The sequence below is a fragment of the Oncorhynchus kisutch genome, linkage group LG4 (genome assembly GCF_002021735.2).
Source record: "Oncorhynchus kisutch isolate 150728-3 linkage group LG4, Okis_V2, whole genome shotgun sequence".
NCBI lineage: Eukaryota > Metazoa > Chordata > Actinopteri > Salmoniformes > Salmonidae > Oncorhynchus > Oncorhynchus kisutch.
The window spans coordinates 65,845,240-65,977,532 of NC_034177.2; the positions used below are offsets into that span (position 1 = coordinate 65,845,240).

The 132,293-nt window shown below is 42.8% G+C and overlaps 4 protein-coding genes across 5 annotated transcripts; 2 read left to right on the forward strand and 2 right to left on the reverse strand.

Moving 5' to 3' along the window:
• The first annotated feature begins 392 nt into the window (after positions 1-392).
• LOC109889862 (PH and SEC7 domain-containing protein 1) lies at positions 393-42,155 on the forward strand. 2 transcript variants are annotated; one of them, XM_020481629.2, is made up of 17 exons: positions 393-632; positions 11,261-13,815; positions 13,912-14,023; positions 15,602-16,139; positions 16,346-16,804; positions 25,263-25,454; positions 28,359-28,439; positions 28,550-28,662; positions 28,879-28,937; positions 29,178-29,267; positions 34,899-34,942; positions 37,381-37,559; positions 37,749-37,819; positions 37,912-38,069; positions 38,588-38,732; positions 39,053-39,196; positions 39,503-42,155. In XM_020481629.2, the coding sequence occupies exons 2-17, from the start codon at positions 11,434-11,436 to the stop codon at positions 39,815-39,817; spliced, it is 5,082 nt and encodes a 1,693-aa protein (XP_020337218.2). In that variant the 5' UTR covers positions 393-632; positions 11,261-11,433; the 3' UTR covers positions 39,818-42,155. The 2 variants fall into 2 exon arrangements, with proteins under 2 accessions (XP_020337218.2, XP_020337217.1); XM_020481628.2 differs by lacking the exons at positions 393-632; positions 11,261-13,815; positions 13,912-14,023; positions 15,602-16,139; positions 16,346-16,804 and adding an exon at positions 21,246-22,259.
• Positions 42,156-42,161: 6 nt separating this feature from the next.
• LOC109889861 (nuclear factor NF-kappa-B p100 subunit) lies at positions 42,162-64,734 on the reverse strand. Its single transcript, XM_031821789.1, has 33 exons — positions 64,621-64,734; positions 61,524-61,626; positions 59,576-60,905; positions 59,219-59,326; positions 58,278-58,472; positions 57,875-58,021; positions 57,522-57,728; positions 54,914-55,151; positions 54,456-54,571; positions 54,177-54,348; positions 52,553-52,600; positions 49,639-49,681; positions 49,458-49,533; positions 49,061-49,101; positions 48,527-48,625; positions 48,014-48,168; positions 47,718-47,830; positions 47,367-47,525; positions 47,077-47,181; positions 46,903-46,985; positions 46,587-46,725; positions 46,316-46,432; positions 46,002-46,205; positions 45,757-45,898; positions 45,495-45,609; positions 45,083-45,290; positions 44,548-44,717; positions 44,314-44,416; positions 43,795-44,006; positions 43,569-43,650; positions 43,314-43,477; positions 43,061-43,172; positions 42,162-42,851 (listed from the first exon to the last, which is right to left on the reverse strand). The coding sequence occupies exons 3-33, from the start codon at positions 60,813-60,815 to the stop codon at positions 42,787-42,789; spliced, it is 5,178 nt and encodes a 1,725-aa protein (XP_031677649.1). The 5' UTR covers positions 60,816-60,905; positions 61,524-61,626; positions 64,621-64,734; the 3' UTR covers positions 42,162-42,786.
• On the forward strand, positions 64,352-103,158 carry LOC109889864 (glutamate dehydrogenase, mitochondrial). The gene is made up of 13 exons (XM_020481638.2): positions 64,352-64,994; positions 79,474-79,554; positions 79,662-79,717; positions 86,449-86,512; positions 87,333-87,427; positions 89,065-89,244; positions 90,943-91,080; positions 91,331-91,468; positions 91,678-91,758; positions 92,342-92,465; positions 100,122-100,213; positions 100,853-100,915; positions 101,746-103,158. The coding sequence occupies exons 1-13, from the start codon at positions 64,592-64,594 to the stop codon at positions 101,863-101,865; spliced, it is 1,635 nt and encodes a 544-aa protein (XP_020337227.1). The 5' UTR covers positions 64,352-64,591; the 3' UTR covers positions 101,866-103,158.
• A 668-nt stretch (positions 103,159-103,826) lies between these two features.
• Positions 103,827-106,946, reverse strand: LOC109888772 (uncharacterized). Its single transcript, XM_020479944.2, has 3 exons — positions 106,746-106,946; positions 104,749-105,009; positions 103,827-104,506 (listed from the first exon to the last, which is right to left on the reverse strand). The coding sequence occupies exons 1-3, from the start codon at positions 106,813-106,815 to the stop codon at positions 104,445-104,447; spliced, it is 393 nt and encodes a 130-aa protein (XP_020335533.1). The 5' UTR covers positions 106,816-106,946; the 3' UTR covers positions 103,827-104,444.
• Positions 106,947-132,293: the final 25,347 nt, after the last annotated feature.

Here is a 132,293-nt window from a genome sequence, read left to right on the forward strand (position 1 = left end):
AAGAGTTCATGTTAAATCCAACCATTTGGGGATAATGATATTGGAACAATCCCTCTGGATTTCAACCATGACCCAGATGTTGGACAGTCATTTGCAAATAGCCTTTTTTTAAATTATTTTATATAAACTATTGGGAAACAGCAAGCTTATTGTAGCAAACAGTTGGAGCCAAGTTGGGTAAAGAGATAGCAGCCTAATGTCCACATTGTTTCCAAATAATAGTTTTCCTACTATGCTATTTAAAAAAAAAAAAACGGTATTACAGCCTTGGGTGCTATCTGGTCCGTCTGTTAGATTATACAGATTTCAAATCCGTTTGAAATGTATTGTAATCTCTCCTTCAAGGAAGCATAAATAGCATGCGCTCTGGGAGAGAAGAGCTCTAGCACGCTCGCATTAGGAGAAAGTGCGCGTGTGAGTGTTGCTCCTCGTCAGGAGCAAAAGTGGATCAGAGGAGCTGTCAGTTTCAGAACCATTTAGCAGTGAATGGAAAGCTCCCTTTCAACCAAGGTTAAAACGTCAGCCTTCTCAATGCGGAAACCGGTGATAAACGGCAGCGAACGTACACACGGCTACGCGGGTCTATCAGGATTCTGCAGCTTCTTATAACATTAGCATTTGTAATGACAGGGGTAAGTGACTATCTTCCTTCATGAACCATGACAAGTTGCAGAGCGGCTTGTTATTGTATGCTGGCAATGTTACTCTTCATTAATGAATGAAACGATCTCTCCAGGAATTGTTCCAGCTATAGCCTATTGTTTTCTGTTTGAAGATAGCTTTTGTGTTGAAGCATATCATTTCCATCTGCTTCAGTTCACCAAACAACATCACTTTACAGGTCTGTCGCAGAGCAGAGTGACCATCAGACAGGTACTAGTTGTTTGGGACAGATTTTTAATGTCCAGAGCTCACCTGTAAACTATTTACATTACGGTATATTCCCATTGCAGGCCTATCTTGAAATATGACACCTTTCCAGTGATCTGTTATTTGTTGCGCAAGTCTTAGGCAATACAGACTTAGGTTTGGTAATCAAACACCTGATCCCTACCCTAGTATTATTTCAATAAATGCATTTGACAACCATAGGGAATTACAAGACTGAACATAGCAATCTTCCTTAGTTTCAGATATGTCGACCAGACAGTCATTTACAATCATTCTTCCATGTCAAACTATTGCCTTTAACTAGTAGCCTATGTTGGAACCTGGTATCATTGCTGTCCACAAACGACAAAAAAAATGGATTTGAATATATCAGCCTATCTAATCGCTGTGTCTGACAAGCCTTTTGAAGTGCAGAGGCAGTTGGCCTATTCCCTTTCCTCCAGCCTATCAGATGACAGTGTTTCGATAAACAGCAATTCACTGACTGCAGTCCCTTCCCACTGGGCACACCACGTCATTTCAACATGGATAATTGGGTCATATTTAGTTGATGTTGATCAATGAGATTACAACCTATTTTTACCCACTCAAAAAGACAGCCAAAAGTTAGTTGAATTTTCAATGTGTTATATCACTATGCTCTCAACCATCTTAAAGCACAACAAAGTTCAAATGGGAATACAATGTCAGATATTTTGTTGATTTATACAAAAGATGCATGTGTTTTCACTGTGTTTCATATAATAGCAGAACCAAATGACCTGGATTGCAGTTGAGATTACATTAAAAGTACATGGTGCAAGTGATCAATGCCGTTCAAGATTCTGCTCAGGTTATTACAGCATTGCAGGTCTTGGAGATCTTCACAATGACCGTGCTTTATATGATTACACAAGAAGAAATGGATAGTTACAGTAACCTCAATGTGGCCATGGATCCATTACTCATTTTAAGGTTAAATGTTACATTTGAAGTCGGAAGTTTACATACAAAATGCATACAAAATGCATTTAAACTCAGTTTTTCACAATTCCTGACATGTAATCCTAGTAAAAATTCCCTGTCTTAGGTAGCATTTGGTAGCATTGCCTTTAATTTGTTTAACTTTTGGGTAGCCTTCCACAAGCTTCCCACAATAAGTTGGGTGAATTTTGGTCCATGACAGAGCTGGTGTAACTGAGTCAGGGTTGTAGGCCTCCTTGCTCCTTGCACAAATGTTAGGTCAGGGCTTTGTGATGGCCACTCCAATACCTTGACTTTGTTGTCCTTAAGCCATTTTGCCACGACTTTGTAAGTATGCTTGGAGTCGTTGTCCATTTGGAAGAGCCATTTGCGACCAAGCTTTAACTTCCTGACTGATGTCTTGAGATGTTGCTTCAATATATCTGCGTTTTTTGAGCAGTGGCTTCTTCTTTGCTGAGCGGCCTTTCAGGTTATGTCGATATAGGACTCGTTTCACTGTAGATATATATACTTTTCTACCTGTTTCCTCCAGCATCTTCACAAGGTCCTTTGCTGTTGTTCTGTGATTGATTTGCACTTTTCTTACCAAAGTACGTTAATCTGTAGGAGACAGACCGCATCTCCTTCCTGAGCGGTATGACGGTTGCGTGGTCCCACGGTGTTTATACTTGCGTACTATTGTTTGTACAGATGAAAGTGGTACCTTCAGTCGTTTGGAAATTGCTCCCAAGGATGAATCAGACATGTGGAAGTCTACAATTTTTTTCCTGAGGTCTTGGCTGATTTTCCCACAATGCCAAGCAAAGAGGCACTGAGCTTGAAGGTAGGCCTTGAAATACATCCACAGGTACACCTCCAATTGACTCAGAAGCTTCTAAAGCCATGACATAACTTTCTGGATTTTTCCAAGCTGTTTAAAGGCTCAGTCAACTTAGTGTATGTAGACCTCTGACCCACTGGAATTGTGATACAGTGAATAATAAGTGAAATAATCTGTCTGTAAACAATTGTTGGAAAAATGACTTAGATGTCCTAATGACTTGCCAAAACTATAGTTTGTTAACAAGAAATTTGTGGAGTGGTTGAAAAACGAGTTTTAATTACTCCAACCTCTGTATGTAAAACTTCTGACTTCAACTGTACATACCTTTCTAAAATAGTCTTAGGCTATTTATTGTACAAAAGTCATATTGTATTGTTTTTGTTTGTCAGCACTATCAAATATCAACATTTGAGAGAGATTTATCTTCTGCTTGAATTGTTCCATCTGTGCCACTGACTTAGTCTGGCTTGGATTCCAGTTTGTCTACAAATTATTAATTGATATGTTGGATTCACTTCTCAACCAAAAATCGAAGTTTGATTTGACTTATTCCTACACAATTCAATATCACTAAAGATAATTACAATTTAAATCAACCAGAGCTTGAAACCATAGGCTTATTGTATTGTCTATTTTTAGTTGATTACAGGTTTGAATTTAAACACTGGCTGTTGATGACTTTATAAATCCTATAAAGGCCTAAATAGCAGCATTGATGATATATCGGTGATAAAGTAAGTTTACATTTGATTTGCTATGTTAAACCAACTATATGGAATTACTTAGAAGGCAACAGGGAATTTATTTAGTGTTGAGAGATCTCCACTTACAAAACCATTCTCACGATAGCACATTGGTAATGGTCAGTGACAGATATAATAGCTTAGCATGGCAGGGCTTGGTTAAAACCCTGGATCGGAGACCAAAAGTTAGCAGTAGTAGATAGACCAATTCTCCAGTATTAGGTGCTGCCCAACCTAAAGCTTTAAAAAAATATATTTAAAAAATAATGTTGAAGATCTGATGTTTTTAAAGGTACAAATTCAACATATTTTATACAAGTGTTGAAATTTGTTTACCAGGATGACGATGACGACACATTTCCTCTTCAAAACAACAGTTGATGACTTTTTTCAAAGCCAATGTATTTTCTACATAGATTCCACATCACACTACGATGACAAATTACATTGAAACAACATTGATTCAACCAGTTTGTGCCCAGTGGGTTGTCCCAGGTGCTACTCTGTCAGTAAGGCTGTTGCATGATACTTCTGGGTCTCTCTCTCTCACACACACACTCTGTCCTTCCTACATCTTACCTCATCAATTCTACTCAGCTTTAATGCTGAGGCCATGATATTTTAGCAGTCCTTATTGGTCCATGACATACCTGTTTTCTTTACCCCTGCTATTGCTTCATTATAGTGTGTGTTGTAGGAACCACATTTCTGCTGAAATCCAAGAACAACTGGATGATATTTGTTGGAGGATTCAAAGTTGAATTGTCACCTAGAGAATGTACTCTAAAAAAATGTCTCCTTTTCCCCATGTCCCCAGGCTCCCCACTGCAGCCAGAGAATAGATTGTGCCAACAGATGTAGTGCATTGCGCCATTCTCCAGCCAAGATTGATCTGACTGTGTAAGGCACTTGGTTAAGGATATGAGACATCGATGTGTCTGCCAGTGCATAAAGTGGTATTTCAGGGCCACAACTTTCTGATGTCCTATAGCTGGATTGAAGACAATGCGGGGGCATTCCCTCAGTGATGAGTTTTTTCAGAATCTGAGCTATGATGATGGGGCTTTTAAACTGTCCTCAGATAAAACCACAGCTGACTCTGCATGGTCAGTGGATGTGACTGTAATTGAGAGTAGGGCGTTCAACTATTGACTGCGGGCGATTACAATCTTGGTGAGTAAGGGGTTGATTTTTCCATACTGTACGTTGAAGTGATCTGCTTATATGCTCAGCTGCTGTTGGGTAAACATTTTAAGGACAGTCTTTAATTTTATGGACAGTCTTGTGACATGAAATTGAATCTGTCTTAAAGTGAATTAGTCTCAACTGTTTATAGGCTCCATTCCTGCTCCCTTGTTTTGAAATCTGACATTGTGTTTGGGTCTGAGGAGACTCTGATTCCCCCTTAGCATAAGCCCATTGAAGTCAAACCATTCACTCATTAACTTGAGCGAAGCCACAAGACCAGCTACAGCAACCATGTATATAGCTTACTTACCTTCTCGTGTTCTTATTTCAATTTATTTTGTGTTTTTGTTCTACCTTAAGTTATGTATATTACTACATTGATTACTGCATTATTGGGTTTAGAGCTTGAACGAAAGGCATTTGACTGTACTTGAGCACGTGACATTAACTTGAAACTTAAAGATCACCATTTGTAAAGCTTGTTTTCCGAGCGCGTTGTCGGGTTAAGCTCTCTGTCTGGAAAGGCATATCCCGGGGAGGAAAAGCAGACACAGACCTTTCCCCTCATTCTTGTCTGGACGGATCGGACACCATCCAGGAGGAGATTGACTGGGGAAGCTGTGGAAATTCACTCCTAACTGTAGCCAAACCACAGAGGAAATGGGGTGGGGGTGGGGGGGGGCAATTTTGTTAAGCTGTCACTTCTATGAGGCAGTGAGAAAATAACTTGCATGGTCTCTGCTCTGCTATTTATCTGTCATCAAACTTGATTGACAGAATTTATTACACACAATTTCCAAGTCCAGAACCTCCTAGTGAGTTACAGTAGACATGCTACAGACAGCCTGTCATTGTTGATACCTAGAGAGAGTGCTAGTAGTGTTATCAGAGGGAAAGAGAAACTGACTGTCTGTCCAAGCGTGAGAGTGTGTAGGTGATGCCTTGAATTTGTTTATTCTTGTTTTTCCTCAGAGGGTCACAACTGTTAGCCCCTATGATTCAAATTAGCCAAATTAGTTTCTATCCTCTGAATAAGAGGAGGGCCCCAGTCCCCTCTGACCTTGTTATCGCCCCAGCAACTATAAGCTGCATGGTCCTTCACCATCTGTTAGTGCTAAACAGACTACTTTACACCAGTAGCCATTGGGCCGTTAAGACAGCACTGGATCAAGGGATCTGATTGGTTGAGCACTCTTCCTAAAGGGAGGGACAAAGCACCATGAGTGGCAGGAGGTGGATGATGGAGCTCTATTCGACTTAGGCAGGTCTGGAGGGGGGAGGAGGAGGGAGGCCTAAATCCAGTATGGATGAGCTGGCAAAGCGGACAGCCACTGTGAGTCTAGAGGTGGCAAAGAGGAGAAAGGGAGACTAGGAGAAAGAGGGAGGCAGACCCAGACTGTGCTGCTGCAACTCGGGGGATCGCAGTTGCTATGTGTACAGTGTGTGTGTGGGACTGTGTGTATAGTGTGTGTGATGAACAAAAATGGGGGGGCAGGGAATCCTATTAGTCTGAGTACAGAAAAAGTAGGCCTAAGTACCCTGCTCATCAGGGTGTAAGTGTATTCCATCGTGTGTGTTTTTGATATGAGCGAGTGTGAGAGAAAGTACATGTTGATCCTCAAGTGTTATGAGGTTGTAATCAGTGTGCCTTGTTCAACATGTGGCCGTGCGATATTAATAGAAATGTCTATTGGTCTCCTGGTTTTAGAAATACTTTATGTTAACCGTTTTCTAATTGACAGATGTATTTTTAAATTGGAAACTTGGTTTCTAGTCTGTGAAAAACACAGACATGATTTATTTTTAGGTTTTCCTTTTTAGAAGGGAGTCATTTAAAAACAAATTTAAAAAGTTATTCTTTCTGGTCATCAGGGGAGATGGATATGCGTGATAATTGGGGTTTGAATTGGATGAAAGGAAATGGTTCAGACTTTTTTTTTTTTAAGTGATGAAATGAAAATGTTAGTACCGTTTCCTGGCTGTAATCATGTCCAGCAGTCTGGTTGTTGTCCTCTGGATTTATTACACTTCATACGGGCCCAACTAACTTAACTATGTCTGACTCCTGCCAGACGTATCCAATAACGTAAGCACGGGCCCTGGCCCTGGCCCCTGTCTCAAGTATGGTGAGTTAACCTTGTTGTGTAAATTAATGAAGAAATAACCACACTACAGATTTAGTAGTGGAAGTAGCATTAGTTGTTACATGCATAGGAACAACAAAACGTCTTGGGCCAGCCAGCCAGAAGTTATTTGGACTTAACTTTTTCAGGTTGGTGGGCATATGACCCAGTGGTTCTATTAAACAAATAGGTGTCCATTTCAGGTTGTCAGTTACCTTGGCATTCACAGATCGTGTTAACTTGCAATTTGTCCTGTGACTCGACTCTTCATCGCCTCTCCATGTGTTCGTTCTGTAGTTCGTTCTGTAGTTCGTTCTGTAGTTCGTTCTGTAGTTCGTTCTGTAGTTCGTTCACACAACCTGGGGCGGCAGCGTAGCCTAGTGGTTAGAGCATTGGACTAGCAACCGGAAGGTTGCAAGTTCAAACCCCCGAGCTGACAATCTTTCGTTCTGCCCCTGAACAGGCAGTTAACCCACTGTTCCTAGGCTGTCATTGAAAATAAGATTTTGTTCTTAACTGACTTGCCTAGTTAAATAAAGGTAAAATTTAAACCTTACTCACCTTGATTGGCCAGTGTGTAGGGATAGCTGTGGTGACCAACTGTATGTATTTTGTTCTCAAACAGCAATGTTGTACATGGCTCAAAGTGAAACTGCAAAGGGAGGCTCAGGAACCTCAATGGCACAAAATATGAGGATAAATGGTGCTGGGTATTATGATTAGCAAGACAGTCAAATAACTGCAATCAATTCAACAGGTTCACAATCACCAAATGCATTTATCACAGATGCCTCAGAATACCTCTGACCATGTGTTTGTGTCAATGTGCATCTGTGTACAAAAAAATGTGTACACTTGCAGCTAATTTCCTGCAATTTTACACATTTAGCCATGGGGCAAAAATAAAAATGTGCAGTTGTATAGCTAATCTGATGTTATTCTACACATTTCGCCACAAGGCTGAAAAAAATGTTGCTGTTTTAAATACAATGTCCTGTAATTCTACACACTTTGCATGAGGCAGAGAGGGAAATGCAGTTTTATAGCTAATTTCATGCTATTTTACACATTCTGCCATGAGGCTGAGAGAAAATGTAGCATTTAAAGCTAATTCAAGCTAAAATATAGGTGTGTTGACTGTGATAAAGGCACAGAAAAGAAATGTTAGGTGCAGTGAAATGTGTTTTACACCGTCGGCCATAGTAGTATGAGCTGTCTTGTTTGCTAAATGAACAAATGAAATGGGCAGTGGTTCAATGGTTCATATAGCCATAGAAGCACAGTGACATGCCTCAATGCAGTCATATTTGTGGCTTATTGGGGGTGTTGCTTTGTTAGTTATTTTTGGCAACCCATCCTGTGACAGTGAATGTCATGACGGTTAATCTGTTCTGTTATATTTAATCAAATCTGACTAACCCAGTGCACTGCTTGCTATTATATCTGATGGTGTTTGCATGTCTAAGTAAAAAATACAAATACTGTCCCATTTGGAACACTGACAAGTGAAGAGCAGCAACAACAACAAAAATTGCTCAACCTGATTGGGTGAGACTATGCCCCTGGTAAGTGTGCAGCTGTGGGTGTGTGAGGCATGTGTGAGACAGACTGCCCCCCCCCCCCCTGTACCATGTGGAAAGTCATGGCACAACCCTGCTTCTTCCCTGGGATCTCAGATAGTTATCACCTGCTGTGTGTGCATGCATGTGTGTTTAGGGTCTGAGATGATTTGGATCATTGACTATTTCAAGGCCTACATAAAGATGGAAGATATACTTTTAGGTCTTGCTGAAATGGGAGACGATTGTTTGTTGATTTCCAGACAAAAAAATAATGATCTTTTCAAACTAAATGAGACTTATCCATTACTTAGTTGCCTTAGTTACCTTTTGTCTGGCCTTGGTAACTACTGTCTTACTGGTATAGTGTCAATGAAGCAAAGGAGGAGAGAGACTTTCTAAGGAACAGCAGTGGGAGAGGTTAAAGGATATTTCTCTCTACCTGCTACACTGATCACGGGTGTCTGAGTGTCTGTACATGTGGTGTGTGAGGATCAGACTGACAACTAGGGCCAGGACGATACCAATATTGCGATACATAGTATCGTGGCAAGGAAAGAAAACACAAAGCGGATTTGACTTCTTTAGATAAACTGCCCTAATGTTGGAAACAAACAACATTATGTTGTCATCCAGAGTCACATTTTATTTATTTTCCAAACGATAGCGCGCAATATTTTACATACAGCGGGTTTTTAAAGGACCGAAGAGTTTGGTCTGCCAAACATTGTGTCCGGTAGGAACTAATATTAGAGCAGTGTGCTAGCAGTGGCAATGGTTGGGGTCTTCCTGCTCCTCATGATTTGTAGGGTAATGACTATCCTGCCGTGACTAAGGTAGAGACAACAGAGTGAACAAGTTCCTCAGAAGGTGGGCCCATGACCTCTGATAGTGCACAAAGGAAAATATTGAGAGGTTGACCCTGTTGGAGCCACTTTAGAATTTCACCAGATATTATATCTATTTCGATATCAGAATTAGTTGTTTCTCTCTGGTATCTGTGTACTCAAACAAACTGAGGGAATTTTACACTTGCTATTCTAGATTGAGGATGTGGTGAGTGTGAACTTGACAGACTACAGATTTGGATTGTTAACAAAACACTTGGCATGTGGAATGTTTTTGGTAAAAGGAGTCTGTCTGCTGTTCTCGCTTGTTCTGCTTCATTCTGAGCCTTCAAGTTCAAGGATCCTTCACCTGTGAAAATAGAGCTCTGTTGGATTAATCAAAGCTAACAGGCCTTTTGCCAACAAGCAATCAGACACATTAATGGAGTCTATAAAGATACAACCACCCAAGCAAGACCTGTACTGTATAATAACCAACTGTTTACCTCATCACTTATGATACTATTTCTGGCTATGTCCACATCCACCCCCAAAAAATATGACAGTTTACTACAGAATACTATAGTACTTACTATAGAATTCTGTAGTGATCTTTACAATACTATACTACACACTGTAGTATACCTTCACGTTGACCTTCAAGCTGACTTGTCTAGTTAAATAAAGGTTCAACTTTTTTTTTAAATACCTCAATCATGTGTTGTACTTATGTTATGTTAATGTTATAGTCTACTGTAAAATACTACAAAAACAAAGTCAATACTACAGTAATGTTAGCAAAAACACTACAGTAATAACTATAGTGTTTAATTAGCATGTACTGTACAGGTACTGTACAGGTACTGTAAGAGCAGGTACTCTTCCTGGAGTACCCTGCCATTTCCTGTCCCCAAATCCCAATTTGTGCCACCCATAAGTCAGAGACCTACATGGCAAGTATAGACCATATATTTGCTATTTTATTAAGAGCCCCATTAGCTGTTTCGAAAGCAGCAGCTCCTCTTCCTGGGGTCCATACAACATGAAACATGACATAATACACAACGTTAATAGGGAAGGACAGAACTACATCAATTTAAGAAAGGCCTACTTATCAATACCAACACACCAACTATCTAGGTCAAGTAGGGGAGCGGCTTTGTGCCGTGAGGTGTTTCTTTATCAGTTTTTTAAAATCAGGTTTGCTGTTCATCTGAGCAATATGAGATGGAACGGCGTTCCATGCAATAATGGCTCTATGTAATACTGTACGCTTTTTTTGAATTTGTTCTGGATTTGGGGACTGTGAAAAGACCCCTGGTGGCATGTCTGGTGGGGTAAGTGTGTGTGTCGGAGCTGTGTGTAAGTTGACTATGCAAACAATTTGTAATTTTCAACACACTATTGTTTCTTTTAAAAATAAGAAGTGATGCAGTCAGTCTCTGCTCGACTCCTAGCCAAGATAGACTGTCATGCATAGTATTTATATCAGCCCTCTGATTACAATGAAGAGCAAGACGTGCCACTCTGTTCTGGACCGGCTGCAGCTTAACTAGGTCTTTCCTTTCAGCACTTGACCACACGACTGAACAATAATCAAGATTAGACAAAACTAGAGCCTGCAGGACTAGTTTTTTTTTGGAGTATGGGCTGTATATTGTGTTACCTACAAGTTATTAAAAAAAGAGCAGACTCTCTTTACTGTTGATTCAGACCTCAGTCCTACCTACCTACATGTTATGGAAAATTTGCTCTGAGTATTTTGTTCAGTAGATTTCTTTAATATTACAGTACAGTCCCATAGTATACTATAGTGTTTTGTGAGTAGGCCTAAATGTATAGGTTTTACATTTAAGATGCACAAGTTCACAACCTTGAACCTCAGTCAGAATGACTGGTAGTAAAGCTATTATCGATATCTGTTTCGCTTAGTCACCCACCCAGGGGGTCAGGGGAACGCATCCCTAGACTGTGATGTCATGGCGTGACTGGTAGACAATGGCATGACAGCATCACCTCAGGTTACAAAGATGGATTCTGAATTCAGTAACAGTCTTTGATATAATTTTGTGTAAGTTTGTTTTATTGTCCTTTTTAAAAGAACATGTTCCCATTGTGTCCTTTCTCTCTTTCTCTTTGACAGCCTGAAAAGAAGATGAGCAGAGTAGCATGGCGACGAGACCTGTCAATCATCTTCCAGCTTACTGACCCTCACCAAATGAACCCATTTTTAAAATTCATTTTGGGTTAGAAAGGAAACTTAGGAGACGAACAACAAGAAAGAGAGAGGCCTGCACTGAGGCCAGTGTGGGGACCATGTCTCAGTCTGGCAAGATCCTGCACCTGTATGTGGAGGTGAGGTCTGTCCCGGAGGAAGAAGGGAAGGAGTTGGGGGGTGGTGTCGAGGGGATTCACCCACTAGTGCTCCAAGAGCCGGACATCCTACCTCAGTCCCAGCGCACCCCCAGCCACTCCACCTGTACCTGCACCTCCACCCCCAGCCCAACCTCTATGTCCCCTGGAGTGGTGCATAATGTTGGGGGCAGCACTCCCAGCCTCACCCCCTCCAAGTCCTCCTCGAGACACTCTGTCAGTTTCCAGCTGGACCTACCGGACAACTCGGGACCGCCCATCCACCACAGGCAGAGTCTGCCTTACGAGGGGACTAGTCAACTGCTCTCCACTCTCCAGCCTGCACCCAATGGGCCGCAGCATGGAACTCTGGTGCGCCCCCGCTCCTCAGACATTGAGCACTACCAAGGGAGGGTACCCCTATCCCCTGCCTGCTCTGGGATAATAACTGCCCCCTCCACTCCAACCAGTGGGTGCAGGTTCTACGATAGCTCTGGTGTGGGGGATGAGGGCAAACGCTCTGTGGTCAGCTTTAGCTACATAGAGAAAGCCAGCATTAAGTCTGTGGACAGCCCCTGCAGTGCTTTGTGCCAAAGTATACCTGAGAACCCCTTCAGTAGAGGAATGGAGGAGGGGTATCTGCCTGCCCGCCTCAGGAAGAGGCTTAGTGACCCTGTGTGGTCAGACAGCTGGAAGCCCTCCGGTAGCTCCAGCCCCAAACTGTCCCCCAAGGGCTCCCCCTGTCTCCGTAGGTCCACTCTGGACACTGTAGCCAGAGAAGCCACCTACAGGGCCATGGAGGAATTTGGCTCCCCGGAACTGAGGCGCAGACTGGCAGCCTACAGCCCAGACCAGAGCCCCAGCTTTCCACGGCACTACCAGCAGCAGCTCCGCTGCAAGTCCTGGGTAGGGTCCCCAGTCCTGCCCCAGGGTACCAAAACAATGCCCGTCAATCCACACCTCATAGACCCAGACAGGAACCGCGGTTTAAATGGCCTCACCAGAAGCCCAGCTCCTGACCAGCTCTTCGTTCAAGCCAGGCAGTCCTACTACAAATACACCATGTCCCCCTCCAGTGTTCGCCACCACTATGGTGTCCATAACCACAGGCCAGGCCTGGGGGACGAGAGCCCCAGCTTGTCCTCCAAGTTCCGCCCGCCTTTACCTACAGGGAGGCCCACTGCGATTCAGCATGACATACCAGCAAGCATGCCTACCAGCACCTCGGCCTCTTGCAACCAGAGGACTAGCAGCCAAACCAGCAGCTACACTCCTAGCGATAGCCACTGCTTACCCAACAAAGTCAACTCCAAACCGTCAGATCAGTCAAATGGCAGCAAGCTGGGAGAGGGATTGAACCAGACCAGTGGCAGGAGAAGTATCTCCCAGGCCTCTAGCCCTGACATGGCCCGTAAGCTGGCAGAGGAAGTTACCAAGCTTCCCACCATCCTCATGGACAGGAGGACTCCCTCCCCCACCCCATTCCAGACTGACTTGGCTAAGTCAGAGAGCCCCAGGCCTGGCTACCTCTCTAGGAAGTCTCAACCCTATACCACCCTCCAAGGCACGGGTTCTCCAGCGCAGCCCCACCCTGAAGCTAACAGTAACATTTATCTCCAGGACCACAGGTCGACAGACAAGGAGTCTCCTAGTGTTGGATGCCACTCCAGAGAGTCCAGACCAGGCCAAGGCTCAGGGCAAGCCTCCACCCTCCTACAGCAGAAGGGCATCTCCTCCCCTACTATACCAGCTATGCTGCACCCAGTGGTGGCGTCCCAGACCCCTATCATAGACCCTCGGCTGCAGAGAGCTGAGCTGGTGGCGAAAGACAGCCCCACCCTGCACCGCCACCAACCCCCACAGTACATGGGAGACCGGGGCTCCCCTGGCCTGTATAGGAGACAGTGCGACACCCTCTTTGACAGAGGGGATCCAAGGGACAGCTCGGAGAGCAGCAGGCGCCTGGTTATAGGCCTTGACATGGAGACACCAGACAGCTGGACCTCCAGGATGCAGCAGTGGAGGGAGAACGTGTCCGTCACGGACCAAGACGAGTCCAATAGGGAGGATCAGACTGCTGATGGTGATGGATTGTGTGTGGTGACCAAGGAAGAGCTGATGCAACAGGGGAGGGATGAAGCAGCTGGGTTGGGGGATAAACATGGGGTAAACAGGGGGGAGACCCAGGACCATAGCGGATTGCTGGGGTCTTCCCAAAGCTCCAGTGGAGTGACAGGCAGTCTAGAGGAAAACAGTCAGCCAGAGAGGGACTGTCTCTCTCCAGAGACATCCAGCCAGTCCAGCCAGAAGAGCAATGACACTGAAGACACTGCTTCTGGGATGCAGGTGGGGGAGTGAGAGATTGTAAGAAAGACTGTTTACAAGTGTACATTGTACTTTATCACCTACTCAACCATTCTCCCTGTCTTTCATCTGTTGTAGTCAGACAGCCACTACTCTGTGCTGGGCCCGTCCTTGCACTCCCAGAGGATTGCCCATGCCAAATGGGAGTTCCTGTTCGGACAGCCCACAGAGGACTGCCATGATTCTAAAGGTGGGCGGTCCTGTCCTGAAAGAGCTCTAATCACTGTCTTACTCCTCCTCCTCTAGTTTAGACTTCCTAGTTCGTCAGCCCCTCCTTGTGAACAAGCAGCTAGCTGCACAATATTCCTGTAATCCAATTAGCTTTGGCTAGATTTGGCTATAGAGCCATCATGGCCTGGCATTAGCGCTGTCCCTTTTAAACTCTGACTGACTCGCTTCCTTCTCTTGTTTACCCAAAAGGTTACAGCACTTTATTGATCGTTTAGAGCAGGGGTAGGCAAATAGGTTTAGGGCTGGAACATAATTATATTAATAATTATATTAATTTGTACACTGCAAATTGACCACAACTGAGAAACAAAAAGAGATAGTATTTTCAAATACAATCATTACATACCTGGATTATATTGACACGGTCACATATACAATTTTTTTTTTGTGGTAATACTTAGGAACTGATTTCCTAAATTAAACTTGACCAAAAATGAAAATCATTAAAACATTTACATTTTTTACTAAAAACTTTGGGGGGCCAAAAATTATCACTCGCTGGATGGTTTTAGCCCCTCAGGCTGCCTGTTGCCGACCCCTGGTTCAGTCTACACGTCTCCGCATCACACGTCTTTCATTTAATGTGTACTTTCCTGTTAATTAAATTTAGACCTTAGAGAATCTATCCCCTTGTGTTTAATTTGTTTTCTTTATCCCTTCTCTTCATCTCTATCACTCATCTTCTACCATTCACTATTGAATTACAGTACTCATCACAGACCGTGTGTTATAGGCCTCAAAACAGTGAATGTCTTCACAATAAACTGTACTGTTATAATAACAATCTATACATTTAGAACAAGTCATTTTATTACATTTCCATCGTCTTTAGAACAGGTAATTTTACTTAGTGGGACAAAAATATTGAGGGCTCTATTTTAACAAACCTAACGCAATGGTAAATCTTAGTGCTGGCGGTAGCATTATAGTTTTGGGGGTGTCAAATCTTTTAGCTATTTTCACAACCGGAATTAGGGGCGCAGTAACTGGCAGTGGCGCGAAAGGGCTGGGTTTTGATGAATAAACAAGTTCTGGGTGTGTCGAGGCTTGGCCCTTCTTTAGCCACTCATGATGTGCTCCATGGCTAAATATGTGATTGCTTCAAGTTGTATATTTTTGGTTTCTTATCTATTGTGTTGTCATCTACTCCATGATAGCCTAGTTCATTAAATAGCCTGAATACGGTTTCGAAATACGAGATTCACTGGCACAAAAGGCAGCTCTCTCCTTCCATCGGTAATGTGCCTCAAGGCAAGTGAGCTGATGTTAAACAGGTAAATTGCCAAACCTGGCGTTGTGGCTGGAAGCTGCAGTTTTTCCATGACAAAATTGCATAGAGTAGTCAGTCCTCTCAATACAATGTACCATCATAATGGAATACAATCTCTACATTTACTTCTGGTCTTTAGAACAATACATTTATGATTATTTGTGCATGGTTTTTAGAACATGCCATTTGACTAAGTGCAAGATATCTTGGTAAACAATATTCATGCACACTTTTACAATTTGTCTTTTTTGATATCCTACTCTACAGCCCCCCCTAGGGGCACCTCCAGTGAGTCTCCCAAGCCTACCCCTCCCTCCTCCCTGCCCCTGAAGCCCACAAATCAATGGACGGGGCTGGATGATGAGGGACAGAGTTTATCCTATCACAACGTCCAGCAGGTGGAGGTGGAGCTGGTGACTCCGCCCCCAGTCGCTGTGGTTGGCATCTCACCCAAGACGGGCATCATCCGGAAAACCATCAAGTACTCTGAGACGGACTTAGATGCGGTGCCCCTGAAATGCTATAGGGAAACAGACCTGGATGAGGTAATGTTAGCTGAGGCTGAGGCCCAGGCAGAGAGAGAGAGAGAACAGGAGGAGGTGGAAGTGGACTCTGCCTTTGGGAGTAATCGCAGCGTGCTGGCCACCTCGGCCTCTAGCGCCAGTACCATAGTCCACACTGACGGAGAGGTGGAGGAGCTAGAGGAGGAGATGGTGAGCTGGGCCAGTGTGAGGATGCAGGGGGATAAGAAGAGACAACATGCCACCCATGAGGATAATCAGACGTACAGTCTGCTGATGAAGGGGTGAGCCATCCACTGTTCAAACACACCATACCTTGAAAGCAAATATAGAGATGAGTTTAACACCTCATACCTACAGTACCTGTGCCTACCTCAAATCTAAACTAAAATGTATTGATTGAAACAATGTACATATCTGTTGTTTTTCTACAAGTTCAATGTCGAGGAGTATCCCATGTTAAGATGTACATGTTTTTTTCCCCCTGTAGTTGTCCGTTGGACTACATATCAGATTCCCATTCAGCACTCAAGTCCCCCATCTCATTGACCAGCCCTCGCAGGACCTCTGCGGATGGCCTTGACTCCTTTAGCCACCACTTTGAGAGCATTGTGGAGTCTCACCGGGCTAAGGGCACCTCTTACAGCAGCCTGGACAGCGTTGACCTCTTGACCTCCAGCGGCCCGCACGTTTTCACCTTTGACCTTCCCACCCTCACCCCTGAGATCCAGAGCCAGATATGTGAGAGTGCGCGTCACATCACGGAGCTGAGTTTTGCCCCCCTGGCCCATCCAGAGGCTCCCAGGGTGTCTGTCCCTGTCCGGTCTGAGAACACCCTGGCCCCCACAGGAGACTGGCTCAGCAGCTACTCTGAGGATTCTACTTCAGGAGGGAAGTCCTGGTTGGAGAAAGTCTCAATGAAAACGAACTTAGACTTTCCTCTCATTCGGTGAGTGACAGACAAACAGTCCAAATGAAAGCATGGACGTCAAGGTATACTTAATTTAGACCGTTTTGTATCAGCAACTTTGCCGTGTCCGTGCAGGAGAAAGTCACCAACCTCGAAATTGTTTAGCTGTGATATCTCTTGAGTGCATTTGTGTGTTTGGTGGGGGCAACACCTACAGTGAGCTCCATTTTTGTTGTTTTGGCTCTGAACTCCAGGCCTATGGATTTGAGGGGATACAATGACAATGACTGTCCGCTTTAATTTGAGGGTATTTTCATCCATATCAGCTGAACCGTTTAGAAATTACAGTGCTTTTTGTACATAGTCCGTCCCCCCCCCATCAAGTATATTGTACAAATTCACTTATGTGTAGTAAAAACTTCAGTATTTGGTTCCATATTCATAACGTGCGACGACTACATCAAGCTTGTGACTCTACAAATGTGTTGGATGCATTTGCTGTTTGTTTTGGTTGTGTTTCAGATTATTTTGTGCACAATAGAAATTGTAAGTAATGTTTTCTGTCAATTTGGAGTAACTTTTATTGTAAATAAGTATAGAATATGTTTCTAAACACTTCTACATTCATGTGGATGCTACCATGATTATGGATAATCCTGGATGAATCGTGAATTATGATGACTGAGAAAGTTAGACGCACAAATATCATACCTCCAAAAAAACGCTAACCTCTCCCCATATTGTAATGGTGAGAGTTTAGCATGTCTTGGGGGTATGATATTTCCCATTCATTTCTATTGAGCACAAAATCATCTGAAACGCAACCAAAACAGAGAGCAAAATGCATCCAGCAAAGTTGTAGAGTCAAAAGCGTGATATTTCTAATGGTTCACCCGATCTGGATGAAAATACCCTCAAATTAAAGCCGCCAGCATGCGCTTTAACCTCATAGCCATTTCAAATCCAAAGTGCTGGAGTACAGAGCCAAAACAACATCAAAATTGGCACTGTCCCAATACTTTAGGAGCTCTCTGTATTTTGCTATATGAAGATCCTATTATAAGATATAGTATCCTATTATGCTGTTTCATAATGGTAAACCGCTTAATGCTGCTTCAGTTATACATGTCTTTACTGCTCCTAGATGACCTACAAAAGGACTGTCACTAAAATCTCATACCATGTGTTGTCCCTTGAATGGTTGTTCCCAAATATTTGGATTGCATTTGGAGTTTAGAGCCTATGATCTAAGCATGTGTGGCATATGGTTTGGTCTGGCATTTCCATTATTGACAGATAGTGTCTGTTTTTGTATATAGCTGTTTTGATCAGCATCTGGCTGACCTGACCAAATGAACCACGTAGAGACGCTCCAGACTCTCCGAAGCTCGGAAGGCCTGATGCTAGAGCGCAAATAAGACTAAATTGCCTCCTTCTCACAGTCTGTCTTTAACTGTGCCATGCATTTCCCCATCACATTTACCCCCAGGGTAGTCTGAGCTGAGGTCCTCTGAGCAGGTCGTGTGTCCTAGGTGTCTCAAGAGTTCCAATTCCTATTATATTAGGATATCTCTCCGAAATGTGTGTTTAAAAGGACCCTCTGGGTACTCCCTAATCTAGAGGGCAGCAGGTAGCCTCGCGGTTAAGAACATTGGGCCAGTAACCAAAACGTCGCTGTTTCGAATCCCTGAGTCAACTAGGTGAAAAATCTGTCTGTGCCCTTGAGAAAGGCAGTTAACCCTAATTGCTTCTGTAAGTCACTCTGGATAAGAGTGTCTGCTAAATGACGAAAATGTAGTACTTTATATGGTTATGGAACTCAACTGCAGAGATTTAGTTGTACCACTAGATGGGGCCATCGTTTCTTTTCATGAATGTTTATCCAGAAAGTACTTATTACCAGTACAGCACTGTCTGCTACATGGTATTGGATTGAGTGTGTTGTGGTTTGATGTCCAATGATTTGGGCTCAGCAGTATGATACCTCTGGTTAAGGTACACTACCGGTCAAAAGTTTGAACACACCTACTCATTCAAGGGTTTTTCTTTATTTTTTACTATTTTCTACGTTGAAGAATAATAGTGAAGACATTAAAACTATGAAATGAAACCTATGGAAGCATGTAGTAACCAAAAAAGTGTTAAACAAATCCAAATACATTTGAGATTCTTCAAATAGCCACCCTTTGCCTTGACAGCTTTTCACACTCTTGGCATTCTCTCAACCAGCTTCATGACGTCATCACCTGGAATGCATTTCAATTAACAGCTGTGCCTTCTTTAAAGGTAATTTGTGTCATTTCTTTCTTTAATGTGTTTGAGCCAATCAGTTGTATTGTGACATGGTAGGGGTGGTATACAGATGATAGCCCTATTTGGTAAAAGACCAAGCCCATATTATGGTAAGAACAGCGCAAATAAGCAAAGAGAAATGTCAATCCATCATTACTTCAAGACATAAAGGTCAGTCAATACGGAACATTTCAAGAACTTTGAAAGTTTTCAAATGCAGTCGCAAAAACCATCAAGCGCTATGATGAAACTGGTTCTCAGGAGGACCGCCACAGGAATGGAAGACCCTGAGTTACCTCTTCTGCAGAGGATAAGTTCATTAGAGTTACCAGCCTCAGAAATTGCAGCCCAAATAAATGCTTCACAGAGTTCAAGTAACAGACACATCTCAACGTCAACTGTTCAGAAGAGATTGTGTGAATCAGGCCTTTATGGTTGAATTTCTGCAATGAAACCACCACTAAAGGACACCAATAAGAATAAGACTTGCTTGGGCCAAGAAACACAAGCAATGGACATTTAGACTGGTGGAAATGTGTCCTTTGGTCTCTTGGACATTTATGGTTCCAACCACTGTCTTTGTGAGACGCGGTGTGGGTGAACGGATGATCTCCACATGTGTATTTCCCACCGTAAAGCATGGAGGAGGAGGTGTTATGGTGTAGGGGAGCTTTGCCGGTGACACTGAGATTTATTTAGAATTCAAGGTACAATAAAGCAGCATTTTGCAGCAATACCCCATCCCATCTGGTTTTGTCTTAGTCCCACTATCTTTTGTTTTTCAACAGGACAATAACCTAACACCCCTCCAGGCTATGTAAGGGCTATTTTTACCAAGAAGGAGAGTGATGGAGTGCTGCATCAGATGACCTGGCCTCCACAATCCCCCCGACCTTAACCAAATTGAGATGGTTTTGGAGGAGTTGGAAAGCAGAGTGAAGGAAAAGCAGCCAACAAGTGCTCAGCATATGTGGAAAATCCTTCAAGACTTTTGGAAAAGCATTCCAAGTGAAGCTGGTTGAGAGAATGCCAAGCGTGTGCAAAGCTATCAAGGCAAAGGGTGGCTATTTGAAGAATCGCAAATATAACATATATTTGGATTTAACACTTTTTTGGGGGGGGGTACTACATGATTTCATATGTGTTATTTCCTAGTTTTGATGTCTTCATTATTATTCTACAATGTAGTGGCTAATAAACAAGTTGGTATTTTCATTACAAGGTGTAGGATATCAGTCCTACCAACCCTGCTAAGAATGGAATTATTATACATTTGTTTACAGGACAAATTATATTAATAGGGGCCTGAGAATCAGAGTACCTGGGTCCTATTAGTGAATGTTAATTTATGCATAAGTGTACATTATATAAAACATGTGTTTCCATGTGTGTAGGCTTACTCATATCCAGTGTATTTTCCCATCTATTCAGTGAGTGAGCGTTTCCATGTGTGTTTAGCGTCACAGCTTTCACTGAAAGTCAGTCAAACCCCTTCTGCCATGCCACCTGGCTCCTTGGTTGCACCGCCTTTCATGTAAGGCAGCCAATCAGATATGTAGCTCAGCCAGACATACTGGGTAACCATGGCAGCTGTAGATTAACTTCCTGGACCATGTGATTTCAGGGTTTTAAAATAGAAAAGAGCCAGTTGAGTGTGAGGTTGAGCACTCTTTTGGACTATTAAGTCACAGGAGGCTACAGTATTAACTGCAGCGGGGGCCATTGACACAACTCCCTTTTCAAGTCCCACCATAAACTCAAGTCTTTTGATCAAACTACAAAAGGCACTTTTGATTTGAATCGAAAGCTCATTTAAAGATGTGTCCAGTGTTACAAGTTGACTTTCAGAAAATCAAGTTCACTTCAGTTGGCTTTTGATCCACAAGACAACAAGAGACCCATTGTTATAGAGCCAGACTTGTTGGACTGAGTGGTCTGGAAGGAGTCTTATCTTTGGCTAGATTCTTTACTTAATGTGCCAGAAGCCATGACAACAATGACTTTAAAATATGAATTAGTAAAACCATAGTCTGTTCTTTTGGTAGACATTAAATAGATTTATTAGTAAAGGAATAGATCTGGTATCATCAGTCTGTATGATGTCATTGTTGTATGCTACTTTGATTATCTTTCATTTCCGTTTGTTTGGCTTTACTGCAACACGGACACACTTGAGTTTTTACTGAAACTGTACTGGGATTTAAATCCGATGGGCTACATGTGTATTTGTTTAGAGCGATAGGATGTGAAATCAGAAAATAGGTTAGAAACATAGAAAGTGGGAGGGGAGGTAAGGGGAGACAAAGAGAGGAAGAGAAGAGCGAGGGGAAAGGAGGTGGGATTGCAGCCATGGTGAGAGGAAATGCATGCCTTCTCCAGCAGCGGAAAATAGCCCAGCTGATGAGCCATCTGCAGAGAGAGGCACACGATGGATACTGACTGAGAGACAAGGCAGTGAAAGACTGAGAGTGACCGAGTAACTTTGAGTTCAACAAAGATCCTGCCAAATTATTACCACATACTGTGTCTGCACTGGCTTGGATACTTCAGATTGAGAGCTACAGGCAGAGACGGAAGAGGAAGCAAGACACCCCACTCTTTTTTTTTTCTGGTTCAATGAAATTCAATGTAGTAAGGAGACCAGACCCAGCTGCTATTTCATTCACACCCAGTTAAGTAGACCGGAACTGACCTTAAAAAATGGACTAAGCAAAGACAGTACAGTATGAAACTCTGTGGTGGTTTAGTTCACTCAGGCCACAGAGTTTCTATCTTCATTTATCCACCATCTTTGCTACAGGGAGCTGGAGAGGGAGGAACTGACCGAGCCAGCGAGAGAGTTAAAGAGAGACGGGACAGCAGGGGAGGACAGCAACAGGGTAACGGCAACAGATTAGGGCGCCAAATAAGGCAGAGCGAGTATCCAGACACCAAGGAGGGGAAATGGAAGATAACATGTTGTGAAATGCACCATGAGGCTCTGCTAGGCTCAGGCTGAGAGCAGTGTCGAGCGTGTGGCTGGAGATTCCATGTGGTCAGTGGGATAGACGGTTGACTGGCAGGGTTACCTCACCGCAGAGTGCCGTGGTTGGGTGTGAAAGGGGCAGGGCTCTGGGGACAACATGGCACGCTATTTGCTCTGCTGGGGGGGCGTGGCTTTGGAAGACGGGTACCTGTATGCCCCCTATCCAGCCATCTACCGGTGAGTTCCCCACTGTACCATACCTACATCCGTCTGTCTGTCAGAGGTGTGTGGACCTCGACAGTGTTATGGACAGCAGAGGTTGACTATGTGTTTTTAACCTTTTGTTACGAATGGTCTAATGTTATGAAGTCAATGTGAGCTGATTATCTGTGTTTCTGTGACTCCTAGCTGGCTGGACAGTGTTATACAGTGTCTGGTAAGAAATGGGTGATGTTCATTACATTGACGTACAGGGTGAGCGTGACTGTGTGTGTTCCGAGGAGCTATGTGGAACTTCATGGTGTTATTGATGGCGTGATTAAACCTGTTGGCTCTGGTCCCCACGACAGAGGCTCACCTACAGTGATCAGCTAGCAGACTTGGCTTCACCTAGGAGGGGGAGGGGGGGGGGGGGGGGGTCTTCAGTTACTATAATAACCTAGAACCAAAGAAGTTCTAGAATGTTACGTTGTCCATGGACCATGTGGTGTTATTTGTCCAATAATTTCAGCTATTTTGCCATTTCCTGACCTGAGACTCGTCAACTGAATCAACAACAGATTCCTGTTTATTGCCTCTATATAAACTGTAGCGCCTAGATTCTTGCTCTGTGTAGAATGCGAAATTGAATTCTTGATTAGGGTGTGTATTTTTGGTTTATTTAGAAATGTGTTGAGTGAAACCCCTTGACGTGACTCATCTGATTTTCCAGGGTGCTTTGGCTCTGAACTATCTGTACAGCAAGAGCTAAAACAGTTAATAATTCATAGCACAGATGGGAACTGGGATAAAAGCTCTAAGATATTTCCTAACAGGGGAAGCAATGTGATTCCTTCAAGTAGGCCTAATAACTTCCACAAACAACTCTCAGTGCCTGTTTGGGGGGGGGGGGGGATGTGTGTGTATGTTGTAACATGCGTGGACGAATACTAACTTATTCAGTAGCCACATACACTCATCACTCCTGTTGCTGCTCTGTTCTATAGCATAGCCTGAGTCAAAGAGCAAATATATCAGAGAACATGTAACTCCCATTGTTCAGCTTACTTTGGTTACCTTTTTAGATGTCATAGCTTCACCTGGAGCTTTGTCTGTCCGTCTTAGTTGGATGGTTTCTTCTCACTGGTGATATGTTGTCAGCCCTTGTCAACAAAGGCAAGACTGAGCACTTTCTCAGCGTCTGTGGAGTGTGTGTGTGTGTGCGTGTTGACTGTTCTCATGATGCAGCACAACCAGTTTATGAGACTGCTGTTTTGGGGACATAAGATGTCGGTTTGCGATAGAGACCATGTGTATAACTTTACAATCAACTTTACATTTGACTGTAAAGTTAAGGACATAACCTGGCAATATAAAGGCTGGAGGTCTGGTTTTAAATGTTGAGACTTTTCTATAGAGCTCCATGGACGCTGTTGAATGAAATATCCACCGGCCACTCCTGCTAGCGTCCCAAAAGAACAGAGTCTCCCTCACCACACCCTGGAAAATAAGTCTGGGAGTCTTTCTCTCTCCCTTTTCTGTGGAGGAGTGGATCATAAACTCATTGTTTTAAGAATAAACAAACTCAGCCCCCTGTTACTTATCTCCCCACCCACCTCCTTTGTGGTGGACCATTCTGTCAGAGGGGGTGAACCAAAGGGCCGGTGGGATAAACCAAACGCAACCAATAAACAGGGGTGTTCTATATCCTGAGATGGGTTGCTACCTTGCTGTGGAGGTCTGAAAGGAGTCATGCGTTTGAGGAGGAACTCTCTTGGTTTAAAGCAAAGTGGACTACTAATCAAAGGACCATGCTGTTAATTCGGTAGGGCAGATTACTTCATCTTATCTAGATGGGGATTCACCCACTGTAAATGCATGGGCATTTCTGCGACGAATGGCTACAACTCTCTACCATGTTGTTGTAGGAAGGACTTGCTGACAGTTCCATCCAAGCTCTTAAATGAGCTCTGATTTTGTATTTTCTCAAATGTCTGCAGAGACATAAGTCTAACTTTAGTCAATTTGCTCTGTGACTATAGTGGGTGTAGTTTGTAGACGCAAATGGAAATGTTTAACATTTTTGAAACTCTCTCTTTATAGAGTATTTCAAATTTGAAGAATGAATTGACATGGTGATTTATCCATTCCATACATGACTCATATCATTGCATACAGATTCTCCACTAGGGAAGAGCGTTAGTTAAGCACTGTGCATGATCTTTATTCTAGAAATTCTCCAGCCTGTTTTTACATTTCAGAAGTGCAATAGATGGATCATCCTTTTAGACACAACCAAAAGCACTGACATTTTCTGTTAACTTTTCTTTTTGTCTCTCCATTTGATTAATAACAGTGTAGTTGTGTATAATCATTTGCAATCCACGCATGTTATGAGCTGCGGAAGAACATTCATGCACAGAACCCTTTTTATGTTCAAAAATGGAGAGTCCTATGGGACTGTTTAGATACTACTGTGAATAGACATGCTAATACTATGCCATTCTATACTATTAATAAGAGCCTGAAGCTGGAGGGGCTGGAAATAAACAAATCCAGCTGCGTGTTATGAGTGAAAGCAACGCGGAGCAATGGAGAAAATCGACGAGTGTTTCCCTTGGAGACCATGGATTTAATACAGAGTTCATCTCAGTGTACTGCGTGTTAAAATATATGGAAGTTGAAAGGCTTGTATGGTTATAGTACAGCTACATGCTTGGAATAGTGGTTCTGTTACAATTGGCTATATCCTGCCAAGTATGGAAGGGCTGTGTCCCCACTTCCCATGACAATAACCTTGGCACCTGCTAGTCAACTGATTTATAAATATGGCACCTGCCAGTGCCAACCGTCTTCTTTACTATGTGCCAAGACAGTTTGGCACCGACAGTTTTATTATTATACAGTTGGCAAAAGGTAATACAGAATTTGAGACAGACCCAAACCTGTCCCGTATAATCGATTGTTACCTAGCTACCGGTTTTATAATAGGGCTAGAACAGCCTCGTGAGTCATCCCTCCTCTCCTCTTGTCATCTGTCAGGGAGAAGCCAGGCCACCGGGCTCCAGACCTGTTCCCACAGCAGGACGTGGGCGAGCATTTGGCCCTGGGCAGCACCGAGTCCCTGTCCAATGGCAATAAGGCTGACCTGCAGTCTGCCAAGCGCCTGGCCAAACGCCTGTTCAACCTGGATGGCTTCAGGAAGTCTGACGTGGCCAGGCACCTCAGCAAGAAGTGAGTTTACTGGAATACTACATTTTGTGTGTGTGTGTGTGTGTGTGTGTGTATGCAGTGGTGTGAAAATACTTTAAAATACAATTTAATTGGTCACATATTTAGCAGATGTTATTGCGGGTGGAGCAAAATGCTTGTGTTCCTAGCTCTTAACAGGGCAGTAGTATCTAACAATACACACATCTAAAAAAATGGAATTAAGAAATATGTAACTATTAGGACGAGCAATGTCGGAGTGCTGCTGACTGAAATACAGTAGAATAGAAGTGGGGCTAAAAAGTATTTAGTCAGCCACCTATTGTACAAGTTCTCCCACTTAAAAAGATGAGAGGCCTGTAATTGTCATCATAGGTACACTTCAACTATGACAGACAAAATGAGAGAAAAAAAATCCAGAAAATCATATTGTAGGATTTTTAATGAATTTATTTGCAAATTATGGTGGAAAATAAGTATTTGTTCACCTACAAACAAGCAAGATTTCTGGCTCTCACAGACCTGTAACTTCTTCTTTAAGAGGCTCCTCTGTCCTCCACTCGTTACCTGTATTAATGGCACCTGTTTGAACTTGTTATCAGTATAAAAGCAGCTTGGTTTGAAGAAATCAACTGTGGGAGCAATTATTAGGAAATGGAAGACATACAAGACCACTGATAATCTCCCTCGATCTGGGGCACCACGCAAGATCTCACCCCGTGGGGTCAAAATGATCACAAGAACGGTGAGCAAAAATCCCAGAACCACACGGGGGGACCTAGTGAATGACCTACAGAGAGCTGGGACCAAAGTAACAAAGACTACCATCAGTAACACACTACGCCGCCAGGGACTCAAATCCTGCAGTGCCAGACGTGTCCCCCTGCTTAAGCCAGTACATGTCCAGGCCTGTCTGAAGTTTGCTAGAGAGCATTTGGATGATCCAGACGAAGATTGGGAGAATGTCATATGGTCAGATGAAACCAAAATAGAACTTTTTGGTAAAAACTCAACTCGTCGTGTTTGGAGGACAAAGAATTCTGAGTTGCATCCAAAGAACACCATACCTACTGTGAAGCATGGGGGTGGAAACATCATGCTTTGGAGCTGTTTTTCTGCAAAGGGACCAGGACAACTGATCCGTGTAAAGGAAAGAATGAATGGGGCCATGTATCGTGAGATTTTGAGTGAAAACCTCCTTCCATCAGCAAGGGCATTGAAGATGAAACGTGGCTGGGTCTTTCAGCATGACAATGATCACAAACACACCGCCAAAAAATTTTTCAACCACTCCACAAATTTCTTGTTAACAAACTATATTTTTGGCAAGTCGGTTAGGACATCTACTTTGTGCATAACACAAGTAGTTTTTCCAACTATTGTTTACAGACAGATTATTTCACTTATGATTCACTGTATCACAATTCTAGTGGGTGAGAGGTTTACATACACTAAGTTGACTGTGCCTTTTAAACAGCTTGGAAAATTCCAGAAAATTATGTAATGGCTTCAGAAGCTTCTGATAGGCTAATTTACATAATTTGAGTCAATTGGATGTGTACCTGTGGATGTATTTCAAGGCCTACCTTCAAACCCAGTGCCTCTTTGCTTGACATCATGTAAAAATCAAAAGAAACCAGCCAAGACCTCTTAAAAACATTGTAGACCTCCAAGTCTGGTTCATCCTTGGGACTAATTTCCAAACACCTGAAGGTACCATGTTCATCTGTACAAACAATCGTACGCAAGTATAACACCATGGGACCATGCAGCTGTCATACCGCTCAGGAAGGAGATGCGTTCTGTCTCCTAGAGATGAACGTACTTTGGTGAGAAAAGTGAAAATCAATCGCAGAACCACAGCAAAGGACCTTGTGAAGATGCTGGAGGAAACCGGTACAAAAGTATCTATATCCACAGTAAAACGAGTCCTATATCGACATAACCTTTTAAAGGCCACTCAGCACGGAAGAAGCCAATGCCTCAACTGCCATAAAAAAATCAGACAACGGTTTGCAACTGCACATGGGGACAAAGAGCATACTTTTTGGAGAAATGTCCTCTGGTCTGATGAAACAAAATAGAACTGTTTGGCCATAATGACCATCTTTATGTTTGGAGGAAAGGGGGAGGCTTGTAAGCCGAAGAACCCCATCCCAACCGTGAAGCACGGGGGTGGCAGGATCATGTTGTGGGGGTGCTTTGCTGCAGGAGGGACTGATGCACTTCACAAAATAGATGGCATCATGAGGATAGAAAATTATGTGGATATATTGAAGCAACATCTCAAGACATCAGTCAGGAAGTTAAAGCTTGGTCGCAAATGGGTCTTCCAAATGGACAATGACTCCAAGCATACTTCCAAAGTTGTGGCAAAATGGCTTAAGGACAACAAAGTCAAGGTATTGGAGTGGCTATCACAAATACCTGACCTCAATCCCATAGAAAATGTGTGGGCAGAACTGAAAGTGTGTGCGAGCAAGGAGGCCTACAAACCTGACTCAGTTACACCAGCTCTGTCAGGAGGATTGGGCCAAAATTCACCCAACTTATTGTGGGAGGCTTGTGAAAGGCTACCTGAAATGTTTGACCCAGGTTTAAAAAAATTTTAAGGCAAAGCTACCAAATACTAATTGAGTGTATGTAAACCTCTGACCCACTGGGAATGTGATGAAAGAAACAAAAGCTTGATAAATAATTCTCTCTCTTATTCTGACATTTCTCATCATTAAAATTAAGTGGTGATCCTAACTGACCTAAGACAGGGATTTTTTTTAGTAGGATTAAATGTCAGGAATTGTGAAACTGTGTTTAAATGTATTTGGCTAAGGTGTATGTAAACTTCCGACTTCAACTGTAGTTACAGTAAAATACTTTTGATATCTTTGGTTTGACCGGTCTAATTGTCTGTATCTTGTCATTCTGCAGTAATGAGTTTAGTCGGATGGTGGCAGAGGAATATCTCAGTTACTTCAACTTCTCAGGCCTTACTATTGACCAGGCAATACGGTGAGATCTCTTTCAGTGGAAATGGTCAGAATATGTAGCATAATGTCCAAGGGATTTATTTGTTCTTTCATTGAATAGTGAACACTCACAATGCTATATGTCTTCCACAGAGCCTTCCTGAGGGAGTTTGCCCTCATGGGAGAGACACAAGAGAGGGAGCGAGTGCTGGCCCACTTCTCTAGGAGATATCTACAATGCAACCCAAATGCAATACCTTCTGAAGGTTAGACCGGTTGAATGTGTGTGTGCGCACGCACGTGTACATGTATTTTTGTGTGTACATATATGTCCACACACATATTATTTTGTTCAAGTTGTTGCAGTTTTAAGGTTATTAAATAACACATATCCATATACTGTGTGCCACTGTGGGGCACTCTTACGCTGATATTGCATTAGAACACACTGAAACATCTCTCGCTCCTTCTCCCTGTTCCAGACAGTGTCCACACTCTGACCTGTGCCCTGATGCTGCTCAATACAGACCTGCATGGCCACGTGAGTAACTGTGGGTGAGCCAGGGGCTAGAGAGCTGTGGAGGGAATGTTGGTAAAGAGTTGGAAGTTTTCTGGTTGTAAATATAGACCATTGGCTTGAGCAGGAAGACCACTGGGCCCTGGTTATAGCTTATAGATATGTAACCTATACGATATAAAACATCAATACAGACCTAAAGTTGTCCTTCGAGGGGTCCTTAAGCAGACTGTGAGTAAAGGTGCTTATTTTTTCCTTCCTCAGAATATTGGCAAAAAGATGTCCATTCTGCAGTTCATCAGCAACTTGGAAGGACTAAATGATGGAAAAGATTTTCCTAAAGAACTGCTCAAGGTCTGTTGAATTAGTTAAAATATACAGTAGAAACTAATATAGCTGGATGTGTGGAACCAGGCGCGTGCGCACACACACACAAACACACACGTGCACACAGTGGGATCCTTGGTTTAGCTGCAGGACCTCAATTTGACCACATGATCTCTTGATATCCATGATCTGGTTTCAGTCAGTCTGTTGAGAACTGTTTTTTCTCCCCCCCGATTTGTTGGTTGACATCAGAGTAACTTACGCCACTGACTGGCAAGCCTGCTCAGACGATATCGAGAGATGCATGTCCTGAAAGCTGTCAGAGACGTAATGTTTCTCACCCTCCAATGTGTTCTTTTACATGCGTGTTCCAGCATTACGTAGTTTCTCCCTGTTGTAGTGGAAAGGGCTTTCTGTCTATTATAAAGGATTTGAATGTGATCTGTTGACCACCTCTGAGCTGTTGTTAACAGCACCATGTTGTGAAGATCAGAGAGAGCGAGTCGACATGTTCTACCTTCCACCCTCTCACTCTCTGCCTCGCTCCTGTGAGCAGCATCACCTCCTACTCCCTTGTTTTCATCTCCCTCCCTCCCTCCTTCCTGTGTTTTTCAGTTTCTCTTACTCATTCTGTTACAAATCATATCGCCTCATGGCAGAACATTTTCCATCTGCCTGCTTCTGTTCTTCCCTCGTTTCTCCAGTTCATGTATGATGTGTATCTTTTTCTCTCTCCCTAATTGCTCCTTTGCTCTCTGTCTGTGATATGTGTTCCTACCTTTCTGTTCCACCTACCTCTGTGGGAGCTCATCCCAGCTGCCCACAGAGATGACCAAGCTTTGTTACTCCTTAGAGTCTCTGTTAACTATTCATATCACAGCTGAGATATCACAATGATGAAATATTAGGGAAGGCTCAGCAATCCACCTTCTGTTTGTCTGTTCTATTGGTGCAGAGAGAGGAGGCTGCTACAGTACAGTAGTCAATGGGGCAGGGCTCATATGGTAAATTACTGGTGACGGGTGAGAGGGAGGACAGGCCTCTCAGTAAATGGGAATTCGGCTGTCACATGGTGCCGCCTGCTGTGATGAGCGTTTTGTCATGGCATTATCAGACAGGCGTTACAAATCACTCTGTCTTTCTCACTCGCTGCTTCCTCCCTTTCTCTTTCTCTGTCTCTCTTTCTTCCATATTATTCTCCATATCCTCTCTTTTCATAACCTTGTCAGTATTTTGTGTACAGTGTGAGTAATGTTAATGTGTCTGTTGGGCGGTGATTATGCAGGGTATGCTAATGCAGACAGTGTGGTGTATGAAAATATATTCACTCACCACTAAGTTGTTCTGGATAAGAGTGTCTGCTAAATGACTAAAAAGTATACTTCTTTTTGTACATTTGACATTTCCATGTTTTTCTCTGGGTGTCAAGGGCACAGTTCTCTGTTGCTGTGGCGCATATTAACACAACTCACTACAGTGGAGAGGTTCACTTTGCTTCCTACAATCAGCATGTCACACTGTTCAGTTACTGTCATAGGAAACATAAACAGTGAGTGTATTGACATAATGAGTCTGTGTTCATTGAGCTCACTTTGTGAATAGAGATTTTTATTTTATTTCACCTTTATTTAACCAGGTAGGCCAGTTGAGAACATGTTCTCATTTACAACTGCGACCTGGCCAAGATGAAGCAAAGCAGTGCGACATAAACAACAGTTACACATGGGATAAACAAACGTACAGTCAATAACACAATAGAAAAATCTGTAAACAGTGTGTGCAAATGAAGTAAGGAGGTAAGGCAATAAATAGGCCAATAGTGGTGAAGTAATTTCAATTTAGCAATTCCCACTGGAGTGAAATATGTGAATATGAGAATGTGCAAGTAGAAATACTGGTGTGCAGAAAAACAAATATTGGGATGAGGTAGGTAGTTGGATGGGCTATTTACAGATGGGCTGTGTACAGCTGCAGCAATCAGTAAGCTGCTCTGACAGCTGACGCTTAAAGTTAGTGAGGGCGATATAAGTCTCCAACTTCAGTGAATTTTGCAATTTGTTCCAGTCATTGGCAGAAGAGAACTGGAAGGAAAGGTGGCCAAAGAAGATGTTGGCTTTGGGGATGACCAAAGAAATATACCTGCTGGAGCATGTGCTACAGGTGGGTGTTGCTATGGTGACCAGTGAGCTGAGATAAGGCGGAGCTTTACCTAGCAAAGACTTAGATGACCTGGAGCCAGTGGATTTGGCAACGAATATGTAGCTAGGACCTGCCAACGGGAGTTTACAGGTCGCAGTGGTGGGTACTATATGGGGCTTTGGCGACAAAGCGGATAGCACTGTGATAGACTACATCCAATTTGCTGAGTAGAGTGTTGGAGGCTATTTTGTAAATGACATTGCCCAAGTCAAGGATCGGTAGGATAGTCAGTTTTACAAGGGTATGTTTGGCTGCATGAGTGAAGGAGGCTTTCTAGATTTAACTTTGGAGATGCTTAATGTGAGGCTGGAAGGAGAGTTTACAGTCTAACCAGACACCTAGGTATTTGTATTTGTCCACATATTCTAAGTCAGAACCGTCCAGAGTAGTGATGCTAGTCGGGCGGGCGGGTGCTGGCAGCGATCGGTTGAAGAGCATGCATTTTGTTTAACTAGCATTTTAAGAGAAGTTGGAGGCCACGGAAGGAGTGTTGTATGGCGTTGGAGGTTTGTTTGCACAGTGTCCAAAGAAGGGCCAGATGTATACAGAATGGTGTCGTCTGTGTAGAGGTGGATCAAAGAATCACCCGCAGCAAGAGCAACATCGATATATACAGAGAAAAGAGTCGGCCCAAGAATTGAACCCGGTGGCACCCCCATAGAGACTGCCAGAGGTCTGGACAACAGGCCCTCCGATTTGACACACTGAACTCTATCTGAGAAGTAGTTAGTGAATCAGGCGAGGCAGTCATTAGAGAAACCAAGGCTGTTGAGTCTGCCGATAAGAATACGGTGATTGACAGTCGATAGCCTTGGCCAGGTTGATGAAGACGGCTGCACAGTACAGTGGATCATAGTGGGTCAATCAATTTCATTTAAAAATATGTCCCGACCCAATAGTGGGAAACGGAATATCCACTTCAATGGGATAGATTGATCGATACATTTTAGGGCAGTTTATTTCAAATTAATCTGCACAATCCCAAAACAACCACTGCCCCTACCTTGTATGCAGTTATATAGATCTGAAAAGATTGGATCGGTATAAGCAGTATGGCAATGGCTCCACCTTACCCTCTAGGCTAGGTATCCTATCCAAAGCTTTCAAGTCAATTTGATGCAGAGTGAAATAAACTGTGTACGGATAAGAAGTAAAGCCCTGTCAACATGATTTAGTCCTTTGTGTTTTAGCTCCCGTCATCCTCTGATAAGACCGCTTCTCCTTTTCATTTGGGGCTGGATGGAATAGCACCTCTGTATGCACGTCAACCCCCTACCATCCAAGTCGGCTGACCAGACTGTGAGATCTTTTTCTGACAGGCTACCTTCCAGAGGATTATTTTCCTCAGTGACCTGGAAATGTTACCTCTCAATCAGGAGTTTTGATTATTTTGGTGTGTGTGTGTGTGTGTGTGTGTGTGTGTTTCTCGCAAGGAGGTTCTGTTTAATGGTTTTACATTATGTTCTATACATTGCTCATCCCATAGGTGATCATTTTCTGTCCTTTTTGTATAGCCTATATTTCAGCCCACAAAATAGTAGCATTATCTGGAAGGCAGATTTCTTCCAAAGACTATTAATTACTTTATTAGAAAGGCACCATTGTTTCATACTTGTCCCTGGACTGCACATTCCTTTCTTTTACAATGTTAGACTGGTGGAAATGGAGTGTGAAAAAGACCTGCATTTTAAGAAAACAGTGATATGGAGGCAAATGATTGACACTAAAAGGAGGGAGGGATTTGAACAGAAACATGGACCGGGATTTGCTGCTCAGCCGGAGAGAAATGCGCATAGAGAGAGCGAGAGAGAGGGAGCAAGCTCTCTGTCCTCATCATCCGCTTTCTTTTGTCACTGTGATTCAGTTTGCTTTTTTCATCTGAAGCACACAGGGAAATAGAACAACAGTTATTGAAAAGAGGGAGATGAAAGGAGTGCGAAGCACAGATGCAATTTTCTCTCCCGACTCTCATCTAGGGATTTTCGGAGGGAAATAAGAGATTGACGCATACGAAGGAGAAATAAGTGGATGTGTGAGAACCATTTACAAGTTTGAAGATAAACCAGTAAAGAGGAGAGGATCCAGGAACGGAGAGAACAAAGAGAGAGAGAGGGGACCTGTTCAGTCCCTCATCAAGCCAAAAGCCTTTCATTTATTAGAGAGTAACAGGGTAGTCTGTCTCCAGCATCTGTATCGTCAAGCCTTGGATACATGTTGTTAGTTCCAATAGGATGTGCGGTGGCGTCAGTTTGAGGGTTCTCTTCGACAGCTTGCCTGTGAGTGAGTGGGTGGAGTCCTTTCCCTCCACCCGCTCTATCTGGTTTGGTGTGTGTTGGTAGTGTATGTATGTGTGGGTGAACTCCGTTGCTTGCTTATTGCTGTCTTATGGTTGCTATGATCGTCTAGTCATCATTCGGCCTCGTTAACTGGGTTGTTGTTTACGTGTGTTTTTTTTGTGACTCTTGAGTATCATTAGTTGTTACGGAGTGTATGGTGGAGCTGTATGCATGTATGTACCAGCTCTTGAATAGCATGTTGGCAACTGCTTGACATCCTTCCAAAAAGACTTCCACCTTCATAGACTTGACGCAGAATGGTGCCACAGCAAGTGGCAGTTGCACACCACTGTTTCTCCATACATGCATAATGAATGCATATGGATCCATTATGCAGGAACTGAAGTCCCTTCGGAGGGCTTGAGGCCCATGTTAACCTCCATCAGTGGTTTCCTCAAACGTCCAGTGAAGCGCAATTCGTCAGACCGCAACCCCTGTTGTCAGTCACCAGTGACAGTGACTGTCTGCCTCTCTGAGAGTCACCTCTTTTGTCATTCTCTTTTTTTTATTTACCTTTTAACTGAATCTCTTGGTGTTAAGCTTTGAAAGAGGCCATATACAGAATCTGTGGAGCCTTTGATCAACAGGAGAGATCCGGGATTATCTGGCTTTATCCATCCCTCCACCATCTCTTCTCCTCTAGACTGCTCCTGTTGGTGCATTATCATGATTGGTGTAAACAGCATCCACTCTGATGGGCGGAATCGCTCCCGCTCTCTTTGCTCTGTGCGTGTTCGCCGGGACTTCCGAGTGATGGACCCCTTCCGTTACCCCCGTGCCCCTCGCTCTCGTTCCCTCAAACCCTTGTCCTTCCCTGACCTGCTGGGAAGGTCCCAGGATGGTCAGAACCACCCACAGGCCCGCAAGAAGAAGGCACAGCTTGGAAAATGCAGGGTACATTTTGTGTGGTTTGCTTTGGTCGAAGCAGCAGGCTTGTGTTTCGATCAGTGTGACTAATATCATCAATGTGAACTGCTTTATTCAGGGCATCTAATGATTGTTGTCGCACAAGTAGCAGGATGACCAAGGGTCCCTCCACACTCATTAGACATTCCACACACACACACACACACAAACGTTTTTCATATGTGTGATGTTTGTTATGTCTTGTCTTTTTCTCTAGGCCTTGTACAACTCCATTAGAAACGAGAAGCTCCAGTGGACCATGTAAGTGCTCTTTGCATAAGAAGGATGTTTTTGTTCTCATGAAAGTATGGGCATACAGTACCAGTCACACCTACTCAGTCCAGGGTTTTTCTTTTATTTTGACTCAAAACGATGAAATAACACATATGGAATCATGTAGTAACCAAGAAAGCGTTAAACAAATCAAAAATCTATTTTTAGATGATTCCATGTGTGTTATTTTATAGTTTTGATTTCTTCACTATGAAATGAGTTGGTGTCAACTTTTGACTGTTACTGTATACGCATGTCTGACTTTATTTGTGCACTTGCCTTATTCAATTAACTGCTGTTAAGGTTTCCTGAATTCATATCGTAGTTGGATTCATTCTCGCAATGTCACAATGTGTTGGATTGAGAAATTCTCTCAGCATATCAGATGTTTTTTTAATTGTAATTCGCCGCAAATCTACTTTGAAATAAGTCTACAAGCAATTTTCCCCCTACAGAATCAACTACCAACTGTGCCCCTGTAGCATTTGCCAGACTGTGTGTGCACCAAGGGTTGCTATTCTGGACCTAGTCTTTTGTGATGCCCTGAGCCCCTAATTTAAGACATAAGCTCTCCAGATGTTGTTGCCATGGATACACGTCCCTACTTGCCTCTTTCGTAATTACAGGTCAATGTGTGACTCTGATTCAAACACATACAGCACACACAGTTTTAGGGGTTCAGTCAGCCTCTGAAGGAGAGCAGTGGGAGCAGCATCTTCTCTCACATTCCCTTTCACTCTCTTTAATCTTCCCGGTCCCAACATCCCAACGCTCACTGTGCCTCCCTCTCTATCCTCGTTTTTCTGCCTGTAGCCTCCCTTCTCTCCCCTGACCTCTTTCCTGCTCTGTATTTCACTTTTGCCTCCCCCCTCCCTGTTTTTCTCCCTCTGAACCTCTCTTCTCCACTACTTGCTCTTGTGGATTCAGAGAGGTCAGCAGTTACTTAGCAACAGATGAGAGCTGTGATGTACAGTATGTGCTGACTGGTCGGTTCAATGTTCAGAATATACCTACATGTATTAGCAGCTGCAACACGAGTGGTTCGTTTCTGTCTTTTTTTAAAAAGCTAAATTGATGCAATTTTGTAACACTTAAAATTTTACCTACGGGTATAATTTATAACTTGTTTATAAGCATTTCATAAACCTTTGTCTAACAAAAATGCCTATTGTGTTATCTTTATGCATTTAATTTTGCAACTGGCTCAAATTTGACTGTTGTCAAAAAATCACGAGGTGATTATATAAGACGTTATAAGGGGGTCACACATGCTTATGACAAGTCTTATAATGCATTATAACTGCATCATAATGCATGATACCTGCAGGCTATGGTTTTGAGGAGGTATGGTGAAAGAAAAATGGATAGAGAGCAGCGTTCCTTTAAGACACCGATCCCCCCATGGGTCCTGGGATGTGTCACACCGAAGAGTGTTCGACTGAACCGCATGCACATGCATGTGTGGTTTGTGTTCATGTTTCTGGTTTGTGTCCACAGATGTGTGTGTGTGTGTGTGTGTGTGTGGCTTCTGTGACCGTGGATGATTTCATCTTAAAGATCGACGCGTGTGTGCCTTTATGTACACATCTGAGTGCGTCTCGCAGAGAGACTGAGGAGGTGGACAGTACAGTCAGGACAGTGTGACACAGCAGCACTCCCCCCCCCCCTCTGACTAACAGCAATTTCAAGCTCATACATTAATGAATGTTTATGGGAGCAGCTGCAAGGTTCCACACTGGTGTACAGATCTGCATTCAGTCAGTGTCTTCAGTGGGCGGGGAGACACCATCCTCCCCAAATGTCAGTACTGTAGGATTCTCTCTTATAGCCTCATCGAACACTCGGACCCCTCAGTTCACGGGAAAAGGGCATCACAGTCAGTCAAAGAGATGCCAGGATACTGTTATCTAACAGACAGTGAGTCACTCACCACTCATACCGATCAGGATTGTTCCTCTTGCAGCGAAACCATTTTTTTTATGTAAGAAATTTATTCTAGATATCTGAATGATAAGTGAGTGGATGAGATGTTCGACATAGCGTTCATGCTTGTCAAAGTGAGTTCTGTCAGTGTTCAGGCGCAGGGTTTTTGAGCAGGTTTTCAGTTGTTAGAAACTTGGTGAACCTTTCTCTGTGATTGGCCAGTAAGATGCAACCAAGCTGCTCGGCGGGAGCATCATGGGATGTGACCTCTCAGCGTGGGTGACAGACAGCTAGTGGCCCGGAAATCCAGAGGCTCTCACAAGCGTGGCATGCTGAGTGGATAAAGACATGGCCTTCTCACCTCCAAGCTATTAGGACTGAGCGTTCATGAATTTCTACTGGGTCTGAACTGGAGGACATGACTTCAAACAGTTTGAGACTAGCAGGAGGTTTTGTGGATTAGGGACGTAACTTTTTGTATTTGAATTGTGTCCTCTCCATAGCGACGAGGAGGAGTTGCGCAAGTCCTTTTCAGAGTTGGCCGATTTGCGCACCGACTCCGCCTCTCACACCATGAAGCGAATCGGCGGTGGTCTAGGCGTGGCCCAGAATCCTGACGCCCTGATCTATAAGAATGGTTTCCTGGTGCGGAAGGTCCACGCAGACTCTGACGGCAAGAGAAGTAGGTTCTCTTTACCCTCCACTGTCACCATTCACCTGTTAACCATAATCTGTTCCACTTCACTGCTGATAAATCTGACCGTGTCAATCTAAACATTGCTGTACTATTTTTAAGTTTGATTAAAAATCACACTTGGGAGCAGCAAATACTGAGTGGATATTTTCTTTGTTTCCATTCTCTGTTTTTCAGCCCCTCGAGGTAAGAGAGGATGGAAGACGTTTTATGTCATGCTGAAGGGATTGGTCCTTTACCTGCAGAAGGTACACCAAACCACACCCCTCCCAACCATCCTTATATCCCAGTCTCTGATTGGACGTGTGTGATAGCATTCCGCTCTCTGATTGGTCCGTAGGGAGAGTACCGCCCAGATAAGCAGCTGTCTGAAGAGGATCTGAAGAATGCTGTGTCCATCCACCACTCTCTGGCCATGAGGGCAGCAGACTACAGCAAGAGGCCCAACGTGTTCTACCTGCGCACTGCAGACTGGCGAGTGTTCCTCTTCCAAGCACCGTGAGACTCCTCATCCTCCACCCACTCCTCATCCCTACCCTCTCCACCCATTTCTTATCTCCACCAAGTCCACCTCTTTAACTACATTCTTAATCGTATGGAATTATCTGACCCAATTTTGTGCTCTGTATTAGCCTTGATCGTTACTCTTTCTGCCTTCTACAAGGTTGTTCTGTACTAAAGCTGTGCTAAGTGCCCCCAAAACAGTAGTGATTGAGTGTAGAGTGGGCAGTGCCCCTCTCATACAGCCCCAGGCTCAGGTAGAGGATCATGATGCTTCTGTGTCCCTGGAGGACACAGTTGTCTGTGATGTTCTAGATATACATTTTCAGTGTTGGGATGAATTCCATTTCCATTTAGGAAGTTAATAAAACAAATCCTAATTGAAAATAAGTGTCACACTTCTTCAATTGATAACTGACCCTAAGCCTGTCTACGTGTGTTCTGGGGCTGATCATTTGTGGCCTTTATTCTGATAGCCAGTATCCAGATTTGAACTCTGCTGTCCTCCATCTCAGTAATGCAGAGCAGATGCAGTCGTGGATCACCCGTATCAACGTGGTCTCAGCCATGTTCTCAGCGCCACCCTTCCCTGCAGCCATTGGCTCCCAGAAGAAATTCAGCCGCCCGCTGTTGCCAGGCTCCAACACCAAACTGTCTCAGGTACACAGAGGCCTCCACTCACATCATGACTCTCTCTCTTTCTCTCTCTCTCTGTCCTTCCAAGTACTAGTTCCCAGCCCAATCCCACTCATGCCATCCAGTATCTGTACTGTAGAGAGATCAACCCCCAAAATTGTAGGAACTTGTCTACTAAAGACAGACTCCTGTATACTTTTTTTGTGTGGTAAATAGCAGTTCTCAGTTTGAAAAACAAACTTGAATGCGTAAGTAGGCTTCTATGTTGATCAGAATTCTGTATGAGTAACTGACTTTGGTGTAGCCTTATGTTCATGGTCCTCCTTTGCCTTGTGCACTGACAGGAGGAACAAGTGAAATCCCATGAGACACGTTTCCGGACCATCTCCTCTGAGCTGATCGAGCTAACTGCTGTGATTCCAGACAAAAAGGCCAAAGTTCGTGATCTGGAAGAGCATAAGCAACGTGAGGAGTACCTGGAGTTTGAGGTGAGGGAGGGATTGATAGTTGTTGTCTGGTTAAATGGAGTGATAGGGATTGATAGTTGTCACAACTGAATAGTTGCAGCCATAGTCAAGCTGAGTTTGGCAGACTGAGTTTGTTTGATATTCAGAATTTTAATGGCTGCCAAATTGTCTACCAAATGTTTCAAGACAATTCCATTCCAGGTTCAGCCAGAATGGAAACTTGATTGCTTTAGCTTGGTGCCAGAATCCAGAACAGATTGCCAAACAATGGCTCTGATCTCAGCAATGCCGAATCCTGTTTGACATCAAGTGTTCTCTCTGGCACAGAAAACTCGCTATGGGACGTACGCAATGCTACTGAGGTCTAAGATCCGGAGTGGGGAAGAGGACCTGTCTCTGTTCGAGTCACGCCTCTTTGAAGATGGGGGTCTCCAGAGGGCCCACTCCAGCCCCACTCTGCGGGAGGAGCACAGCAGCAGCAGCCAGGCCAGCAGTACCAGGGAGCGGGGAAGCAGCAGCAGCAGCCAGGCCAGCAGTGCCAAGGGGGGGGCCAACAGCAGTAGTTCCAGCACCAGGGGGAGCAGCAAGACCAAGCGCTCTGAGCCCCAGAGACACAGCTACAGACAGGCTGTCAAACAGTGAGAGGGACACAAGAGGGTGTTGGGGTGGACAGGGTGGTTTAAACGATTGGATTATCCGTGTCGATCGATACACAAGGACCACTGGTGTGCCCGGTCTCCATGACTGGAAAATGGTGGGGAGGTGAAAGATAATGGGGGGATAGACCTGTTGCATGCTTCTATCCTGAGAAACCACAGACACTGGATGCACCAGGGCTAATTATACAGTACAGTGGATACTCGGTCTCCCATTTTACTATACAAATGACTAACTTCTGCGTGGTCCTACATTACTGGTAATATCCACATTCATTTAATTTGATTATGCTTTTGGACCAATTTCTTGTTGACATAAGAGACAAAGATGGGAATATTACGTTAAATCAGTCATTAGATCTGGGGTTTTTAAGAGGTGTAGGTTGTTTTCCCTCCACGAAGGTTCAGTATCGATCCATTCCATCTACTGTACGTCATTACCGCCCAGCCCACCTCTCGGTGACCATCTAGGAGGGACCGAGACAGAGCTGCATCAGCTGATCTCACTGTTCCCATGGAGACTAAACAGACTCCGTGCCCATGTCAGGACCCCTACCGACCAGAGTGCCAGGACCTCAACCCACCCACGATGCATTTGGAGGAAACTGGAAGGAACACTGTATTCTTCATGAGACATGATCAATTGGAACGAATATAGAAGGTTACTGGACATCATTTTATGATGCTGCATGCACATACTAGTTTTGTTTTCAAAGTCTTTGCTATGATTTTGTTATTCTAATGACTTTTCTGGTGACAAACTGCACTGATCCAGAACCAGGCCCGGTTTGAGTAACTGTGTAGCTCTGCTGGGTCTAATGATTTCTAAAGACCTTTTACACACATCAGCTACGGCACCGAGGGATTTGTCATACTAATGGGGTGATGAAGTAGATTGATCACACAGGCTGGCTATCTGTCCGTTTAATTCACTTTTGAAGAGAACTGCATGCATATCAGGAGCTTGATGACTCTGTCTTCAAGGACATGCTTCACTATATCAAAAGACAATCCTTTTTAAAACATTCTAACGTTATTCACGTGGTGTTTTGCATTTGTACAACTGAAAATGAAACATGACAGAGCTTAGTTTACAGTATATCTCAGCTGTATGTCAAACACTCGTTTTGAAAGTGTCTACAGGAAGAACTCGTCAGATCATTGATGAAATTAATTCAAATGTTGGTAGAATGTTGATTTAAATTCAGTATTATGAATTGTAATGAGGCACCGTCTACCACACCCAATATATTGTATAAAAGAATGTAACATGTGTAAAACTATATAGAATGTTATGGCGTGGCATAGCCATTTTCTTCTCAGGCTGGCAGTGTTGTCTGTAAACTGGTGCAGTAATGCCACAATATAGCCACCAAAGGGGGCAGTTCAAATGGGGAAAGGTTGGTCAGATTGGCTTGACTGTATAATACCGGGTTTATCTGGGTGTCATGGACTCAGAGGCTGCATTTACACAGGCAGCCCAATTCTGATCTTTTCCCACCAATTGGTCTTTTGACCAATCACATCTGATCTGATTGACCAAAAGACCAATTCAAAAATATAGGTCTGCTTAAACACAGCCAGAGTGAAGTCTTACTGCTTTACTTTCCCACCTGTTAAAATATGACCACGGTGAAATGGATGATTCCAGGGGTGGAGGTTCCCACCACCAACAGTATGAGATTATGTTATGTTGTTGAATTAGACAGAATAACCTCACATGGCGGAGATGGTTCTGTGATGAGTCGCCTTGCCTGAAGACATGTGTCTTGAACTGTTACCTAGGCTTTAGCTCAGCGGGTTCAAACCAGCAACATTGGCTGTCATTGTAATTCTATGGGGACCATGACAGGGTGAGGCATGATGTGTTCAGTCATGCAGAATGCCACAATCACTATTTGGGTGTGTCAGGCTCCCACTGTGAATACGTGAGGGACAATAAATCAACAGTAGACCTAAACTAAAGTAGCGTCAAGGACCTTTTTGAGTAGGGCTTCTAAATGTGATCGAACACAGGGGTTATCACACCCTTCTGCACTTTCGGTTAGGGACTAGTGTTGAAGTCTAATATCTTTCTTTTGCTTACCAGTTAACTTGGTCTTGTTGAGTATTTGTCACTGTCAAAAACGTACTGCTATATCTGTACATGTTTCTACTGGACTCACTTCCCATAGACGCTAAAACGTGCAACTTATTTCTATACATTTTTCTTGATTAACTCTGTATATTGTCAATAACACATTAAGATTTTGCTCTCAGTCAAACATACTAAATGGTTTATCTTTTGAGGAATAGTTGACAAAAATAAACACATTTTGAAAAGACCCTTGTCAGGAGAGAAATTCATTTAATTCAACGACAAGATATGGTTAACATTACATGGCAAATACACTCGCAAACGTTTCACACCTGCAATATGGCTGTACAATTATTTGGTGAATGTTAAACCAAATTAATACACAGTATTAGTAAGACTGTCAGCCAATAAATATGTGTGAAATTGATTCATAATTCCATTCAACAATTTGACATTGCATATTTGAGATTCTTATTTATACTTTGACTTTTTGGAAGGTGTCAATGGACCATTAAAGACCAGCCTATCTTTTGTCAACTTTCACCATCAGAAATAATGTAAGGAGATGAGACCACTGTTATAATTATTGTACATATTGAGACCGAGTTGTCCTTAGTTCGTTGCCTTCGGCTCTGTCTGCATAAGAAAAATAACGTACAAGAACATTATCTGGATGCCCAACAATGTGAGTTGTCAACGTTGCAGTCATGGCAGAGAGAATTCTGCATTCATCAGCAAAGGCTCTGGAATGACATCCAATTCTCAATGGTTTCCCCATAGGGTGTGCTGAACAGGGTTTGTTATATCTCCCAGATGAAATGCTGGACTGAAACCTCCCACCCACTGAGCTGGTCCTACCCCCTCACCCTTCCTGGTGCTCACTGGTTGGCCAAGGCTGGCTCATCCATTGGCTGACTCCCAAAGCCGCTGTCCACTGTCTGATCTGAATGGCAGAGTGAGGATGGTTTTTATGTCTCATTTCATATATTAGGCATGAACAGAGTAAATAACATTGAATTAGGATCAATTCTACTGTTTTGGGGAAGGAACCTCTACATACAGTATGCCTTTGCAATGGCATAAGTACATGATAGACTGATAATGTATGTGTGTGCTGGATTGTTTTGACTATTCTAGTGGTCGCTCTGGTACCTGTGTTCTGTTTGTCCTCTCTCAGCTCAGCCCGTCTCAGCAGTCGCACTCCTTCAGTCAGACCCAGAGACTGCAGAGCCTCCACCAGTCCTTCCACTGGACCGCCACCCAACTACACAGAGAGAGAGAGAAAGAGATACTGTCGGCTCACTCGGGCACCATCAGCTTTATTCTCTTCAAGCACAGTCATGCCATTCTAACAGCCTACTTACTTAATACGTAGCCCCTTGCTAGACACAGCCACCCTACTCACCTTGTAATTCTCCAGCAGTTTGTAGCAGGGAGAGGGACTCTCCTGGTACAGGTGTGCCAGGGAGAGCATGTTGAGTTTCTCTGCCAGCTGTCTCCAGGGCACATCGCCCAGACTGAGGAGCTCACACAGTTTATGGAGCGTCTCACTGTCTAGCTGCTCACTTTCTGCTGAGGGGAATGGGAACAGTGGTTAGATTACTGGATAGAGCTCAGGTAATGTTCCCGAGTCAAAATGGTGGCATGACCGTTCTCTTACCGTCCATGCTGTTCGGTTTAGGCTTTTTACTTGAGTTTTGGCTGGACTTGGGTCTCTGTCTGATGTCTAGAAGGTCTCTCACCTGTAGCAGGGGATGATTTGTGTAAGTTCAAAGGCTGGACTGAGGTTAATGCCAATCTATCCACACCACAAACACTACAGCATGTTCTGTTTTTAATCACTTTTTCTACACAAATGTCGGGTTGATAAGACGAATCACTCTCACCTTTTGACATTTAGTAAGGTCAAAGGGTGTATGTCCTGTTGCTGGTCTCTTACGAGGGTTGACTTGTTCTTTCCCCAACGGTGGTGGGATGGTTGGTTGCTGTTGGATCTGTAACTCTCTGAAATCTCTTATTGGTCCATCCTCTTGCTCCTCATCTGAGGAAGAGGAGCTGAAGAAGAGCGGCTCATCATTCTCCAGATTCTTATCGGCTCCTGAGGAGAGGAAAGTCGTTAGTGTTCTATTCACTTAATGGACACTTTTCCAAAGCAAAAAACATGGTGATCAAATAGAGTGAAATGCTTACTCACAAGCCCTTACCAATGCAGTTAAGAAAAAGTGTTTAAAAAGAAGTAGTTAAAGAGCAGCAGTAAAATAACAGTAGCGAGGCTATATATGCACAATGACTGCTCACACACTTCAATCTCGTTTTGTAGTCCAGTCCCTATGTAACTGACTGAGGTAAAAACATTCTGTTTATGTCGTGCATTGGATGGTTGGTAGGGGGTATATATATCTCACCTGCAGCAATGAGCATGGAGCAGAGAGTGGGGGAGCCCTGACTGGCGGCCAGATGGAGAGGAGTGTTCCCCCCAAACGTACACATGTTTACATCTGCTTTCAGCTGTAGGACAGGAGAGAAGGGGACACCACAGGTTAGATAAGAGAGAAACGGAGATGCCACAGAGTCTGAGTAAGAATAGTAGACGTGTAGCTTCATTAAGGTGTGTGCGCACTGGGCGTCAAGTAAGGTACCTCTGTGATGAGAGTGCAGGCCACTTTCAAGAGGTTCTCTCTAACAGCCAGGTGGAGGGCGGAGCATCCACTCCCCCGCTCGGGGTCGTTGATCTTAGCCCCGCTCCCCACCAGCAGACGTAGACAGCGCTCTCCTCCCTTGCGAACAGCCAGGTGGAGAGGATGGAGACCTGAGAAGGAGGGAATTAAAGAGATTAATACCGTCTACTACAGTAATAAGCACCTAGTGAGTCTTAGGCCGGGATTCAATCTGACCGCGCCTGTAGACTAGGCGTCTTTTTAAAAGGCATTGTTCCCACGTTCTGCGGGGACACCGCATTCACAGTAAACGCTTGCTGCATATGCCGGCTCAATCGGAAATTACCTTTAAATGTCAAGGTGTTATAAACACAGACTGGATTGAATCCCATCCTTAAGTTAATTGAAGGCAATCACCATTGCTTAGTTGGTAATTCACATGGTCTAATTATCATGCTCAAGTCTCATGGGCGGAATAAACTCCGATTACCCCCTTCTTTCCACCATCCCAACTCACCATGATAGTCGGCCATGTTGACCAGGTGGTTGTAACGTTCTCCTAGGTGCCCCAGGAGGACCCTGAGTGTGACGTCGTCCCCGGCCAGCGCTGCCAGGTGCAGGGGGGTCCGGCCGTCCCGGTCCAGCAGGGTGGGGTCAGCCCCGGCCCTCAGGAGAACATCCACCACCTTCACCTGCCTGGTGATCACCGCCAGATGGAGTGGAGTCTTCAGAGAGAGAGACGGCGGACACAGTCAGGAAGAATGAATCTCTTCAACACTAAACCACCCCTAACTGTACTACTAGGTAGACCTAAAACGTATTCTAGTTCCCCCCCCCCCCCCAAAGAAAAAGATGTCTGTATGCAAAGATTCTATAGTCCATCTTCTAAAGTTCAATCCAGCCCTGGTGAGTGGCAGAAAGGTCAATACCTGGCTGAGGTGGTTGAGCTTGTCGAGGACTTTGCGTTGCTGGATGGTGAGGAGTGTATGAACCAGCTGCTGGATCACAGCTGACTGCTGGTGAATGATGGCCAGGTGCAAAGGCCTGTGGGGAGACGGAACACAAAAGTGAGCAAAGCAAACTCAATACAAAACACACATGTACAGTATAATGTATAGAATGGAGGCAGACACTCAACTCAGATCCTCAAAAACATGTACTGATGTGCTGTAGAGGCAGAGTTAGACTCACGTGTCTCCGTTTTCATCCTGGACCCCACATAGGTGTCTCTGCATTGCCAGAAGGACCCGGACATCCCCAGTGGTGCAGTACTGTAGGAGAGCCCCAGCTGTCTGCTTGGTCATCCGAGAGGCCCTGCTCTGGAGAGTAGCAACTGGAAACAACAGGATAGTCTTATTAGCATAACACAACTTATGACAATTTCTCCAAAATGTAGCTAGCTAACTCTGCCCCAGCACTGCTATAATATGGCTTACCAATCTGGAAGAGCTGCTGTTGTAGTGGTGAGGCTGTCTGTCCTGGCGTCTGTCCTGGCATCTGTCCGGCCATCCCTCCAGCTTGCTGCTGGGTACCCTCAGCCTGGGCAGTGGTGCCTGACATCTGGGCTCCACCACCCCCAAAACAAGTGAATCCACCCCCCATCCACCCTGATCCATTCATCTGCTGGTTAAACTGGAATCCTGTGGATAGGAAAGAAATGATTTAGTGATGAGGCCAGCACTTCATCTGATATCAACGAGATGAAGGGCAGACAGAAAAGAGTTCAAGTATGTAGATCTAGGTTCCTCACCTGCTCCTCCTGGTCCTCCGGCACCTCTACCTGCCCCCCCAGCCCCTCCCAGAGGCCCTCTCCATGGGTCATTATAGGGGAGGGGCTTCTGCTTCTTACGCTGAACCTCCTCTTTATCTAAGTTACACATGCAGAGGAGAGACAACGAGAGAGGGGAAGAGAGAGGGAGAGGGAGAGGGGAAGAGAAAGTTAAAATGGTTTGATTCAATCCAATGTGACTCCATCATTGTTCTCTCTCGCAGAAGGGATTGTGAGTATCAGACTAACTCACCTTGAATTTGAGGAACGTAGGTGAACTGCTTGGGGTCGCTGCAGTCTCCCACTTTCTTCCTTTTCAACTGGAGGAACACAGTGACTGAACGATCGATCTCTGTGCTGTGGTACGGGGGTGTCTTAAACACGATGGCATACTGCACAGGTAGGGGCCCAAACAGTGACATCAATGAGAGGGGTTTGAGTAAGATCATACATGGTGTGGGGTCAACGTTTGCCAAATAATGTGCTTGGTAGTCACAAGAATACTTATTACTCACACAAAATTCCCCCCGACACACACTCTCACTTCACACTGAGTAAGGACTCTGTACCTGCTTGTGGACATCAGTTGGAGAGAAGTCACCAAAGGCCTCCCAGCTTCCATCCTCCTCGTAGAAGCGGATCTCAATATCATCTGAAAAGTAGAACAAAACATGTGTGAAATTGTGTAAATTGTTTCCCAGACAAACTATTGTAAAATGAGTGCGGGCTGAACTGCCCCTCACCTTTTTGTACTTTGTCACACAGTAGGAAGATCTCATCCCCTCCCAGCACAGACCCAGAGGTCTTATCCATACGGGAGATTTTCAGGTTGGAAGCGTTGGGTGACTCTGGGTGGATAAATATAATCATGTGTTCACTACTGACAGCACTAACACAAGATATTCAACTAAATCAAGGTCTTGATGATTAGTTAATTCATTTAAAATCAGATATGATAGTACTGGTCTAAAACAAAAGCCTATAGGTTCCTAGGACTAGGATTGAAGAACACAGAGATAGAGTTTCTACTCACTGCTGTCAAAGATGGGATTGGAGACCACTGGCTTCAGGGCCCTAGAGAACCCTCCGTTACTGTCCTGGAGGTAGGCCGTGAACTTTAACCTCACTATGTTCAGGTCCATGATCCTGCCCAGCTCGTTGGCTTCTCTCAATATGGCTTGCTCCTCTGCATCTGTGAGAGAGAGACAGAGAGAGGGTGTCTTTGTAGCAGTTTTCACAAACACATTGATTTCTATGCACTAACATGTAAACCATGCAATGAGATTTGCACAAAGTTGTGGGTTGCACGTAGTATATCTCAAGTTAGGATTCCACCCTCAGAGTAGATTCCTCATTTGAAAGGACAGTAAAAGTAGGCTCTTACCAGTAAAATGGTAGTGCTGCCCCCTTTGTCTCCTCTTCTCGTCTCTCAGTCTCTTGAACAACACTTCTCCCACCCCTTTCTTTGTGACATGGAGGATACCCAGGTTACTGAACCTACAGAGGAGATAGAAATCGAATGAGAAACGGGTAGTTTGAGAGATGTTGACATTCACCAGTCAAGTTACGGCAGGTAGCCCAGTGGTTAAGAGCGTTGGGCTTTGTAATCGAAAGGTCGCTGGTTCATATCCCCGAGCCGGCAAAGGTGGAAAACTAGATAGACAACCAATCTGTACTCACTGTGCTGTGAGTTCATTGGGGCCCACATCCACACTGCATTTTCCACTTTCCGTGCAGCAGTGCCTCCCCACCAGACTGTGAGCGTGGACCTGGGGGGGGTCAGAGTGGGTCACCAGCTGCACCTCTACCCTGGCTATCCCAACATAGTTAGACACCTGGAGAGACGCAGACAGAACGAAAGAGAGGGAGTTAAGACAGACCGTTATTGACTAAAGATAACTATGTTCATGTCCTATGAGGCTGGACATCACCTCAATACACCATTACACAGATACCCTAACAACATACAAAGCAAGATTCAGTGGAGAAGCACAACTTTACAGTTAAATTACTGTAACAATTGTTTTCATTCACAATGTGTGTCTCAAACAATAATGCAATGTCAATATATCGTGTATACCCATTCGAAAGCGTATTGGGCTCCATTGAGTTAGAACGCATGGTGAAAAGCAGGCAGACAGTGAAGCTAAGAAAAACAGACAGCCAAGTGTGTACTACAGTACAGTAGCTGACCTTGACAGTGGGATAGGTTCTCCTGTTCCTCTCGCTGGAGGCCCCTGGGAGCCCACCGTGGGACGGACCCTCACACTCATAGCGGAATCTGAAGCCTCTCTGCAGACAGGCGAACAAGGAGGTCAAGAGACAATTCCCCAACATCAGTGCCTGCACTTACTGTAACAAAGAGTCACTTCCTAAATCCTGGACTTTCCAACCCAGCGTCATATTCTAATCCCATAAAGCTAAGACGGGAGTGAGGGACAAGCCTGACATTGGTATCTCGATTTCTACATTCCATTCTAGTTCAAAGGGCACCTTCTTTGGGAGAGTTGAGAGCAGGAGCAAGATATAAAGTACCTATAGGAAAATGGTTGGTGTGAAACAACTGATTATGTGAATGTCATAGTTTCGCAATGAAAGGCGGGAAGAACTCTGTGAATTTGATAGTTTCGAAATTGGTGTTCAAGTCTTATGCAATTACTTTGAACAGAAACAGTAGAGCAAGGGAAGACGTCATTCCACTGTTTAAGAGCAACTCGCTGAGCTCACCTGTTTGGGCTCCTCAAGTATTTGAATGTAGGGTCCATGAACTGTTAACAAAGAAACACAGGGTCACTGTCACTGGAAGATGGAGGCTACAAATCAAGACTCACATCCAAGCCCTTCAAAAATCCAGGGTAGAGAACCCAAAGATTAAAAAAATATATATAGGCAGCATATTTGCATTACATACATGTGCATGGTTCATTGTGTACGATATCATAATTACTATGCACTACATACGGTATGTGCAGTTTTGAAAGATATTTAAACATGTGTCAGTGAGATCCCTTCTACTTGAGTGATGTACGTGCCATATTCACATCATACCAAATAATATTACTACAGTACAACTCGAGTATGCTGTATCCACGTGGTACAACGTGTACACAAGGTACAAACTCACCTGTCTCGGGTACGTAGGGCTCACTCTTGACCTCCACAGGTGGCATGAACTCATAAGTCGATAAGTTCATCATCAGCTGGGGAGATTACATGATTACATTTTTATTTGCATATCTTTCAAAAATGTATTTCATTCTAACATAATATAACGGACATACTGACAAATCAAGCAAAAACATTACCTCATTTTCAATCATTTTCATGCTGTACTGAGCTTCATCCATTCTGAAACACAAGGGTGAAATACAAATTACCAAATGTAGTTTGGTAACGTCGACTCTTTTCTGATCATAAATAACAAGTCTCCATACCTTTCAGTTCTGTAGAGATGTACACAGACAGGAAGTCATTTACTTCAATACTACTCAATGTGAAAAAGTCACTTGACTCACTAAGTCCCCTCTTTTCCCTCTCATCGAGATTTGAAAAAACTAAAATTGAAATAGGAGATGTAACAACAACAACAAAAATGGAGATAACTTCAATCTCATACACTCACACTTTATAGTAATTGAACAAGGAAGGGTGTTGCAGTGTTCTGTTCTTTTCTTACTTTCCCCCTCCCTCTTTTACTCACGCATATCACTTCCTGGAAGTGAGGAAGGAAAAAAAAACAGAGAGGAAATCCCCCAGAATACCAGCTCAGCGCTGCCGCTGATTTCAGACTGACTCAGTACACCAGATACAAAAGCCTGGTGTTTTTTTTAAAATAAAGAGCCTTTATTTCTTTCTCTATAATCTTTCAAATAACATCCAACCTTCTTCCTCTCCATTTTGCATTCGGAAGGTTTTCTTTCAGCAGCTACCCTTCTAAGTTTCCAAAGAAATCCAACTGAACTAAAAAGGAAAGGAGGATGTCTAGTCAGTTGTACAACTGAATGCATTCAACTGAAATGTGTCTTTCTGCAATAAGGCTATTTGAATAAATGTTGTGACTTGATGTGAACTGAGGTTAGCCAAACCCTTCAAAGTGAGACTACAAATGCCCGAACCTGTTTTTCTACTCTGAACAATAGGGAAAAACCCTGACAACAGCCTCCTATTCTAGAATAATGACTACATATCTCCTGTGCCCTCCATATCCAGATGAACATGTTGTAAAACAGCCTCCTTTCTTTGTCTTGAGATGGGGGGGTCAGGTTCTAAGGTCATTGTCAGTGGCTTCCGCTCTGACTGGGCCATGTTCATGTAGTAGGTTTAAGAGTAAGCAGGGTTGGCCCAGGTGCTTTTTATACAGATGAGCAGGATGCTTTTCCGAACGTGTTACATTGTCACGCAAAATGTCACGCCTCTGTGAGACAGTGTCATGATGCTGAATTGAAAGGAAGTCTGTGGTTTGAAGAATGTTAGCAGTGACATCTGTCATCTAAACCAGGGGTGTCCAAACACCAGTATCACCGTGATACTAGGAATTAAGGAAGAAAACATAACAAAACATGAAGCGGACTCCGAATGTTGTAAAAAAACAGCCGTATGTTGACACAGAGTCACATTTGTTATTTTTGCTGAAGTAGGTTGTAGCCCTTCACACTGGTGGCATGCAGTGGCTGTACAGTAACATGCTATAAATGTCAGAGTTCAGACTCTGTGCTTCACAGCACTGTATGGGTTTTCACTGACAGACGTTCTGAACTTGAGCACTGAATGTGACAAGAAGTCACATTGTCTGAGTGAGGGAAATGCTACATTTTGAAAGAGACATTGAGGATTATAGTAAATAACGCTTTGATGTCATACAAGCAAGCCAAACGCCCGTCCAAATGCGTACTAAAACACATTTCCATATCATAAAACTCAATTTCTACATTGTCAACGTTTATGATCACTATGTTTGATGTACAGTTACAAGATGACATGGCGTCCTAGCCCTGGGTTGTTCTGACCAAAATGTCTGTTGTGTCTGCAAAACACACTTGAACGCACACAAGTCTTTTCTAGGCACCAAAATGACGATCTGTTTCTCTAAATTGCCCTGTGAAAGCCTTACACTGTAGAATCATATTTTATAACTTAGCTGGTCATGTTGGCAATAGATTAAGCTTTCAAATGATGCCCACCTGGCCCAGATTATGATTTATAATGGGCTGTTTTTGGATTTGCGTAACAACAACAACATGCCTTAAGAACCGTGTACACTTTGGGGAGCTGTGGCCACTGGGAGACACCCGTTAGTCCTCTCACTGAAACCCATTTTTTGGTCTGATGTTGCATCTACCCCACATTTTCCTGGAATATTCTTATCATGTTACTGAACGTATCCAGTACCTTCAGATTTTGTTATCAAAAAATGCGGCTCAAAGTACAGCACACATCAAATCAACAGTGTAAATGTTTGGATTCAGTCTTGTGTCAGGTGAACCGTTCTGTCCTCAACTTTGGTCTAATCATTTCCCCATAATCTCCAAACTGTTCCCTTTCAACTGCTACCAGGTTTATGCATATGCTTTTCATATTTATTCTGTAAGACACATTTCATTTAGCCCTGTCCATATAGGCTAATTCCCACGAGTAAAGGTTAACTAAAAGGACCATAGAGTGAAATCGGCTTCGGTTCTTTTTTTGCAAAGGAAAATCTGGTATCACAGTGCTGCGCTACCGGTATTGTGACAACACGAAACCAAACGGAGGCCTTTGTTTTATAGATTAGATTCCGAGTGGCATAAGAGAACGATGCGTGGACATATCAGAACACTCAAGAACGTGTACTTGTGTATGAACAGATTAATATGGCATAGACAACAATTAGATCAAGTTGGCAAACAGCACCACCTCCAGCGGCAGAATAGGTCTCCACCTTTCAGAAGTAGCACCATGAACACAGCTGCCATTTTCCTCAAGTCTTCGTCTCGCACTAGGCCTACTCCACCTGAGCTATCAAAGCGTGCCAGCTAAAGAACAGCAGAACGTTACGCAACACTAAAACAAACAAACATTTACTGGTTCATTCCTTTAAAACAGACCTCACTCTTGACCCTGATCCATAGATCCAGTCTGTTCAAATTGACCTCAATCAACTGTAGAGGACAATCAACTGTCAAAAGACTGTAGAGAGACCCCTCAACAAAGCAGCACAACAATCACAACAGCAGTACGTACCTTAGTGCTTCAGACATGATGCCTGTCAGTGGATCATAGATGACGATACTTCAGGCTCACTGTCCGCTCCCTGCAATAGGAAACTGTTATTAGTCCATTGGTTATTTCTAATTCAGAGGGGTTGGGTTAAATGCGGAAGACACATTTCAGTTGTACAACGGACGAGGTATCTCGTATCCCTTTCCGTTCCCTTATTTCCTATGGGTTTAACAACATCATCCCACCGTTTGCCCCTCAAACCATCACTATAGTGGCTCACCACAGCAAGTTTGTGTGTTCATATCCAAATAGTACAGCAGCAGACTAATACGGGAATTTCCAGGCCCTGGTTGCTGAGATGTGGCCAAACCCGCAACCCACTTTTCCCCATGAAACGATGTTGAACAAATTAGAATGAATGTACATAGTCAGTAAGCATAGACAATCAGTAACAATCTTGCATAATGAGAGCTTTATTAGTTGGTCCAATTTGTACATAATCTTCTTGTTACATATTTATTAATGAAATAACTTAGTCTGCTGATGCCTAGGCTTCAGCTGTAGACCTATCATCACCTCACAGCCAGTCAACAATTTATGGCTGTGCGTTCATTGAGCACAACAAATATGCTTCCGCCATCATTTGTAAACAAATTCATACGACATATAGTATTAAAGCATATTCTTACGTCTGGCGGGGTCCCATTTCAATGTATCATCCTTTTAAAATCATTTTTGTTTATGAATGTTTTCTGATGCATATATAGCCAAGGGTTTATGAAGGCATTAGGCCGTTAAAGTTGTTTCATAACTTCAAACCATAATTTATAATGGAAAGTTGTGGCATTTTCAGCAAGATATAGGGTATATATAGGCTTGTCAAAGGACTCTGTCCTGGATTACATATAACAGGGAAGACTACAACATACATGCAACCACTGTTCATAAAATCCCTTACCTTACAACTCCTCTGAACTCGATCCACCTCTAAGGAGAGAACTGGGCAGCACGACTGCTGCTGCTGAAGTTGATCAAACCGATGATGAAATGTCAGGGCGTACCTCAAAAGTACAGAGCACAGTGTTCACTTCACTGTCGGCTCAAATCCGGGATTTGTTCCATGTATTTCCCCATCTATTAAACTGTCGATTTTCTCATATTTAGCTATCTGTTATGATAGGCTGCTTCTCTTGTCTACGGTCTATCAAGCCAACTGGAAAGCCCCGGAGAGCTGGGGGAATTCCGCAGACACGTGTCAAACTCGAGCTACCAATTGGTTGTGGGAAGTGCCCTTCCTACAAACTCCCGCCCTCATTGCAACAGCAATAAAATGATCTGGACTGGTTCTAGCAAGGATGTAATGGATGTTTGTATATTTTAGTAATAAAATGTGACATGGACAGAAACAAAATATATATGGTACTATACTGCAATATTTGTTCACTGAAAATATATATTTTTATTTCACAAGGAAAAATTATTAATATTCCAACAAAGTCATACAAACATGACACCAATTTACATAAACATAGTACTTTCAGGGAGGCCTAAACATACCTCAAAGATCTGTGATGACTGTGGTAGGGTAGTACAAATACATTCATGTGACATTTGGAGTTGATTCAAGTGAGCCGAGACATGTTATGATTTGGGGTCATGAAAATCCAGCAGTAGAAAGTCCTGGGCAGTGGGGACACTGTTCTCGTCACACAGGAAGTGGCTGCGGACGGTGAGGAGGAAGGTGCGTCTGGGAATGGACAGCAAGGAATAAATCCTCTCAGCCACTACCTGGACTAACCTCACATCTGACCCTGGAGCTGTGGGAGAAAGAGACATAATAATGTCAGTGTCACAAAGTGCAGGTGGATGAGTGACAGAAAGATAAGAGGCATGGGTTTGGCGGTGGGAAAACACATCCTCTTACCGACCGTCTTGCTCAGCTTGTCAGGAGGAGTGTCGAGCAGCATCTTCTGCAGCAGGACAGGTGGCACCTGCACACACACCTGGCTTTCCCCATTCTTCACTGTCAGTATTACTGGCCTGGAGTTAAGTGGGAAAGTCACTTTACTAAACCAAAACACAAGCCAAACAGTCAGATGGTACTATCACAGTGTAAGCTAGTATTGGAGCTTGAAAAAGCCATTTGCGGATGATATGTTCACCTCTTTTAGAAAATGAGAGCTATTCAGGCTGCTTGAGTTAATTACCGGCCAATTCCATTTCCATTTGGATTGAGTGTGTTTGGTACGCCTGAGAAATGGACACTTCCACGAAGATAATGAGAGTCAGTGAGTGAAGCATTATTAAGGTCTCTCTGTATACCTTAATGTAATGGAAATGCTCGTGATGTTGGTGAGATGCACCGTGTTGTGCTTGTAGGACCTGTAATAGCGTCGTACTCCAGTATGGGGGAGGCAGGGGTAGCAGGGACAGTAGATCCCGTTGTCATCTGTGTCCAGCTCGGCAGCGCAGCGCCCACAACCTGTGAATGTGATGTCACCTGACACTGTGTCCAGGATACTCTCCAGATGCGTGTCGCTGTCCATCCGCTGCAGTGCATTCTGGGAGGGGCTGCCTTGAAACTGGAAAGCTGTGACGTGAACTCTCAGTTCCACATCACCTTAAAGGACAAAAAGCAACAAATGATAAAAGTCAAATATAAGTAAAAACAAAAGAGAAACATTACATCTGCCTGAGGGTGATGCCACACAAGCACTTGCACGCAGCAAACACACACAGGTTGTTACACAGGTAAATAGTGGCACACAAGCGCTTGCACGCAGCAAACACACACAGGTTGTTACACAGGTAAATAGTGGCACACAAGCGCTTGCACGCAGCACACACACACAGGTTGTTACACAGGTAAATAGTGGCACACAAGCGCTTGCACGCAGCACACACAGGTTGTTACACAGGTAAATAGTGGCACACAGAAACACACAGTTGGCCTTGCAGTGTTGAATATTGTTCTCCTGGATGTCTTTTGTTTAGCATTACTGTCTTGTTGTTTTTGTCTTTAAAAAAAAAGTATCCATTGTTGGTCGTTGGCACATCGTGTTTGTTTGAATTTTAAAGAACAATTGTACAATTTTTTTGTGAAGAATCAACAACAAGTGGGACACAATCATGAAGTGGAACGACATTTATTGGATATTTCAAACTTTTTTAACAAATCAAAAACTGAAAATTTGGGCGTGCAAAATTATTCAGCCCCCTTAAGTTAATACTTTGTAGCGCCACCTTTTGCTGCGATTACAGCTGTAAGTCGCTTGGGGTATGTCTCTATCAGTTTTGCACATCGAGAGCTTGAAATTTTTTCCCATTCCTCCTTGCAAAACAGCTCGAGCTCAGCGAGGTTGGATGGAGAGCATTTGTGAACAGCAGTTTTCAGTTCTTTCCACAGATTCTCGATTGGATTCAGGTCTGGACTTTGACTTGGCCATTCTAACACCTGGATATGTTTATTTTTGAACCATTCCATTCTAGATTTTGCTTTATGTTTTGGATCATTGTCTTGTTGGAAGACAAATCTCCGTCCCAGTCTCAGGTCTTTTGCAGACTCCATCAGGTTTTCTTCCAGAATGGTCCTGTATTTGGCTCCATCCATCTTCCCATCAATTTTAACCATCTTCCCTGTCCCTGCTGAAGAAAAGCAGGCCCAAACCATGATGCTCCACCACCATGTTTGACAGTGGGGATGGTGTGTTCAGGGTGATGAGCTGTGTTGCTTTTACGCCAAACATAATGTTTTGCATTGTTGCCAAAAAGTTCCATTTTGGTTTCATCTGACCAGAGCACCTTCTTCCACATGTTTGGTGTGTCTCCCAGGTGGCTTGTGGCAAACTTTAAACACCTTTTATGGATATCTTTAAGAAATGACTTTCTTCTTGCCACTCTTCCATAAAGGCCAGATTTGTGCAATATACGACTGATTGTTGTCCTATGGACAGAGTCTCCCACCTCAGCAGTAGATCTCTGCAGTTCATCCAGAGTGATCATGGGCCTCTTGGCTGCATCTCTGATCAGTCTTCTCCTTGTATGAGCTGAAAGTTTAGAGGGACGGCCAGGTCTTGGTAGATTTGCAGTGGTCTGATACTCCTTCCATTTCAATATTATCGCTTGCACAGTGCTCCTTGGGATGTTTAAAGCTTGGGAAATCTTTTTGTATCCAAATCCGGCTTTAAACTTCTTCACAACAGTATCTCGGACCTGCCTGGTGTGTTCCTTGTTCTTCATGATGCTCTCTGCGCTTTTAACGGACCTCTGAGACTATCACAGTGCAGGTGCATTTATACGGAGACTTGATTACACACAGGTGGATTGTATTTATCATCATTAGTCATTTAGGTCAACATTGGATCATTCAGAGATCCTCACTGAACTTCTGGAGAGAGTTTGCTGCACTGAAAGTAAAGGGGCTGAATAATTTTGCACGCCCAATTTTTCAGTTTTTGATTTGTTAAAAAAGTTTGAAATATCCAATAAATCTCGTTCCACTTCATGATTGTGTCCCACTTGTTGTTGATTCTTCACAAAAAATACAGTTTTATATCTTTATGTTTGAAGCCTGAAATGTGGCAAAATGTCGCAAAGTTCAAGGGGACCGAATACTTTCGCAAGGCACTGTATATATATATATATATATATATATATAAATATAAATAAATAAAAATGGTCAGCAACTTCTAAATGGGTTGTGAGAACAGCAATTTAGTGCTGAACCTGCTACTTTTCAATACAGAAATGCATTTACAAAACTGCTGTACTACATGACAGAACCACTATTTTTCGATTTCTCAAGTGTTGTAACATTTTTGTGGCTTGACCAACCAAAATCCAATTGTATTTTCCTGTGACCCTACAAATAAACAAAGTAATGTTCCTGGTCAAAACCCATGTTGTGACCCAGTAGGAATTGCAATGGCCATGAGTCACGCGTAGGTCCCAACCCACTATTTGTCAAACAAACACTGATGTAGCGGCTTACCAGTGTACTTCTGGGACAGGAGAGTGTGCAGGTCTATCTCCAAGCTGGTGCTGGTATGTTTGGCAGGGCCTGGCCGGTAGAACTCCAGCGCCCGCGTGTCGTCGGGGAAGAGAGGCTCACAGGAGCCCCAGGGGGTGGAGTGCAGCTCCAGCAGGCCTGTTGTCATACTCTCTCTTACCAGGAGCAAACGGAAAACCCACACTGCATCTGCACAGGAGCAGGGGGCAGTAGCTCACTCATGCAGCAAAATCTAAATAGCTGGTTAGATTATGTAACGCATACAAGTAGAAGGATTGCTAGCACTTGGCTAAATGTTTAGCAAAGTTAGTAACTCATTCTTACTTGTATTTTACCTTTGTTCCTGTTGATACGCTGCAGCCAGGTCAAGGCAGCTCCCCAGAGCACCACTGCCCCCTGCTGTCCATCCCCCTGCTCTACAGTCAGCACAGCCTTCAGTACTCCTCCTACCCTGGACGTGCCCTCTGCCTCGGCTCGCCACCCTGGGTTACACACAGAGTCAGACACACAGGCTGCTGCTGTCAACACTCATGTATTGATCGATGTCCATACAACCACCTTCCATATTAAAGTCAAACAAAATGCATAGCAAACAAAAGGGATACATTCAGAAGTGTGCGCATACCTGTCTGAGTGACAGCTGTGGCGATCTCGGTGCATGTGACAATGCTATGTTGTGTGTGTGAAAAATATAGTGTGTGTTTACATGATGTAATCTCCTAGTCTGAGGCGTATTACCTGTGATCATCTCAGTGTGTGTGATTCGAAGCAGGGCATGCACCAGTGTGTCAGGTCTCAAGGTCCTGAGACGGGCGTGGGAAATGGTGTTAGGATCCTGAGGGACGCGAGGAGGGAGGGACACCAGCAGGGGACGCTTCTCACGCAGGTAACCACACAGAGACCTCAGTGTCCGGCCATTCACATTCTGTGGGACTGCAGAACACAGAAACTTTTGTCAATCCCCTCTAGATGTAACGTGGGCTTTTTAAGGACTCAACAGTCAGAGATGAACATGTGCAAGGGGCTTTCACAAACACTGACATCATGTGAAGATCAACACCCTCTGAAACGAGTGTTCAATAAAAAACAAGACATCAGGAAGCTATTCAAATGGTCACACTATGGCAAGAGCAGAGAGCAACAGTGAGTAAGTGAATCTACACCATAAATCAAGACAACTGTGAAAGTGTGATTAGAAATTCTAGAACTTCTAGGGAGGGGTGATAAATGTGCCGCAAGATAAATTGACAGGCACGTGCGAAATTCCCTGCCTAGTCACCAGATTAAAAAATATATATATATTTAACTTGGCAAGTCAGTTAAGAACAAATTCTTATTTACAATGACAGCCTACCAGGGTACAGTGTTCAGGGGCAGAACGACAGGGTTTTACCTTGTCAGCTCAGGGATTCGATCCAACAACCTTTCGGTTACTGGCCCAATGCTCTAACTAGGCTACCTGCTGCCCCAACGGGGACAAGGCCTACAGGTGCCCAGGTTGGAATCTAAATAGTTGGCTGATTCTACTCCTCTACTTCCACAGTTTATTGTATCCATATGGCTTTGGCATGATATTCGATTCATAGTAATTAATTTATAAATATGTCACCACAATTAAGACACAGTGGTTTACAAATGGCTTGTGAATGATGTGGTGTTTCCTGTCTAAACAGCCCCACCTAGAGGTGAGCTGCTGCCAGTGACTTGGCCCAGGTTGAGGAGCTTGCTGCTGTACGACGACTGCAGAACCGTCTCTCCTCTCCACTTGTCCTCATTCACCATCACACCTGTCATGATAACACAACAGGTACAGTAGCTGTTACTCCTGTATCATATATACAATTGATAGTCTATTGGTAGCAAGTACAAATATAAGGAGCAAATGCAAGGAACTTCCTTGCACCCTTGATTGTGTTTACTGTAGTACATAAACTGGACAAAAGTGAGTACTTGCAACTGCACGAGATAACAGCACTATTTTATCTATAAAAGATTTATAACAAAGTAATACAAGTAACTGGGTAGTTTATACCTACCAGTGATGAGCAGCACATCTCCAGAATACACAGTCAGGGCCCAGAATGCTGCCCTCCTCCACAGGACCACCTTCATCTCCACTTCTGATTGGTCAGTAACCACCACAGAGGCCAGGGGGATACAGGAGCCAGCAGACGCCCCGGACCTCACTCTGATCTCCTTCAGATGACACGGGTGCACCACGGCCACTAAGATGGAGTAACGCACTCCCTGGGTGCCACATCTAGCCAGTGTGGTGTGGGCTTGGGAAGTAACACAACCCTTCCCTGTAGTCTGGTCTGATGACTGATCAGTTCTGCCTATTGTGGGGGAGACTTTACTCCTTTTAGGGGCTGGGGGTGCCGGTGAGGTATTTACAGGGGATCTAGGTGATGGGAGAGGGCTTTTGGAGACTACACCCACTTCTTTGTTCCCCATTGGGTTACCCTGAGAGCAGAGCACCCCATCAGCAGTGGCCTCCAGTATCACCCCTCCTTCCTCCTGCCTCTGGCTCAGCAGGGGCTCATAGAAGAGCTCCATGGAGCCCTGCTGGGTCCCTCCTTGGCCCCGCTCTCTGGGGGACTGAGTGGGGGTGGCTGGGCTGTACAGCTCTGGGGAGCTGGTGAAAGTGGATGGCGTGGATTTAGGTGGCGTTTGTGGAAGTCTGGTTTTCACAGGGCTGGTTTCTGGTTGTCCCCCCAGTCTTCCTCTCAGGAGCAGGGCCTGGCTGACTGTCCATGCACTGAGGTACTCCGTCTCCACAGACACAGACTGAGCAGGGGCTGGATCTAACTGGATGCCTGCTCTCTCAGGGGCAGACTCAGGCCCTGGGTCAGGCTGCCCGGCAGGGAAGCAGCTGTCCAGATACTCCTTCACTGATTCAGAACACATGTCCTCATCATTAACAACTGTTTGCTCATTCTGGGGAGTTGAGCTCGCCAAAGGGGCCAGGCCAGCCTGGGTTGTCTCTTTACAGCCTGGTTCTCTCTGTAAGGGAAATCCGGTTTGGGTCTCAGGACCTTGGAGACTGGTACCGTGCTTGCTGGTACTGGGCAGCTCTCCGGGCTCTGATGAAGCGTCAACCTCACCTCGACCGTCACTTCCATGGATCCCACCCTCATCTTCCCTGGCCCTCAGTCTGCCCCCCTGCCAGCAGAGCTCCATGGTCCTCCACTGACCAGACTTTCCCTCATCAACATCAGACACAGGTGTGAGGGGAGGGGCACCCATGAACACATACATTTTGGGTTTGTCGGTCATGCTGCTGTTTTCACTTAAAGCCACATGTCAGAATCTCTTGGGTTCCATAGACACTGCGATGCAATCCTTTCCTCGGAACAGAAAATACTCCTGTGAAGAAAACATAATCTACGATATAACATATGCATGTTGATAATGATTACTTCATCCCTTTGATAGATTTCTAATGTTAATATGGTTATTATGTAGGCTAATGCTTAGTAAATGTATGTGTTTCTTGGTCAAATAAAGATGAACTCTTTGCCACAGTATGATGCCAAAGAGCAGGACTAGAGGATTTTAAGGTGGGACACTGTAGAGCCCAAACTCACTGATTTGCGAAATCACCTTGGAGGGGTTGAATACTGTAACTCAGTGGAATTTGACTTCCTCTCTTTAAACAGGGCACATTTCAAAAAGGACAAAGAAGGATGTTTAGCTACTGCTTGGGAGGACAAATAGATGTGTTTCGTCAAGCAAACCTCACACGAGTCAGCAGAAAGCGTAATGGTGATTTGAAAAACATGGTAGAACCCCCCCACGGTCAAACCCCCCCTCCACACTCAGTACAGGGATTTTAGTGCAGCAGAGGTATACAGCGCCACAGCTGGCAACAATAACAGAGGTCATTAGTCACAGACTCTGTTAAATACACATGTTCCTGGAATGTGATGTTTCTTTGGAAAAGCCAAAAAAGGCCATGTGTTTGAGTAACTCCCTAGAACTCACCAACCAGACGATGGGTGTTGTGAGCACGTGGGCCAATGATCCACCAGAACTGTCCGCTTTGAAACCACATCAAGGTTGATCGCAGCCCTTGAACTAGAGAACGCTGTGGTGAGAGACAGGAGAAGATGGGAGTGAGGAGGGGGTGTAGGCCTTCTGATTGTCAATGTTGTGAGTGTGCTTATACCACAGACACTGCCAGAGTTGGTGCAGCTGTAGAACGTTTTGAGGCTCTATTAGCATAGTTGTGGTTGATCATTGCTAGATTTCTTATTTAAGAAAGCATGGTGGACTGGACTCTGTGTCTGTGTGTGTGCGTGTGTGTGTCCAGCACTAGGGGTGATCTTATCTGTTTACTCAGGGTAGAGTCCACAGCAAGGGTTCAGTAGTAAGGAATTACAAACTGAAACAGCTCCAACCTGTTTGATATCAGGTTGCATCAGCCAGTGCTGTGCCTTTTAGACATGTGTAAGCAAACCCTTTGACACACTGCCCAGTAAGCAAAATGAGGTGGAAAGACCTCTTTTAGATGTCTTTTCCAGACGTTGACATCACGTGCATTTCCGGTGCTGAATGAAAGGTTAGAAGACATCCTATTTCCAGATGTCGAAAATACATTGAAAATATGTCTTATACGGATGTCAAAAATATGTATATTCCGGACATTGAAATTAGGTGCTGAATGAAAAAGTACAAAAACAAATTTTCCAGACGTTGAACATTCTGCCTGTCTGCCTGTCTTTCCCAGACTATGAAAAGTTCTCATTTACAGACATTGAAAATACATATTTTTCAGTCATTGTTTCTATGGCCAAATTTCAACTACTACACATTCTCAAATAAATAAGCATTATATCACAATAATAATTTCACACCTCTTAATAGGAGAATTGCCCAAAATGTAGTATTGCACCCATGTACTGTATCACATGCACTTATGTTAACTTTTTCAAAAGCTTTAAAACTGGCAACAATGATATTCAAAGTTGTCCAACATACAGAATAAAGGTTATATTTATTAATTTTTTGCTATGAATGTGATAGGTTGTTGTTAATCTACTTTAGTTGAATGCACTGAAGTCAGTCCTATAAGTCACACTAGATAACAGCGTCTGCTGAATGAAAGTTCTCAGGACATATAAAAACAAACACTTGCAAAGCATGCTGGGTATTATTTTAAGGAGCTCCGACCCCAAACATGTAAACATTTGGTCGGTGCGGACCAGAATCATTGATGTCTAGGCTATTTTTCACAATTTCGAATATCACAGTACAGTAGAGCACAGTAAAAATAGAGTACAGTATAGTACAGTTCTATATGGTACAGGACAGTAGAGTTTTATTCAGTAGAGTACAGTACGGTACAGTAGTTTAATTCATTAGAGTAGACTACAATACAGTACACTTTACTCTAGTGTGTTCTATTGTACTGTACATTTCCTTACTGTACTGTGCACTACAAGGATGGGCCCGCGGTTCAATTTCCTCAAAAACTTTTTTAGGAACTTACTGTTGAGAGTTAAAATAATAGAATACACAAGGTGCCATTTTGAAATTTGGTTGTGCATCAGCACTATTTCTCTCGTCATGTCAGTCACTGAATTAGCCCATGTCAGGTATAATGTTTTAGATTGGTAAATTAACTTGCTGCTAGATTATCTCAACTTGTAGTAATCATGGTTGAATTACCGACTGTGGGGCCCACATTGATTTTGTTAGTCACTCTCACTAAAATATGATATTAAAAACTGCAAACATCTTTCTCCAGCCTATGGCAAAATATGTAGAAATGCAGGAAATTGGCTGTTAAAACTGCAAATTTTTCTCTCCACCCCATGGAAAAACAAGTAGAATTGCATGAAATTAGTCTGCTTTCAAGAGGGTTCTGACCTGCATGTGTGGGTTTGGATGTGCGTATACTGACCCCGAGCCACTAAGGTTGAATTCAGATTTTTTGTGGCCCCGACCTCCATCAAAGTTGCCCATCTCTGGTGTACTGTAATGTACTGTATAGCTCAGTTGTAGTTCAGTTGGTAGAGCACGGCGCTTGCAATGTCATGGTTGTGGGTTCGATTCCCATGGGGGGACCAGTATGAAGATGTATGCACTCACTGCTGTAAGTCGTTCTGGATAAGAGCATCTGCTAAATTACTAAAATGTCAAATGTACTGTTATCTGCTGTGCTCTACTGTCAAAACTTGTGAAACATAGATGTCTATGATTGGTTCAGATTTAGTCCTTTCCAGACCAACCGATCATAGACGTCCATGTTTGGACTAAATCAAGGCTGGTCTGGACCAAATCTGAATGTCTATGTTTTGGCCAAATATGGTGCGGACCGTCAAAAGATGTCGCCTGACGACAAATGCTTGGGATGCTAGATCTACATCTAGACGTCAGATTGGGCGTCACTCAAAGTGAGTCTTTCAAAGTGACAGAACTTTTGATTGGGGTTTGGGAGCAATCTAAGGGTGCTGCAGTTCAAGATATCAATTTTGAAGACCCAAAATGTGTATCGCAATCCATTTATTTTCCATAATTCAGTACTTCCTGTATACCCCACACCCTTGAACATACCCCTCTCCAACTCATGAATTGATATTCTACAAATACAAATTAACTCTCTACCACAACATTCACTGTGCAGGATTACACACACGTTTTTGACATTTTGCTTGAATCAATGTCAAAACAACCAGGCCATGTTCAGTACGAAAACATTGTGGAACGTTGCAGATATAAATGCTATGACTAGACTAGCCTGATGTGATTCCTTATAAATATCACACATTTATATCTGAACGTTGCGTCCTGCTGAAAACGCCAGGGAGCGCAGAAAATGTGTCGCGGAGGCGCGCATTAATTTGCATGCGCGTTCAAGTGGAACCCTCCCAGTGAGGGGGGAATCCACACAAACACGCCTGCCTTTAAAACAAGAAAGGGGACGCATGACTGCTGTAAATTCAATTCGAAACGGGGACAGGACAAGCCGTTGTCTTGTAATAAGTTTTTGGTTTGCCTTCACTTTTCTTTGAATATCATTCGTTACTAACCCGCTACCTCAGTTAAAAATGTACAGATATTTCGGAGAATTACTTACTCGTGGTGCAAGCAGTGCTCTGGCCTCGGGATGTGTTGAGTCGGCTCTTCCAGGTACCGCGTCGTTGATGAGGGTGCGCCACTACAGCGAGGTCGTGGGAGAGAAAGATGCAGATGACCCCAACTTCTTTAAAATGGTGGAGGGATTCTTTGACCGCGGTGCTAATATCGTTGAGGATAAACTGGTGGAGGACCTCAAGAACAAGGAGACGCCAGTGCAGAAGAGACACAGAGTTCGCGGAATTCTCAAGATTATCAAGCCCTGCAACCATATACTGAGTGTATCGTTCCCCATCAAGCGAGACAACGGCGAATGGGAGGTGATTGAGGGGTATCGTGCCCAGCACAGCCAACACAGGACCCCCTGTAAAGGAGGTAAAGCGGGGAAAGTGAAATGACAGTGAAGGGGCGTGGGGTCATAATGTAACTAGCATGTTCGCCAGCCTGTCAACTCCTGTTCAGATGGTTCAAATATTTTCAAACTTTCCTAAGCTACGTATGTTTCGATGCTAGCTCGCTAATATTGACTTTTAAACCTACTTTGTGTGAGGACGCGGCTGGTTTCCATGTCTTGCTAGCTACTTTGACAGTCAAATCATGCCCCCCCGGGGGGCCAAGCAAAACAACATAGTTAACTTACGTTAACGTTACCACCTTAAGGTAATATGCATTGGCTTAATTACTAACTAGTTAACTAGGTAGCTTAGCTATCCATCACCAAGCCAGCTAGATAAGTTATGACACACGTACAACCGTATTCTGTTGCTAGTACTCCATGTACAATGATGATGTAATAAATCAAACTATAAAACGAAAGCTGATGCACAAAAGGTCTTTCGTCAGTCACCGGGCAAATTAGCATCTGAGGTTGCAGGGGCCTAGCTTCTTTTGTCTTCTTCTGAGGTTTAACGGCGGTTGGCATCCAATTTGTTGCATTACCGCCACCTACTAGACTGGAGTATACAACTCCCTTATACTTTGCTTGATTTAAAAAATATATATATAAGTACCCTACCATCTAACACTACTCACTAATTTCAAAATGAACACCACCCTACTCCACTAATGCAATGTATTTATTCCTACCTCATGCCATTCTGAAAGGATGGGACATCACCACTTAACACACCCTGTAACTCTTCTGATGTCAAGTTCTCTGCAGCTGCCACCACAACCTCAATTTTCTGCGTCTTCCATTTCATCCCTGCAGTACAGTTGATAACCATTGCTATGAATGCTAAAAATCCAGTCTTACTGAAATGTATCACTTTTTGGCCTATCCCTCTGTACTGGTATATCGCTACTACTCTCACCACTCCTCCCCCTTAACTCGTCTTCCTCTACTTTCTAAACTGCCTCAGCATATGACAACCTCTGCACTACTCTAACCGTGGAAACCTTAACCTGACTCTCTCGCACGGGACATTTCTGATCCCCAGCTCCGTGGGCACCCCTACAATTAATACATATTCTACTACTTTCCCCAATACTACACATTCCTTTGTCTCATGCCCTTCTGCACACTTCTCACACCTTTGACCCTCCCTCCTACACACTGCTGCCACATGCCCATAAGCTTGACACCTATAACATCGTAATGTATTCGGCACAGACGCTCGTACAGGATAACTTATATATCCTAACTTAAACTCAAAAGAACAGACAATGACTCTTCTGTTTCCCCACTCCCGCCACCCTGTCTGTGTTGCATCAAACGACGAGCATCACATACACCAGGAGTCTTTCCCCTTAGCTGGTCAACTTTTATATTTACTGCTACCCCAGCTACCCCCTTTCATTGGTGCCCTTTTCTTGAGAGCGAAACAATTCACTTTTCTTGCCCCCATTTGTTTACTCCGAGCGCCTTCTCCCTCTGACCAACAGAAACACAAACAATTATCACTAGACCACTTCTGGTTACCCTCACCGATTCCACATTACACATCTCTTTTCTTCACCTACCATGAAACCAAAAATGGATCAGCCAACAGGCAAGAGTACTTTTTCCATAAACTTCACTCCTACTGTCTGACTCATCTTTTTTCTGACCCTTGGCGCATACCTTGGTCTCCGATAACTTCACCACACCTATCACCTCCGATACTTCCTCCGATACTCCTCCTGTCTTCAGCTCCCTCTGCTTACAATTTCTATAAAAAAAATATTTAAAAGCATCCTTTTTTCAACATTTTTATCCGACTCAAGTTCACCCTCTTCTTCCCTCTCTCTTAGACCTCCTCTCCCTCTCTTTTTCTCTCCATTCCTCCTCTGTTTTCAAGTATACGTATCCTTATGATATTACTGCACTACTCCTGGCAACCATCTTGTTCTTGCTTTCTCTAGCGACTCCATTTCCCTCACATCGAACTGTGTGACACCCAGGGAAACGGAAAGTAGGTTGAAAATACTGTATCCCTGAACCGGAAACTGACACTTTATACCTCTCAGCAGAGAGTGGTAGCAAATAGTTAATCTGTGTTGTTTTTCAATGGGAGCATATAAAGCACAGTGGGCAGAACAAGCAAGGAGAAGCACAAGCTAGATCCTATTGGCGCATTGTAGAATATATTAGCATATTTCCGTTAGGGAACGCCGCCTCGGAAGTGCGCATGTGCACAAACTCAATTTGACCTTCCACTCCTAAACATTGCAATGTTTTAAAAACTGACAAAGCATCAAGTCTAAAATGTAGGGCACTGTGTTCATAACGGATTCAGTTTTGAGAACAGAAAAATGTATTGTGATCAGATGTTTCATCGTTGAGAACATTTGCAAAATGTCAGCACAGTTTCACCGTGTTCCATCCCCTCCCACTACCCACGACTGGACTTCCTCTCACTACCATATTTGTGACTCGTTTCAGGAAACTAGGTGTATGTCATGCATCACTACTTCACAAGAGCGCCATTTTGAACGTAAACATTTATTTTTGATCAAAATGTGTTTTGTTTTTAGAAAAAATGCCTTCTGGAACATGTGAACTTTCATGTGCATTAATAACAAACTTGTATGCCGTCTGTAAATAATTTTTTTTATTTAAATAAATAAAATAAAATGTGTAGGTAATCAGTATTTGTAGGTAATCCTTTCTAACATGGCTTTTTTGAAAGATATCACGTAGTAGAACTGCCCTTACAGAAATCCCCTTACACTTGTGTCTAAGGTAGTAGTTTTGGAATTGTTAGCTATATTACTTGTTGGTTATTACTGCATTGTCGGAACTAGAAGCACAAGCATTTCGCTACACTCGCATTGATATCTGCTAACCATGTGTATGTGACAAATAAGATTTGATTTGACATAATAGTTGCTCTCCACTTTCTGGAGGAACGAGTTTTGAAATCAGTGGAATTAGAGTCTGATAGCTAAGAAGATGGAGAAGATTGTGACATTTGATTGCAAATATGCAGACTGAGTCAAAGATAACGCACAGAAGGCTGTTGTATAAAACACCCGTTTCTGGATTACATCTTAAAACTAATGGGAACAGTGACAGAGGGAGAAGCAAATGGGTAAGAGAGTCTAGCTAGCTACATTTTCAGATATGATACATTTCTAATTTCGTCAGTTGTAATTCGCTTCAAGTTAGTGTACTGTTAGCTACCGTTAGCTGGCTGGCTAGTTAGCTAACGTTACGTGTATGATCTGTGTCGTAATATTATTCGTATCTCAGAGCCATTCGCATTGCTAGTTATGGCCTAATGTTAGCTAGCTAACATTGAACCTGGTTGGTTAGCTACCTTCAAATTCATGCAGGGTAGTAACGTTATGAGTTGGGATTATGGTTAATTGTTTAGCTAGCTAGCTACAATGTCTAAACAAGACTCCACTATGCAGGTAACTATTTCGATAGAATGTTTGATGTCACTGTGACAACTGTTGCCTAGTGGTTAGAGCATAATGGGCCAGTAACCAAAAGTTTGCTGAATTGAATCCCCGAGCTGACAAGGTAAAAAAATCTGTTGTTTTGCCCCTGAGCAAGGCAGGTAACCCACTGTTCCCCCTGCGTCGAAGATGTCGATCAAGGCAGAGGGGTTGGGTTAAATACGGAAGACACATTTCAGTTGAACAACTGACTAGGTATTTTCCCTTTCGCTAAATCCTTTCCCTAAATTCGCAGAATAACTGATGAATTTACGAACGCTCAACACCCGTTGAATATGGCCAGTGTCAGTAAACGTTGGCAAAAAAGCGTAATTAAATTATTACCAGCAACACAGCTGCTGTCACCAATGCTCTGGATAATATAACAGCCTAACCTGCTCTGCTAGTGCAAGTAAAATGGTCAGTGAGATGTTCTCTCATTTGTGTCTGTAGGTAGCTAGCCAACGTTAGCCAGTTAGCTTGGGTGCTTGACTACTGCTGTTAGGTCAGAACACTCGGATCAACCCTACATTATGGCCAGAGCGTCCAGTGTGTGCTCTGAATGCTCCGAGAGCGAAACGGCTCTGAATTTACGAATGGCCAACCTGACAGTGCTCTTGAGTTTACAAATGCCCAGAGCACACACTGGCACTCAAATCAAATCACATTTTATTTGTCACATGCGCCGAATACAACAGGTGTAGGTAGACCATACAGTGAAATGCTTACTTACAAGTCCTTAACCAACCATGCAGTTTTAAGAAAATACAAAAAAAAAGAGAAGAATAACAAATATTTAAAGAGCAGCAGTAAATAATAGCGGAGCTATATACAGGGGGTTACCGGTATTGAGGTAATATGTACATGTAGGTAGAGTTATTAAAGTGACTATGCATCGATAATAACAGAGTAGCAGCAGCGTGGGGGGGGGGGGGTGGTCAATACAAATATTCTGGGTAGCCATTTGATTAGAAGTTCAGGTTGTCTTATGGCTTGGGGGTAGAAGCTGTTTAGAAGCCTAGGAAGCTGTTTTGAATATTACATTTACGAACACACCCATATTATAAGCCAACCTTTAGTCTTGATATCTTTGGTTGTTTAGTACATTACTACATGGCCTCACATGTGAATCCTTAAAGAGATGGGTGGAGCTGGCTTAAGAGGGTGTGAACGATGCTGAATGGGTTTAGACAAAGAAGTGCTCTCCAGTAGGTACCAAAACAATCAAGGGCCATTTTCTCAAAGGTGAGGTTACAAGTTTATCAACTTTCAAAGCAGAATGACTTTCCCATTGTTCCTCAACAGTAGTGTATGATACACAATTGAGTTGCTACTTTTATCCAATGTAAAAAAAAACAGCATTTAAAATGTTGCTACATAACACCGAATCCAGCCGGTCGGTCACATTTTGGTGGTGAGAACACATTCTAAACGGATGCCTCAGCTTTACAGCCCCTGTGAAGTATCTGGATTACCCCTACTGTCTGTGGTGGTAGCTGATTGGAAGGGGAGACACTATATGGACACACCTGCGGCCTAAGCGTCAGATCAAAATTTAAGGGGCTGGTCCAACTCAAGGTGTCATAAAAAAAAATGCGCCCCCCTCCTAAACATTCCAAATATTTTCACCTGACTCTCCCCTTTCACTGTAAAATACATTGACTACCCTCCCCCCTCATATAATTAACTCATAATGTTTATGACCAACTGTAGCGACCCTGGATATCGACTTTGCCACATCAGCATGCTTTTGTGGCACAGTCGATGCCACGCAGGACTACAGGCCAGAAGGTTGAGGGTTCGCCGACCACCACAGACAAGGTCACTCTCCCTGCCATGTTTCATAACACTATGATCAGAGCCGGCTGTAGACAATGGTCAGGTAGGGGGGAATCTGATTTTCAACATTTTGATGCCATATTTGTAATTATATTAAATATATGCTGCAAATTTTCCACAAACGGGTTTCTGTACCAATCCACCACACAACAAATAAACAAAGCATACTGACTTTGGGCACTTAAATATCATGGTTTGTGTTTTCAACACCACAATAAAAAGACTGTTAATCTCTATGAACAGAAAATGCATCCCTCCCTGCCTTGTAGGCTTACCCAGTATCAAAGGCTTGGCTTGACATTCTCTGAATGTCATTAAACTTTTTGGTGTTTTGTAATGTATTTTTCCATTCATCAATTGGCCGCTGCACAGTTAGGATATATAGATTTTTTTTTTTCAGTATAAAAAGAAAGCACAATAAAGCCAGGGACTTATTTCCATTGTAGTCCCTTTTTTTTTTTTACAAAAATACATATACCATAACAGAGATAAAAAAATGCTCAACCTCCCAGATGAGTAGGAGGGGTACAATTCTCACCAGCTTGTTTGGCATGTAGCTTATTCTTTAGATGTTTGGCCAGCTGGTGAACCATGATGTGCGGCCATAATCAAAGTGACACTGGACTTTTGCATTTGCCTTTAGGGTGTCTATAGCTAGGTTTCCATTCAGTTGGTGACATATTTTCATGTGAATATTCAAAAATCCATTAAAAAGTATATGCCATTGGAGTTTCTTTTAAGAAAATTTAGCATCAGACAACATGACAATGAAGATTTTAATTTACAGGACATTTGAAAATTTTAATGGACATCCTTATTCATTCAGATCTGACCTGGTGCAGCCAGTGCCATCAATAAATGAGAGATGTTGGCAAAATGATAATTGTTTACTCTGAAAAAAATTACGGTAGACCTACACACTTCAATGCAAAATATCAACTGTCTGTTCATCTGTTAAATACTGCGCTGCCTGTCGGACACTTGAAATTATAATAGCCTATCTAATAGGTCCAATTTAAATGAGCATGGTAATTTGTTGAATGGCTACTTTGGGAATATGAACTCGTCCATGGCCAGAAAAGTTGAGAAAAGTTTTCTGCAATGGTTACGATATGTATTAATGTTTATAAATAAAGTATTGTCTACTTGAGAAATTTGACATTACACTATTGAGACGTAGTGGTCTACAAATGTCAATGGTAAAGGTGAGAACCATCTGTTCTACCATTAAACTGCGCATCAGATCGCATAGAGCAAATTACTTGAATCTATTTACTACTGTGAAGTGTGTCCAATTAAATGAGATGGGACAAATGGTTCTACAGTCTCGGCCCAAAACATTGGCAACCTTGCACTTTTTTCAAATAATGCACCATTTCTTCCAGAAAACGGTTGAAATGTAAAAAAAATTGGTGTGCAGTTGAACTAAACAAAATCAGAATAATTGACCAAATCTTAGCTTATTCCACAAAGAAATCCTAAAATGGCCAAGACAATATTGGCACCTTCTAGAAGTAGTTAGAAATAATTAGATTTCAAGCAGGTGATTTTCCTTTATGTTGGAATTGAACTCGCCAATGGGGAGTTGCAGGTACCTGCAACATACTAATCACATTCAACCAGTTTGAATAGAGAAAATGACTCCTTCTCCTGCTTAGTGTACCGCAATGAGCATGGAGAGAAGAAAGAAAACCAGAAAATTATCTGATGTCAGACAAGATTGTAGCCAATCTCCAGAGACCTTGATGTTCCTTTTTCCGCCGTATGTAATGTTATCAACAAGTTAAAAGGCCCATGCCACTGTAGCCAACCTCCCTGGACGTGGCCACGAGAGAACTTGATGGAAGATTGCAGTGAAGGATTGCTTGAATGGTGGAGAAAGCACCTCAGTCAACTGCCACACAGATTCAAGCTGACTTTCAGACACAAGGTATGACATGTTTAACTCGTACCATCCTTTGCCAACTCAATGAAAGGGGGTTATATGGTAGGAGACCCAGGAGGACCCCACTGCTGGAAGACATAGGAAAGCCAGACTGCAGTTTGCCAAAACGCACCTGAACATGCCAAAAACCTTCTGGGAGAATGTCCTGTGGACAGATTAAACCAAATTAATATTTTTTTTTTGGTAAAGCAAACCATCTCTGAAGGCTTCATTTTGTTTTCTGTAAACAAAGAAAATAACACCTTCCCTACAGTCAAACAAGGAGTCGGTTCAGTGACATTTTGGGGTTGCTTTGCTGGCACCGGGTCCCTTGAACGTGTGCATGGCATCATGAAATCAGGAGAATACCAAGGCATTTTGGAGCAATGTTAGACCCAGCGTCAGAAAACTGGGTCTTTGACTCAGGTCATGGGTCTTCCATGAAATTGATTTGCAATGACTCCAGTGATATCGTAATTTCAACATGTATTGTATCAAATGGTAGCCTACAATGGCATATACATTAATGGGCTACTTGATGGCCAACAGAGGCAACTGTATAATTCTCCACATTTAGCCTAATTTCAGTTTATTGAGGACTTTTTCCCCATAAACAAAACGCAAATGAGTTCCATAACTTCCATTTCAAATTTCCACTCTGGCAGCACCTGAGACCCAAGAACTGAGCATCCATAAAGCACCTTGCTTTATACCGTTTTCTTTAAGCAGTCAACATTAGAATGCAGTTTAAACAACCACCCAGCAGATTTATGTAATGCGCCCAAAATCGTTTTCCAGTGCTTTGTCTCCATTACTTATTGACCTGCATCAGTTCTAGAGTATCATGTTTTATGGAAAAAGGTTTGGAAATAGGTTACGACATAATCTAAATAGCCTACCTACAACTGGTAAAACGTTGTCAACGTCTCCTGTCGCTCACGTGACTCAGCCAATAACTAGTGCTCTCTCAACACACATACACCCCTCTGGCCCTCAGCAACAGCCTGTCTCACTGCCTGACAGTAAAGGAGCAGTGAAATATACATTTTTAAGATCAACGCCTTGGCGACCGCCAAAAACCCGTAACCAATACATTTTCACCCGCGACATCGTTTTCAAAGTAGCCCAATTTGCCAGGAAAATCGCGAACATGGCAACACTGCCTGTGGGAAAGAACTGCTGCCCAGTGGGAAGCAACTCACGTGAGCAACCACCTCGTGTACAACATAGTTGTACTGGTCATTCGTACCGTCTTGTCGTTAAAGTTAGCTAATTGGCATGTCATGGTGACCAATACTACAAGTTAATTCTCCCTCGCCCATCTAAATAAACACGTAACAACTTTTAACTAGCGGCATGGTGCTGTTGTTGCCAGCTAGCCAGCATAAACTCATTTACTGGAAACTGCTCGACTGACTGAACTGAATCCATTCGTCGCCACACTGGACTCTGAGCTGCGCGACCTGCGTCATCAATTTGGGCACCAGGCGTGTCTGCATAGCCTCTCCTGATAGGAAGTTTGGAACTGAGGTCAGCATATTATTTACACGCGAGGGGCCAAGAAATGACTGAGCCATAGAAATAGAATAGATGGACTGAATCACAATTCCAGATTCAGAGGGTTGAAAATGGAAAATCATAAATCTAGTGCAGTTGAATGGAAGTTTGAACTCCACCCAGGACAGGAATGCTGACAGTACAGTTGTTGGTTTGTTTATTCAACTGGGCAGAACCTTGTATGGCTGTGTGAACATTGGCGCTTTAGGATTTAGGCTGGATATTGATCATTGATGATTTATAATAATATGCGATTTAGCAGATCACCAAAGCATGACATGAAGAACCACTTAGGGCTGAACTTGCTAGTTGATGCTAGTCTGCATGCTCCATTTTCACAGAGCAGACAGCTCTCTTCCTCAATTTCTGTCCAGGCTGAATTGTATAAAGCTTGGTGTGGAGCTTCAGGATTTGTTCTGAACTTTTAAAAACAAATTACTTGTAGCTTCTCTCATTTGTCTCTCTGGAGTTTGTTTTAAAGGAAGGATAATGGGGTTGTGCCGGTTTTACAATTATTAAACTCGACCTGACCAACTCAGAGCTGGTCAAAACCAAACCTGGATAAGGTAGTGGTGTGAGATGAGAGCATAAGTCCTTTACGTGGGAGGAGGCTGCAGTGTCTACTGGGTTGGCTAAAACGGCAGGGTGTGTGTGAGAGACTATTGTGTTGTGCTGCTCCTGTCATAGACTGGAATGACCCCCGACAGAGGCAGCCCTACTATATTTAACCTGTGATGAGGATATGAATTCTTGAACCTTAAGTGCCTGCTTGCCTCACTCATCTCAGTGAAATGTACGGTGTCAGCCAGTTTCTCTGTATTCAACTTTATGCCATGAATTAGGGATCCAGAAACCGAGACCCTGTTGTTTTTTGAGTCTTGTTAGGCTAGCTAGGCCATCATTGTAAATAAGAATTTGTTCTTAACCGACTTTCCTAGTTAAAAAATGTTCACCAGTAGCCAGCCATTGAGTAAAAGCCATAGTACAGAAATGCTGGCACTGGCGATGACGGGGGCGGTGTTAGAATAATTTTTGGCACCTGCCACGGTTATTGGAATGAAAACTCTCTGGCATTACATCTCTGGCCACTGAGCCTTGGTATTGATGGGTGCACTGGAATCTCTCTGTTTGGCTCCCTGTCCAAAGACGACCTGAGTTTGGTACAGGAAGACATGACATTTCCCTGAATATTTGAGGTGGCTTTTCTCATTTGAACCTCAATTCTGTTATGTTAGTCGATTCTGAGCCATGTCCATATGTCAGCTGACTTACAGTAGACCTATGGCAGATGGATGAAATCTGGATGAAATCTGATTTCTTAAGAATGTTGGTGATGAAGCTAGTCACAATCAAACAATTCTCTCCCTCTGGAAATAAATTACACTTCTTTCAATCACAATCCTGTTAGGTCTGCTTTTGAATTGCACACCTTCCCAAAACCAGTTCTCTGCATCAAGTTTGAACCATCAGCCTCATGTTGCACTAATTAGAAATACCCTGCACTTTATGCAGCTATTAAAAGCTTCAGTGTCTTCAGAAGTGGAAAGTTTGAGGTCCTGTATGTAGAGCAGCCATACTAGAGGTGTAGAGCAGCCATACTCTATAGGTGGACTGCCGACCTGATCCGGACACAAAACGAGGTCATTACGGACCGCGGGTCCCGACCATTAAAAGAAAAGTCACTTTTTGGGGGAATTTGGTCGTGATTTCACTTCTGGTATCATATGAAGATCCATAAGACATGGACAATTTGTAGAATTGCAGGAAATTATCTTTGAAAAGGCAACATTTTCCCATTGCTCCATAGCAAAATGTCTATAATTGTATAATCGTGGTGGCAGGGTAGCCTAGTGGTTAGAGCATTGGATTAGTAACCGAAAGGTTGCAAGAGCTGACAAGGTACAAATCTGTCGTTCTGCCCCTGAACAGGCAGTTAACCCACTGTTCCTAGGCCGTCATTGAAAATAAGAATTTGTTCTTAACTGACTTGCCAAGTTAAATAAAGGTAAAATAAATTTAAAAAATTGGAGGAAATTAGATTTTAAACTGCTCATTTGTCTCTCTGCCAATGAGGGTATGAACAGTTTGGGTTGCAAGGTGGGGGTTTGTTACTATGTTGATGAATGAAAATATCCATCCGGACCTTTGCCACCCAGGACATTTGTGTGCCCATACCTCAAATACTATTTGAGTACCCCTGCCTGGTATAGTGGTAAGAGTCAGTGAACAAGACGGTCCTGCCAGGAGCACATTTAGTTTCCAGCTCAATGTTTTTCCTCATTGTGGGGGAGAGGAGTGGAGGGGGGCCGGCGGTCTCAGGAGTGAGAGTGTTTTATTAGTTTAAACACCTGGCTGCCACCCAGGCGTGAGCTGGTTGCCCCATTCAAAGCCGATGGTGAAGTTGACTAAAAGTAAAGTGATGTATGTCAGACACATGGAGTAATTACTTGGGATTCCCATTCAAAAGTGTTAGCTTTTTTTAAATCTGCCTTCCCGGGAAAAAAACTCGTTTGAAAATGTAAGTCACATTACAAGCCCATAGCTTGGTGCAACCCGGTTCAGCCTAATCAAATCCCCTCAGTGAGCAATAGCGCTAGACGGAGGTGTGGTTTCACCACCCTCGCGTGCAAGCCTCTCCTCTCTACGGAGCTCTACTGTAAGCAAAATTTCCTTTCGTAGGATAGCTGTAGGCAAAGTCATTTATATTCATGAGTTACATCTGGTGATTTGTTGGGCCTTCTTGCTTGTGTGACATCATACAGATGCACTGCAAAGCCTTCTGTTTAGCTTGCTCACCGGCATTAGCAGTAAGCACAGAACGACTTAGGAAACCCAGCTTCGGCTTAATTAAATGTGGGGAAAAATAAACGCCTCACCAGCTAGCTACCAATCAATTTTATTTTCACTGTCCAATCATTCATAAAACAAATCCACTAATTGTTATTTTTACCTTTCCACAAACTCTGTTGCTTGATATGTGCAAGTTGACCTAAATGTATTAAAGAACAGGAAGTCCATGATTCGTTGGCTAGTAGTGGCTACATTTCAGTCATTTAAGTTAGTTATCCTCTTAAATGCGGCGGACAATGGATAAACTAACAATAAGTTGCACATAAACTCAGCAAAAAAAGAAACATCCTTTTTTCTGGACCCTGTCTTTCAAAGATAATTCATAAAAATCCAAATAACTTCACAGATCTTTGTTGTAAAGGGTTTACACTGTTTCCCATGCTTGTTCAATGAACCATAAACAATTAATGAACATGTACCTGTGGAACGGTTGTTAAGACACTAACAGCTTACAGACGGTATGCAATTAAGGTCACAGTTATGAAAACTTAGGACACTAAAGAGGCCTTTCTACTGACTCTAAAAAATACAAAAAGAAAGATGCACAAGGTCCCTGCTCATCTGTGTGAATGTGCCTTAGGCATGCTGCAAGGAGGCATGAGGCCTGCAGATGTGGCCATGGTAATAAATTGCAATGTTCGTACTGTGAGACGCCTAAGACAGCGCTACAGGGAGACAGGACGGACAGCTGATCGTCCTCTCAGTGGCAGACCACATGTAACAACACCTGCACAGGATCGGTACATCCGAACATCACACCTTAGGTACAGGATGGCAACAACAACTGCCCGAGTTACACCAGGAATGCACAATCTCTCCATCAGTGCTCAGTCTGTCCACAATAGGCTGAGAGAGGCTGGACTGGGAGTTTGTAGGCCTGTTGTAAAGCAAGGTCCTCACCAGACATCACCGGCAACAACGTCGCCTATGGGCACAAACCCACTGTCGCTGGACCGGACAGTACTGGCCAATAGTGCTCTTCACTGACGAGTCGCAGTTTTGTCTCACCAGGTGTGATGGTCGGATTAGCATTTATCGTCAAATGGAATGAGCATTTATCGTCAAATGGAATGAGCATTACACCGAGGCCTGTACTGTGGAGCAGGATCAATTTGGAGGTGGAGGGTCCGTCATGGTCTGGGGCGGTGTGTCACAGCATCGGACTGAGCTTGTTGTTGCAGGCAATCTCAACACTGCGTTACAGGGAAGACATCCTCCTCCCTCAAGTGGTACCCTTCCTGCAGGCTCATCCTGACATGACCCTCCAGCATGACAATGCCACCAGCCATACTGCTCGTTCTGTGTGTGATTTCCTGCAAGAAATCTCAATCCCATTGAGCACGTCTGGGACCTCGTCTGGGACCACGTCTGGGTGAGGGCTATCCCCCCCCCCCCCCCCCCCCCCCCCCAGAAATGTCCAGGAACTTGCAGGTGCCTTGGTGGAAGAGTGGGGTAACATCTCACAGCAAGAACTGGCAATTCTGGTGCAGTCTATGAGAAGGAGATGCACTGCTGTACTTAATGCAGCTGGTGGCCACACCAGATACTGACTAATACTTTTGATTTTGACCACCCCTTTGTTCAGGGAAACATTATTCAATTTCTATTAGTCACATGTCTGTGGAACTTGTTCAGTTTGTCTCAGTTGTTGAATCTTGTTATGTACATACAAATATTTACACATGTTAAGTTTGCTGAAAATAAACGCAGTTGACAGTGAGAGGACGTTCCTTTTTTTGCTGAGTTTTTCTGAAAATGAACTAGTCGCCAGTTGTTGCCAATGGCGTTCTAATTTTTAACCCGTAGGCTATTGTAGCCAGTGTGCCCATGAGCTCCCAAGTATAGTTAGCAGTGTTTGCCGTCCACGATTAGCTAACAGTTAGTTGGCTACTGCCTGGCCAGTGTGAACCAGCATGCTAGCTACGTTTCAGTCAGTAGTTATCCTAAATGCGGTGGTCACTGGATAAACTAGCTATGAGTTGAACGTATGTTGGTGAAAACTAACTTGTAGCCAGTTGTTGCCCATGGTGGAATCATATCTAACCAGCTGGCTCCTGAAGCCTATGTGACATGTCTATACCAATGAGCTCCCGAGTCTAGGTGCAGAAAGTGGCTGAGGTGAATCAAACCCTGTAGCTAGCTAACAAGCGCTCCTTTGCGACAATGTTACTGGGATGCAGGAATATTAGATGTCTTCATTTTAAGATCACTGTCATTGAAGTTGGTGGTTACTACTGGTTTTAGATCCGGGGGGAGAGAAATTGTCCGCAAAGGTCTCAGAGTGATGTCCCACACCCAAGAATCCTCAACCAATCACCCGACGGCTATTAATGACTTTGCCTCCGGCTATCCTACGAATGTAAACTTTACCTACTGTGACTGATACTGGGTAACTGCAACCATTTTGTGCAGTAATCAAATCAAATGTTATTGGTCTTTATACACATGGTTATCAGATGTTTTTGCGAGTGTAGCGAAATGCTTGTAAGGACTAGAAGCGAGGAGCCGACCGAGAGGGCTGCCATCTTGGTTAAAACTGACTACCTGCAATAACTACGAGAGGCCAAGTATGAAATGGAGATTAAGTTAATGGAGGAGGTTTTAGAAAGTGGATAGTGTAGCATTTCACTTGTTTTATTGTACAGCAACTTATAGGCTTATTGTTTTCATCATATATAAGGTACAGGTATACCATGTTCCTAATATTCTCATACACACCTACTCTAGCTAGAGAATGAAAATGGGAAAACATGACTTTTTTCAGCCAAGTCTGATATCACAGGTTTCACACCACTAACTCTGCCATGTTGTATGTTTCAGGTATCCGCTACAGCACCGAGGTGTCGGTCGATGAGGTGAAAGCCCTGGCCTCGCTGATGACATACAAATGTGCTGTCGTGGGTAAGGGCTTTTACACGCCTAGCCTTTATCTTCGAGACATCAGGCCTCCAGACATGTTTATATAGCCTTTTTTCTGATCTAACCCCTTCCATTTTAAATTCCTTCAGATGTTCCATTTGGAGGAGCCAAAGCTGGAGTGAAGATCAACGTAAAGAATTACACTGTAGGTATTAGTTTGTTTTGGGATACACCAGAGTATCTTAAGAAATTGTTGATGTCCTTTCATCCCATTCTCGCAGTCACATGGCACTTTTCATTAGCTTTAGGTTGTGTTCCCTTTATGTACAAAGCAGTTTCTCAATAGACAACAAAGTCAGTTTCTACTTTATTTTGAACTTGTTTATCTGTGACTCAGAGCTTATCGTACTGGCTCACATTACCAAGTTATCTACCCCAGTGATAAGGGTGCTGTCAAGGCATGTCATTTTCATCTCACTACGCCCGTTGTGATGTATTTTACCCCTAGTGCATAGATGATAACCATTGGGCACACACTGTTTGTTTCAACGCATTGACATGGAATCAATGTTGGAAATACGTTTGATTTGAACAAAGTAATCCAATTTTAATCTAATTTCAACCTGCTTTGTAAACATTGAAATTAGGGTAATACTTTATCTTAAATTAATTTACTTTAATTTAATTTCAACCTAATCATCAGATCTACATTATCAGTCAAGTTTATACACCTACTCATTCCAGGAGTTTTCTTTATTTGTACTATTTTCTACATTGTAGCACAATAGCGAAGACATCACAACTATGAAATAACACATATGGAATCATGTAGTAACCACAAAAGTGTTAAACAAATGAAAATATATTTGAGATTCTTCAAAGTAGCCACCCTTTGCCTTGATTACAGCTTTGCACACCTATTGGCATTCTCTCAACCAGCTTCACACGGTAGTCACCTGGAATGCATTTCAATTTAAAGGTGTGCCTTGTTAATTTGTGGAAATTCTTTCCTTAATGAGTTTGAGCCAATCAGTTGTGTTGTGACATGGTACGGGTGGTATACAGAAGATAGCCTTATTTGGTAAGTTTAAATCAAAAAGTTATTTGGCACATGCGCTGAATACAAGTAAGTGTAGACCTTACCATGAAAATGCTTACTTACAAGCCTTTACCCAACAGTGCAGTTAAAGAAAGAGTTATGAAAATATTTACCAAATAAACTAAATAAAAAGTAACACAATAAAATAACATTAACGAGGCTACATACAGGGAGTACCGAGTCAATGTGCAGGGGTATTCGTTAGAGGTAATTTGTACATCTACAGTAGGTAGGGGTTACGTGACTATGCATAGATAATAAACAGCGAGTGGCATCAGTGTACAAAAAGGGAGGGGGGAGGGGTGTCAATGTAAATTGTTCGGTGGCGATTGTATTAATTGTTCAGCAGTCTTATGGCTTGGGAGTAGAAGCTGTTGAGGAACCTTTTTGTCCTATACTTGGCCTCCGGCACCGCTAGCCGTGTGATAGCAGAGAAAACCGGCTATGACTTGGGTGACTGGAGTCTCTGACAATTTTTTGGGCTTTCCTCTGATACTGCCTAGTATTTAGGTCCTGGATGGCAGGAAGCTTGGCCCCAGTGATGAACTGGGCCGTACGCACTACCCTCTGTAGTGCCTTATGGTCAGATGCAGAGCAGTTGCCATACCAGGCGGTGATGCAATCGGTCAGGATGTTCTCGATGGTGAAGCTGTAGAACCTTTGAGGATCTGGAGACCCATGCCAAATATTTTCAATCTCCTGAGGTGGAAAAGGTGTTGTGCTCTCTTCACGACTGTCTTGGTGTGTTTGGATCATGATAGTTTGTTGGTGATGTGTACACCAAGGAACTTAACTCTTGACCTGATAATTGCTCCCACAGTTGATTTCTTCAAACCAAGCTGCTTACCTATTGCAGATTCAGTCTTCCCAGCCTGGTGCAGGTCTACAATTTTGTTTCTGGTGTCCTTTGACAGCTCTTTGGTCTTGGCCATAGTGGAGTTTGGAGTGTGACTGTTTGAGGTTGTGGACAGGTGTCTTTTATACTGATAACAAGTTCAAACAGGTGCCATTAATACAGGTAACGAGTGGAGGACAGAGGAGCCTCTTAAATAAGAAGTTACAGGTCTGTGAGAGCCAGAAATCTTGCTTGTTTGTAGGTGACCAAATACTTATTTTCCACAATAATTTGCAAATAAATTCATAAAAAATCCTACAATGTGATTTTCTGGATTTTTTTTCTCATTTTGTCTGTCAAAGTTGAAGTGTACCTATGATGAGAATTACAGGCCTCATCTTTTTAAGTGGGAGAACTTGCACAATTCGTGGCTGACTAACTTTTTTGCCCCATTGTATGTACAGTACATAAACAGATGCATGTGCCATATATTTATGTGGTGGACACTTGATACGGTCACATGATATTGTTGTGGTACTGTATGTCACAAAATCATGTTGCGACCACACACAGCAAAATATTCATATCAATATTAATTTTATATATATATAAGTGGATGGGTCTCTACAGAAGGTCTAAACGGTACAGCCAAATGGTTACTTGCATAGTAGCAATGTCAGAAGTAGTGTCAATTATAAATAAAATAATATACAGTATGTACAAGAACAATAACGATAGTGATAGAGGCAGTTATATGCATACAATCAATGGTAAAGTGGCTGAGCAGCAGGATAAACATTTTTGTTTTAAATAGTAGCAGCAACGTGTTAGGAGAGAGTCATTTGAATAGAGGCACTGCAGCTTGTGCTGATGACTGGTCTGTCCGACCCACGCATGAACAAGGGAATCTATATTCCGTCCTGCCCTTGACTTTGGTGCAGGGCATGTGATGTCCATAGCCTCTTCGTCACCGCTCACTCTGAACAAGCAGGAGATGCTGCTCTTGCTTCTTCAGCTTGACTGATTTAACAGCTTCTGGCAGATTGACAGATCTGAAGACCTGATAGTTGTTCTTCTGCCACTGCCAGCACAGGTCTGTCCTCGGCTTAGTGCTTGAAATGTGGGGCAGCAATTTTCTCCACACATTCCTGAAGGAAGACAGCCTAACTACACATACCTCTGGAAAATACAGAAAAAATTTAAGCTCAATAAAAGTAGTGCCAATAATGTTGGTCAATTAAATAATCAAGATGTGTTTTTGCTTTACATTCCAAGTGTTGTCATCGCTTCCTTGTAGAGATGCCACGCTGCTGCTTTTGTCACATGGGATGACAGCAGCTTTCCACCAAAGTGTTTGTGTCCTGGGTGGCATCCTGGTAATACTATTGCATTATCCTCTGCGTAGTTGTTGAAGTTCAGCACTCGCTGCAAGTCCTCATGCTTCAGGTGTAACCTGTGCTTGCTTGGGCCAGCTATGTTTTTGATGGGAGGCATGAGACCATTCTCCTTGTATGACTGGTTGAGGAGAGTCAGGCGTGTTCTGGTGAAGCTGAAAGACGAATTCCAGATACAAATATTTTTGCATTATTAAACAATGGTTGCGAAATGGCATTCTGAGAACATAACTACACACAGTTAATACACGTAATGTTCAATAGCTAGCCAGCCATCTAACGTCAGCTGGCTAGCTAACAGCAAGCTTTAACTAGCAATACACACCTGATTGTCATAGCTTGCTAAAGTTAACCAAGTAGGTTCAATGTTAGCTAGCTAATATTAGGCTATAACTAGCAATGCGAAATGGCATTCTGAGAGAACATCACAAAAAATATTTTTACCTAAATCAGGGATTTCCTCATCGTCTGATTCATTTTCAGTCAGAGAGAGTCGACATGCCACGATCGTCCTCAAGAAAGTAGTCCATCACAACTTTTTCCCGCTGACCTTTGTTGATAGCGCCTGATACTGCAACATATTTGCAGTTCTCCATGGCTAACGTTATATCTTTTGAAAACAGCAATAGAAAGGATTACGCATAACGAGCAGCTCATTTTAGACACAAGATGTTACACCGCAGACCAATCCAAACTCATCGCTCCGCATGTCCAGTACACTCATTAAGTTTTGATATTAAGGCACATGAAATTGCACATGTTCGAGAAGGCATTTCTGCCAAAAAACACTTTTTTACGTTCAAACGGCTCTTTTGTGAATTTGTGACTTTGCGACATACGCCTAGTTTCCTGAATCGGATCACAAATAAGACATTTCTGTTTTACATTTTTATAAATGCGCAAAAAATTCTGAACCTGTTTTCGCTTTACCATTATGGGGTATTTTGTGTAGATTGATGGAAGAATTTTTTAAAATACATTTTAGAATAAGGCTGTAACTAAGTCAAGGGGTCTGAATACTTTCCGAATGCACTGTATACACTGAGTATACCGAACATCTTCCTAATATTGAGTTGCACCCTCCCCTTTGCCCTCAGTATAGCCTAATTTCATCAGGGCATGAACTCTAAGGTGTCCAAAGCATTCCATAGGGATGCTGGCTCATGTTGACTCCGTTGCTTCCCAAAGTTGTCAATTTGTCTGGATGTGCTTTGGGTGATGGACCATTCTTGATACACACTGGAAACTGTTGAATGTGAAAAACCCAGCAGCGTTGCAGTTCTTGACACAAACCGGTGCACCTGAACCTACTACCATACCCCGTTCAAAGGCACTTCAATCTTTTGTCTTGCCCATTCACCCTCTGAATGGTACACTTGCACAATACATGTCTCAATTGTCTCGAGGCTTAAAAAACCCTTCTTAAACCCGCCCCTCCCTTTCATCTACACTGATTGAAGTGGATTTAACAAGTGACATCAACAGGGGATCATACTGTAGCTTTCACCTGGTCAGTCTGTCATGGAAAGACCGGGTGTATATAATGTATGTTGAAAGACATCAATAAGGGCATGGTAAAAGTTGTCTAATCAGCTATTTGGCATGCTATTTATAGGGCTAGTGGTAACTGTCAAACTTCCAATCAACCTTAGATGAATGATAGTACACCTAGCTTCACATTGAAATTATGGTGTTCTCTGGGAAAATCGAATGCAGCCTACATAATCTAGTGATGGAATAAAAAAAATCCATATTTACATATCGGAATATTAATTTTGACTATCACAATATTTCTGTGCTAGTTGGCTGTATCTGCATAGCTTGTTCTCCTTTTTCTTTTTTAAATAGGAAGCCAATTTTGTTTTCACCACTTATTTCCATAACTAATCAACTTGTTTTCTCATTGCTCTCTCTTGTCCCTCTGCAGCAGACATATGATGAGCAATATGTTTGGAACATCGAATCGCAATAAAAACTCAGTATCAATACATATACTGTAGAATCGTGAGAATTGCCATACATATTGTATTGGTACCTAAGTATCACGATAATGTCACAATTCCAAGCCCTAAGATAAACCCAACCTCACTCAGAACTTACTTTTAACAAACAGCTTTTATAAGAAAAGTTTGTTACTTTCAACTCTTCAATGTTATTTAGGTAGTCTACTCAAATGAGTATGGAAGCTGGTCAATGTCTAAATGTGTTGACATGATAGCTCAGCTGAAACGAACACAGCTTGTTTACAACGCTAAGCAGGGTACATAGATAGACATCTGGATGATAAACTAGTTCTCTTTGAAGTGCATTACCCCATCATGTATCAGTAGGAGTCCCTCAATGTTCAGGCAGAAATTGTTACTGTGGCTACACATTAAATTCAATATACCACATCACTTAGGTTGATAGCATGATAAACAATTACGTTGATTCACACATACCATTCTATCAACATTGAAACAAGGTCAAATAACATGTCTAATCAAATATGAACCATAATATATTGAATATAGGATTAAAAAGATGAACATTTCTATGTGGAATTTCAACATATATTTCTGGTTATGTTGAAATTAGATTGTAAGTCAGGTTAAGTCGATGTATTTAAGTTGAAGTTGTACCCTAATTTCAATGTTTACAGCGTTGGGTGCAATTAGATGAAAACAACTGGATGATGACTTGTTTTCAAATCCAATGTATTTTCCACGTTGATTCTGCGTCACAATACGTTGGCAAATTACATTAAAACAATGTTGATTCAGCCAGTGTGTGCCATGTAGGAAGGCTGCAGGATGTCCTATTATGTGACTATTCATTGGAGTGTTTGTTTTAGCAGTTATCGGAACAAGGATGAGAATCTCTATCTTCAACTTTGACCCCAGAATTAGCCGAGATTACTACTGATAGGGAAGAAGGAGACATAGAACATTATTTTATTGTCTATGTTTCTCAAAAATAGAAAATATGCATGACCTGTACTTAATAGTTATTTAAATTTGCGAATAAGAATGTAATTAAGTGCATATTGTACATATTATAGCACACGTTATTAAGATGTTGAATACCTTATCTAAGTTTAAAGATCACACCATTCCTGAAAGTCCCATTGTGTTCAATAGAGCTGTGCACAGGAAGCTGTTAGTCGGTGGGCTCTCCCTCCACTTCCTGTAGCCAGCCCAGCGCTGACCTGCCCTGTGTTGTTATTAAGTACTGGCAGCTCTGCTCTGGGGGAGAACTGCTGAGCCATCAGCTGGTAAACATCATGACGGGGACATTTACCCCTTATCCATCTGCTTGGCTGCTGGCTCTGAAAGAGCAGGAGGTTTTTTTTTGTCCCTTGATCCTCCTGAGCCAAACTTATAGTCCTTGAACCAGGTGGATGAGTGTTTCACCTTCAGTTTTCATTCAATAAAGTCAAGTAATCCAGCTTTGACATTAGTATTAAACTACCTGAAGCTGATGTTGCATCTCAATATTTGCGAATCCTATTCTATCACAAAGCAGGATGTTTTTGTGCTGTTAAAGAGCACAATTGGTTATTTGGTCTGACTTTACTGCCAGTGAAATATTCAATGCCATTTATCATACTGTTATTTCTCTGCCTGCAGGACAATGAACTGGAGAAAATCACCAGAAGATTCACCATTGAGCTGGCCAAAAAGGGTTTTATTGGTGAGTCGTGTCTGTGATCAGGGGAACACTGAAGGCTGGTGGTGAAAATGTCTGGCGGTAATGTGTATGTCCGCATGAATACATGGTCCCCTGTAGTGGGGGAGGGGAGGGGGGTTTCATGAGCACACGGCGCAGCACAAACATAAATAACCATGATGAGAGAGGAGTTAAACAGAAGGCTTGACGAAGGGGAAACTGTACACCAGAAAAAAATCTAAGACGGAAAAAAATACACCAAATATTTTTGAGGGATGTCAGAATTAAATAAGCAGTTCACATTAACTTCACGTTCTTTGTAACAGTGACCTATCATTCCCAAGGACTTCTGTTTGTTTCAAGAGTTATTTTAGGATGATGCTTTCAAAGTATAAAGTACCCGTGACCTGACTTCAGGCTTTCGTAGGGGGTTTCTAGCCTGACAAGTCCAGCGTTTAAAAAGGCAAGAATGGCACTCTTTATGTCTCTGTTATTCAAAGCTGTAAATGACGTCCACATGATCACTAAATCAGGAATTTCAGAGGAAGCCAGTTATTAAAAGGCATTCCTTCCATAGTGGGATGAGGGGACTGTTTATATAGCGACATGTCTTGGTTACACGTCATGTGACTAGACTACCTACAGTACACTGCAATAGCTTCAAAGTGGGCCATGAGTGCCTCTATCTAAATACAGTATTACTGTTTCACACCAACATATTTAGATGGGTCTACATGCGTTTCAGTATGAGTTTGTTGTTGGTGTATTGTTTGTTTCTTCTTTACTGAAGGCATTTTTTGTTATCCTAGAAGTTCACTTTAACCTCTCTTCTTTCCCCTGTCAGGACCTGGCATTGATGTCCCTGCCCCTGATATGAGCACTGGAGAGAGGGAAATGTCCTGGATTGCTGACACCTATGCCAACACCATGGGCCACCATGTACGTGTTCCCCTTATGAACTCACTGCCCTGTCGTGGAAATTTCCTGTATTACCAAATCATGAGAGCAAACCACACACAAGTCAGAGTTATCATAAAGTCCATCTTTAATTATTTGAGCTCCATCACAACCCTGTGACTCTCAGATCAATTCAGTGTCTATAAATTTATTATCTGAGAGTGCTTACATATTTGCAACTGAGATCCTTTATAGCAAAGACACACAGCCAGACAGCATTGGCTATAAATTATCGTCCAGTTTGGTCTCCTAAACGATGCTCTTATCTCGTTCTTGGTACAAAATAGTACCAAGACATTATCTCATCCAATGGTATATATCAATTGTCATTTTAGACACTCGCATCCCAAATACAACCCATCCTGGACAAGCTCACAGAGAGGAGAGTGAGCCTCTAGGTCAAGATAAGGGCAACCTCAGAGGGAACATAGAATGGTTCCAGACACTGCCATCCTCCTCTCCCCGATGGGAAAAGTAGGGAGTGACTGGCACGGATATTGTGGAGCCAAGAGATAATTGGTTCCCCCTCAATCATCCCTTCACATGGTTTAAAAGATACGTTTACACATGACACATTCACAGATAAGACTAACCAGACCTCTCTCCTCTCTGGGCCCAAGTAACCTTCCCACAAGCATGCTATAAAATGAATAAAACATCTTATTTATAAATGTTACCTAAAGAATTCTGATTCTGCCACGACAGCCCTCTCCCACAATAGACATGGTGTTTCCCCCAGCACTTCCTATCAACTAAGCTAAACAGCTTTGAACAATTATCGTAAACCACTTAAATGAAGGAAAATGTAATATAGATAACTTTCTCAGCTCTTCCTCTGCTTGGTATATTTTATCACCAAGAAATATGTTCATGTCTTATCAACCTTATAACCAAGCAACTATGTTACATGACCACAAAGCAAAACGGTTGTACAGTAGCTAGTGGTCAAGTGATAAGTTGTCATTATTCTGTGTGTACACTAGCCATCCTTATTGACTTTGCTGAGTAAATATTTCCTGTATGTCACTTTTTTGTTTTTGTTCCTTTATCCCTTTTGATGATTTGAGTTTTTACACAAATGTCTGCTGGCCTTTTATATGACCCTTATTTTCCTGTCCTTAGGATATTGTTCCAAGTCTACTGAAAGACAAAGCTCTAGATTCCATTAAGTTTAACTGTCTCTTGCTGTATGACGCTTATATGTTTTGTTGATTGCCAGGGAGGCGGTCAGGGAGCACTACAAAAATAAAGCATTTCAACTTTACACTAGAACTTCTACCCTATAGCCTAGTCATAGAAGTTGGCCTCAGTCTAAAATCAGAACTACAGAGACGTGCTCTTGTCCTGTCTAGGATGAAAACTTATCACAGTTTGAGGACAACGCTGTGTCCATGTCCATGTGGCCTTATCTTTATCTTATCTTTATCTTATCTTATCTTTATCCCTCGGATGATTTGGTCTCTGGAACATCACAAAATGTGTCGATCACCATCCGGTGTGCCTCTTACAAGTTTGCAAAACTACTAAAAATAAAATGGCTGTCTGCTCCTTTTATTGGCTTATGTGAACTTGCTAACTCCACCACTAACTATCCACATGTTCCTCTCCTCTGTGTCCAGGACATCAACGCTCATGCCTGTGTGACTGGTAAGCCCATCAGCCAGGGTGGCATCCACGGAAGGATCTCGGCCACCGGGCGAGGAGTGTTCCACGGCATTGAGAACTTCATCAACGAGGCGGCCTACATGAGCCAGCTGGGCCTGAGCCCTGGCTTCACCGACAAGACCTTTGTCATTCAGGTACACAGACACAGCATTTATTGATTAGGAATGGCATTTGATTTACTTTCATCAGGTCTCAAAGCACTTTACAGTGTATGGGGTGGCATTATAGTAAAAGGTACAGTACCAGTCAAAAGTTTGGACACACTTACTCATTCAAGGGGTTTTCTTTATTTTAACTATTTTCTACATTGTAGAATATTAGTGAAGACATAAAAACTATGAAATTACACATCTAATCATGTAGTAACTAAAGTGTTAAACAAATCAAAATATACATTTTAGATTCATTAAAGTAGCCACCCTTTGCCTTGACAGCTTTGCACACTCTTGGCATTCTCTCAACTAGCTTCACCTGGAATGCTTTTACAATGCTCTTGAAGGAGTTCCCATATATGCTGAGCACTTGTTGGCTGCTTTCCCTTCACTCTGCAGTCCAACTCATTCCAAACCATCTCGATTGGGTTGAAGTCGGGCGATTGTGGAGGCCAGGTCATCTGATGCAGCACTCCATCACTCTCATTCTTGGTCAAATATCCCTTACACATCCTGGAGGTGTGTTTTGGGTCATTGTCCTGTTGAAAAACAAATGATAGTTCCACTAGGCGCAAACCAGATGGGATGGCGTATCGCTGCAGAATGTGTGACTTACCTCCTCCATGCGTCATGGTGGGAAACATACATGCAGAGATTATCTGTTCACCTACTCTGCGTCTCACAAAGACATGGCGGTTGGAAGCAAAAATCTTGTTTGTACTCATCAGACCAAAGGACAGATTTCCACTGGTCTAATGTCCATCGCTCGTGTTTCTTGGCTCAAGCAAGTCTCTTTTTCGTATTGGTTTCTTTAGTAGTGGTTTCTTTGCAGCAATTTCGACCATGAAGGCCTGATTCACAAAGTCTCCTCTGAACAGTTGATGTTGAGATGTCTGTTACTTAAACTCTGTGAAGCAGTTTTTGGGCTGCAATTTCTGAGGCTGGTAACTCTAATGAATGCATCCTTTGCAGCTGAGGTAACTCTAGGTCTTAATTTCCTGTGGCGGTCCTCATGAGAGCCAGATTCATCATAGCGCTTGATGGTTTTTGCAACTGCATTTGAAAGTTTCTTCAAAGTTCTTGACATTTTCCAAATAGACTGACCTTCATGTCTTGAAGTAATGATGGACTGTTGTTTCTCTTTGCTTATTTGAGCTGTTCTTGCCATAATGTGGACTTGGTCTTTTACCAAATAGGGCAATCTTCTGTATTCCACCCCTACCTTGTCACAACACAACTGATTGGCTCAAATGCATTAAGAAGGGAAAAATATTATCATTCTTTTTGGTTAGAGGTAGCAACATGAGAGACTACTCTAAAGGATGGCAGCCATGCTGTTGGTATAATCACAGAATAGCAGACATAGCTTGTTAAATGTTGATGTATAGAGGACTGTCCTCCCTCCTACAGTAGAACACTTTGTTACAGCTAATTACAAGCTGTACTGATTGGAGGCTGCACCATGTGTTATCAATATCAGAAGTGATCCATAAACCCACTGGACCAGAAGACACTACATTACACTCATTAACAAGAACGTAAACATAAATGTGCATTTGGTACATACAAGCGGAACAGGCTTAACAATATGTGACTTACAAGGCACTCGGGCTAAAAACGGCTCCAACCAATGTTCTTATTTTATTCTGAAACATGTCATTCTTCCTTTTCTTCTCCCAGGGTTTTGGTAACGTTGGCATGCACTCCATGCGTTACCTACACCGTTTCGGGGCCAAGTGTGTTGGTGTTGGAGAGATGGATGGGAACATCTGGAACCCCAATGGCATCGACCCCAAGGAGCTGGAGGACTACAAGCTGGTTAGTACACAACTCATAGCTACAGTCACTAACCTACAAGTTGATCTCTCTCTGGCTGTTTCATGCCAATGTGGAAAGCACGGTCTAAGGGTGCCACCTAGGGGACGTACAGTCTTCCTACACCCAAAGTCCTCCACAGCCGTACAGCCAAGTTGGCAAACCATTTGAGGTGCATGACCAAGGATATACTTTGGTCCTGTAACTGTCTACTGTATGTCTCATTCTCTTTCTCTCTCGTTCTTCTCACCAGCAAAACGGCACCATCGTGGGCTTCCCCAACTCCACACCATACGAAGGCAGCATCCTGGAGGCCGACTGTGACATCCTGATCCCGGCCGCCAGCGAGAAGCAACTGACCAGGAATAACGCCCACAAAATCAAGGCCAAGGTCAAAGTTAAACAATCATGTCCAGACCAGCAGTAACTCTTATTACACACTGAGTAACGTGCAGTAAATCCACATTAATGCAGGCTAAAGTTATATAAAATGTACCCAATCATCACTGACCTCTATTGAACCTCACTAACAGTAGAAAGGTGTTTGTGGAAAGCTGAATTCGGTATGTAAAGTGTATTTAAATTGTCTTGTTTTTCCAGATCATTGCTGAAGGAGCCAATGGACCCACCACCCCTGACGCTGATAAGATCTTCCTGGAGAGGAATATCATGGTGATTCCGGTGAGAGGCTGTATGCAGATTTCAGATTGCATATTCATATTTTCTAAGTTTTTGCAACTTGTAACAGGTTCCATTAGATTGTGTTGGTCCTGGAAACCTAGATATTTTTAGGGCCGTTTTCACAGACCCAGATCTAAACATTTTGGCCTAGAAGTAGGCCAGGGCCCGTATCCACAAAGCATCTTGGTGTCGGAGTGCTGATCTTAGATCTGTCCATACAATTGCATTCTTATTCATTATGAACTTAAAAGCAAAAGTGATCCTAAATCAGCACTCCTACTCAGACGCTTTGTGGCTACGGGCCCAGATTCTGACTTGTTAAGTCTACAGTGAAGACCAGGATTTCCTGAACATTGATTAGTTGGATTGTATACCTCTGGTCTCCAGAGTCTGACTCTATTTATTTGAATGGAGATTAATCATATTTTAAACTATTGTTTAGAAGCAATTTTATGCAGATAGTTGCTTAATCTGTCTCTGTGTAACTTACTCTTTGACTTCGCAGCTCTTGATTGCCTGTATGTTACAGCATAGCTGTAATGTTAGTGTTTGCAAACTAGCCCACCATCTCTTGTTTATTCAGGACATGTACCTGAATGCTGGTGGAGTGACTGTCTCCTACTTTGAGTGGCTGAAGAACCTGAACCATGTCAGCTACGGTAGACTGACCTTCAAGTATGAGAGGGACTCCAACTACCACCTGCTCAGTAAGTCTGACACCTCCCAAACCGTAGGGATGCACTCACCCCTGCTAGTTCAGCCTACTCTCTGTTATGCCACATAAAGATGGATTTTGTTTATCTTGTATTATGCTAAAGATGTATTTATCACTGTAGTTCGTGTTGAAAGCCTTAATTACATTCATTACTGGGAATGAGGACTATTTGACATTTCAGAAACCATTGGCTGCTTAACCACAATGTTTTTTTATTTTACGGCTGTGGCTTGCAGTATGTTGCACATTGAATATTTTTTTGACTGCAGAGTACACACACACTTATGTTCCCATACGACAAACTCAATGTTGCTCACAACAAAGGGAAGCAAAAAGCAGTGCAACAATGTTGCCTTTTCAAGTGTACCAAAAAGACATCAAGGTTTTCTAGAATCGCTGAGTTACTCAACCAGCACAGAGTGTATTGAGCTTTCCTCGTACTCTTGAGGAAGACTGTAGTCATCGGTGACAGCAGTGGCTACAGGCAGAACATCACTACCAGTTTCCATCGACTTCTCTGCCCGATTGTAGCGGGTGAAGTATGGTTTCAACATGTTGACATGATACAGCCGGGTTTTGTTCCTGCACACTGGTGACCCCAGAATGGGCAACAAAACCAGGACTTAGTCACCCACGTCTAAAGTGCAGTCTTGGGCCTTCTGATCATACCAGACTTTCATTTTAGTTTGCGCCTTCTCCAGATTCTCACTAACAAACTCACAGTCGTGGTGTAATCTGTATAAAAAAATGCTAATGTGCTCCAACAGATTTATTTTTAAAGTGTCGCCCTGCATCTCACTCACTCAGCAAACTCAAAGGACCTTTGACATGATGTCCAAACAAGTTCATTCAGACTAAAATTGAGAGATTCCTCGACAGCATCCCATGCTCTACACAGCACGAGAGACCCCTTCACCCCAATTTTTTTTCAAACTCATAGCAGTAAGCTCTCAACAAAGACTGAAATCTCTCAAGAGCATGTTGATATTCTAGGTGGTAGGCACTAGAGGGGCATTGGATTACACCCAACTGTTGTAGCACTTGCTGGAAGACCTTTGACTTGAAATTCATTCCTTGGCCCGACTGCACTACCTGCGGAAGTCCAAACATTGACAATATTTTCACCAGGGCACAGTGAAACAGTACTGGGAGCTGTGATTTTCCTCAGTGGAATGGCCTTAGAGAAACGATTGGCAGCACACATTATGGTTAAGAGAAACTACTTACCAGTCTTGGCTTTGGGCAAAGGACCAACACAGTCCACCAGAACCCTGCTGTCAAAAGCAGCAATAGGCTGTAAAGTTGCAACCAGTACAGATTGGTTCTGTTTACCCGTCCACTGGCAAACATAATAGGATTTACAGTAAGACACGACATCCTGTTTCAGACCAGGCCAATAGAAGTTACGCAAGATATGGTCATACGTCTTGTTGACATGCCATACTATCATCATGAGGTAATCTCAGTATCACTTGTCGAAGTGCAACTGGAACGACAATTTGAGATACACTGGGCCATTCGTCCTGCCCAGAAGTGGCCCAAGAACACCATTTCCACATTAGAACACCATCTCTGTCAAATAACCCCTCTGGTGTTTGATGAAACAGCAGGTAGAGGGAAATATCTTTACTCTGTTCAGCAATCAGCTGCTTCCTAGACGTCAAAGTGTTAACTGTAGGAACCCTATCTTCCTTCAGTGGTTCAAAGGAGAGGTCAACTCCAGTTTATTGAAATCAGGATCACCAATCTTAGACAGATCGCCCATGGTGGGATCTATTGGCACACGCTGGGAACACTCTACGGTACTTTTCTGATAACCCATCAGGTTACTCTACTGAGTTCCTTACAAACGACAGGATTTGTCACAACCTTCCCTCCATCCAAATCGTTTCCCAAAATGAATGAGACCCCCTTCACCGGTAGGTTAGGCCTCACTCAAACGACATCGGAAACAGAAATAAGATCAGACTTGAGTTCCGCATTATACAAAGAACTTCCATGCAACCCATCTTCACGCTTTGTACTAACACAGTGGTTCCCTAACTTTTTATAGTCCCGCACCCCTTCAAACATTCAACCTCCAGCTGCGTAGCCCCTCTAGTACCAGGGTCAGCTCACTCTCAAATGTAGTTTTTTGCCATCATTGTAAGCCTGCCACACACACACACTAGGCAATACATTTATTAAACATAAGAATGAGTGAGTGTTTGTCACATCCCAGCTTGTGGGAAGTGACAAAGAGCTCTTATAGGACCAGGGTACAAATAATAATCAATAATTTTGCTCTTTATTTAGCCATCTTACGTATAAAACCTTACTTGTTCATTAAATTGTGAATAACTCAACATAGGTTAATGAGAAGGGTGTGCTTGAAAGGATGCACATAACTCTGCAATGTTGGGTTGTATTGGAGAGAGTCTCTTAACTATTTTTCCATACAGTCTGTGCCTGTATTTAGTTTTCATGCTAGTGAGGGCTGAGAATCCACTCTCACATAGGTATGTGGTTGCAAAGGGCATCAGGGTCTTAACAGCACGATTTGCCAAGGCAGGATACTCGGGGCGCAGCCCAATCCAGAAATATGTCAGTGGCTTCTGATTTAAATTAAATTTAAAACCGCTTGTTGCAATTTCAATTAGGCTCTCTTTTTCAGATATCGGTAAGTGGACTGGAGGCAGGGCATGAAAGGGATAACGAATCCAGTTGTTTGTGTCGCCAGTTTCGGGAAAGTACCTGCGTAATTGCACACCCAGCTCACTCCGGTATTTCGCTATATCACGTTTGACATTGTCCGTAAGCTTGAGTTCATTTGCAAACAAAAATCATACAATGATGGAAAGACCTGTGTGGTGTCCTTGTTAATGCAGACAGAGAAGAGCTCCAACTTAATCATAGCCTCAATTTTGTCCCGCACATTGAGTATAGTTGCGGAGAGTCCCTGTAATCCTAGATTCAGATCATTCAGGTGAGAAAAAACATCACCCAGATAGGCCAGTCGTGTGAGAAACCCGTTATCATGCAAGCGGTCAGACAATTGAAAATTAGGGTCAGTAAAGAGAACTTTAAGTTTGTCTCTCAATAAAAATAAAAATAAACGTTTAAATACTTGAAAACCAGTGCACTTCTGTATGTTGTAAAATCATGGTCACTGCCCATATCATTGCATAGTGCAGAAAATACACAAGTTCAGGGCCTTGTTTTAACAAAGTTAACCATTTTCACTGTAGTGTCCAAAACATCTTTCAAGCTGTCAGGCATTCCCTTGGCAGCAAGAGCCTCTCAGTGGATGCTGCAGTGTACCCAAGTGGCGTTGGGAGCAACTGCTATGTCTCACTGTCATGGCGTTTGCACCATCAGTACAGATACCAACACATCTTCACCGCCTCAGTCCATTTGAGGTCACAAAGCTGTCCAGTACTTAAAAAATATCCTCTCCTGTTATCCTGGTTTGCAGAAGAGGATGTCTCCCTTAATTGACCCCCCCATAAACGTAATGGACATATACCAGGAGCTGTGCCAGTCTGTTGACTCATCCAGCTGTAATGCATAGAATTCACTGGCTTGTAAGTATGCGAAGTAGTAATTGTTTCAAAACATCTCGTACCATGTCACTGATGCGTGGTGAAACAGTGCAGATGTAATACTGCTTGTAGTAGCAGTATTACCAGTACAGCTGGTATGTGTCTCTTTGGATGGGGGGCTTGCTTTTATTAACAATTTATCAATTTTCGAGGAAACGGAATGAGCAGCATCCATGTTTGGCTAAATACATTTTTGGGCGGCCGTTAGTGGAATTCCCGTGAGAGAGTAATGGTTAATGTGATTGGATGTTAATTGTTTGACTAGGCAACATGTATTTGACGTTGTTATTTCAATGAAGACTGGATGGTTTAATTATATTTTTGGCAGTGAAATGAGGCTACTCAGGCGAGAGAGAAAAATATCACCCAAATGTATAGCCCCGTTGGAAAATCTAAATAGACAGTTTGAAAATGTGTATCACATATATATTTGCCGTACACCTGACAGCATTGCACGTACCCCACCCCAGTTTGGGAATAGCCGTACTAACATACTGTAACCAGTTTCTGAAGTGTCAGACAAAGGCAAAACACCCTGCATAATGAAGGATTGGGCCACCCTAGTGTGTCGCAGTATCTTCCCCCGGCTGTTTAAAAGTATCGCCACTCTGCAGAGACACGAACCCATCTGAAACCGAGTTCATGCACATCTGATCCCAAATCGTGTTTAGGAGATACACCATTCCCAACCAGAGACTTAATGGGCTGGAGGACTCCCACAAGAAGAAACTGCTTTTTCTCTGTCTCAAATTTCTGTTTCAACTTAGGCCACTGAGAGACAATGTGTCCTTTCTCACGGCAATGAATGACAAACTGGTGGATATGAAAAACCTGTTTTCTGCCGATCCTTATCTTTGGCCACTGTAAAAAAGGACTGAAACCTCCTCAGTAGCAGGTGACTTATCTGGATAGCTTTTTGTGTAGGAATTACTACTGGGTGCTTTGTTTGAAGGTAGTTTTATGTGTCAACACAAACTCATCTGCAAGAACTTCGGCTTTCTCCAGATATCCTTGTGCTCATAAATGTAGCTTGCAACCCTTTCATGAAGGCAATTTTTGAATTGCTCGAAGTGTTGTCTTTCATCATTTACAGAACTGTTGTCTGTATGCCTCTGGGACCTACTCTTAAGCCCAAAGGATAGCAGCATTAACAGTATCATCATCTGAACTCTTGTCAAGCGATAAAGTGGCGTACACTTTGAGCCTTTCCCACAAGGACACTTTGGAAGAGCAGTGACCAAATATCTCGGTATAGTAGTCTGCTCAAATAGAGTAAAATATATATCCACCTCTTTTTTGTTAAAAGGCGGTACCGGCCAGCTGTTCTGACCAAGATCAAACTCTGTTGAGGGTGCCAGATGGCCTGACTGGATTCAGAGTGCTTCCAGGTCCATCTCTCTTAATCGAATGTCATGTTCAGGTTCTTGATGTTTGGCTGCACGCTCATCTTGTCTTTCCCTGTGCTCAAACTCTAATTCCTGTTGTTCCAACTCAGCCTTTAGTTCTAACTCTCACAGTTGTACATTTTACAGGACTCACCCCACTACCCCTAACGCCCTTTTCATTAGCCTCTCTGGAGGAATTCCTCCTCCACCAAAACAGTACACAACTCCTTGACTACTGCTTTTGGATCGCCAGATGCCACTTTGACGTCATAATGCTTTGCATTGATGAGCAGATTCTCCTTTGTACATTTATCTAGCATCTCCCATGTAGGATATTCTACATTCTTCCAACTTAAAGTCCATGGCTCTTTTTTTTAAATGATCCTGTGTGTGTATATATGCAACGTTCAAAATGATTCCACCAATCTTATAACCCCTCAGGGTGTACTGAATTTTGAACATAAATATCTGGGCACAGCAGAGCTTCAAAGTAGTTGATTAGAGCCACTACCATACTCATGAGAAACAAGATCCCGGACGAGCCCCCATTTTGTTACGTTCCCATACGACAAACTCCGTGTCACACACAACAAAGGGAAATAACAAAGAAAAACATCGCTGAAAAACAAAACTTAAAACAGGTGGGTTTTAGGAGGGGTTCTCAAAGACACTCATGGGGCTGTCCCAGACAGTTGACTAGGAACAAGTCTGGGTCCTAAAAGACACCCAACATGAATGCCATCTAAATTTGCCCAAGAAAAGGCTAATCAAAATAAAAACCTAAACCAACTTAGGGAGCTAAAAGCAAGTGGAGCAAACCGAAAGGGGAGAACTCTCGGAAGAAGAGTGGTCAATCACTTCCAACATCTCTCATGCCCTCTCTCTCTCGAACTAACTGGAGCAATGGGCCAGCCACTATTTAATATCACCTGAGCTAGCACAGGTGAAACGCCTACCGACGAATGAGATGGACAAGCCAGCACAGTTGTAACATACTTACTAACGAGGTGACCCTAATAGGTGTGCCCCATGGGAAAAAACAAAACCTGTAAAACACAGACACAGGACCGGATTTAATGCAGGGGTTTACCGAGGCTGAAGCCCCTGGGCCCAGATCCGTGGGGGGCCCAGATCCGTGGGGGGCCCAAAGAGGCAGCAAACAAAGTAAAAAAATAATAAAAAATTAAACACATACTGTATATATTAGATATGTAGTATATATTTGTACTTGTACTTTTTGCTGCAACCATCAACCACAGGAGGATTCAGGAGCCCGCTCTCAATGAGTGTAGACAGCCTGCTGCCTGTGCTAATTGTCAGATAGGGGAGGTAGAGGGCCCATGTAGGTAACTGGGGGCTCCTGCCTTGATTGGGTAACTGATTAATGCAAAAACAACTGCATAATCAATAAATCTAACTGTTCAATTGTGTTAGTCAGGGGCTGGGCACAAGAGGCAAAAACATCACGTTTTTACATTTTTATCCAACCACACGAGTCCGCTCTCAATCTTGAAAATACACCAGAGCATCATTTTGCCACAGAGGATCAATTGTTTCTAAAAAAGTTAAGTGGATTAAATTTGATCAAACTCATACAGGTAACTGCCAAAATAAAGGAAGCGCCAACAAAGTGTCTTGAAAGGGCTTTGGGCCACCACGAGCTGCCAGAACAGCTTCAATGCGCCTTGGCATAGGTTCTACAAGTGGACCTAAACCATGCCAGGAAAATGCACCCCACACACCATAACACAGACTTTGTATCCTTAATTTACTCAAGGGTTTCCTTTTATTCTGCCAGTTACCGGTTGCCTATGTTCGGAAGGCTGCAATTTGGGCAGCATGTGCGCCAGTTATATATGTTGTGGCCATAAACATATAATCCATAGAAGGGTTTTGGAACCTCTAACCCTGGCAATACGACTGTTTAACTCATGGGTACACTAGCAATGGCTGACTTGAATGAGAATTGCCATCTATGGATTATATTTATACTGTCTGGTTAGTTGCGGCTGTCTGTTTGCCTTTTGCAAATTTCAGACACAGACTGACTGACTGACTGGACTGGACTGGACAGTACAGGGCACAACCCCTCTGTGCCTGGAGATATACAACATTATTGGCAGTCACATGCAGTTTCCAGGAAGAGGTGGTTGCTGATTGTCTGCAGGCCATGTCTGACACTCTCACTCACCCTCTCTCTCTTTCCCGTCTATCAGCAGCATCAGTCAATGAGGCAGTCTCACATTGTGCACATGCATTTACACACAAAAGCCCTTTATAACATTGAGTCACTCATGATGAGTGGATTAGCATTGGATCTCTATCTGGCTGGTCATCTTGCATTCAATTATGTCATCCAATGTGTTTTCAGTACATTGCTGGGGTTATGCTTGTGACCGAATGGGAGGTTTTCTGAATATTTCAGAAGCTGAATCCATTCCCCAGTCCCATGAGTGGCAAGATTGGGTAATGTTGGAGACATGGTAGAGGGCTCAGAATAGATACAGCTGTGCGTTGCCAATCCCCAAAATGTTGGCAAAAAGTGAAAATGTATACCAGATTATTAATGCAAGTGAACAAACTAATCTAAATTTAGTTCACTTTATTGTTCAGTGAGGATTCATATAGACTAATACATGTAATCTATTCATATACATATGAACTGTCTGTGTTCACCCTCAGTGTCCGTCCAGGAGAGTCTGGAGAGGAAGTTTGGGAAGCATGGGGGAGCAATCCCAGTGGTCCCTACCTCTGAGTTCCAGGCCAGGATCGCTGTGAGTACAACCCTTTTCCCCGTATTCTTTCAATGCCCCTAAGATACAGTATTATAGACATTCAACAGCAGCTGTTGATTTTGTTCCATTTTAATTGTTTGTCTCAGTATTCACAAACACACACTCTTGTTGTCCAGGAGTTTTTTGCTAAAATAAATGTGTGCTTCATAGGAAAATAACTCTTGTCTTTACACCTGTTCACCTAATGTGAACTCCATTGAACGCATGAACCTTGTATGGGACACCAGTAAACAATGCAACCTGATCCTGATGACAGACTATCCCCTGAGGGGATTTATCCTGGGAAAAACTGCTCCCTCCCTGATGCCACAGTCAAACAGACTCCTTTAGGACAGACTTGTAAAATCAGATACATCCTCTGCTTGCTGTTTTCCCCAGCCACCATTTTGTACATTAGTCTCAAAGATTCAAACACATTACCTTACTGTTGATAAATGAGGCTCACTGAATGACAGACTGGAGATAAATGCTTTGGTCCTGCAGTTTCATTATAACCAAGTTCAGAGAGATTCCAACGTTGAGCTGCGTTTCTCTAGAGATGAGTAATGGTTTAGTTTAGTAGGCTAGCTGTGCGCTCTGAGCCTTATTTTCATTGTATTTTCTTTTGTTTGGTTCCAGGGCGCTTCAGAGAAGGACATTGTGCACTCAGGACTGGCCTACACCATGGAGAGGTCTGCCAGGGTAAGAGGCTGATTGCTTAAACATGGTTATCTGTGCTAAGCTATTCCTCACAGGTCCAGAGGTTTTGTTGAAAGGAAATGCTGTCTTAATCCTACTTGATGTCCTGAGGCATCTTATTAGAGGTAATGAAGTCTTGAAAGTTGAAGGCATCAAGTTCCATTTTCTGTTTTATACATCTCATTACTCAAACAGCATTAAGCAGTGAAAGGCAATATGAGCCCTCTCGCCACCATTTTATTTTCCCAATGCCAGCTCATAAAAGGAATCCCTCTTGAATATGCGTACACACACACACACACACCCTCTCACTGGTTTGCTGTGCGTGCGAGCAGAGCCTATGGGTAACTGGAGAAGCCAGGGCTTTGTTAGTCTCATTCGTTAAGCCCCAGCTCTGACACCAGAGAGAGCATGAGGATTCAGGCCATGACCTGCTCCTAATCACACGGACCACCCTCTACCATTAACACACCATATAGCCAACAAACACTGATGACTTTAATGTCACGTCTGACTGAGGATACAGTAACTGCATAATACAGGGTTTCCTGTACCGCATCCCAGGAAATGTAATACTCTGTGCAGACATACTGCCTGACAGTCTGCTGGTTTATTACTTTGTTATATTTCCCTGGGGGTTATTTCTATACAATTACACACAGATGCTTTATTATCCTGTGGAAATGGATCACTCCATTGAAAATGGAACAATAGAGGTGTATTGCTGTATGTAACAAATGGCGAAGGGAGGGGCAAGTAATGAGTACTTGGAAGGGAAAGGGAGATTTTATATATTTGAGTTGATGTTCTTTGTTTTCTGTTCCCCTTTTTAGCAAATCATGCGCACAGCTAACAAGTACAACCTGGGCCTCGACCTGAGGACGGCAGCGTACGTCAACGCCATCGAGAAGGTCTTCAAGGTGTACAACGAGGCTGGTCTTACCTTCACATAGGTGGCACCTCTACAGCCTCTGTCCATCCGAGCAGACCCAGGGCCCCGCCTCTCCCAGCCTTTATCTTTATATAACGTTCACGCGTTTACATTTTACACATGACCGTTAGCTTTACTCTTTGCATATGTATTTCAAGCAAATCAATACACATTATTTTTCATTCTCGTATTATCAAGAGACCACATGTTCTAGCTTGCTTTGAATCCGCTGTTATGAAACTACTGTGCCTATGGTTATTTTTTTTTGCCTGTAGTCATTCCATCGATTGAATTGCTGTTACTATATTTATTATGCCAGGTAACACCAAAAACTCTGGTCTGCAGCTTTTACGGGCTAGTTCTTTTCTGAATTAGTGCTGTGCTTGTTCAGTGTCTGTTACGGACATACTGTTACTTCACTGACAGAGTTGAAGAAGTTGGTTAACAGAATGTAGAGCAGAGACACACGTAAAGCCTTAATTTCTCCTGTGTTGAAGTGGAGTAGGTTAATAATTTTTTTCTGTAGCAGAATGTTTTTTTCTATTTAAGGTCAGTCCACTTACAGTATAAAGCAGTGTCTACACTTCAGGGTGATAACATGTGTTAGTAAGCAGATTTATTATGTTACTCTGTTGACATGACACTAAAAGGATCAATTCCAGAAGATTGTTCTTTGTTGTTACTGGTGTTTGCTTGGGCAGCCACAGTTTGAGTGTCTTTCTCTGCGTTTTTGCCTTTGTTTAATTCTTTGTCTCGCCTCAGAACTTGATCAAGGCCGGTGTGGTTTTTTGTGCTGAATCCTTAGGGCTAATGGAATGGGAGAATGTGGGAACAACATTTTTCTTTTTCTTTATATCAGCCTTTGACTGCTTCGGGATTCTATGTAACATCATTTGTATAGCCTTTTCATTGAAGAATTCATTAAACTACAAAACGATTGATTGTGTTGATTCAAACCAAACTATGATTGCCTATGGGGTATGTACAAGATTTTTTCCATGGAAGCAAATCCTGTTTATTTTGTATATCAACAGCTAGTTATTGGCTGCATAATCCCCACTGTACCTATTTCATCCAACACTACAACCTCTACGGGATGGGTGTTCCGATACCGGGACGGTTGTTGTTAACGTGCGCTAATGTGACTATAATGACGTAAGTAACAGCCAACTTTCCAGGACATAGACTTGTCTTATATGGGCAGAAAGTTGAAATCCTTGTTAATCTTACTGAAGTGTCTAATTTACTGTAGCTATTGCAGTGAAAAATGCCATGCTATTGTTTGAGAGTGCACAATAAACGTTTATCTCGGCAACTGGTTTGATACATTCACCTCTGAAGGTAGATAATGTACTTACATTCAGTAATCTGGCTCTGATTTGTCATCCTGAGGGTCCCAGAGATAAAATGTAGCATAGTATTGTTTGATAAAAATCTATTTTTATATTAAAATGTAGGAACTGCATTCTACAGTTTGAACCCCTGCTGTCTCAGTTTGAAACTTTGCACATACACTGCTGCTATCTGTTGGCCAAAATCTAAATTGGACATAAACTCCTGTGTGATTTTTAATGGCCTTTCTCTTGCATTTCAAAGATGGAAGAAAAAAATGTCTAAACGCATGTTTTGTTTGTATTATCTTTTACCAGATCAAATGTGTTCTCCGACATTCATTTCACATTTCCACAAATGGTATCAAGAATATGCATATCCTTGCTTCAGGTCCTGAGCTACAGTCCGTTAGATTTGCGTATGTCAAAGGGGTCAGTTCCTTGCTCAGACAGGCATTTGAGGCGGCAGGTAGCCTAGTGGTTAGAGCATTGGGCCAGTAAACAAAATGTTTCCAGATCGATTCGCCGAGCTGACAAGGTAAAAATCTGTCGTTCTGCCCCTGAACAAGTTAACCCACCGTTCCCCGGTAGGCCATCATTGTAAATAAGAGTTTGTTCTTAACTGACTTGCCAAGTGAAATAAAGGTAATGAAAAAATAAAATAAAAAAACGTTTTATTTACTTTTCAAATATAATACAAAACATTAACATTACACAATGTATTGTGACAGTATTGGGTTGTCAATAAAAATCATATTCTTCATAGGCAATAACCAGGGGTATGTCAGATTGATTATCAGGTCCTGAGTTAGATTTTGGTATGTCATTTTAGTCCAACATTTTTTGAAAAGTGTCTGATCCTTGCTCATCTGAGCATTCAACAGACTTTTGGGATAAACATTTTTATTTACTTTTCAAATATAATACAAAACATTAACATTACACAATGCATTGTGACCGTATCGAGTTGTCATAATATTCTTCATAGGCTATATCCAGAGGTCAGTTTGATTGATCTGTTACCAGAATAGGCTCATCCCTAGCTCCAGTTCCTCTTATGTCCAATTCAGATCTGAGACATGCATAGACGATGTGTATATCAGACAAAATGCCCCTGGGGAGCAGGGAGATTGCTAGTGAGGAAAATACACACAGGCGAGAGAGGGATAGGACCATTAAGATTACATTGAGAAAAGGAAACGGCTTCAGTCTGACTCAGCCAAAGACACTTCCCAAATGATCGCACTTGGTCCGCGTTGCTGTTGTCCTTCTATTTGCCATTTTTCTCGCCAGATATCTCTCCTGCAATGTCTCCCAGTAGGTCGTTCAGGTCTGAGGGATAGGCAGAATTGATTAGAATTAATGATTAGAATTAATCGTTCGAAATTATACAGATGTTATTTATTCTGGTCTCTAAGCAGCAGCAACACAACAAACAGCAGCAAAGGTTCCATCAGACTTTTTTTTAAAGGCACACCTGAATAGAATACATGAAGTTTCTACTTCATAATACTATGTAATTTGTACTTCACTGTACTATGTAGGGAATTCAACTATAAACACATTAACTTTACCTTGGTCACCTCCTCCGCTACTTGACTCTTTCTCATCCTTGCCAGATAAGAAACTTCCAAAGCCTCCTTCCTCTTTGCCCTTGTTGCCATCCTTTAATCCTCCAATACCGCCGATACCTCCACTAATATCCTTGCTGGACTCCTTCTTCTTTGAATCATCTCCTCCAACCGTGGGCTTCACCTTCTCTTTACCACTGCTTCCCCCACTGGGATCCTTCTTAGAGTCTAACATAGTCTTCACCTTGACTTTGGCAGCTTTAGCTGCAAAACATCACCAAATGCACTGTTTAGAAAACTAACCAGAAACAAATGATGCATGAAACTTAAATGAGACTGTGTTATATTTGCCCCTGACATCACCCTACTAAGTTTTAAAGTTACAAACTGTGTGTGATCATATTTGAAGATTTCAGAGAAAGCAACTGTGTACGACATAAAAAGCAACATATGTGTTTTATTGATTTGGTGCCAGGTGCCAAATTCCTGATTACCGTCTATGGGTGTACTTGTGTATAATGAACTAACAGCATCGTCCAACAACATTCCAAGCCAACATTTCTTAGGCCTACATGTTGTAAACGCCTAGGTGATTACACCGTAACGTAATTAGTTCCATGGATAGCAAAATTGAGCATAAGTGGTTTAGTTTACAACACAACCCTAAAAAACAGGTGCAATATATTGCATTTGCATGTGTCATCGAGTGCTGTGTTTTGGTTAATCAGCACACATTGATGTTAATGCCCTGAGGTACCGTACCAGATACAGTCAAATCTTACATGATTTCTCATCTAATTTGAGTAAATGAGAAGCTGAAAAGCGAGGCTCGGATTGTTTTAAAGCGTGCTGACCTTTACAAAATCAAATTGTATTTGTCACATGCTTCGGAAACAACAGGTGTAACTTAGACTAACTACTTATGGATTATTTTCCAACAATGCAGAGTTAAAGATAAAAAACATAAAAATAGAAAGTGACACGACAAATAAATAACAATAACGATTCAAATAACATGGCTATATACAGAGAGTACCAGGACCGAGTCGATGTGCAGGGGTACTGTACAAACCATTAGGAACACCTTCATAATATTGAGTTGCACACCCTTTTGCCCTCAGCAGACTCTAAAAGGTGTTGAAAGCGTTCCACAGGGATGCTGGCCCATGTTGACTCCAATGCCTCCCACAGTTGTGTCAAGTTGGCTGGATGTCCTTTGGGTGGTGGACCATTCTTAATACACACTGGAAACTGTTGAGCATGAAAAACCCAGCAGCCTGGGTGTTCTTGACACACTCAAACCAGTACGCCTGGCTACCATACCCCGCTCAAAGGCACTTCAATATTTTGCCTTGTTCATTCACCCGCTGAATGGCACACATACACAATCCATGTCTCAATTTTTTTTAAATCATTTTCTAACCTGTCTCCTGCCTTTCATCTACACTGATTGAAGTGGATTTAACAAGTGACATCAATAAGGGATCATAACTTTCACCTGGATTCACCTGGTCAGTCTATGTCATGGAAATAACAGGTGTTGGTAATGTTTTGTACACTCAGTGTATATAGGTCGGGGTAACAAAGAGGCTTGAGGAGTGATGGTTTTAAAAGACAAGGCCAGATCATTATTTACAGCTGAAAGAGGAATTCCACTGAGCTGCTTCAAAGAGAGTTACTGCTTTTTATACACATATCTGAGCACACAGGACAAGGCAGTGGGAAAACAACACACAAAAACAAGTCAGGTCTATCCAAGTAGCAACCGCCCTCAAATGCGACATTTTGTATGACAGAGCCACAACAACAAAAAAGCATATTTCTGCCTTTAATCATTTGCAGCTGCTGCAAGCCTCACTCCAGCTAATGCAAGGTATGACAGTGAAACTGCACAAAAGAACCGTACAGAACAGAAGTAAAACAAAGTCACCCACTTCTTTCCCTCCTCACCCAACCTCATCTGCTCCCCCCTTTACCCCCATCTCCCCCTCAGGACTCACCTGCCGTATCCACTGCCTGGTCGACATATTTGTCCGCTGAGTTGCCCAAAATGCCTTTGAGGAAAGACATGTCTCTGAACAGTAGTCAGTAGTGTCCCTAGAGCAGGTTGTGTCGTGAGAGAATATTTCAAAGTAGTGTGGTGGGGGCAAAGGTGGTCATGGAGTCTTATAGAGGTTGGCACTTTTTGTCCCTGATCCTATGCCTCTCAGGGCTCTGCTGATTGGCCAGAGAGGTCAGGGTGTATCTCAGGATGGTAGGGAGGTGGGCTGGCTAGACTGGTTACACTGGTTTGAGGATCGGATTCTGAATAGGTGATGTACTGTATTTACCTAGTTACCTACATACTGTATGTAAATATACAGTGGGGAGAACAAGTATTTGATACACTGCCGATTTTGCAGGTTTTCCTACTTACAAAGCATGTTAGAGCTCTGTAATTTTTATCATAGGTACACTTCAACTGTGACAGACGGAATCTAAAAAAAAATCCAGAAAATCACATTGTATGATTTTTAAGTAATTAATTTGCATTTTATTGCATGACATAAGTATTTGATCACCTACCAACCAGTAAGAATTCCGGCTCTCACAGACCTGTTAGTTTTTCTTTAAGAAGCCCTCCTGTTCTCCACTCATTACCTGTATTAACTGCACCTGTTTGAACTCATTACCTGTATAAAAGACATCTGTCCACACACTCAATCAAACAGACTCTAACCTCTCCACAATGTCCAAGACCAGAGAGCTGTGTAAGAAAATAAAATTGTAGACCTGCACAAGGCTGGAATGGGCTACAGGACAATAGGAAAGCAGCTTGGTGAGAAGGCAACAACTGTTGGCGCAATTATTAGAAAATGAAAGAAGTTCAAGATGATGGTCAATCACCCTCGGTCTGGGCCTCCATGCAAGATCTCACCTTGTGGGGCATCAATGATCATGAGGAAGGTGAGGGATCAGCCCAGAACTACACGGCAGGACCTGGTCAATGACCTGAAGAGTGCTGGGACCACAGTCTCAAAGAAAACCATTAGTAACACACTACGCCGTCATGGATTAAAATCCTGCAGCGCACGCAAGGTCCTCCTGCTCAAGCCAGCGCATGTCCAGGCCCGTCTGAAGTTTGCCAATGACCATCTGGATGATGCAGAGGAGGAATGGGAGAAGGTCATGTGGTCTGAAGAGACAAGAATAGAGCTTTTTCGTCTAAACTCCACTCGCTGTGTTTGGAGGAAGAAGAAGGATGAGTACAACCCTAAGAACACCATTCCAACCGTGAAGCATGGAGGTGGAAACATAATTCTTTGGGGATGCTTTTCTGCAAAGGGGACAGGACGACTAAACCGTATTGAGGGGAGGATGGATGGGGCCATGTATCGAAAGATTTTGGTCAACAACCTCCTTCCCTCAGTAAGAGCATTGAAGATGGGTCGTGGCTGGGTCTTCCAGCATGACAACGACCCGAAACACACAGCCAGGGCAACGAAGGAGTGGCTCCGTAAGAAGCATCTCAAGGTCCTGGAGTGGCCTAGCCAGTCTCAAGACCTGAACCCAATAGAAAATCTTTGGAGGGAGCTGAAAGTCCGTATTGCCCAGCGACAGCCTCGAAACCTGAAGGATCTGGAGATGGTCTGTATGGAGGAGTGGGCCAAAATCCCTGTTGCAGTGTGTGCAAACCTGGTCAAGAACTACAGGAAACTTATGATCTCTGTAATTGCAAACAAAGGTTTCTGGAACAAATATTAAGTTATGCTTTTCTGATGTATCAAATACTTATGTCATGCAATAAAATGCAAATTAATGACTTAAAAATCATATAATGTGATTTTCAGGATTTTTGTTTTAGATTCCGTCTCTCACAGTTGGTGTACCTATGATTTAAAACAATTACAGACCTCTACATGCTTTGTAAGTAGGAAAACCTGCAAAATCGGGTAGTGTATCAAATACTTGTTCTCCCCACTGTATATATACTTTTATGACTCGTCCAATCTTTCCTTGACTACTTTTATCCAGTGCACCAGAGGGCTTTTAACTTGCTTTTGATAGTGAATTCCCTGACTGCTTGCCTTTCCCCCGAATAAAACATTTGTGGCTAGGTAGCTAAATCACAGTAGTGCAGTGAGTAGCCCGTGAATGTGTATGTTGGGGAGGGTGGGTCTTGGAAATGGAAAGGTTGGAACGCCGCTCTGTCTCCTCCCTCAGTAGGAATGCTTGAAAGAGAGGATGACTCACCATAATGATACTCTTGCTCTCACACGCAGACACAGAGATGAGAGGTGCCAAAAAGCGGTGGCCTGGATACAAATACAATTTTATTGGTCGAATACACATATTTATCAGATGTTATTGTGAGTGTAGCGAAATGCTTGTGTTCCTAGATCCAGCAGTGCAGTAATATCTAACAATTCACAACAATACACAGATCTAAAACTAAAATAATGCAATTAAGAAATATATAAATACTAGGACTAGTGGCACTTACTAAAATACAGTATATGAAATGAGTAAAACAGTATGTAAACATTATTCAAGTGAGCAGTGTTACATTATTAAAGTGACCAGTGATTCTATGTCTATGTACATAGGGCAGCAGCCTCTAACGTAGCCGGCTAGTGACAGGGACTAAGTTCAGGGTAGGGTACTGGATGGAGGCCAACTAGTGATGGCTATTTAACAGTCTGATGGCCTTGGGATAGAAGCTGTTTTTCAGTCTCTCGGCCCCACCTGTACTGACCTGGCCTTCTGGATGATAGCGGAATGAACAGGCCGTGGTTCGGGTGGTTGATGTTCTACCTGTCCTGGAGGGCAGGTAGTGTTCGCCTGGTGACGTGTTGGGCAGACCTCACTACCCTCTGGAGAGCCCTGCAGTTGTGGGCGGTGCAGTTGCCGTACCCGGCGGGGATACAGCACGACAGGATGCTCTCAATGGTGCATCTGTAAAGGTTTGTGAGGTTTTAGGGGCCAAGCCAAATTTCTTCAGCCTCCTGAGGTTGCGCCTTCTTCACCACACAGTCTGTGTGGGTGGACCATTTCAGATTGTCAGTGACGTGTACGCAGAGGAACTTGAAGCTTTTCACCTTCTCCACTGCGGCCCTGTTGATGTGGATAGTGGTTGGCTCCCTCTGCTGTCTCCTGAAGTCCACGATCAGCTCCTTCATTTTGTTGACGTTGAGGGAGAGGTTATTTTCCTGGCGCCAATCTTCCAGGGCCCTCACCTCCACCCTGTAGGCTGTCTCGTTATTGTTGGTAATCAGACCTAGTACTGTCGTCTGCAAACTTGATGATTGAGTTGGAGGCGTGCATGTCCACGGAGTACAGGAGGGGGCTGAGCACGCACCGTTGTGGGGAGTTGAGGATCAGCGTAGTGGAGGAGATGTTTCCTACATTCACCACCTGGGGGCGGCCCTTCTGGAAGTCCAGGACACAGTTGCACAGGGCAGGGTTCAGACCCAGGGCCCCAAGCTTAATGATGAGCTTGGAGACTACTATGGTGTTGAAGGCTGAGCTGTAGTCAATGAACAGTGTTCTTACACAGGTATTCCTCTTATCCAGATGGGATAGGGCAGTGTGCAGTGCGATGGCGATTGCATCGTCTTTGGATCTATTGGGGCGGTATACAAATTGAAGTGGATATAGGGTGTCAGGTAAGGTAGAGGTGATATGATCTTTAACTAGCCTGTCAAAGCCTTTCATGATGACAGAAGTGAGTGCTACATGGCAATAGTCATTTAGTTCAGTTACCTTTGCTTTCTTGGGTACAGGAACAATAGTGGACATCTTGAAGCAAGTGGGGACAGCAGAGATTGAATATGTCTGTAAACCCTCCAGCCAGCTGGTCTGAGCATGCTCTGAGGACGCAGCAAGGGATGCCGTCTGGGCTGGCAGCCTTGCGAGAGTTAACATGCTTAAATGTCTTACACACATCGGCCAAGGAGAATTAGTGCCCACAGTCCTTGGGAGTGGCACTCGTTGGTGGCACTGTGTTATCCTCAAAGCAGGTGAAGGTGTTTAACTTGTCTGGGAGCAAGACGTTGGTGTTCGCGACCTGGCTGGTTTCACATTTGTAGTCCGTTATTTTCTGGAGTCCCTGCCACATACAGTGGGGCAAAAAAGTATTTAGTCAGCCACCAATTGTGCAAGTTTTCCCACTTAAAAAGATGAGAGAGGCCTGTAATTTTGCTGGGCAACATGGACTTTCAACTCCCTCCAAAGATTTTCTATGGGGTTGAGACTTGCACAATTGGTGGCTGACTAAATACTTTTTGCCCCTCTGTATATACATATATACAGTTGAAGTCGTAAGTTTACATGCACCTTAGCCAAATACATTTAATCCGAGGTAAAACTTCCCTGTCTTAGGTCAGTTAGGATCACCTCTTTATTTTAAGAATGTGAAATATCAGAATAATAGTAGAGAGAATGATTTATTTCAGCTTTTATTTCTTTCATCACATTCCCAGTGGGTCAGAAGTTTACATATACTCAATTAGTATTTGGTATCATTGCCTTTAAATTGTTTAACTTGGGTCAAACGTTTTGGGTAGCCTTCCACAAGCTTCCCACAAAAAATGGGGTGAATTTTGGCCCATTCCTCCTGACAGAGCTGGTGTAACTGAGTTTGGTTTGTAGGCCTCCTTGCTTGCACACGCTTTTTCAGTTCTGCCCACAAATCTTCTATTGGATTGAGGTCAGGGCTTTGTGATGGCCACTCCAATACCTTGACTTTGTTGTCCTTAAGCAATTTTGCCACAACTTTGGAAGTATGCTTGGGGTCATTGTCCATTTGGAAGAACCATTTTTTGACCAAGCTTTGACTTCCTGACTGATGTCTTGAGATGTTGCTTCAATATATCTACGTAATTTTCCATCCTCATGATGCCATCTATTTTCTGAAGTGCACCAGTCCCTTCTGCAGCAAAGCACCCCCACAACATGATGCTGCCATCCCCGTGCTTCACGGGTGGGATGGTGTTCTTCGTCTTGCAAGCATCCCCCTTTTCCCTCCAAACATAACAATGGTCATTATGGCCAAACAGTTCCAATTTTGTTTCATCAGACCAGAGAACATTTCTCTAAAAAGTACGATCGTTGTTCCCATGTGCAGTTGCAAACCGTAGTCTGGCTTTTTTATGGTGGGTTTGGCGCAGTGCCTTCTTCCTTGCTGAGCGGTCTTTCAGTTTATGTCGATATAGGACTCGGTTTACTGTGGATATAGATACTTTTGTACCTGTTTCCTCCAGCATCTTCACTTGCTCTGGGATTGATTTGCACTTTTCTCACCAAAGTACGTTCATCTCTAGGAGACAGAATGCATCTACTTCCTGAGTGGTATGATGGCTGCGTGGTCCCATGGTGTTTATACTTGCGTACTATTGTTTGTACAGATGAACGTGGTACCTTCAGGCGTTTGGAAATTGCTCCCAAGGATGAACCAGACTTGTGGAGGTCTACAATTTTTTCTGAGGTCTTGGCTGATTTCTTTAGAATTTCCCATGATGTCAAGGAAAGACGCATTTAGTTTGAAGGTAGGCCTTGAAATACATCCACAGGTACACCGCCAATTAACTCAAAGGATGTCAATTAGCCTATCAGAAGCTCCTAAAGCCATGACATAATTTTCTGGAATTTTCCAAACTGTTTAAAGGCACAGTCAACTTAGTGTATGTAAACTTCTGACCCACTGGAATTGTGATACAGTGAATTATAAGTGAAATAATCTGTCTGTAAACTATTGTTGGAAAATTACTTGTGTCATGCACAAAATAGATGCCAAAACTATAGTTTGTTAACAAGACATTTGTGGAGTGGTTGAAAAACGAGTTTTAATGGCTCCAACCTCAGTGTATGTAAACTTCCGACTTCAACTGTATATACACTACCATTCAGAAGTTTGGGGTCACTTAGAAATGTCCTTGTTTTTTAAAGAAAAGGAAATTTTTTGTCCATTAAAATAACATCAAATTGATCAGAAATACAGTGTAGACATTGTTAACGTTGTAAATGACTATTGTAGCTGGACACAGCTGATTTTTGAATGGAATATCTCCATAGGGTTAGGGTCAGGGTTAGGGTTACAGATGCCCATTATCAGCAACCATCACTCCTGTGTTCCAATGTCATGTTGTGTTAGCTAATCCAAGTTTATAATTTTAAAAGGCTAATTGATAAGAAAACCCTTTTGTAATTATGTTAGCACAGCTGAAAACTGTTGTTCTGATTAAAGAAGCAATGAAACTGTCCTTCTTTAGACTAGTTGAGTATCTGGAGCATCAGCATTTGTGGGTTTGATTGCAGGCTCAAAAAAGTTTCTTCTGAAACTCGTCTGTCTATTCTTGTTCAGAGAAGTAAGGCTATTCCATGTGAGAAATTGCCAAGAAACTGAAGATCTCATACAACGCTGTGTACTTCTCCCTTCACAGAACAGCGCAAACTGGCTCTAACCAGAATAGAAAGAGGAGTGGGAGGCCCCAGTGAACAACTGAGCAAGAGGACAAGTACATTAAAGTGTCTAGTTTGAGAAACAGACACCTCACAAGTCCTCAACTGGAAGCTTCATTAAATAGTACCCACAAAACACCAGTCTCAACATCAACAGTGAAGAGGCGACTCCGGGATGCTGGCCTTCTAGGCAGAGTTGCAAAGAAAAAGCCATGTCACAGACTGGCAAATAAAAAGAAAAGATTAAGAGGGGCAAAAGAACACTGGATAGAGGAACTGCCTAGAAGGCCAGCATCCCGGAGTCGCCTCTTCACTGTTCACTAGGTTTTCCCTTCACGCCTTCCCTAGAATGTGCCAACAGTGTTCCCTCTTAGACCTTCACTGATGGATCACGTTGAGAAGATCAACCATCCTTTTTGTGATGAAAAAGTTGACGTGTTAATTCACCCCTAAGGACTCAAACTCAATGTAAATGAATCAATCTCTATTATCACGGCCAGAGAGGTTCACAAACTCAATTCAAGCTTCAGTCCTTATGTACTGCTACACAAACAAGTGATATAAGCATGATTTACAATATTAATTATTAACGTTGGTTCCTGCATGTGACTGACGAGGCTTCTTCTCTCAAAGCTGGGACCTTGGAACTGAGATACTCCTTTTGGTTCCAGAGCAATGTTCTGGCCGTACTGCCAAATGGTCTGAGGAGGAGGTCACAGTCACTTCCACAAACCAAGATAGAGTGAGAGGAGATGCTGTGTACAATTCAAGGCTCTCTTCAGACAATAACATTTTCCCTCACAAATCATATTTTAGATGTATTTTGACTTTACGGTATAGAGAAAGAAAAATGGAAACTATTGCTGATTAATATCTATGAATTAGATATTTGTGGTAAAACTTGATGTGGCAGTGTGAGACTCCTCTGAAGCAGTGAAGAAGTTTCTGGAAGCTAACCCCCAGTGTCTGTGTATGTTTTTGTCCTGTTATCCTTTTTTATATGTACTGGTTTGCAGTATTACCTTTGCTTGAAAATAGTGTGCATTGCATGTTCACTTTGCTAGTTTTTATTTATTTTGCCAATGCCTTTATAATTTTTAAAAATGGTGTGCTAATCCATGGTTTGTTACCTTTAAGTCATTTTGTGTGCAGTGGTGTCATTTATTTTGTGACAGTTGTGAGGACACATTTAAAAATAAGGGGGGGAAATGTAACTGGGTGGAACTGTCAACCTATTTTGACCCCACCCTTGTTGGTCTGCCAGTGCCAGGTGTATGTGATTGTTAATTAAGGGCTTGGCCTTTTGTATAAAAGCCTTCCTGTGTGCCATTCTGCTTTTTGCCTTGCTATGTGCTGGTCAGTGTGCCTTGGGAGAACGGGAGTGGGAGTGGGAGTGGGAGTGGGAGTGGGAGTAGTGGTGGTGGTGGTGGTGGTTTTAATAAAGTAAGTATAAGAAATAGGAATGAATTGAGAAATAGGATTGATCGTACATGCAGTGTTTCTAGGAGTTGACGCCCATATTCCACCTAGACCTGCTGTCCTTTTCCCTGGGCACACCCTCCGTGAGCGTTGCAACACGTTATTGTCTGTTTGATTATGTGAATGACACGCATGAACCAAGTGATATTTTGCTTGTTTCAGGTCCTACCAAAACATCTCAGTCAGGTTAACACGGAACCCAAACCTGCTGTGCGCGTGCGCAATCATGCATAAATGTATCTTGCTGTTGCTAGCTAATTTGTCCTGGGATATAAACATTGAGTTGTTATTTTACCTGAAATGCACAAGATCCTCTACTCTGACAATTAATTCACACATAAAACGGTCAACTGAATTGTTTCTAGTCATCTCTCCTCCTTCCAGGATTTTTCATCTTTGAACTTATATGGTGATTGGCATCTAAACTTTCATAGTATTACCATGACTACCGGCAACACAGTTCGTCTATCAATCACCCATGTGGGTATAACCAATGAGGAGATGGCAATGGGGAACCTCCACACGGGAGCGGTGTGGTCAGCCTGTTAGGGCTGGACTTTGACTAGGCCATTCCAAAACTTTTCAGCCATTCTGATGTAGACTGCTTGTGTTTTTTGGATCATTGTCTTGTTGCATGACCCAACTGTGCTTTAGCTTCAGCATACACACTGATGGTCTGACATTCTCCTTTTAGAATTTACTGATACAGATCAGAATTCATGGTTCCTTCAATGGTAAAGAGGATACCTAGTCAGTTGCACAACTGAAATGTGTCTCTTTTTTGGGGCCCAACACTCTTAACCACTAGGTTACCTGCTGACCAATGATGGCAGGTTGTCCAGTCCTGAGGCATCAACGCATCCCTAAACAATCACACTACCACAAACACAAGGCCAACCGTTGGTAAGAAGTTCTTACTGTGGAAGGCAGTGGTTGGTTTTCGCCAGACATAACGGGACCCATGTCATCCAAAAAGTCCCACTTTTGACTCATCGGTTCATAGAACATTCTTCCAGGAGTCTTGACGGTCATCCAGGTGCTTCCAGGTGCTTAATGGCAAACTTGAGTTGACTTTTTATATTACATTGGTCACGTTATGACAGGGGAGCAAGTTGGAGAGAAACTGGGTATCAAACTTTAAATTCTACTTCAAAAATGGAATGAAACTGAGATCTCTAATCACCAAAACCAAGAGCTCTCTTTCCCTCTCACCTACTCCTTCCTCTTTTTTATTTGGTTTATTTCACCTTTATTTAACCAGGTAGGCTAGTTGAGAACAAGTTCTCATTTGCAACTGCGACCTGGCCAAGATAAAGCAAAGCAGTGTGACACAGACAACAACGCAGAGTTACACATGGAGTAAACAATAAACAAGCCAATAACACAATAAACAAGTCAATGACACAGTAGAAAAAAGAAAGTCTATATACAGTATGTGCAAAAGGCATGAGGATGTAGGCAATAAATAGGCCATAGGAGCGAATAATTACAATTTAGCAGATTAACACTGGAGTGATAAATGAGCAGATGATGATGTGCAAATAGAGATACTGGTGTGCAAAAGAGCAGAAAAATAAATAAAATAAAAACAGTATGGGGATGAGGTAGGTAGATTGAGCGGGCTATTTACAGATGGACTATGTACAGCTGCAGCGATCGGTTAGCTGCTCAGATAGTTGATGTTTAAAGTTGGTGAAGGAAATAAAAGTCTCCAACTTCAGCGATTTTTGCAATTCGTTCCAGTCACTGGCAGCAGAGAACTGGAAGGAAAGTCAGCCAAATGAGGTGTTGGCTTTGGGGATGATCAGTGAGATATACCTGATGGAACGTGTGCTACGGGTGGGTGTTGTTATCGTGACCAGTGGAACTGAAATAAGGCGGAGCTTTACCTAGCATAGACTTATAGATGACCTGGAGCCAGTGGGTCTGGCGACGAATATGTAGCGAGGGCCAGCCGACTAGAGCATACAGGTCGCAGTGGTGGGTGGTAGAAGGTGATTTGGTAACAAAACGGATGGCACTGTAGTAGTCGGCAGGATCAGGGATCGGAGCATGGGAATTGGTTTTACTGGTATGGGATCTTTAATTAGTATATATGTATCGGTACATTTAGTTTTGGTATGCGACCCAGGTTGGCCTTGGGTTTTAGTGGAGCCTTAATGCTTTTTGGGGGGAGTGGGATGGCGGTGTGCTGACGGGTACTCGGCCAGCACTTTGTGCATTGAATGTTTTGCTCATCTTCATTTATTTTGCCAAGACCTTCATTTTTTCATGAAGAATAAAACATTTACAGTTAATAGCAAAATCCCAAGAATGGCTTCAGATCAAAGTCTACGTTGAGAATGAAGGGAGCCAAGGGTCTTTAAATTTAAGACCCAGGCAGCCTCTCATTTTAACAATAAATTGTCGGTCCCCCCTCTCCTGTGTTCAATCCCGAAATAACGTAGGGATGAAATCAAGTGGTAAGCTTCCAAAAAGTGGTCCGCAAACTGGGTAGGTAGATTTTGCACCTAATGGTGCTACGATACTCCGAGATTTGTACTCTTAATTGTCGTTTTGTTTTACCCACAATTTGTTTTGACACAAGGACAAGTTATAAGATAAATAACTGCCTTAGTGGAGCTTGTGATAACACCTTTGATTGGGATCTGTTTCCCTGTTTGGGGGGTGTTTTTGAAGGGTCTACATTTGTAAGTGCCATTGTATTGAGCGCAGCCATTTCACTTGTAGTTTCCATCCGGTAGAGGTGCAAATAGACATTGTGCAGGGGTATTTTGGGGTGGTAAATCAGTTTGCCAATTGATCTCTGAGATTTATGCCCCGTGAGAATAGGACCAAGGGAGAGTTTAACACATTACCGATACTGTGATCGGAGCTTAGAATGTGCCAATGTTTGTGAACGATTCCCTTAATTCAGAGCACGTAGAACAGCGGGTAGTAAGACTGCAAGAACAATTATTTTTGTGAGACAGTCCTTGAAAGGGATGTCTAGATTTGTTTGGGATTTTCTCAAAGCCGGTGACAGCTATCAGCCCTTAACATACTGTTATGATCAGTAGGTTTCCTGTAAAGATCAGTGTGTAGAACATTCTCCTCACACAAAATCAGAAGATCAAGGAAACTGATTTGATGTATGTCAGATTACATAGTAAATCTCAGGTACTCAGAACAAGAGTTAAGAAAAGCATGGAATGCCTGGAGCTGTTTTGCATCACCCCTCCATAGGGAAAAAAAATCAATGTACTGTTTCCAAATAATGTTAGGCAAGAAAGCATTTGAGAGGACTGATAATGGACTGTTTTATAACTATTAGCATAGTTTGGAGCCACGGGGATTCCAAAGCAGTACACTTTGTCTGAATAAAGAGAGTGAGATTCATTAGGGTAACGTTGCAGAAGAAAATGGTCCATGGCTTCAATACCGCCCTTGTGTGGAATATTCATGTATAACGACTCAACATCGAAAGTTACCAACAAAGTATTCTCAGGGAGAGGATCAAGAGATTCACTTCTGAGTTTTTTGTAAAAGGTGTTGTCAAGCTGTTGTCTATGACTCAATCACATAAACTGTCCTATCCATGAGTACAACCAACCCACCCTTGTCAGCAGGGTGGGTAAGGACTGACGTATCAGATTGTAAATCAAGCAAAACTTGTTTTTCATCCATAGGTAAATGATGGAAAGATATGTACTCATGTTTGTTCTTTAGCATGAGCTGGCGCACACCCAGAGATGAGTTTTTAATTTAGAGGTAGAGATTACCAACATATTTTTCAACGAGTGTGCATTATGTCTCAATAGTGATTGCGATTGGCTGGAAGTTTACCTTTAAGTAATTTCGTGTCCAGTGGTTTAATTTATTTTGTGTCAAATGTGAGGACACAATGAGGGGGGGAAAGTGCTATTCAGGGGTTCCCCTTACTATGTGCTGGTCAGCGAGCCTTGGAATGACTGGCGCGATTGTGGTTAAGAAAGTATGTATGAGAAACAGAAACTATTGTACAGTGTTTTTAGGCATTGGCGCCCATATTCCACCTAGACGTGAGGTCCTCGGAACTAAGCTAAACATAACAGGGTTGTTGCATCAAGGAGTAGAGCATGGGAATTGGACAATATCAGGATGCAACAACCAATTTATTTTCAGCGTAACAAGGCCCAATCTCCATAGGCTTACATAATTTCCATACATCATTACCATACATCATTTGCATACATCTTCAGCTCCAGGAGCTTTGTACAAAGGTCCTAATAGACAGACTTCAACAGATAGTAATATTAGATTTTACAAACAAATATCACTAGGTTTATATGTTTCATTCACATAAACACAATGTGTTACAATGCTCACGGAGGGCGTGCCCAGGGAGAAGAGCAGGTCTTGGTGGAATATGGGTGCCAACGCCTAAACACATGGACAATCATTCCTATTTCTCATACATACTTTGTTAAAATCACCATCACCACTCCACTCCTCTCATCCCAAGGCACACTGACCAGCACACAGTAAGTGGATCAATTGAATGACAAACAGGAAGGCTTTTATACAAAAGGCCATGCCCTTAATTAACAATCACATACACCTAGCACAGGCAGACAAGGTTGTGTTCCAAATAGGCTGACGGTTCTACCATTGCATATGCAGTAGGTTGATAATGATATCAAAGAAATGTCAGACATTTCAAACAGAAAGAACAAGAGCCCCAAGGTTGCCTTGTTAAATCATTTTAAAGGCTGCAAACAGGAGATTGAGGGATTTTTACAGCCATAACCCAGTACGACCCAAGTGACCGCAGTGAAATATTGATCTGTGATGAGGTATTGAAAATGGTTCTTTGACTTGCAAAGTTTTATATTACCTTTTTTAAGGGCCACCTAGACCAAGGGAGATAACGGTAACTATATAATGATAAACTATACATAACTATAAAATGTTGGCGAGCATCCACACTAGAGGACAAGATGTTTTTATATTTTACCGTAACCTGTCAATCAACTGATCAACGCATTCTACTGCATGAATGCACGCTGTACAGTGCCTTCAGAAATTCATACCCCTTGACTTTTTCCACATTTTGTTACAGCCTGGATTTAAAACTGGATAAACTTGAGATTTGTCACTGGGCTACACACAATAACTGCCTTGTTCAGGGGCAGAGCGACAGATTTTGACCTTGTTATCTCGGAGATTTGATCTTGGATCAACAACATTGTTACTCCACAACACTAACCTAATTGACAAAGTGAAATGAAGGAAGCCTTCCTGTCGGGCAACTGTGTTAGGATGGACGCCTGTATCTTTGTAGTGACTGGGTGTATTGATACACCATCCAAAGTGTAATAACTTAACATTCTCAAAGGTATATTCAATGTCTGCTTTTTTTTGTGTACCCATCTACCAATAGTTGCCCCTTTGCTCGGTACTGGAAAACCTCCCTCGTCTTTGTGGTTGAATCCGTTTGAAATTCACTGCACAAATGAGGGACCTTACAATTTTCTGTATGTGTGGGGTACAGAGAGGAGGTAGTCATTCAAAAACCATGTTAAGCACTATTGCACACAGTGAATCTATGCAACATATGTGACTTGTTAAGCAAATTTTTACTCCTGAAATGATTTAGGCTTGCCATAACAGAGGTTGAATAGTTATTGACTGACTTATCTACTCAGCTTTTAATTTAACTCCACTTTGACATTGTGGGGTATTGTGTGTAGGCCAGTGTCGCCAATAGGATGGAAAGCTAGCTACTGTAGCCAGCCTGGCTCCTGGTAGTGTTAGTAATTTGATATGTAGACGGACGAGTCGGTCAAGGATCGATTCAGACAAGGTGGTAAATTGTATGACAAGCTACAGTTTATTCAGAGTGAAGATATCTAGAACAGCGTAATTACGGCTCTCCCGCTGGTTCGTACGGAAGCGCAGACGAAGAAGAGACCGTTACAATCAGTACACCACTATTATATAGGAAAGAATGTAGGTTGATTCTGGAAGATCGGATCTTTGGATTGGTTCATCTGGGGTGTAGTCTGTAGTCTTCCGCCATTGGCTCAGTTGTCTGTCCGTCATCGTAGAATCCTCTTCGGGCATTCAACGTTCAGAGACAACGGAGATCATGTGTGTGTGCGCTGGTTTTGGCCATTAGTGTAATGCGGGAGCTATCCTGTAGGGGACCCCACAGGCTCAACTCTGAGTTGTAGCCCTTTATCAACAATAGTTTGGTCACCTACATAAGAATTAGCATTTCTCTACAAAACCCTCTCTTCACGTCTCACCAGAGACGTGACACAACCTAACTGGATCCAGACACAAAGAGAAACTTCTCCCAATGGGACTATGAAATAAGGCACGGTTTTAAACAGAAATAGATATATATGTATTACATCATGTTCTCCATTCAATCCCACTATGTACTAAGTTGGCTACCAGCCACCTAGGAACTTACAACCCTCATTTTACAGAGCGGAGAACAACAGCTCAAAATAAAAGTAAATGCTTGTCTACATAAGCCAACTTTTTTCCCGCAGGAAAAAGTTGTGATTCCCTCTCTTCACATCTCCAAAGAGATGTGACTTAAACTAGGCAAGTCAGGCGGAATGATCCACTTGCATAACACATACATACATCCCCATAAGGCAACAGCAGATATAATGTAAACCTAAATAGGCACTCTCCTCCTCATCCTCGAATTCATGTAGGTCTTTATCCAGCAGAGGAAACATCTGGGAAGGGGAGGAAGGGTCAATGGCTTTAGAGATAACCCTAGTGGCAAGGGGACGGATGCATGGAATGCAACAGCATCCACAGAGAACTAAAATGGCAGCGAACACCGAAATGGATACCAAAATGGACACCAGGGTTTTATATTTACCAAACGCACTCATCCAGGAGTCCCACATCGAGGTATCCATCCCAGAATGAGATTTCATTTTACCATTAAGCGTCCTCAAACCTTCTAGGGCCATGGTCAAGCTACCATCGGAGGCTGTGTTATTAGGGATGAAAGTGCAACACTGTTCACCAAACATAGTACAAGCTCCACCTTTCTCCGCCAGTAGCATATCTACTGCAATGCGATTCTGGAATGTCATAAGAGAAGTTGCAGCCAGGCTCTCATGCTCCATACCGTTATCACGCACCTGGCTCCTGTTATCTAACAACAACAAAAAAAAAACGCTTGTTCTCGCAACCCCACGCTCTGAATGTGCCCTCCCTTCTGTATTTTTCCAGCATGAGAAAGTCCCCTGGCCCTGACACTTTTAACAATGTTTCAAGTCAGCTATGTTGCATAACACTTGCATACATCAACACAAGCCAACAGCAGATAATATTCAATCATATATATGGTAATGGCTATAATGTAAAACACAGGAACCAATAATCCCTCTTTTTCACACCCCCCAGGGTGTGAACAAAAACTCAGCAATGAATCATATAACAGTCACAGAGTTTAAAATACCTTCATGTCAAAAGAGAACAGCTCATTCAAAAACAGCACATTAAAAAAATAATTGTGTGAAATTTAAGTCCCCCTTTTGACACCCACAAGGGTGTCACTTAGCAAAAACAGGATAACACTTTGTTTATTGACATGTAAGATACCGGATAAAACTTTGGTCATGGAAAACAGAGTAAAACAAAGCAAAGCATTATTATAAACCATCTGGTCCTCTCAGCTACTCCTATCCTGCACCAGTTGGGCTTCATGCCACCCAGGGACTCAAAACCTTCACAACAGGGAGAACAAACATACTGGAAAGAAAACCCATCATAAAGATGTATAACAAGGAACTGTGGTGGTGTAAGATTTATTCTACTACCTCGCCCACAGCATACCATGGGTCATCCTCAGTCAGTCTCATCCTCCCCTGAAAGCATGCTTCAGTATCAGCATCTCCAACTGGAGCATCACGCAAAGGCATCATCATGCCTGAAGCCTTCCCCACATCTGTAACAGACTTCTTGAAACACGGTATGATGCAAGCAGCACAACACGTCGAATAACAAAAATTAGGGTCAGAAATCCAGTAACCACCATACTAGTGTACTTACCAAAACCAGGCTCCCACCCAAGAGAACAGGCCAGACTCCTCCACCCCCGCCATGGTCCTCATCTCAGCAGATAGTGCATCAAGCCCACTAAGGGCCTTAGATATACTACCATCTGGACTGGTGTTATTAGGAATATACGTGCAACATTGTTCACCGTACATCTTGCATACGCCCCCCTGACTGGCAAGAAGCATATCCAAAGCAAGTCTATTCTGTCTGGCAACCCTAGATGTGGCCTCAAACTGTTCAGACATACCAGTGAGTGCATCACGGGGGTAATTAACAAAACGCTGTTGATCATAGTAGATGTAATGAATCCATGCAGTCTGTCTTGCATCCACTATGGCTGGACCTATAATCCCTCATTCCTGCCCAAGGCCTGAAGCTCATGAGGAACCCCCACCGGCACTCCCAACAGGTTAGTGTGTATGTCAACTACATCCTCTGTCCATGGAGCACTACTTCTATGTCTCCCATGGGATGGAATGTTTTCAGGTCCCCTGGATACAGAACCCAACAGCTGTTCAGCAGTAACATCAACAATGGTCAGTGGAATTATCAAACTGGTCAGAGCACACGTACCTTGCCAGTCTCCTCTAAGAATGGGTCTCAGCACTCTTTTGGGTCCACAGATCCACCACACATCAGCCAGACCACTAGTTTGGTTTAGGCCTGTAACTGGCCAAGTGGAATTAATGGTTATGTTACTACTGCAATCAGCTTCAGGCAATCTCCCATAATCAATGCCATTACCTGTACCCGTGATGCAACTGTAATTGCCCCCATATGCCTCAACACCCCAAGGGGCCCGATGAGGAGGTACTGTAGGAAACACAAGGCTCAAAGAGGAACAGAGAGTTGAATTGGCCTCAACCAGGTATAAACCTCTCAGAATACACAACCACCCCTCTCCTTCTCCTATAGCAAATGGGTGTGTAGCCAGAACAGGTCCATCATGACCAATGTTTCATGTAACTCATGTAGTCCTTTCTTTTCAGGGTCTTAACTGTACCTCATAAGAAAGCCACAAATTGTCCCTACCAATAACACCAGTCTCAGTGCCTAATTGATCAATAGCTGAATAGTCTAACATTAATTACCTGAATGGGATTTTTTAATACAGTGGTGGCAGGTTCGGTCCAGGGGTGGTAGAGGAGTGTGTCTGGCCCTGGTTCATCTGGGACCTCTGGTTTTGGCAGCACCTTAATAGAAAACACACCCATCGTGTCTGTCCCGGTCCTTTGTAGTCCGAGGGTGTAAGTGCCTGCATCAGAGAGCTTAATAGTTTTGATGGTTAGCAAGATTTCATCACCTTTACAAAGTTCAACAGTGCTCCCAGGTTTTCCCATATCATGAAAAGCCTATCCACCTTTGTGGGATCCCCTATGCTATAAGGATACCCTCTCTTCCAATCCCAGAACTGTCCCAAGTCGGTTATCCTGTAATCCCCATACGGACACCCTCCTAATTTAATATAATTTCATTTATAATTTTCTTCCACTTGTTCTGTAGACATACATTCAGCATTCCACGGGTCAGAACCTGGAATCCGCTGGTACATCACCATCTATTTCCATCGATTTCTCCAGAGTCCTGGAAATAAGGCCTCAGACAGGGAGTTAGACAACAGCCCCATAAAACTAAAACAGTCACACAGGTGAATGTAGCCCACAATACAGTGATTAAATATTTTCCCCATTTTCTAAACATATTATCAAACCCAATTAATCAGAGAAGTATCCACCCCAGTGTTTTCTGTCAACCCGTGAGCCAGGGTGGTCAAACCAGCTGAGGCTTCGGGCACTGATTCGTCCGGAGCTGTGTTATTTGGGATGTCACCCACGATAAGACCGCTCAGACAAACAGCTTCCATGTGAAGCCCCACCCTTTCCCCGAGAACACATCACTTAGCAAGAGCCAGACACATCTTCACTTCTATGAACAAAAACAGGGGTGACAGGACAGGGAGGATTTTCTTCATTCGAGAGATGGCCCCCGGAATTCTGTTAATTCCAGTTCTCCTCTCGAACACTGTTTATTGTTCGATAGTGTCCGTGTGTCTTACCCTCCCGCCGTGCGATATGAATCCGGGTAGCTCTTTCAGCTAGCTGCCACCAGGAGACCTTGGTATGGTCCCCCCAACAAGCCTCTGGGACTGGATTGAGTGACTTCACCTGCAGTTCACCTATAATGCATAAAATGCTGGACATACAGGCTTGGTTAACAAACAGTTTCTCATGTTTGATCTGATTCTATCTTTAACTTCTATGCCCATTTGTTAACTACATTTAAAAAAAATATTAGTTTCTTATCCAATAGGCCCCATCCTATCCTAGACCACAATTTACCTATCCCCCTTTTGATACCTAGCTTTGCCCAGGTAACAACTTTACCTGCTCTAAATAATGACTTAGGTAAGATTAGTATATTATCCGTCTGTTCTGACATTATCATGTAGGAGCGCCCCTTTAAATTTCCCACATGTCCAATTCTCCCTTTTGTCTCCACTCAGTGACTGTTATCTACACACTCCGTTATCTTTGCTCGTCCTGGCTCCCTTCTAAAACTTCTCCTCTCTGCTCTCCAACCGTCAAGGTCTCTGCAGTGCGGGGGAGGGCTCATCTGTCTGCCTTTTCCCATGTTTCCACATTTTAACTAAATGTCTCACTGTTTGGCTTTATCTAAACTCATGGATTTTTATTTTTTGAAAAACATGTCTATGGTGGCAATTACTAAAGTCTTTATATAGGTTAAGTAAACTCCACTATAATTAAGTTACCTTAAAAAATTAAATTAAAAAAAAAAAAAAAAAAAAATTATAAAACAGTATTACCCATGACCACAAATGTATTATTCAAATGGCACCCCCTTGTGGCTGATCAGACCACCCGAGGGAGCCATGAAATCCGGTCACGGGTTACACCATCCCCCCACATTCGTGTTCCATACCATAGACATATTAAAGAACCCTTTATCCTTAAAATAAAATAAAAATCACTTGTGTAATTAAAACTCATAAAATAAAAAACTCATAAAGGTTCCATATGTGAGCGTGCCTCTTTAAAATATCATGTCTCTGGGAACATGGAAATCCCCTTAACCCAAACATTTACTACAAAAACAAAACCTAATAATTATGATAATCCCCTCAAACTCAAATAATTTGTCTCGATGTTTCATGTCTTATTCGTGTTTCTGCAAATTTTCTCCCAAAAATACTTCTTAAATACCCAGCCATTAGACAGACACACACAACTGTGATAAATGTGCACTGTCCCTTTAACATAAAAACCTCAGCCTGCAATCCACTCTGCGGGCCTTTCATAGTTCTCCATAATGAAAACAGATTCTAATGTTAGTATACCTTGACCTCCTGTTTAATTTCAATGATGTTATCTGAACAATCAAACCAAAATCAATACCCGGGAAGTACTTGTGTAAATGAATTAAAATAACTAAATAATTTGGTTAGAACACCACTCCAGTCTTACATCGACCACACCCTTCGCCCCGTACCTAGTGTACAGCTTATCTATTACTCAGTAGCTCAATTAATGTTTAACGTAAGTATGTTCAGATGTTGATTATGTAATTCTACAACATTAGTATAGTTCAAACCTCATAATATAAATCCGCAAAAAGAATTTTGCGTTAATAGAGTTTAACACTCTTTCCAACAGTCATGCACCCCCCTCAATATTCTATGATATAACTCTCATCAGCAAGCCTGCGACTTTTTCAACATTCTCACCGGTTCCAGCTCCAACTGAAACACCTAATGTACCACACTCGCTTTGTCCCCGACCTCATTCATATCGATATTAGTCCCCGACTGAATATCAAGCGTGTTTCATGCACAGGATTTGATTCTTACAAATCTTCATTTACGCCAGTAAGCAGACCAGTGGGAGACGCAATGGCCCCGCCTTCTGTTCATTCTCTGTTTGGTCCCTTGGTTCTTAAATACATGGCTTTTATTTCTTTCAACTTCCTTGTCTCTGGCCTCCTGCTACGTCCCTCTCAACTCACGTTCCATTGTTTTCAGCTGGGCCCCTGTTGGCGGCCACCCCCCTAGATAACCTGCTTGTGTCCATCTTAACTTCAATCCCTCCCAAACTTTCTTTATAGGCGTCCATCGTTCCTTTCCCCCTGATCTATATTCAATTTTTTGTTCTAGGAACTCATTAAACCTCAGCTTTGGAGTATTGGGGTTCGCCATTGTGAATTTGCTTTAAACGTAATTTAATTTAATTCAATCGGAATTTAATCGTAGTTTTAATCGAAATTCTCTCCTTCTATCTGAATATAGTTAGCATATACTTCGCCCGACGTTGATTAATGCCCACGAGGTATTCGAAGAGACACTATTGCTCGTGCTCTGCCTTATCTCAGAGCTTCTCCTTCGTATATTCAGGTTGAGAAAAAACGCATGGGTTTGTATAGCCTTATGGAGCGCACAACCAAGGGATCTATTCGACTATTTAGTCTCAATATTTACATATTATATTCAGATATTATTTCAATTATACATCAGTCATTTCATTCCTGATTATACATTTATACATGTACCTATTAACATAGGTACATACAATATAGAAGTTTCGGATTTATCCAATATCCCTTATTATAATTCTCTCTCTCTCCCTCTATCTAACCACCAACAATCTTAATGGAAACAATTACAACCACATTGCATTTTAACATAACATAACATAAACAGTTACAAATAGACAAAACAAGACAAAACAGCACGTTATATCTCTGACCCCTGAAAGCCGATCCTTATCAGTGAATTTCTATCAGACTGAGCCGTACCGGACCACAGGATAAAATTACAACTTATCCCCATCGGCGCCAGATTTGAAGAATAGTAATTAGCTATCCCCTACTGATCTCTATTCCTGATCCCTATCGAGCTGACCCCTATCAGAATTATTACACATGTCCGACCCCTATCGGTGAATCTCTATCAGACTGAGCCGTACCGGGTCACGGGATAAAATTACAATTTATCCCCTTCGGCGCCAGATTTGAAGAATAGTAATTAGCTATCCCCTACTGATCTCTATTCCCGACCCCTATTGGAACTAACACACATGTCCGACCCCTATCGGTGAATCTCTATCAGACTGAGCCGTACCGGGCCACAGGATAAAATTACAATTTATCCCCCTCGGTGCCAGATTTGAAGAATAGTAATTAGCTATCCCCTACTGATCTCTATTCCCGACCCCTATCGGAACTAACAAAGACAAAACAGTGATCACTCATCATTGAAAGCTAGCAGACTGTGCTGACCGGACTGATATCTCATCAATGATTTAAATCACACCGGCCGTCGCCGGTTCGTTACTACATATGTTCACATACACTGTTATTTCGACTCGTCAGCAAATTATAAATTTACACAAGAATTCATACTTACTCGGAAAAACTGATAAAAATTTGGACAGACTATTCGACAATATGCAAAGTTTGATTTAACAGGCTTTTGCTTACCTTATTTTTTTTATGGTGCACCTTGAAATCAGTTTTCCGAGTTGAGCAGAATTGTTGCCCTCCCCCGAAAGTCTTCACCCGTCTTTCTTATTTATTTAATGAATCGTCCTTTCCCCAACTCGCCTTCTCCACACCCAAATCAACTCACTTCGACTGGATCGTTAGTAAACCATCCTCTGCTACCATTTCTGTTAGTAATTTGATATGTAGACGGACGAGTCGGTCAAGGATCGATTCAGACAAGGTGGTAAATTGTATGACAAGCTACAGTTTATTCAGAGTGAAGATATCTAGAACAGCGTAATTACGGCTCTCCCGCTGGTTCGTACGGAAGCGCAGACGAAGAAGAGACCGTTACAATCAGTACACCACTATTATATAGGAAAGAATGTAGGTTGATTCTGGAAGATCGGATCTTTGGATTGGTTCATCTGGGGTGTAGTCTGTAGTCTTCCGCCATTGGCTCAGTTGTCTGTCCGTCATCGTAGAATCCTCTTCGGGCATTCAACGTTCAGAGACAACGGAGATCATGTGTGTGTGCGCTGGTTTTGGCCATTAGTGTAATGCGGGAGCTATCCTGTAGGGGACCCCACAGGCTCAACTCTGAGTTGTAGCCCTTTATCAACAATAGTTTGGTCACCTACATAAGAATTAGCATTTCTCTACAGTAGCCCACGTTGCACAGTTTCCAGCAAGTTCGAATCCCAAGTGAGATATTGTTGTTTCCTTTGAAATTTATAATCACATTTATTGTGATAGATTCGCGAAAGGAAGCCCAACCAAAATCGTGTAAATGAAGATTACAAATATATTTAATGAGGAGCTTCTTATCGTCCCTCTTGCGCTTACTCAAACGTGTTCTCAGAGCAGAAATTGATTATGATTGGTTGCATCAGGCAACCAATGAAAATGGAGAGGAGGCGGGAATACCAAACAGCAGGCAAGGCAGTGGAAATGTCATTAGACGGGTTTTGAAAACATTTGAGGGACATAAGTAAGGAAGAAGAGGAGCAAGCAGCAATAAATAGTGAAGCATTGAGCATTTCCAGCCAATTGTGTCAAATCGGGTCATTAATCGAGGCTTTGATCAACACATTGTACACTAGTGGCACATGCTGATCAAAATAATAAAAAATAGCCAAATTAGTATTGATGACGTCACACGCCGCAACGCGTGCCCAGGGTATCCTTTTTGTCTTCAACCGAAACCAATACCAAACCAAGCAGGTGGTAGTTCGACAAAACGAAGCTTCGTACGTCATTGATCACGTGCTTCTAATGAAGTGATTCAAGCATAGCCACACTGCTTCGAAGTAAACTGCTTAGTGATTTCGACGCATGCCTCGGAGCTCCGTTATCAAACGTAACATTACTAGCAAGAAAGCAAAACAAGGTACATTGGCCACGACTTGTACTTTTTTCAAATAATGCACCATTTCTTGCAGAAACTGTTGAAATGAAAAAAATATTTTGGTATCCACATATGCATGACTTTGGTTTACAGTTGGAAAAAAAATTCATAAAATGGCCCAGACAATATTATCGGCACCTTCTAGAAGTCGTTCAAAATCATTTTATTTCAAGCAGGTGATTCTCCTTTACTTTGGAATTATACTCACCTGTGGTGAGTTGCAGGTGCCTGCAATATAAAAACCATTCAACCAGTCTGAACGATGCTGGGCCGATCACAGCCGGATGTGATTCAGCCTGGATTCAAACTAGGGACAGTAGTGACACCTCTGGCACTGAGATGCAGTGCCGTAGACCACTGAGCCACTCAGGAGCCCATATAGCTCTACTTAGAGCAGTTTGAGTTAACTGGGTCCCCTGCTGTTTGGATGTTAAATTACGAGACAGAGGCATTGATGCAAGTAACCAGTCTTGTTCAGTGCATTGTAATACATCCAGGTATCTCAAACACCGGTAAAAACACTGGAGATGCAGTAATTAACATTTACCAACAGATAGCATCACTGTGCCATCTTACACCCATAACATCTTCCCTTTTATAAAATAGGACAGGAGCTGTCAATTCACTAACAAAACAATCCTAGTAATAATTCCTAGTAATCATTTCCAACATGAACAGTTTAGTTTTTTTTCAGGTATCAATTCAACACATTTTGATAGTCTCTTCATTTTTCACATTTTTTTTAATTTGCTCTGGCTATCTACTCCGATTTCAGAGCACTTCCGTCTGTGCCAGAGCGCAGAATAACTGCACCCGTTGTATATGGCCGGTGTCAGTAGACGCCCGCAAAAAAAAACATTAAATTGTTGCCAGCAGCACAGTTGGTACACCAACCCTCTGGATAACATGAGAACAGCCTAACCAGCTCTGCTACGGCGAGGAAAAAAGGTCAGAGTGAGGTGTTCTCTCATTTATGTCTGGAAGTAGCTAGCGAGCTAGCTAACTTTAGCCACTTAGCTTGGGTGCTTGACTGCAGCTGAGGTCAGAACGCTCGTACCAACCCTATCAACCCTAGTGGGGTGGCAGGTAGCCTAGTGGTTAGAGCGTTCGGCCAGTAACCGAAAGGTTGCTAGATTGAATCCCTGAGTTGAAGGTATAAATCTGTCGTTCTGCTCCAGAACAAGGCAGTTAACACACTGTTCCTAGGCCATCAATGTAAATAAGAATTTGTTCTTAACTGACTTGCCTAGTTATACAAGTTCAATAAAATTATCCTTGCCAGAGCGTCCATTGTGCGCTCTGAATGCTATGAGAATGAAATGCTCTGAATTTAGGAATGGACAATCTGACAAAACTCTGGCACTCCAAAGTGAATTTACAAACACACCCAATAGTAAGCAGCCTTTCAACGATGCGTTGAGCATGCAATATTGACACTCTATACTGGAGATAGACCAAGTGAGGGGGAACAAAAGTAAACCTTGAATTTGGAGGTTTAAATAAATCCGGTTGCGGTGTTGATCTATTTAAAGAAATATCATTGGTTTGTGAATTAAAAGTTTAAGATCTTTCATAGGCTGATGCGGAATTTGTTACAGGAAATAATCACTGCCACCTGGCTAGGTTAGCATAGGGCTAAATGTGCCAAGGAATGTAATGGGATCAGCTACTGTAACATGTAGCCTTTGAATACGTGCAACTACGTCAACAATTTTAATTGGCTGACGCTTAAACGAAAACAACGTTTTTCTTTTGTTTGCAAGTATGGCTGGCATGTGTTGTGCTAATTTTACCATTGATATGTTCTAGGCTATTTTGAGAGCATCAGATACTTGGAATGTCTACAAATGTCATGTCCATCATTTTCTTAGAAATTACACTGATCACTCAAAACATTTATAAAGTATAAAAAGCCCTCAATTTAGATTAGATTATGCAAAAATAGTTTACTTATGATTAGTAAATGGTTAAAAGTTGTTTATAAATGTGTGAATAACTTGCTTACTAACATTTACAAATCTGGGAGTAGTGATGAATAAATTAGTAAACTAGTTTCTAATCCATTATAAATGCTTTATTACAATGTGTTATTATGAAGTACTAACAAAAAAGTTACCAGAATATGAAATGATAGGTGGATTATTCCACGAAATGAGTCCCTTTTGTGTAGTGTAACTTGGTGAATTATTTATATTTATTTCACAATTTTAACATTCTATCATAACCCTTACAACAATGGACCGTGGTACTACCATGGTACTTTCATTCATACATGGTACTACTATGGTACTTTCACTTTTCATAGCCTTGAAGTATGATGGTACTGCCATTGTACCTAAATATCACCACGGTATGACATCATATATACCATGGTATAGATCTGAATCATGGAAATGTACAATGACTTTAGCTTTGTAGTGTGATGGTACTGCCATGCATCTAAATAATACCAATGGTATTGCCTAGTTTATACCATGGTATAGATGTGGATCATGGAAATACCATGGTTTTAAACTGCATTATGCAATCTACCATGGTAATGCACAATTATGCTAAATGGTACCACACATTATTATACTGTCCCATTTTATTAATTGTGTTACCATAGTTCAATGGCAGTATAATGCATTAAATAAATGAACACCCCAAGGTCAAATGAGGTTGGTTGGTATTA

Excerpts from the sequence above, each read along its gene's own strand:
- LOC109888772 (XM_020479944.2), bottom strand. The coding sequence starts at position 106,815 with ATGTCTTTCCTCAAAGGCATTTTGGGCAACTCAGCGGACAAATATGTC. Across the intron at positions 105,010-106,745 it reads CCAGGCAGTGGATACGGCAG|CTAAAGCTGCCAAAGTCAAG; the intron begins GTGAGTCCTGAG and ends GATGTTTTGCAG. Across the intron at positions 104,507-104,748 it reads TAGCGGAGGAGGTGACCAAG|ACCTGAACGACCTACTGGGA; the intron begins GTAAAGTTAATG and ends CCTATCCCTCAG.
- LOC109889861 (XM_031821789.1), bottom strand. The coding sequence starts at position 60,815 with ATGACCGACAAACCCAAAATGTATGTGTTCATGGGTGCCCCTCCCCTC. Across the intron at positions 49,682-52,552 it reads ATCATGTCTGAAGCACTAAG|AATGGATGAAGCTCAGTACA; the intron begins GTACGTACTGCT and ends CTTGTGTTTCAG. Across the intron at positions 47,831-48,013 it reads CCCAATGAACTCACAGCACA|GTTCAGTAACCTGGGTATCC; the intron begins GTGAGTACAGAT and ends TCTCCTCTGTAG.
- LOC109889864 (XM_020481638.2), top strand. The coding sequence starts at position 64,592 with ATGTACAGATATTTCGGAGAATTACTTACTCGTGGTGCAAGCAGTGCT. Across the intron at positions 79,718-86,448 it reads TCAACGTAAAGAATTACACT|GACAATGAACTGGAGAAAAT; the intron begins GTAGGTATTAGT and ends CTCTGCCTGCAG. Across the intron at positions 100,916-101,745 it reads CCATGGAGAGGTCTGCCAGG|CAAATCATGCGCACAGCTAA; the intron begins GTAAGAGGCTGA and ends TCCCCTTTTTAG.
- LOC109889862 (XM_020481629.2), top strand. The coding sequence starts at position 11,434 with ATGTCTCAGTCTGGCAAGATCCTGCACCTGTATGTGGAGGTGAGGTCT. Across the intron at positions 13,816-13,911 it reads ACACTGCTTCTGGGATGCAG|TCAGACAGCCACTACTCTGT; the intron begins GTGGGGGAGTGA and ends CATCTGTTGTAG. Across the intron at positions 16,140-16,345 it reads TACAGTCTGCTGATGAAGGG|TTGTCCGTTGGACTACATAT; the intron begins GTGAGCCATCCA and ends TTCCCCCTGTAG.